At 33.4% G+C, this 144,179-nt stretch overlaps 1 long non-coding RNA gene across 5 annotated transcripts; it reads left to right on the top strand.

The window, feature by feature from the left end:
• Window positions 1-59,762: 59,762 nt before the first annotated feature.
• LOC140636230 (uncharacterized) lies at window positions 59,763-140,223 on the top strand. Of its 5 annotated transcripts, none has more exons than XR_012033528.1 (7): window positions 59,782-59,858; window positions 64,483-64,531; window positions 64,883-64,922; window positions 65,270-65,351; window positions 68,048-68,199; window positions 71,102-71,159; window positions 139,952-140,223. It is a non-coding gene; the product is annotated as an uncharacterized lncRNA (long non-coding RNA). The 5 variants fall into 5 exon arrangements; XR_012033527.1 differs by having other exon boundaries at window positions 65,310-65,351; window positions 139,952-140,222; XR_012033530.1 differs by lacking the exons at window positions 64,883-64,922; window positions 65,270-65,351 and having other exon boundaries at window positions 59,787-59,858; window positions 139,952-140,220.
• The last annotated feature ends 3,956 nt before the right edge of the window (window positions 140,224-144,179 follow it).

Genomic DNA, 144,179 nt, shown 5'->3' with positions numbered 1-144,179 from the left:
TCCTGTAATAGAAATTATATATTTTATCCTCTATTCTTAGAAATATCTGCACCCCTTCTGACCCTATCACTTTTGGTAATTGCACTTGAAGAAATAAGAGCTCTCTAAACGAGGTCTCTAAATCTAGACAAATAAGCACACAAACAAAAGCCAAATCTACACATATACTCATTACCTGTTTAAAATGGAGAAAATATTTTCTTCCCTGTCACTCCCTCACCTGTTCTCTGGATCCCACCGCATTATTCCAACATTCGAAGGAAATATAAGCTGGATGTTCCTTCTTTACTCCTGTATCTACAAATTTTCCTAATGTACTGTTGTCTCAGCAGCTCAAGAGTTTGCCATAGTCTTTTCTTTTTAAAGAAAAGTTGAAAAACATTAATTCCCTAAACAAATCTTACAGTGTTCTAAGTTTTCTAGGAATATCAGCATATCTTAACTTTCAGAAAATATATATACTATGTGTAATTTTTCTATACTTTTTTTCCTACACTTTGCACACACACGTAGATGATTTTTCAGTTTCTCCTCAAACCATTCTAATCTGGATTCTGCCTATATTACTCTGCTCACAGGTTAATTAGTAATGACTATGTTTCTATCTTGTGTTGACAGTTTTTGTCCATATCCTAACGTCAAAAGCAATCAATAGATGAACACTTCCTCCTTGAAATAGCTGATTTCTGTGACATCACACCTTCCTAGGTTTCTCCTCCTTCTCTGTCATCCCAACATAGTCTTCATTTTGGATTTTCCTAAAATTTCTTAAAGATTCTGTCCTTTTGAGATATGGTCATTTCATTTATTAAGAACCACTCCTATGGGGCAGCCCGGGTGGCTCAGCAGCTTAGCGCCGCCTTCAGCCCAGGGCGTGATCCTGGAGACCCGGGATCGAGTCCCATGTCGGACTCCCTGCCTGGAGCCTGCTTCTCCCTCTGCTTGTGTCTCTGCCTCTCTCTCTCTCTCTCTCTCTCTCTCTCTCTCTGTGTGCTTCTCATTAATAAATAAATAAAATCTTTCTTAAAAAAAAAAAAACTACTCCTATAGCTTTCAGTGTTATAATATGCTTCATGCCAGACCTATTTCTGTAGTTCCATACATCTACACACAACAGATAATTAACATCTTCTTGTGAAGCTGTTGGGGAGCAAGAATTCTTGTCCCTTCAAAGGTACTTCTAGCTAGATAAGAATCAAATTGAATTAGATTAACAGGAGAAAATAAAATTTAATAATGTATGTATAGGGCATCCACAGAGACTTGGAAATTCCAAAGGCAGTGAGGCAACATGAGGTAAAAATGTCATTCTGAACAAGAAAGTAGTATGAGTCTGGGACTTGAATCTGGGACTTGAAAGGGAAGGAATGCAATTCACAGAAAGTTGAAAAAGATGTTTGGTAAACGAGTGTTTTCCCTGCCATATAGATGGATTACTCAGATAAAATTGATCTCTGGTAATGACCCTTATTCTGAGAAAACTTTTCAATATAGATTCTTCTGTGTAGTTAAGGAAAGGGCAAAAGTTTCTCTTGAGCCTGCAGAGTCTTTATTCCTTTCAGCTCAAAATAATCCCTACGCCAAAATGGCCCATCTTGGGGCAGCCTGTCCTTGGCCCCTACAGTTGCCAAAAAGAAGTCTCAGTTATGCATCATGTGAAGAATACAGTCCTTGTAACCAGGGCCAAATGAAGAAAAATTAAAATAAGGAGGAGAAAGGAAAGAAGGAGGGAAGGAAGGAAGGAAGGAAGGAAGGAAGGAAGGAAGGAAGGAAGGAAGGAAGGGAAGGAAGGAAGGGAAGGAAGGAAGGGTGGGTGGGAGGGTGTGTCTTTCTCTACTTTTTCAATTTTTGGAAGTAGCACCTTGCTCCTCATGCCAGGAAACCATTACTTAAATTGATACATCCCTTTCTGTTACATTCACACCCTCCCAGTCACTGAGAATTCTTATCCCAAAGCTCCTTCATTTCTTGCCAGAACAGCTAAAAGTCTACTACCTGCTTTACTCTGATTTACTTTTGTCCTACCCTCGAATTCTATCTCACAGAGTACCAAAAAATCAAACTCAAATGCATCACTTTAAATGATTTAGACACCACCATTGCAACTGCCACCTGGTAGCTCTTAGGATAAAGTGCAAAATCTTTATAGTGGTTTGTACTGCCCAAGGTAACCTTGACCCTATGTCTCCCTAGCAACTATATCTATCCTTTTCTTGAGTCTAAATTTTTGTTCTATCTCTGGATGTTTTTATATGTCTTGCTTGCTTCCTGTGATATTCACATAGCTCTGTAATTACGTGTACATTCATACCTCTGCACCCAGGTGGTTCCTTTCCTTAATTAGTCATCATCATGTATCAGTTATCCTTGGATACTAGGGGAGATAGTATATTAATTAGTGGAGAATTAATTAGGAAGTGAAAAGGAAGGCATGAGTTAGAGATTCTTTCACCTAGAAGAAAACCCAAATAGTGTTTTAAAATGTCTGAATGTGTATTACTTATTTAATAAGCAATCTGAAAGTAGGTAGTTTGAGGGTTGCTTTGGTGGTTCAGCTGAGGAAATTTCAACCCTCTTTTCTGCCATTCTCTATGTATCTGGGATGTCTTTTTTTTTTTTTTTTTTTTGAGTTACAAGGCAGAATTATCTGAGGCAGAATCACTTACAAATTTTTATATATAACCTTCCCTTTTTCCTTAATAACAAAATTCTTAATTCTTATGTATTACTTTACAGTTTTAAGTTTTGTTATATGCATTGCTGACAAAATTGGATAATAGATGAAAGCAGAATATAAGTCAAATTTTGGCCTATCTAACCTGCATAAATGACAAAATCCCATATACTTACTAATACAAATTAGAAAACTATAGAGTATGAAATGCAATGTGTTTACATTTAATTGCATTTTAAATTGATACAATTTTTGTGACCATAGCTAAAGGCACTTATGAATAATAAAGAGCTCATCAGTGTAATTCTCTTTTAACCTTTAATGAATAGGAATGAGTTAATTTATTTTTAACTGTCTTTTTGTTATCAATCATTAAAATACATAAGAAGTAATACCCTTTCATTATGTCTGAATTCTTTTTTACTTTTCCTGATTTTAAAATAATTAAAATTTAGCAACGAGTATAACAACAGGTAAATCTGAGCTATCAATTTAACTAACAGACATACAATTGGAAAATCAAAGGTAATTTTTATTTAAAAAATAAAAGACTTGAACAGCCCCAGTGGCTCAGCGGTTTGGCGCCGCCTGCAGCCCCGGGCGTGATCCTGGAGACCCGGGATCGACTCCCACGTCCGGCTCCCTGCGTGGAGTCTGCTTCTCCCTCTGCCTGTGTCTCTGGCACTCCCCCGCCCTCTGTCTCTCATGAATAAATAAATAAAATTTAAAAAAAATTTTTTAATAAATAAAATCTTTAAAAAAATAAAAAAAACACTAAATTCCACTAAATTTTAAAAATGTAATATTATTTTAATTCTCTAAGAATTGAGGCAACCGTAATTGATAACCTAAACAAAACAAAATGGAACAACTTGGAATTATATAATAAATGGGTTCAAACTCCTATGTATACTAATTACCAGCTTATAAAATACCTTCCCGGGGATCCCTGGGTGGCTCAGCAGTTTAGCACCTGCCTTTGGCCCAGAGCCTGATCCTGGGGTCCCGGGATCGGGTCCAACATCGGGCTTCCTGCATGGAGCCTGCTTCTCCCTCTGCCTGTGTCTCTGCCTCTCTCTCTGTGTCTCTCATGAATAAGTAAATAAAATCTTTTTTAAAAAGTTCTAAATTCATTAACAATACTAGCTTAATTATTCTTACCAGTGTGTGGGACATCTAGAAAGCAAAAATTTTCTTCCTATCTTCCCCTGAAGGCACCCTCTGAAAGAATATTATTAGAGGTGACAATATTATTGTTAGTAGCTGTGTTGATGATGGCAGCAGATGTCATGGAAGTTTTAGCAACTGTAACAATTTAAATTTTGATAGTAATTTTGGAAATAGTGGAACATTTGTAAGAATTTTATATATTTTTTTCTCTTTTACTTGGAAGAAGAAACTGATTAATCTTTTGCTAAAGTCAGCTGAAGACAGGTTCCAAGAGGGTCACTCGTCGTCATTGGAGATGCTTTCACAGAGGGATGATTGGTATCCCATTCTCCCATTCTCAGGTTGCTTGTCTGTTTAGTAGCTCACCAGTCTCTGAGCCTTGCTATACAAGAAAATAGAATTAGAAGGAATTTTAGAGAGCAGGAGGCAGACGGTGGCAGAGAAATGAAGCAGGCAGCATTTATTACTATTTTATTTATTATTATTATTATTATTATTATTATTATTATTTTTGGCAAGACAAAAATGTGTGTTTCATATGGGTCAAGTGAATAACCGAGAAGGCTGACCGCATGACAAAATAACCCGAGGAAAAGTATTTATCGGGAACATTCTCACCAATGCCTCAGCTCCAGATAGTAGGAGTAGAGGGTGATTAATTCTCTCAGTTTACCCAAGAATTAGGGCATTTCCAGGTTACAAGACTTTCTGTGCTGAAACCAGAAAAGTACCCCACCAGAGAATGAATTGGCTACATTAGCAACAAGTCAGTTATTAGCCAGAAAAATTGTGATTAACATAAATGACTGAAAGTATGACTAGTAAATAAAAAGAAACCTATGAGGAGGAAAGAGCAGGACATACTTCATTTTCCACTTTAAGTTCATTGAACAGAGATAGAGGTTGAAAAATCTTTGAATCAATTCTAAGATAAATTATTTAGATTACTATGACATATTGAACATACTCAAGTAACAAAAAGTTTGTAGGATATACCCAAATATAAAATTCTTTTGTTCATTGCTTTTGTATTTATATACAAGACTTCCATCTTCCTTCAATGACCATGAACAATATTTCTGAGATTCTCGCAGGAGTCTTACCTGTGCTTATAAATAAGTCTAGTCCCATCTTCTTTTTCTATATTGCCCTGGGCAGATTCCTGGTATGAAGTTTTATTGAAAACATAGAGTTTTCTCTCTAGCTTTATGAACTCTTCAGTGCTTGATTACTGCTTCTCTGGCACTTTTAGAGAAAAGAGCTCTTACCCTGCTGAAAAAGATGTTTTTCTGAGAGTTATCACAGATGCAAAAACGTAGAGTACCAGATAACATTCATTTCCACTTAGTTTCCACTGCAAATGCCCCATGCTATATTCTAAAACAAATATGGAATAAAATCTCTCAAATATATATCATATATTGTCATCTATACCACAACACATCATTATAAATCCTGACAGATTTTCTGAATAAAACATAGTTATTTCTTTAGAATTCTCTTTCCTGCTCTCATTTCCTAACTAAAGGGCCAATACAGGGATCACATTTCATAGTGTTCTTTCAATTTCTGTTTCTCTCATTCTTGCTCCCATGAGTTTCTGCATATTTACTTCTATCCAAAAGATCTAAAACTTCCTGGTACTGAGACTTCTAGATCTCAGGAGAGACTCAGCCAAGACCTTACAACATGCGAAAAAAAAACAGCTCCAGTTATTAATTTAATTATCATAAGACTGAAGGGAAAGATATAAGTAAACCGTATTTGCTTAAATAATTTGCTTAAAAATGCAGAATTTGTTCAACATTATAATATTAATAAGAAAGAATTACCAAGGAATTTTGCTACCATCTTTCTTCCATTTCAAATTATTTTTTTAAGTAGACTTTATTTTTGTTAGAGCAGTTCAGGTTCACAGCAAAACTGAGTAGAAAGTGGAGAGAGTCCTCATATATGAGGACTTCCTTCACTCGCATATGTATTTCTCCATTATCAACATCCCTGCCAGAGTGGTACATTTGTTATGATCAATGAACTTACGTTAGTACATCCTTATCATCCAAAGTCCATAGTTTACTTAGAGTTTACCCTTTGTGTTGCACATTCTTTGATTTTTGACAAATGTATAATGACTTGTATCCACTATTATAGTATTATACAGAATAGTTTCACTGTCCTAAAAGCCTGTGCTCTGTTTATATCTCCATCCCTCCAGTTGTTGGCAAACATTGATCTTTACAGTTATGCCATCCTCAGAATGCCATGTAGTCAGAATCCTACACAATGTGGCCTAAGATTGCCATCTTTCACTTAGTAATATACACTTCATGTTCTATTTATTTTCATGGCTTGATAGCACATTTCTTTTTAGCACTGAATAATGTTTCACATTGTAGATGTGCAAATTTATTTATCCATTCACCTACTGAAGGACATTTTTATTGTTTCTAACTTTTGGAAATTAGGAACAAAGATGCTATAAACATCTGGATGCAGATTTTTATGTAAACATAAATATCAAGTCATTGGGTAAAGACCAATGAATACGATTGCTGGATTATATGATGAGAATATGTTTAGTTGGTTTTTTAAAATTGTATTTATTTATTCATGAAACACACACACAGAGGCAGAGACATAGGCAGAGAAACAAGCAGACTCCATGCAAGGAGCCCGATGCGGGACTCGATTCCAGGACTCTGGGATCATCCCCTGAGCTGAAGGCAAATGCTCAACCACTGAGCCACCCAAGTCTCCCAAGAATATGTTTAATTTTATAAGAAACTGTCAAATGGTTTTCCAAAGAGGCTTTACCATTTTGCATTCCCATTAGCAATAAATGAGGTACATGTTTCTCATCATACTTTGATGTTGTCAGTGCTGTGGATTTTTGCCCTTCTAATACATGTGCCATAGTATTATTTTTATTTCCATTTCCCTGGTGACATAGGAGTTTGAACATCTTTTCAAATGTTTATTCCCCATCCATACATCTTCTTTGGTGAAGTGTCTGTTCAGGTATTTTGCCCATTTTTGATCAGGTTACAAAATGCTTTCTAGGGGCACCTGGGTGGCTCAGTTGGTTAAGCATGTGCCTTCAGCTCAGGTCATGATCTCATGGTCATGATCCCAGGGTCCTAGGATTGAACCTTGCATCAGGCTCCCTGCTCAGCAGGGTGTCTGTTTCACCCTCTTCTTCTGCCCTTCCACCCACTTGTGCTCTCACTCTCTCAAATAAATAAATAAAATATTTAAAAATAAAAAATGAAAAATACAATATTTTCTAGAATTAAAGATACTAAGATATAGTTTTGTTTTTGTATTATCTTTATGTAATTTGTTATGACACATTACAGAGATTAGAAAGGCCAGTAGGTCATTGCAAATATTAGAGAAAAAGTAATCTTTAATATTACTATAATTTACTCTTAATTATAAAAATAGTAAAATGATTTTTATTGGATATCTACTGTGCACAGTCTTCATTTGTGTCAGCAATAACAGATAGTGAAAGATTAATATATAATTTTAGTTAATTGTACCATGAAGAAAAATGAAGCAAGGTACATGGATAGATACTGATAAGAATGTGCCATTTTAGACAGTATAATTAAGAAATGTTTGACTAAAGAAATGTCTTTGAAATAAAGAATTATTAAGTAGAAAGAGTCAGACATGTAGCTATATAAAGTAAGTATGTTCTAGGAAGATGAAGTAGTGTAAAAATCCTGTGATGGAGCAGTGTTTAGTATGAGTTATAGGATCAACAAAGAGTTCAATGTGATGAGAAGGCAGTGAACCAGGAAAAAATTAACCAGCAGTCATGTGGGCAGCTTGTTTATGTCAAAATAGTCAAATTGGATTATATTTTAAGTGTAATGAAAATGATTATTTTGTGCATGAATCTGATACACATATTTTTTAAAGAGTCATCTTGGCTACTGTATGGAACATTTACTTGTAGGGGTCCAAGAGTGTAAACAATGGGGTCATTTAGGAAAGCATTATAGAGTTTAGCAGAATGCAGATGATGGTAGCTTGTATAGGAGTGGTTATGATGATGGTAACAATGGTTAGATTTGAGAAATGTATGTTAATTTTATAGAACAATTTGTTGATGCATTAGGTTTAGAGTGTGAGAATAAAAACATAAATGTGAAATGAGTCTAAGGAACCTGCCCTGAACAATTGGGTAAACGGTAATGTTGTTTATTGAGCTCGAACACTGAGAGAGAAGCAGCACTGAAGTGAGAAAGGAATAAAAACTTAGTTTGACATATATTTAGTTTAAGTCATCTAATAAATATCCAGGTGGAAATGTTAAGATGGCACTGGATATATTACACTAGATTTCAAGATCAAGCTTGGGGTTAGACTTAAAATTTATACGGGTTATATTTAAAGTCATTGGGTTAGATGATATCATTTGCGAATTATTTAGATGCCTTTCTCTAACTCCAATATTGAGAGCTGGAGAACATGAAAGGGTTTTAACAAAGTAGCCTCAAAAAAAGCTGTAAACTATGCAAAAGCAAAAAGAGCCAACCCAGCATAACTTATGGAGGAGCATGATGATTCAGACTTGAGGGTGTTTTGTTTGTATATTTATTTTACTTTACTGTTACTTTCACTTCAGTTTATTCTCAAACTAGCCAACACTGAGTATAGAAGAAATACAAAACAAAAATATAAATCAGTGGATGCAGAATCTCACTAGTGATACTCCAATTTCTCATGATGGCATATGTATATACAAACAGCAGGGCACAGTCTACAGGGAATGAGGAACTTCTCAAGTTGGAGGAAACAAGAAACCAGGAGCTCTGGATTTTATAGCATTAGGCAAGGGGTGAGTCACAGTGGTGCACAAGAATTTAACTCATAATGAGAGGGAGGTACTCAGAGCCACATGTTTGCACATTTCTATATTTCTGTTATGGTTTTCACACCAACCTATTAGATTCCCTATCAAGCATGCTATTAGCAACCACTGCAAAAAAGTAAATTCAGGAATATGTAGTGTCCCAGAAGCCGAGTAAGAGGAATATTTTAAAGAAAAAGTATACCGACTCTCCCAAGGAATATGAAGATATACAGGTCATCATTTGCTTTAGCAAAGTAGACAAAAATATTGGGAATCTTCTGAATTCACAATACTTTTATTACCTGATAGAAAAATATTCATTAAGAAATTAACATTAAACCCATATCCCACAACTGCACTCCTGTATTTTCACACACGATTTAAAACTCTGGTGCAATGAATTAACTTTTGAAAGAAACTAGGTAGAAGATGGTAAAGATGAAGTAATTTGGATACAGTAAAATTTCTAAAATTATTGAAAATAGCTAATTATTAATTTTTAAATAATCCATTTTGAGGTAAATTTTTAGCCATTATTTTAAAAACTTAAAACCAACATAGGATTATTGAGCATAAAATGGTAAATCCATATAATCTTCATCTTGGAGGTAAGATACATATTTTCAAAAAGGTATTAAAAGCAAACGCAATATTCTATATTTAGTTGGAACTAATACAAAAAGTAACAAATTTCTCTATAGTACTGGCCCTAAACAGATTGATCAACCCATAACTGAGCCACTAATGATGGTACATTTGTGGCAGAATAAAATGAACATTTTAATTGCCTATCTCTAATTTGTTTTAATGAGTCAAACAAATATTTTAATTAAACAACCTTAAGTAACATGATGAAACTGAACTCAATAAAAGTTAATTATAAAAATAATGTGATAAAATTAAAGTGCCTGTATTACATTAGAAAATGTCCAAAGGAGATATACAGCTTTGTAGTTACAAAGTAAAATTGATGTTGTAATGGCATTATGGCCCCTTTAGAAGCCATGGGGCTTTAAATAAATCAGGTATTATAAGAACCAAATGAACAATAAATATCTAAGACGCTCTTTAAATTATAGTGACTAGTTCCACACAAATTTGCACAAATTTGAGATCAGATTCTCAAAAAGGATAGACTTTCTATCCATTTTTTCACTGGTGAGTCCCAAGTGTCTAGGTCAGTTCCTGGCATGTAATGGTGACACCTAATAAATATATGCACAATAAAAAAAATAAATGGTTCAAATACTCTATAAAATGAAATAAACGTTCACACTTCCTAATGCAACTTGATTTATTTGAGCATCTTTTAGTTTGTTAGTCTGCCTATTTAGAACTTTAGAATAACTGATACTGAATACAGGTATTTCAAGGAACATTGTTCCCAAAAATGTAAATATATTCAGTTTTTTGTCTCAAAGATTTTTGGCAGTTTATAACTCACTGAAGAAGATTTAACAATAAAATAAACTGCCCCTAGAATAAAGAAATGAAATTTTGGAACATACAATCATCAATGGAATATTTAAAACTTAAATCCTACATATGTATGTTTAATAACATATTACTCTAAGTGTAGGAGATTATTTTGCTTTGAGTTTTTTTTTGACAAGTCAATATTATGTGATACTGTTGTAAACCAGCTAATCTATGAGAGGAAGAAAACTGGCAAAATATTTTTTTTTATAACTGGCAAAATATTTTTTTTATGTTTGGCTTATATAGTAACTACAGTTTAATAAAAATATTTGCTCTGTAGGAATTATATAGATAGAATCTCTTATAGCATTAGTTTATAAGAGTCTTCTCTGGTAATACTCAGAGGTTGACAATCCATCCCAAGAAAATGTTTTAAACTTCTATTTAAAATAAAATCAAGAACTTCTTTGTTTCTGTGAGTTCTGTGTCACACAAAATACATTCATGGTTGATTTTCATTTTGAAAATGTGTAAATGTATTTAAGTATATATTTAATGTATGTTAGCATGAACAAGTGTAATTCGCTTTTTTAAAAGATTTTATTTATTTATTTGAGAGAGTGAGGGATAGCAAGAGAGAGCACAAGCAGGCAAGAGGGAGAATAGGGAGCCTGATGCAGGGCTCCATCCCAGGACCCTGGGACCCATGACCTGAGCTCAAGGCAGATGCTTAACAGACTGAGCTGCCCAAGTGCCCCTGAACAAGTGTATGTGTATTATAATACATTATATATAATATATTTATCTTACATATTATTTAATATATGTATTTATATTCTTAATTATTATTTTGTGCTCCTATATCACCTTATTTTAAAATATGTAACACTGCAGAGTAATCAATATATTAAACAGAAAGACAGTGTCATAGGTATCTGTAAAGGTCTCCTCCCAGAATCCAGAACCCAACAAGATGTGAGACCTCAGAAGAGTAAGACATCAATGAAGGCAATTTTAATTATTATAAAATCCTATTTATTTTCCAAATGTTCTACAATATATTTGTACAATATATTTGTATTACTACAATATATACAATATATTTGTATTACTCTCTACAATATATTTGTATTACTCTCTTCACCTGGATTTTTTTAAATTGAAATTTCAAACAAAAAACTGAAATTTATGGCTATATTAGAAAGTTCTACTTTATGGTCAATTTTTTTACAAGCAAAATTTCCTTATTCATATAATCTACATATTTAAATTCCTTTGAAGGACAATGCAAAACTTCCTGTTACACCTCAGGAGGTTTAATAAAAGTTTAAGCACACTGAATATCTACTTCACACATGAGTATATTCAGGAAAAAAAACTGTTATAAGCCTATTAATTATATTATATATTATGTCAATAATTATTAATATATTAATTCATATATTGCATCACAATATGCAAAATGCATTGTCACCAGAAACTGAAACAGAACTATAACAAATTTTTACTTTCATGTTGCAATCCAAACATTTAGGATGTTAAATATTTTCTCCTTAAATCTTTTCTCATCTGTCTGGCTCCAAAACTGATACCCCTCCCTCTTCTTTATTCAACCCCCACATAGTTGTCAGAGAGATTTGTAGATTTAAGAGATTTGCAGATTTCTCTTTTAGAAATCCCTCAAAGTCATGTTTGCATCCCTTTCAAATGTATTAGCATGAGACTTATGGCCTGTTATTTATTCTGGTTCCTCTCTCATATTATTCCCTGCTTTAACTCTAGATAAATCTTTCACAGGTGCTTATACTTTCCCTTAACTTACCACCTTAAATCTCTATCATTTGAACAATGCTATCACTTTAATAATTACATTTAGTTGTTTACATAGAAGTTAATGTTTCCTTCCCCTTTAACCCCATTGCCCTCTTTTTTCCTGAAAACGTGATTTAATTCCTGAAGATGGCATACGATGCTGATTTTTCTATTTGCAAATGACTACACACTATTATATACATTTTATGACATTCATTCTGGTAATAATAACAAAAAGTATATTTGCTTCTCTATATCTTCTATTACCTACCAATAGAGTTCTCAAAATATTTGCTGTTAGACAACAGAAAAGCAAAAGTAAGAATCGCCCTAAGAAAAAATCTCTAAAGCAAAGAAGATCTGTAACAAAACAATGAAAGGAACTTGGATGAATACATGGAATGGTTCTAAGTTTTTAAGAAAAATATTCAAAAAGAACAAAAACACTGTCTATTCCCTAATCATTAACTGATGCAAAATCCAGAGACCTTGCACAGTTTTTCAGCTGAATCTTGCAATGTAGCAGGGTAACAATAATAAAATACTGTGTGTGCATTTTTTATGATTAACTTAACTCTTTCCATAGATCTTTTGGTAAAGTAAATAAAACACTTTGCTTTTAATATGCCCCATAAGGGAAAACACCTCTTCTGATTAAGCTTACAGAACAAGGTAATCTCATTTAGCTAGGAGATATAGCAGCTATTCATGTACCTTGACTAGAGCGATACACCCAACATTTTCATTCTATCAAGTGATATTAAACTTGAAATGTGTGTATGTTATGTGAAACATAGATGAAAATAAAATTCTGATATTAACATGATGGTAAGAAATTCCTATTTCTATTTCTCATATCTTTTCAAAAGTTAAGTGTTTGCTGTTGTGATAATTTAATTATGGGTGTTTTGGCTTCCTTACACAAATCATGAATACCCTTTTAGAAAACAAGCCAACTCTATGGACGTGTGAATTCCCACACGTCCTAGAGTGCAATTAACTTTACTTCTAACCACGCTGTGGCACCTGCAGACAATGAAGAAATCTGTTACAAGAACTATTTCCATAGCATGAATATGCAAGCACTAGAATTAGTGTAATTCATTCAGCTGCAGATTATCTAGACTCCAGCCACAATACGTTTTATTGCCATGTGTCAGTTCACTGACAGCTTCATAAATCCTGTTCAATAAACATTAAATGTTTACTTCATTGTCTAAAAAAAAAAAAAAAAAAAAAGAGAGAATCCTAGGGAAAGTTTTCTAGAATACAACTGTGTAGTTTTGCATCCATATAGCAATGAGAACAATTCTCATTTAAAGCTGGAGGTAGTATGTTGGGGAATATATTTTCAACGTTCAGCAAATATTGTTATCTGGGACAACAAACGTCTAGCTGAATATAACTGCTCTGTCAGAAAGAAAAGTAGTAATATTTACTTTTTCTCTTAAATTTGAGTTTGAAGTCTGTATCATAATACAATGCACATGTTACATCAGATAAAAGAGATGAAAATAGGTAACTATTAGCATATTTGATTTAAAGATTAGCTAATCTTGGTTCAGTTTCAGGTGAAGATGTTAAAACTGTTTCCCTGAGAATTGCCAATTTTTTTTCCTCCAATGGCTTAATTGAGTGAATATTTTAAATTAATATACTGAAAATAGATGTGAATGGATTTTTGTTCACAAATACCTCAAAATCAAATATAATCTAGTCTCCTCCATTAATTCCTTCTAACATGAGGAATGAATCTAAACAGTACTAACTCCAGCTCTGAGACAGCCACACAAATGCACAAAGCTCCCTCATAGATTTATTGTTGTTAGTTTTTAGCATGGTTTAGTCTGCATATAAGAGAATGTTTATTGAGGCCCTTTCTCTTTGTCTTCTTTCAGGTCTTGGTTTGCATTTTGCACAATGTTTCTGGGATTTCATTTACCCAGCTTATAACCCTCTCTCTGAGTATATGCAGGATAATTTAAATCTTACTTTTCCATTTGATTCTTAGGAAAAACCTATAAATTACACAACTGAATGGAGGCAGAGACTTATAGTCTTCTAGTGGTTCCCCTGGTGCTCCCCCATTAACTACACTATTTCTCTGTCCTTTTTACAAGACAAAGCAGAGCTATCCAGTTGCTGATTATCCTTTGTTTAGACAGGCATTCACCAGTCCCTAACTTTATAGAAACTTTTGTGAGAAGTGGGTTAGGCTAGGGGAGATGAATGTGTCTCCGCTGCATCATGCTCTGGGACATTTCTCCTTTTTTTCCCCTTTGGTGCCAAAAAGGACCATGAGGATTAGAAGGAAAACATTTTGAGGGTGGAGTAAGATCACAAATGCTAGCTCTGCTGAAATGGCTTCTATCTGCAAGCCCCAATGTGAAAGTGATTGGACCCACTGATGTACATTTTCTGAACTGATAATGTAAAGCAGTTAGCACAACTAAAATTGTTAAAGGACCCCAGTGGTCATTTCTAGAAAAAAACTTGGAAGCTCCATTCCAATCAGTAATTCACATTAATAGAGCTATCTTAAAACACTGGATTTAGGTGATGCTTTCACAAATAGGAAAATGACAACTCAACTTCGAGTTTAAGATTTGATATGAGAATTTTAACAGCAGTTGGTGAAAGGAAGCTCTATATTAAGGTTCTTTAAATAAAAACACAACTGGCTAACATAAGCAGAAAAAAGCCATTAGACAAATATGAATAAACTTAGGAAAGAGATGGCAGGGCAGTTTGATTAATAATGAAAATGTGTATAATGAGGAAACGGCAATCCAACAAAAGAAAATTGAGCAATTAGCACAGTAAAGAGATACTGGACATAGACGAGAGATTTGTTTCACAAAAAAACAAAAAAAGTTCACAAAAACTTCTATGGGAAATAGAGTTCCAATGAACTCTGAGCTCCAAAAGAAGAGTAGATAAGGGGAGCCCGGGTGGCTCAGCGGTTTAGCGCCACCTTCAGCCCAGGGTGTGATCCTGGAGACCCGGGATCAAGTCCCACGTCAGGCTCCCTACATGGAGCCTGCTTCTCCTCTCTCTCTCTCTCTCTCTCTCTCTCTCTGTGTCATCTCTCTGTGTATTCTCATGAATAAATAAATAAAATCTTAAAAAAAGAAGAGTAGATAAAAGTAAAGTAAAACAGCATCAGTAATATTATGGAGGTCTTTGTGCAGATTCTGACATTTAGAACTTTTCAGTCAAGTTAGAGAGTATAAATTTGAAAATAATCCTGAAAGAAGACATGGGAAAATATATTAAAGATGAATTAATTTTTTATTAACTTTTAATTTTAATTCCAGCATAGTTAACATACAGTATTATACTCATTTCAGGTGTACAATATACTGATTCAACAATCCTATGCATTACTCAATACTCATCACAAGTGCACCCCTGAATCTCCTTCACTATTTCTCCCATCCCCCCACTGCCTCCCCTCTGGTAAACATCAGTTTGTTCTTGTTTTTCATGATGGAATTAAAATTTTAAAATAAATAAATAAGGACACTGAAGTAGTATGAAAGAACCCAGATGATTAACCCAGTATTTATAAAATAACTCAAAACAGTATTTAGGATGAAAGACTGAAATGATCCAAACAATTTTTCTTTTAATCTGCACGGCAAAAATTCTGTAGAACAAACTTGGAAATTATTTGCAACAAAAGTAATGCACAAGAGGATAATTCTTAAATATAAAAATAAATATTAATATATGTCATAAACAATTCAAATACAACCAGGTGATATAAAGGGAGAATTCATAGGAAAAGCATGCCAGTCAGCTCATGAAAAGAAATTTACTCTCACTAACAAACCCATGGGAAATTAAAAAAAATATATATGAAGAAATGTTTTCTTACCATATGGAAAAGAGGTAAATACATTGCATATAAGACTTGAGAATATAAGATATGTTATAAACTGATGCACACATTTTAGATGGCAATTTGAAATGTCTTTAAAAATAAAAAATGCATAAATGGCTTGATTAATCATTTCTGATCCTAAAAGTTGATCCTAAAAATACATTTGCAAAACATATATAGTTTCACTACATTGTTTACTGTTATTTTGATTATATCAGGAAGACAGAAACAAATTAAGTCTATACAAAACTATAATGCATACATTTATTTGTTTAGACACATCATTCAGAAATGTTACACAGGAGGGATCCCTGGGTGGCGCAGCGGTTTGGCGCCTGCCTTTGGCTCAGGGCGCGATCCTGGAGACCTCGGATCGAATCCCACGTCGGGCTCCCGGTGCATGGAGCCTGCTTCTCCCTCTGCCTATGTCTCTGCGCCTCTCTCTCTCTGTGACTATCATAAATAAAAAAATATAAAAAAATGTTACACAGGATATTATGGTGATTCTGAAAGCTGATTTGACAGAAGAGGTTTTCTATGTACTTCTGGAGATATTTGCTTTAAAACAATTTATTATAAAATTACAATGAAGGGATAATCTATTCCATATTCTCAATAAATTTTTAAAGAATATAAAAATACATACACTTTATATAAAGTGCATATATAAGTACATATATGTATACACATACACACACATATATATAGATGTTACACAGTAAGGTATAAAAAAATAAAACGGGTAGGTGGCTGAAAGGCATATAGAAATAAAAAAGGAAAATTGCAAGATTTTCCCTGCAAGACAAGAACTCAATTAAATAACTATCAAGCTTGTGAAAGGGAAATAGGGAGGAGGTCAAGAAAGTTTAAATGCACTAAACTCCCATTTTTTATATCATGGAGTCAATAGATATCATCCATTGACAGTTCATAGTTTTTGAGTTTAAATATTTAAAGAAATAAAAGCTAGAAATTTTAATATTCCTTAGAGGAATGGCCTTGGAGATGAGGAGTTATGTAGCAGGAGCCTGTTTCTCTGGATCACAAGAAATATATTACTTTGATATTATTTTTAATAAAAAGTAGAACAGTTGCCTCATGCCACTAAGAAACCCTCCTTCACTTACTTCTTTCTAAGGTTTAGTTACTTCCTTTTCTATATATATGTATTTCTCATATGTATCAGATTCCCAATCATTGTCTTGGGGAGTCATTTGCTTGTGTTGCCAAATGCAAAGTGAGAGAAGAGAATATATCTTCATATATGCATATATATGTATATAAAGACCATATTTCTAGAAGAAAATAAAAAAGAAACATCACTTGTCTACTGAAAGAAAATAATAAAATGGCTTTTTAATAAACAATTTTTTCTTCAAAGTTTTTATTTAAATTCTAATTAGTTAACATACTGTGTAATATTAGATTTTGTTCTCTACAGTTAGGAGTCTATTTTCTGGATTGCCTCTTTCTTTTTCCTTATGTTCACTTGTTTTGTTTCTTAAGTTCCACATGTGAGTGAAATCATATGTTAAACCATTATTATTTAAAATTTGTTCTTACTGCCTTTTAAATATACCTGTTTAAAATGAAAACAAAAACATATCTTTAATGATTTGATAGTATAACCTACTAATATTATTTATTAGTTTTTTATTTGGTGTATGTATGATCTTCAGACAACTTCTATGTAAATATTAAAACTGTCATTTTTAAACTCAATCATTTTCCTGAAACCTCATAGTAGTTTTTTATAAAGGGGAATGGCATATATATGGTTTTTCAGTTAGGTATGTTCTTTAATTACACAACATAACCTCAAGCATAAAGCATAAATAATAAGTGTGAGTACATTTCAAATCTGCAATTTAAGAATAAAGTAACAGGGAAATAGATATGGATATCATGGAAATAGGGATATGTGGCAATTTTCCTTTAGTTCAAGCTTTGAGTTTGTTAGCAGAGAGAAAATCCATTAGCAAAGTATAAAGCATGATTCTCCCTCCTTCATTTGACAGATGAAGAAAGTGCTTATCAAGAATACACAGGCTTCCAATATTTCATTCCCAGTGCTTTTATATGTGGTACCTTTACTTAATTAAACCAAGTATCTCTCTTAGAGAATCTTATGCTGAATTTCATAGGATTTCAAAACATCCATCAGTAAAACACATTATTTACACTTGCCTCTAAGTCTTTGAGGAGACCTGCAAAACAAAGAGAGTTTTAAAGTTGCTATGAGCCAAGGAGGTGAGGATTTTTATAAAGTTACCTGTGAAATTACAAGTGACACAAAAATGACATTCAATAATGAATAGAAATCCTGAATTGGGTTTGTAAGATATATTGTAGCTTTGCATACTTTCTACTATCTGAATGTGTAAATCCTCCTATTGTTTCATATTTCACATATCTAATTTTCAGAATATATATCTACAGTGATAAATTATGTACATAATATCTTCTAATTGGTTATATTTTAAGTCATAATTTGTGCCCTGTACACCATAGGGGATGGTGTACATTTCTTTTTGTCAACACTGATTTTCTCTGATCCATATGTTTTGAATTGCTAAAATAGTGTTATTTTTTAATTTGGAAATAGTTGACATATACTAACAAGCATGTATAATTTGACATATACAAAGAAACAATAAAACAAAATTAGATAAATAACCCTGAATCTGCAATCCAGTAACAACAATAACAAAATATTATTATAGTGGAGCTGTGGTGCACTGCCTGGATTCCCCCTTCTCTATAGGGCACTTACCCTTCCTGCTGACTGTTCACAGCTATGCACCCCCTCCCCTTGCCAGCAATTCCTGGAGAAATGACTAGTTGATTTGAGGTACAGAGGTCCAATTCACTTGCCTCACATTTCAGAACAGTTCTAAATGTATTCAATGGAATTGATTATTAGGTACCCAGTCTATGTACATTTTATTTCTACATTGGTTACACATGGGGCAATACATTAGTGAGGTTTTGATTTATTTTTTTAAAGTTTTTATATATTTATTCATGAGAGATACAGAGAGAGAAAGAGAGAGAGAGAGAGAGAGAGAGAGAGAAAGAATGAGAAGCAGAGACACAGGCAGAAGGAGAAGCAGGATCCTCGCAGGGAACCCATGTGGGACTCAATCCTGGGACCCAGTTCACACCCTGAGCCAAACGCAGACCCTCAACTGCTGAGTCACCTAGGCGTCCCTAGTTTTGACTTTAAACAACCAAGATCTTTTAAAGAATTTTTTTAATTTGCTCAGGTGCTTACCATTTCTGCTGCTGTTCATTTCTTTTGGTAAATCCAGATTTCCATCTGGAATCATTTTTCTTTAACTGAGGAACTTTCAATAACATTCCTTTCAATTCAGGTTTACTGGCAATCTATTTTCTCAACACTTTTCTCTAAAAATGTTTATTTTATTTCATTTTATTATAACTTTATTGAAATTTAATAGCATAACAAACTATACTTCTTTAAGTTGCATGATTTCACCAGTTACAAGATAAATAGGGCATGTGAAACCATCATCACCACAATCAATATGGTAAACATATCCATCATCCTCCAAAAATTTCCTGTGCCTTTTTTTTTAATCTCTGAATTACTTATCACTACAGCTTAGTCCTCACTTTTTAGAATTTGATATGTACAGAATTATACACAGGTAATGTTGTTTGCTTGGCTTATTTTACTCAAATGATGATTTTTAGATTTATTCATATTGTTTAATGGATCAGTAGTTTGTTTCTTTTTATTGATGAATATTATTCTATTATACAGATATTCCACAGTTTTTTGCATCTGTTAATGATATTTGAATTATTGTTTTGGGCTATTATACATAATCAGCTGTGTGTGTGTGTGTGTGCGCGTATGTGTGTTTTCATTCAGAGTTCTAGGATGGTGAGATTCCCTCCAGTACTTCAAAGATGCCATGCCATTTTTTTTTTTCTGAAGTTGAGAATTCAGCCATCATTCTTATTTCTTTCCTGTGAATTTAATGTTCATACAGTTTAGTAACTACAGCTTGGAATTTACTCAAAGACTCATGGGAACTCCTAGTCACTTTCTGAAACTCTTCCTTTGTGTAGCACCTTCTTCTCTGATATTGTTCCACAAGTTCAGGTGCCCCAGTCCTGGTGATTCACGGTCCTGTCCTCTCAGCTCAGTGAGAATATTGCACTGTACAGGGATCCTCCTCTTTCTTCTGGGGCCTGGGAGACGCCTCTGGGTGAAAAGCAGGAAAATCATTTCTTGCTTCATTTTTCTCAGGGTTTTAAGCCTTGAGTACCTGTCATTCATGTTTGAAAACATTGTTTCATATATTTTGCACACTTTCATTTTTTATGAAGACAAGGCTAATCTAATTTCATGGAGGGTGGTGGAAAACCATCTCAATCAATTGTAAATACATCCTTCATTACAAATGAAGTTGAATATACTTTTATATAAAGCATTTCACATAAACATTTCATATAAAGTAGAGGATATGATGTAAAGCACGGTGATTATAGTTAGTGTATTGAAAAGTTGCTGAGAGAGTAGTAGATCTTAAAAGTTCTTATCAAAGATGTTTTTTCATGTTTTCTTTTGTATAATATCTGCTATTTCTTTTCTTGGTTATGTTTTATCACTTTAAGGTTATTTAGGGCTCTATACTTTTGGATAAAAATCCTTTGTTTTTATGTGTGTTACAGATACTTCTCACACTTGAAGTGTCTTATTACTGTCTTTAATTTTTTTCTTCCTTTTTTTTTTTTCAAGACAGAATGTCTATTTCTAAACACTCTGGCGCCATCTTCAAAGTGTATTCCTTATCTTACTACTTCTCACTGACAGCATTCCTGCCACCTTGGTCCAAAATATCTGTATTATATTAATACCAATTTAACTGTTTTCCCTGGTTTCATATTTGACCTTTCATAGTTAGGAGTTCTATCCCTCTTGATCTACTGAGGCCAATCTTGGTTGTTTATTAATTATTAAGTACTTTCATTTTCACTCTTCAGAGTGATTTATTATCCAAACAGAGCCCATGTTTGGATAATAAATCACATGGCTTACTCTACCTATGGATGGTTTTGTTGCTAGTACATAAATATATAACTCATTTTTTGACATTGATCTGTTTTACATATCTTCTGTGCTCTTACTTTAATCATTTGTCTATACATCCTTTGAGGTTTTCTTATAGAGCCAATCATACCATCTACAAGCAAAACAATGAAAGCTAAATCCCTCTATTTTCAATTCCTAAATCTTTTATTTCATATGTATCAGTTCCTCCTCATTTCTTAGTCCACAAGTGGACCCAGGTGTGTGCTTACACATGCAATGAATTACATTACAGAAGAGGAAATTTGACTTTATATTTGGAACCCAAAATTTTATACTCCCCAGGAAGCATGCCTGCCCTTTACTCTGGAGTAGATACTATTTCTGTTAAGTGCTGTAGGTAAATTTGCCCTATACTCTGGTGGGAAACACTATCTTTATTTTTCCAAGGCTATTTGCTATACAAACATCCTTGAAAAGGTAGTTTGGAACAAAGAACTAAGATACTAACTTTACTTGCAAGATTTGCTGAAACACAGAAGCATCATGGGAAACTCTCATCCAGGACACATGGTTGCCTTTTGAAATTTTGGCATGTATTCATTTAGAGGTTATCTATTCATTTTCTAACTTTTTAATGTTTAGATTTTATGGTATCCTCTTATTTTTAATATATGTAAATTCGTTTAATTCCTAATGTTATCTGTCTGTGCCCTCCATTTTAAAACATTTTTATTTAAATTAGATTAACATATAATGTATTATTGGTTTCAGAAGAAGTGAGTGATTCATTAGTCTTATGTAATACCCAGTGCTCTTTACATCATGTGCCCTCCTTAATGCCCATCACCTGGTTACCCCTCCCCATGACCCTCAGTTCTTTTCCTATGATTGTCTTTTATGATTTGTCTCCCTCTCTGGTTTAATCTTGTTTTATTTTTCCCTCCCTTCCCCTTTGATCCTGTTTTGTTTCTTAAATTCCACATATGAGTGAAATCATTTAATTATCTTTCTCTGACTTACTTCACTTAGCATAATATCCTCTAATTCCATCCACGTAATTGCAAATGGCAAGATTTCATACTTTTTTTTTCTTTTTTTTTTTTTTTGGCTGAGTAGTAGTCATATTGATAGATAGATAGATAGATAGATAGATAGATAGATAGGTAGATAGATGATAAATATCTATATAACATCAATATCCATTTGTCTGTCAGTGGACATCTGGACTCTTTCCATAGTTTGGCTCTTGTGGACATTGCTGCTATAAGTTTTGGGGTGCAGGTGTGCCCTCCATTTTTAAACAAAATTTATCAATCTTGCCAATTTATAACAGATTTTTGTAAGTCATCCATATTTACATTATTGATACATCTTTGTTTCCTAATTTATTGCTTTCTGCTCTTTAATATTTATTATTGGCTTTTTGAGGTCTATCTTTAGATTATTCCATGGGTGTTTTTCTACAACCTAACTTGCTCAACTCATTGTTTTTCAGTCTAATATGTTTCATAAAACTACATGGTTTCCCCAGTAGTCTGCTTTAGTCTTATCCTATTTGTTATAGTATGTTCTAATGGCTTATTATTCAGTTATGTGTAATTGTTTTCCTACAATTATCTAAAACTGCTTTTAGATGTCCAAACTGTGTTTTTAAAATAAATTTTCATTATTAATTTTTAACTTAATATGGCCATTATCAGAAAACGGTGTCTATTTAAGTCTTATTTGAAATTTATGCCCTTGTCTGACATATATTATTTAGTGGTATAAATCTTTCACAATTGTGGGTGACTTGTCACTTCATGAGAGACCTAGATCAGCAAGAGCTACATCCTCAACCTGGCTCCTCAACGTTGGGAACAAAACAGATATTTCCTGGTCTACTCCAGCCAGATCTCATTTGAAAAACTAATAGTGATGCACATTCCCTGAATATCCAACCGCCTCCCTGAAATTTCCCCACATTATGTCAAACTTACAGTATGTTTATGCTACTCTCATATTATTCTCTTTATCAAATTATTCTGCTTATTACACAAAGCTCTTCTAAACCATCTTCCTGACTTACCCTTATCCTCAGTCCATAGATGAATTAAAATGTGTTCCAACTAATCAGTTGTATGGGGCACCAAACAGTAAAGGGTGGCAAACAATTCTGGGGTGACAACAGAGGTACTGAAACTTCAGTGAAATTTTAGCAGAGTAGACGTTCTCTTAAAGGTTTTCCTGGGTAAGTACAGTGCATAGTTGGAGGGAAATCTTTGTAAGTGTGTAATTGTTGGTGACATATCAAAGAGAGTGCTTCAGTAAGAGTATATGGTTCTTACATTTGATTTTAGGATTGATAAGTCTAGTTTCTCAAGGGTTAGGTCTGCCTAAGCAATCTAAGTTACAAGTTTGTAGCCTCAACTAAAATTTCCTTGACAGCTGAGGAACTGAATGTTCACTAGGATTCTCCTTCCTCATTCTGTCCTTACATAGGTCACAGACTTCTCTAATACTATGAATTAAGGGACCTCATATTAACCTTTCTGTTGACTTGGTACCTTGGTAAGATATCACACTTTCTAGAATGCCCATTCCATGCAGTGCTTCCTTTAAGAATTTAGAAGTACCTCCCATTCTATGTCAAGTCATAAGTTTCATATTTGTGTGCCTTTCATTTGCTGAACCATCTTTGGACTATGCCTATTTGTTTTATTTTATCCTTTCCCTCAGATATGTTTCCAAACACTAAACCACTTCATCTTGTTTAAATTTAGTTTGAGAACCTATGCTAGAAAGTTTTCCTGGAGGAAATTTATGTTATTTTTAACTTAGTTTTTATCATTCAGAATTGCCCTGGAATATTTTGCATTCTTTTAATTGCCAGTTTATCACATGCACAGAAATTTTAAAACAAGCAATTGATTGGTGTAGTCTGTAAATACTAAAATCTGGATTATGTGAACTCCAAAAACCCACTTTTTACATCATTTTCAGAATATATGATTACATTAATATGTCTCTTAGTAGATTGTAGGAATGCTGACAAAAGCTCACATTAGACAGTGATATTAATCACACACTTTCTTTTATTCTGTTGTTCTAAGAATCTTTTTTTTTTTTATCTCTCTACCTTTTTGGGATACAAAGGACGGAAACCCACAAATAAAATATTAATCAAAACAGAGGAACCTGTGCCTCATCCTCTGGATTAGCTACTAACATCGACAGGAGAGGAGAGGAAAGCCTGCCAGGGAAGTTCTGGGGATATTGTGGACAGTTGTATACAATACAAAGGGTTTCTCTCTCTGTTTCTTTCTCTGTTTCTCTCTCTCCCTCATACTGTCTATATCCTTCTTCTCTTTTATGACTGCTTTTCTCTGTTTAGGTTTATTATCCACTAATAAATGTAGATTTTCTTCATATGGTAGTTAAAATTAGGATCCTCCTGTATTTGACGTCCAAAAGATTCTAAAATGAGAGAGTCAAGAAAAGAGATAAAGATAGCACATTTTGAGTCATGCTTGTGACCTCTTCAATAGAGGGGCCAAAGTTTTGTTAGCATATGCTTGCTAGGATTGTGTGATTGAAATAGAAAAGTTGTAGTTCCTTATGTAATTTTAAGTGCTATTCAGACCTAAAAAGCAGATGCCTACTCCCCATAAACTTCCCTGTGTCCATCACATGTGCATCTGGAGTTTTGCAAAATTACAGTTCCAGGGAAGTTGTGGGTTTGGTAAGTATAACAAAGTTGCCTCATAAATAAACTGAATTTGCAAGTGCTAATTAGCTACATAACTCAACTCACACTGTAGAGTTCAGCCAGAGTGGTTGAGATAACAGAGAAATTCCTGATGAAGAATGTTTATGGTTCTTTCATTGACACCTTCACCAACCAATACATTGAGTTTAAGAATAGTGAATGCCTTTATTTGAACAAAAAGATGATGATCTCATCATCATAGTGAAATTTCAACATCATATTGAAATCCTACCTTGTAATTTGAGTATTATTGTAAGTTTGTATCGAAAGTTGTAAAATCATAGATCTATTAAAAGGAAGTAATAGTCACAAAAGAATATCTAAGTACATAGTTATCTGCATGCATTACTCTAGTGTTATACTTTGGTTTTACTTTTTCATTTCAATTGCAAGTCTGGTTGATAGGAAAGAAAATAACAGAGCTGTAATTACATAGCTGTAAGTATAGTTCACTTTGAACACCAGGCAGAAATTGTTTATTTTATATATCACCTGTGCAGCTTTATTTAGTTATTCTACAAAACAGACATATGTTTTTAACATAAAAAAAGCAGAATAAAACACATGAGGTTTATATGCTTCCAAGATAGAGACAATTTTTTTGTGTGAATTTCTTTTCAATTATTCCAAACATCACATTGTCTGCTGATGGACAAGCTGTTTTTCACTGGATAAAATATGTAAAATATATATGATGGCATACTGTTATACAACATAAAGTGTAAGAATGCTTTAAAAAATGTTTTCTCCAGTTCTTATCTTGTTCTCTTGGCTTATGCTCAATTGATCCTCCCTGCCACCCATATATACTGTACCAGCTTGTTTGATAATGAACTGTAAATCTTCTTGATACTTATTGGCCAACATTTTATTTTTCAAAGAGAAAATATTCAGTTTCATACTGGGAAATATTTCTGGATTTAAGTAGAAACAAGATAAAAAAATTATTTATAGTTCTAAAGTAAATCACAACCTGTGGTTTATATTTATGATATATGTTGATTTAGAATTTTTAATCTTATCCAAATAAGTGAATATTGCTTTGAAGGACCCAAAACAAAACACAATTTTATGGTCCAATTCACTTAACGTAAAACAACAAATATATTTAATTACCTACTTGCTGAATCTACAGTGCAAATGGGACAAAGCTGTATAAGAGTACATTGTTTGTAATTATTCAAAAGAATCAAATTGCCCTCAAAAGAAATGCTGCATTTACTAGAATTCACAACAAAAAGTAGTAATGTATAATTTTGTATCATGCCTGTCCTTACTCTATTCTGTAGAGACACATCCTCAGCTTCCTTTTCAGAAACATACACTAAAGAACTACATACAATCACTGGAAGCTAATGCAGGGAATGAAAACTTTCTTGTAATTCCTGTAAACAGTATGTATTCTTAATCATAATCCATGGTTATAAGTCTTTAAATTTTATTTAGTATTTAGCCTATACAATATTGACATTATCACCATTGTAGATACAGTAAACATTCTAAATTTACTACCTATTTGAACTCTAATATCTGTGTGTTCAATGCTAAAAACTTGAGCAAAGCAAGATGGGAAGAGTAAATACAATCACATTAATAAAACACTTGATAAAAGGACAGCAACTGATAATCAACCAATCTGGACAGGGATTAGAAATAAAGTAACCAGGGGGATCCCTGGGTGGCTTGGCGGTTTGGCGCCTGCCTTTGGCCCAGGGCGTGATCCTGATGTCCCAGGATGGAGTCCTTAATCGGGCACCCTGCAGGGACCCTGCTTCTCCCTCTGCCTGTGTCTCAGCGTCTCTAATGAATAAATAAATAAAAAATCTTTTAAAAAAATAAAGTAACCATTATCTGTCAAAATGGGTAACTCAATCATTATTAAGAGAGTATTAATATTTATGTGATACTTACATGAATATGTAATCTATATCTCATGCAATCTATGCATCATTATAATCATATCACAGAAGACCACTGATGAGTGGAGTGGTTAACTATCTATGCTTGCATAGAAAACAAATTGCAAAAGAAAGAAAAAAAAAAGTAAATTAACTAAATTAAGTCTATTTTATTTCTCCTACATCATGTCAGAACCTTCAAAAATGAAAGTCCAGGAAACCACAAATGTTAGAAAGTAGTTAAGAACCTACTCTAAATAAAGTTTGTAAAATTCAATAGAGTCTAAAGATGGCAAAAAATCTGTAGTTCTCTAGCCATAATGTGAAAAGAATAAATATTGGTTTCTAAAGAAGCAGAATTCATCTGATAAAATTAAAGAAATGAAAGATGACTTGATATTTCAAACTTATATTAATTAAGTTTATATTACTGTAAGAGCGAACTTTCAGAGGCTCCTGGGTGGCTCAGTGGTTGCATCTACCTTTGGCTCAGGTCATGGTGTCAGGGTCCTGGGTTATAGAAGCCTGCTTCTCCCTCTGTCTATGTCTCTGCCTCTTTCTGTGTGTCTCTCATGAATAAATAAATAAAATCTTAAAAGAGAGAGAGAGAGAGAGAACTTTCAGTTAATTTAATGTTACTTAACATTTGTTTTGTCCCATATTTTATTCCAGGTACATATGAGTGAAAATAAGTGGGAATTAAAACCAATTTTAGGAAAATGTTGGGAGACAATGTATTTGTTTCTCATCTTCCCAAATTCCTCAAAGAGTATGACACACTGAAAATTGACAGTGACTTTAGTATTTGGGTTAAAGTGTTCAGTTTCTTATGAAGTAGAGTACTTCTCACTAATAAAAAGGGATATCTTTTTCTATATGCAACAGCATGGATGAATCTCATCGTGCTAAACAAAAGGAACCAGAGAGATCCTTTTCATATAAAATTGACTATTTTTTGTCTTCATAGATATGTCTTGCAAGACATTTACTTCAAAGTTCACTTCTTTTTAATTCAAAACATTTTCACATGTAATTTTATTTATAAAACATATTTTAATTCACTTACTGATTTCATTTATAAATATTTATTAAGTTACTGTGCTATGTGTTATAGATCAATTTGAATAAGAAAAGTTCCTTGATCTCAAGATGCTCATAGTGTATTGATGGAGATAGTTAAAATTAGAAATTACAGTGGAATAAAAGTACAAAATGATTGACAACCTGTTCATATATTGTTATACTAGAAATAAACTTAGAATACTATGGTTTTCTATGGAAAACCATCTAATAAAGATATGTCTGAGGGGGGCTCAGTTGGTTGAGTATCCCACTCTCGATTTCAGCTTAGGTCATAATCTCAGGTCATGATTTTGGGCCTCACCTAGGGCTCTAAGGTCAGTGGACAGTCTGCTTAAGGTTCTGTCTCTCTCCATCTCCCTCTGCCTCTCCCCCTCTCTAAAATTTAAATAAATCTTTAAAAGAAATAAAGATATGACTGAAAGATTATAAGGTCTTCTCAGTACAAATGAGAACACTAAACTCTTAAGACTGTAGATTGTTAATCACTATAACTGGTATGGTATATAGAAATGTTAATGAACTTAATTTATGATAAGAAAATATGTGGGAGGGAAAGTAATTTCATGTTAACAATTCCAGACAAAAAGGAAAGAATAAAAAAACTATAGTTTACTGTATATTCAATGTAAAAGTGTGAGATCAGTTTTCAGAAATCACTTAGAAAAGTAATACAACTATGAGAGATACACTCCATTTTGAATCACTTCCCAAAGTTGTTTATGTTGTGATGCAGTGATGTCTCTGCTATGTGCATTTCCATTTGGTCCTGCTTAGACCAACTGTCTAAGCCACTACTTTTAATTTCAGACAGTGTGATCAGTAGAAAATGCCAAAGTGAATCAGTGAGAACCTTATTTTGTCTCTAACCAGAACACTTCCATCACTCATTTGGAGGACCTGTCTTATTTATTATATTTCCACTTGACTTATTCCATATTTTAGATCATTTTAGGCATTTACACATTTTTATTTTACATTTGCCTCTTTACTGAGCAAGGATGATAAAATCAAAACTATAGATATATGTTATAGGCACACCAAAATAAGATGAAATAATATGAATTTCCTTTTATTTATCACAGATACTACTAGGAAAGAATGACTTTAATGAATTTTAACTGCATTTTTTTCCAATTGCTCTATCAATCTGTCTATCTAATTGCATATTAGCAAACCCTCTTGGCTCTCTCTTCAAAATGTATTACAAATATGACTGCTTCTCACCATTTCCACCTCTCCTATGCTCATTAAAGCCCCCATTATCTCTCATCTGGATTGCTTAATGAGGCTTTCACTTGGTTTCTCATTTCCCATCTTGCCCCCCATAGTCTCTTCTCAACGGAGCAGCCAATGTGATTCTTTAAATTGTAAATCAAAGAATCTTATTCCTCTGCTTAAAATTATCTAATAGCTTCTCATCTCTCAAAATAAAATTCAAAGATCCTAAATGAACTGCACACCTGCTACCTCATTGTACTATTTCTAACGACTGCCCCATTTAGCTAACTCTGTTCCAGCCACACTGGCCTCCTTTATGTCTCTTGAATCTGCCAAATTTACTCCTAGTCAGACCTTTCCTGCGGGTTATGTGTCTCTTATGGGAAGCTTCCCTGTAGGCATCCACAGAGTGCATTACCTAGCTTTACTCAAATCTTTGCTTTCCTTTCATTTTCCAGATTATTTCTCTGCTTTATTTTACTTCATAACAACTATCACAACCTAAAATGTTATATATTTATTTGTTTATTCTCTTTCTATATTCTTGTTTCCACTATGAAGAATTAAGAACCATTAGAATTAAGACTTCTATTTATATTTGTATCTCCCACACCAAGAACATAGGCATTCAATGATCAATTCATGAATGAATGAATGAATGAATGGATGGATGGAATTATGTATAGATATATTTGTTCAGAAATAAGAGCTATTTTTAAAATATCTCCCTTTAGAGGTTCTTGAGTGGTTCAGTTGGGTAAGCATCAGACTCTTGATTTTGACTCAGGTCATGATCTCAGGGTCATGAGATCTAGGCCAGCATTGGGGGCATCCGAGCTCAGTGGGGAGTCTGTTGGAGATTCTCTCTTCCTCTACCCTTCCCCCCACTTGTTCTCTATCTGTCAAATAAATAATATTTTTTTAAAAAAAGAATACCTCCTATGTATTAACATGCATTTAGTTTAAACAATGATAAGTGCTCATAGTTTTCTCCAACTGATAGTGACAAGAGACTACCTGCTGTTAGGAAAGGGCTCATATAGGGAAAGGATTGGAAAAAAAGAATTTGGCAATCTCTAGATTGTATATTTTTGTGAAGGCTCCAAGAGACCAAGTCTAAATAGCACAATTCTGTTCCATTATAGAGAAAGAGTTAAAGTAAAGCTGGAAATTTTAAGTTAAATAAAAATATCATTTGATGTTAGTTATTCATATATAGAAAACAGCTAACTAATTCGCTACACTTTTATGAATCAAAAATAAGGTTTCCAATAAAAAGAGGCATAAAAAAGAGTACTCTGGGAAGAAATCACAATTAGTATCAGAGATTCTAAGTTCAGATTCCAAGTTCTCCTTTATCCAGGTATGATCTTTGTTAAGTTAATGAAATTCTATGAATATCAGTTGAATCAAATATAAAAAATATACATTCATTACTATTTCATAGTTTTATAATAAATATATATGATTCTGTTAATATACTATGAACTGTTGTATGAATCGTAGTTAATATTTTAATGGCATAAATTATCATGATTTGACTCACTTACATTTACCTATTAGTCAAAGAACCCAGAGTCTACTAGAATAACAGTGCAGAATTTGCTTTAATTTGGTTTTTATCTAATACTGGAGATTCTTGTATTAACGGTTGTGTCTCAAGATCCCTTCTTTAGAGAATTTTATAAACCCATTGAAGTTCAGTCACAGACAGAAGTGATTTATTTTAACTTACTTAGGTTTTTTAAAAACTGCCAGACTTATGTAACTCTAAGTATTTTTTTTTTGTTTGTTACCAGGAAAGCAGTTTGAAAAAGTAGTGAATTACTTATCATAGACATCTAATTACTTTGTCAAAATTGTCTAAAATTTCCTATACTTACATAAATTTGTCCATTGCTAAGGTTAATACACCCCAGTGATTTGTCACCATTCACAGAGCCAAAGGGAGTATTATTAGGCAAATTAACACATCAAATTTTAAGTGATAGTAGTTCACAGAGCATTTGTGGGTGCTTAGCCTTAAAGAATAGAAAAGAATCAGAATTTTCTTATCTCCCTCAGCATATTTAGAATAATTATGAGGTTGTGATTGACAAATATTATATTTTCAAGTACAAATTAACATTCACAATGTACTTTTCTTTATATTTTTTGAATATGATAAAATAGTTTGCTTTAAATGTGCTAAATTTTCTATATGAATGAAAGTGGTGGCTATCATTATTTCTAGTTTTATGCAAGTATATGCTTCTTTAAAACTTTACATGTTTAATACTTTTAAAAATTCATTGACACAAATAAATATTTAGATAATATAATTCATATTTTATAGTACATAATAGATTATATTATGATAATTTTTGGAAGTTTATTATTTATTTCCTATGGATACAAAAAATATAGATTGCCAAAAAATGTTGCTAGCTGACAAGGGTTTATGTTAAAATTGTGGACTATGTTCATATTTTCTTCAATATGTTTAACTTACTTTTACTATAAAATTATATATTAAAAAAATAAGATAATATTGTAAGGAAATGTTTAGCCTTTAAGAAAAAAGGAGACTAGAGGCACCTGCATGGCTTAGTTGGTTAAGTGTATGCCTTTGGCTCAGGTCATGATCCCAGAGTTCTGGGATCCAGCCCCAAATTGGGCTTCCTGCTTAATGGGGAATCTATTTCTCCCTTTCTCATTTCCTGCTTGTGCTCTCTCTCCCTCTGTCAAATAAACAAATAAAATCCAAAGAAAAAAAGAAAGGGAAGAAAGAAAGAAAAAGGAAGGAAAGAAGGAAGAAAGGGAGAAAAGAAGAAAGGAAGAAAAATAAAGTAAAAGGAGACTTGGCATCATCTCAGTGCTTTGTTGAGCATTCAACATATTAATATGATTAAAACAAAGTTAAAAACTAAAAATAAAAGTGGGATTTTTTTTTTAATTTCAAAATGGTAACTGTTTAAGTTTTTGTTATATTTATTTAACATTTTGGAAATGTTTTCTTGTATTCTAAACCTCTATTGTGCTTTTATTTTTATTATGGTGATAATGTCCTGAGGTATATTAAAACACAAGAAAAATATATAATCTTGTATTTCTTAATTACAGTAATTTAAATTTCATTTTTAATGTTTACAAATTTCTCTTGAAGAGATCTACTGCCCACTCATAATTGAAGAGACTCTAATACATCCAAAAATGGCTGCCCTGTCCTAAAATCCTTGTTTAAGGACAATAATAACATTATGTTGACTATTTGTTAGTGGTTAGGAAGGTACCCTGAAGGATAGCATATCTGAAGATGTTTGTTTAAGTCTATTCCATTTATCTCTTTTCTGAAAATGCTTCTGGTTCTTCTAAGTCTCCTAAGAAGCATTTGCTCATTTACTTTTAGAAATGGGTATATTGGGTTTCTAAATAAGATCTGTTTATGCAAATAATTACTTCTATTAATAGAAAATAGGTAAATTAATAAAATCAAGTTATCATGCACTGTTTTCATATATTTTAACAAAAATATAACATAATCTTGTTTCTAATGACTTCTATCATTACTATTTTACTTTGTATTTTTATTCTTTTTTAATTAAAAAATACTTTGAGATATGACTGACCTATAACATTGAGGAAGATTAAGGTGTATATTGTGTTATTTGATATATCTATATATTGCAATATGATTACCACCATAACATTAGCTAACTTCATCATATCACATAATCATCAGTTCATTTTTGGGGTAAGAATATTCAACATCTCATCTCTTAGCAAATTTGAAGTACATAATATAGTATTGTTAACTATATTTACAACACTGTAAATTAGATTTCAAAAACTTAATTATCTCCTGACTGTAAGTTTGTATTCTTTGACCTGTACCTCCCTGATTCACCCACCCACTGCTCATCCCCAAGCCCTTGTAATGACCATTCAACTTTCTATTTCTACAAATTTGGCTTTTTTAGGTTCCACTTATAGGTGATATCATACCATATTTGTCTTTTTCTGTCTGACTTATCTCACTTAACGTAATGCCATCAGAGTAAATCCATGTTGGTGCAAATGGCTGGATTTCCATACTTTCATGGCTAAATAGTATTGCATTGTATATATTTATCTCATTTTTATCCTTTCATCCACTAATGGACACAGGTTTTTTTCTTGGCTTTTATCTTGGCTATTGTAAGTAATGCTGCAATGAATATAGAAGTGCACATATCCTTTTTAGGTCCTGTTTCTATTTCTTTTGGATATATACCCAGAAGAGGGATTGTGAGGATACAGGGTAGGTATATTTTTTATTTTTTGAGGAACTTCCATACTGTTTTCTAGAGTGACTATAACAGTTTACATTCCCACCAGCACTGTACAGAATTCCTTTTTCTCCACATCCTCAAAGGCATTTATCTCTTGTCTTTTTTATTAAGACAGTCTTCACCAGTGTGAAGTGATATTTCATGGTGGTTTTGATTTACATTTCCCTATGACTTATGATATTAAGCACTCCTTCATGTGCCTATTGACCATTTATATGTCATCTTCAGAAAAATTTCTGTTCAGGTCATTTATCCATTTTTTTGAGTTATTTGTTTTTCTGATGCTGAGTTCTATATGTTCCTCATACTTTTTTTCTTCATATATTTTGGGTATTAACTCTCAATCAGATTTTTGGTTTTCAAATACTTTTTCCCATTCCACGGGTTGCCTTTTCATTTTGTTGATTGTTTCTTTTGTGTGCAGAAGCTTTTAAACTTGGGTACTCCCACTTGTTGATTTTCACTTTTGTTGCTTATGCCTTGGTGTCATATTAAAACTTTTTTTTGCCAAGAACAATGATAAGGAGATTTTTCCCTATGTTTTGTTCTAGGAGTTTCATGGTTTTCAGTCTTGCATTTGAGTCCATAATTCATTTTGAGTGAATTTTTGTTAGTAGTCTAAGATAATGGTCCAAAAACCTTCTTTTGTATGTAAATATATCCAAATACCTTCTTGTATGTAAATATACAGTTTTCCCAACACCATTTATTGAAGAGTCTATCTTTGCTGTGATAGTCTTCTTGGCTGTCTTGTCAAATATTAAGTGACCCTGTATTACTTGACACCTGTATGACTCTAGGCTCTCTATTCTGTTTTCCACTCATCTGTTCTGTTTTTATACTGGTTTATACTGTTTTGTTTACTATAGTGTTGTAGTATAGTTTGAAATCAGCAAGTGTGAGGCCTTCAGCTTTGTTCTTTCATAGGATTGCTCTATTTGAAACTTCTATAGATCCATATGAATTTTAGGATTGTTTTTTCTATTTCTGCAAAAAAAATGTTATTGAAATTTTGTTGGGAATTATTTGGAATCAGCTATGAGTTAATATATATTTTAAAGATATCAATTTTTCAATCTATGAAGACAGAGTATCTTTCCATGTATCTATCTCTTCTTCAGTTTCTTTCATTGATATCCCATACTTTGTACTGTATATTTTTTTTACTAGCTCAGTTAAATGCATTCCTAAATATTTTGTTGTTTTGACTGTAAAAGGGGTTATTTTATTTCTTTTTCAATAATCCATTATTGCATATGAATGCAACTGATATTTGTGTATTGATTTTATATCCTGTAACTTTACTAAATTTGTTGATTATTTTGAACAGTTTTTGATGAAGTCTTTAGGATATTCTATACACAATGTCATGTCATCAGCAGAGACATGACTTCTTCTTTTCCAATTGGTGTGAATGTTACTTCTTTTTCTTGCCTAATTTCTGTGGCTAGAACTTCCAATACTCGGTTGAATAAGAGGGGGCATTTTTGACTTGTTTTTGATCTTAAAAAGAAAGCTCACAAGCTCTCAGCATTGAGTGGGATGTTAGCTGTGGGTTTGTCGTATATGGCCTTTAATATATGGAGGAATGTTCCTTCTGTATCCACTTTGTTAACTACTTTTGTAGTTTTTCTTCCTTTCTTGCTGTCTTCCTTTGTGAAGTGATATTTTTCTGCAGTGGTTTACTTGGTTTCCTTCTTTGTGTCTCTACTATAGGTTTTAGAACTCTAGGTATCCTGATGCTTAGATGAAACATCTTATGGATATAAAGTCTACTTCAAGATGTTCATATCAACTGTTTATATAAAGTTAGCTTCAACTGCATACAAAAAATATTTGATTCTTTTTCTCCTACTTTTAACTTTTACACTGGAGTTAAGTGATTAATATGCACTATATTACAGTATTGAAGTATTTGGTTTTGACTTAAAACTTAACCTTTACTGGTATGTTTTATATTTTTACATGTCTTCATGTTTCTAACTAGGATATTTTCATTTCAGCTTGAATAACTCCTTCCAGGATTTATTTTTAGGCAGGTAGGTATAGTGGTGCTAAACCTCCTTAGTTTTTGTTTGTTTGAGATACTCTTTCTCTTTCTTTTATTTTTGAAAGATAACTCTTCTGGATAAAGTATTCATAGTTGGCCATTGGTTTGTTTGTTTATTTTAGCCCTTTGTGCACCATTCCTCTCTCTCCTGGCCTTCAAGGTTTCTGCTGAGAAAACTGATGATGAAGTTATGATGGTTCATTTGTTAGTGACAAGCTTCTTTTCTCTTCCTGCTTTAAAGATTCTTTGTCTTTGATTTTGACAATTTTATTATAATGTGCCTGGAAAAAGGTCTCTCTAAGCTAAATTTCTATGGAGACCTACAACTTCATGAACTTGGATGTCCATATTTCTCCCATGTTTTGAAGAGTTATTGGCCATTATTTTTCTAAATAATCTTTTTTTCCCTTTTATCTCTCTTTTCCCTCTGGTACTGTATTAATGTGTAGTTGATTTCATATTAACCCTGTTGACTTTCTTTATTCCTTTTACTTTTTTTTTCTTTTGGCTTCTCTTACTGGATAATTTCAAATGATCTGCATTGGTGTGCACTAATTCTCTCTTCTGATTCTTCTATTCTGCTATTAAACCTGTCTGATGAAATCTTCAAAACAGTCATTGTACTCTTCAGGTCCAAATTTTCTGTTTCATTCTATTTTATGTTTTCTGTCCCTTTGCTGAACTTATTTTGTTTTTGTACTATTTTCTTGATTTAATTAAATAATTTTTCTATGTTCTCTTATAGCTCTTTGGGCATCTTGAGAACAATTATTTTGAATTTTTGTCGGGCAATTTATGTATATCCTTTTCTTTGGAATCAGTAAATGGAGTACTACAGTATTTCTTTGATGGTGTCATGTTTCCCTGATTCTTCATGATCCCTGTAGACTTGTGTAGGTGTCTGAAAATTTCATGAAGCAGTCAATCCCTCTTAGATGAGCAAAGCCATTGGTAAGGAAAGACATTCAACTGTATGTGAAGGCACACTGCAACCTTCTGTGACTCCAAATCTAGACATGCAAGGCACTAAAGGGGTGGGGATGTGTGGTGGCTGTAGGTTCAGGGAAACATGATGTCTCATTGGTTCAGGCTTCTGGGGTCCAGAAGCCTTTAACAACTTCATGGTCCTTGGCATGTGCTGCAGGGTGCCCTGTAGCTATTGCAGTGCATGCCAATATCTAGAGTCCCTAAAGCTTGTAGTGTGCTCACAGTTGGCTCTGGCCCTTCTGGCTGATCCTGACCCTAAACACTACATAAATGCCCCTATCAACACACCAGCAGCCAGCCCTCAAAATTAAGTCTGTGCACACCAATGGCTCCAATCACCAACAATGCCAATATTTAGAGTCCCTAAAGCTTGTAGTGTGCTCACAGTTGGCTCTGGCCCTTCTGGCTGATCCTGACCCTAACCACTACATAAATGCCCCTATCAACACACCAGCAGCCAGCCCTCAAAATTAAGTCTGTGCACACCAATGGCTCCAATCACCACCAATGCCTGCCCTTGTCCCTAGCCGCTGGACCTGGAGGTACTGGTGAGGACTCAGGATCCCTCACAACTACTACAGACCCACTACAGTGCTTGCTGAGGGCCACACAGTCACCAGTGTTATGGACCCCAGTGGTCTGAGGTAATGAAACATCATGCACCCACAGATCTGGAGCCATGGCAAGGGATCATAGTGTAACTTCAGGAGATGCTGGTGATGGGAGTTTGGCCAGAAGAATGCGGGTGCATAGCTTTAGGGGCTATCTATAGATGAGGCCAGCAATGCAGGCCAGTGAGAGGAGGAAGGGTTGGAGGTAGGTTCATGAGCAGCTGTGAGGATCTTAGCTGTTGTCATGCATCCCATGGCTGTAGGATAGGGTCTTGTCATTGACACGCGCAACAGTGCAGGCTGGTGTCTGTGCACACAAAAACCTGTGAAGGAAACCTCTGTGGTAAAATCTGCAGAGGGTCCACAGTGGCTGTTCTAGACACTGGTTTCTTGGGCAACAAAAGCTGCTGGGGTCTCCTGGAGACCAGGCCACTAGGAACTGAAGTTGTCTTGCTGTGTGGCTGATATTAGTAGACCCTGCCTTCTTCCTTGTTCCAACCCTCTCTATAAACCTGATTTTCCAGTTTCTGGGTGGTTTAAACTGAAGCAGGCCTTTTGGCAGTACCCAAAATGTACTGGTTGCTCCTTCCACTCTCCCTTTCTTGGTCAAGGGAACTCTTTTGGGCCAGGGAGTTTTCTTTTGGCATTGAGTAGTGCCAGCTGGGGGATGATGACCAGGCAAAATGAGGCTGCTCTTCCTTCTCTTTTTCTGCAGTTATTCTTAGGGATTTTTTGTTGCTGCTTATACTTTAGAGTCTCTCATATATATATTAAACTGGATAAAGAGTGAAAAGTTTTCCTACTTCACAATCATTATGAAATCTCATTGTTTGAATCCTAAATAGATAGCAGTCAGCCATTATGTAGCATATGGGATTGCTATAGAAGTCCATATGCTTTGTAACAGTTGGTGTTCAAATGAAAATGTGTGAAGTCAAATAAAAATGTGGCCCAGATGACAAAACCTAATTACCAGCAGCATCAAACTGCAGAATTCTTTCAGACTACCTATGTCATGTTTTTCAGTTGTTTTTTAGGCATTTCCTCAGTAAAATAACTTTCAACAAGTTTGTAGATTATAATGATATAACCGTCTATTTTGAAAAAATAACATACAAAGTTAAAATACAACTTTCATTCTGCTTTTCATCCACAGATTAATAATGATAATTTTCTTCTCTAAAAACTACCCAGAATTGGGACACCTGGGTCACTCAGCAGTTAAGCATCTGCCTTTGGCTCAGGGCGTGACTCTGGAGTCCCGGGATCAAGTACCACATTGGGCTCCCTGTGACGAGTCTGCTTCTCCCTCTGCCTGTGCCTCTGCCTCTCTCTCTGGGTCTCTTATGAATAAATAAATAAATAATCTTTAAAAATTTTTAAAAAATAAAAAAACTATCCAAAATCAACAAAGAAAATAGAAAAATAAATGAGACTAGGAGATATCAATATTCTAAAGCCTGCTTTTTCTTGCTCACTCTCTCTCTTACACACACTCATGGATGATACATATATGTATCTATATATGTATGTGTGTCGTTTAAATGAGCAGGAAGATACTTAGAGGGGATATTCATGGCTAAATGCATAAAATAAGGAAAACCAAACATTGTTCTTTAAAATAAGTGACCGAATCTGAAATTAAAATCTAATAATCCAAAAACTAAAAAAAAAAAAAAAAAAAAATCTAATCATCCCTCTCTGGAAATGTGAAAACATACATGTAGGCTAGCTGGGTATATTTTTTGAGCCGAACTTTGTATTAATTATTTAAAAGCTAGAAAGGTAGTGTTATAAAAGTAAATCCTACAAACAAACAAAACAAAACAAATATTTGAAGGAAGCTTCTTACTGGAGAGAAATAAAGATGAGATGTTCTGCATTTGTGTAGTTTTTGTGAATAGTATCTACTGACTGTGAAGACAAAAATTAAAAGAGCTCACACTAAATAGTAGGTTACAAGAAAAAACTTTTAATTTTGAAAAATACCTTTGTTCATGTTTTGACACAGATATCCAGAAAATAATTTGTTTAGAAAGCATTAGTAGTCTTGCCATAAAATAGAAAGTCGCTAAGAATCAATATACATCTATTATAAGATAAGAGAAAGTACACCCTTACTGCTTTGCTTTGCTTAGTCATTCATTACTTATCCATTTATTGTTGTTTCTTCTGCCTTCTTTAAACATATGGTGAATGAAGTTTGACAAAGTCACAAAATAGATATATATTTATTTTTACCTCAATTCGTACAGTTGCATTGTAAGTGTTGTTTCTAATTACAAAAATAAAATCAATTTCTTTTTTTAATGGGAAAAATTCAATAGGATATTTACATAGAATGTAGTTAAAACCTTTAATAAAAATTTAATATGAGAAGCAAATCTAATTTAAAAGAGATATTGAAGATCTACCAAAAAAAGTAAATGTCTGAAAGAAAGACTCAAATAATGGAAATTAAAAAGGAAATTTTATCAGAAATTAATAAACTTAAATCTTGAGTTTTTAAAATTTCCATACCTGAGAACTCCTGGGTTGCTCAGTGGTTGAGCTTCTGCCTTTGGCTTAGGTTGTGATCCTGGGGTCCTGAGATTGATGCAGATTGAGTCCTGCATCAAGCTCCACAGAGGGAGCCTGCTTCTCCCTCTGCCTATGTCTCTGGCTCTCTCTGGGTGTCTCTCATGAATAAATAAATAAAATGTTAAAAAATGGATTAATATATAAATCAGCAAAAAGCTACATAAAAGAAAGAGAGTCACTAAAGTGGATCAGGCCTCCAAATTTCTGTCATGGAATTCTAACATAACTTTAAGAAGCAGGAAACTAATATGTTAACTAAATCATGTAAGTATTTCGTAAATGTTGTAGAGGAATGTCTGTGCCATGGGTCTCTTTTGTAATTTGGATAGCTATAAGATTTTATCTTTCTTAAATATAAAATAAAATTCATAAGATTATAAACAAGCAATTATACCAAGTTACAAATATATTTTTAAAAATCTGATAAATTATGTGTTAACATATCACATAAATATCTAACATTTAATTTAGTAACTCCTGTTATTTTAATATTATAAAGTTAATCATAATTCAAAATATCTGTAGTATGTATAATTTCATATGAAACTATCTGCAATATCTATTAGTGACAGGTCAGAGTTATAGCTAATACTGCTACCTATTGCTGTCTACTTTCATGATTAACGGAAATACTAAATTTCAGGTCAGTGGAGATAAGATGTCATTTTTTTCCAGTCAAGTTTATGAACTCTCTGATATCTCAATGTAAGCTTTTTTACATCATAGAAGGGAAATAAAAGTTTTTAATTTTTAATATATTAGCACTAATATACAATATAGAGGGTATGTAAGACTATCTCATGTATAAGATAGCAATAATTAATCTAAGTAAGCATTACCCATCATAGTATCTGTCATTAAAGGCATACTGCACATACTATACTGATATGGAAAGATTGCTGTGAGCTGCAGAACATTGTATAGAATATGCCACCATGTGTGTAAAACACTAATGTAAGCACATATTCATATATATGAATTATTCATATATCCACATATATATCCACATATATATCCATATATATATCCATATATATATATATATATATGAATATCTCTGAAAGTAGATACACAAGGAGGGAGAGGGGAACCTGGTGACTGGGGCATTAAAAGATAAACTGGGGCAAATTAAATTTTTTACAAATTTATTTGGGCAAACATAGACTCAAATATGGTAGCATGAAATTGAAGGTGGTTAGGAATGCTTCACTGACAAGAGCTAAAGGAGAGGTTTTTATTGGAACAAAGCAAGGAAAGCATCTGACTAGCTATAACTTAAATAGTTACTTTATTTCAGAAGGCCTTTTTAGCTATTTGTGATTGATTGGTCTTAAATCTCATTTTCTCGGATTCAGGTGCATTGACTGTGGCTTAGGTTTTGATTTGTTTACATAGGATACCAAAGCATTAGAGCCACTTCAGTCCAGTGGCCTCTCTGTTTAATTACTTAAAGAGGGAGGTGAGAGTAGACAATACATTCCTCATGTACCTTTCTTTTTTCTTTTTCTTTTTTTTCAAGGATTTTATTTATTTATTCATGAGAGACACCCAGAGAGAGGCAGAGACATAGGCAGAGGGAGAAGCAGGGTCCCCGTGTGGAGCCTGAGATGGGACTGGATCCCAGGACCCCCGGATCATGACTTGAGCCAAAGGCAAATGCTCAACTACTGAGCCACCCAGGTGCCTTCTTCGGTACCTTTCTTACCAAATGTCTAATTGTTACTACCTTAAAAACTTACAAAACAATTAAAAAGCAAACAAATCATTACTGAAGTCATAAGAGCCATTCTTCATTTAAAAAAAAGGAATCGTCCTAATTTTTGGAAATTATAAAGCAAATAATTTAGGTATACATATGCTTCTAAAAATGTCTGAGTATTTTCTTTCACTTTGCTGAAGTTTCTATAGGTATAACATAGATAAAATTCTCAAGCAAACTGATATGCCAGGGCATGTAGGATGGACAGTTTTGAAAAGGATAAGTAGTCCAAAAATTTTTTTTTTAAGTTTCCATCAACAAAGCATTTGACAGTCCAGTAATAGCTGAGAGTGTGGCCTTCGGATATGTAAATATCTCCACACGTCACTTTTCTGCAAGCCTACAGATTTCAGGCTAGTGACAGTATTAGGCAGCTGGACTTGTCGATAGCTTTCTGACAAAAATAAAACATGGCAAAGTACATGTTTCATCTATGTCTGTTCTGTCAAAGTCCAGTGTGTCACATTGCACAGGAAAGATGCTGCTTGGCTTTGGATTATGTTCATACCCACCAGTTTACAGGTGCCTGGAATAGAGTATTACAGTGAAAAACTGGTGGAAGCAATAGCATACACACTTTAGTTTTCTTCTGCTTAACGGTAGAAAATTAACTGTTCCAGCATGAGCCAAATTTCATTGAATGTCTTCTTCTTCCTTTTTTTTTTTTTAAGCAGAAAAGTATACCAAAGGATTCATTAGCAGCAGACCAGTCCAACAGATACAGTTTTATATCACAACTGTGCACTACATAGGTGTGAGACATTTCAAAAATGATTGAAACTCCCTAAGCCTCAATAATCTCCTTTCTAAAATAAGGATAATTATATGTACCTCATGTTGTGGTAATGAGAATTAAATGATATAATATGCATAATCTACTTAACAGAGTGGCTGATACTTTGTGAGCTTTCAAGAAATGAACTATGTAGATTAAAGAATGTATCCTACCCTGAGACCAGCTGAATTTAAATTCTTGCTTCACTACTTACTAGCTATGTCACTATTATTCAGTTGGTTAACCTTTTTCTGACTCAGTTTACTTCTCTGCCTTACAGGTACAATAAAAGCATATGTCTCTAGGGAATTGAAAGAATTAGAGATTATACACACACACATGCACACACAATGATTAAAGCAAGGTCTGACTTAGTAAATGCTCACCAAAAGTTATCTATTATTATACCTCAAAGCACAATATTAAATCCTCAATTCATGTTTCCATTTTAGGTATATATATCTGATTCAGACTTTTGACTCATCAGTCCCACAACAAAGACTCAAATAAATTAATATTTTCCAATTATTGCCAAAGTTTAAGCAGTTAAAATAGTTTTCTAGTTATTGCTAAAATTTAGGAACAAAGTAAATAAATTTAAGATTAAAGAATAGTAGACACTTAGATTAGAAAGTAAGTAAATTTAAGATTAAAGAATAGTAGACACTTAGACATTAGAAAGATAATGCTTCAAGGAAAAGTTACAGTTATGATTGCCAATATTTTTTTGCTATTATACAAAATATTTACCTGAGAAATCCAGTAAGAAGAGTTTTCCAACTTCAGGTTCAATAAAGAGAAATAAAAGTGGTACAGTGCTATATCAATAATTGAATGGTCTCCCAACATGTAATTTATTAACAGATATTTTCTTCAGCCAAAAATATGATTTTATATATATATATATATATATATATATATATATATAGGCTTCGTTATATTTTTTCTACCATTCTTACCATGCAACAAATTTTATATTATCATTAGGTAAAATTCCATATTGCACATAAAGAAATGCCTCTCATTATTTGTGTCTTAATTACAAAGGACAATTATCTACTTTCAGAAATCCTACTTAAAGTTTTTTTTTTTATTTTAAAAAGAAATGATCACTTTGCCAAGTTCCCCAAATAAGTACTATAACTGAGTATGTTATGCCACTTATAAATTATTTTTATATTTTAAAATAACATAGAAGTGAAAACCTTACTTACAACAAAGTCCTCACCAATCGCATGGGGAAGTATGAAATTGGGATGGCTCTCCAGAGTTGTTCCAGATTGAAAAAGTAGGCAGGGCCTTTTGGCAGCCCTCTCTCATGTTGACTAGACATTTATTATGGGCATTCAGAGGTAAAGGGTATATAACCATGAGCAAGACACCTCCGATTAGACAAGAGCAATTCATAGGGATACCTGACAATTAAGAGAATTAGGATCTAGATCTTGAAGCATGAATCTGGAGACACACAAATAGCATTCACATTGTGGAATTCATCTGTTGAGAATATGGACCCTAACATACATACCTATGTACCTGAAAATGGTGGCCACCAAAGCAGTTCTGCAAAAGGTGGCATGAATTTTGAGATTGGGCAGCAGGTGATAAGAAAGCCATTAGTGGGGCGCCTGGGTGGTTCAATGGTTGAGCACCTGCCTTTGGCTCAGGATGTGATCCCGAGCTGGGGATCAAGTCCCGCATCGGGCTCCCTGCACGAAGCCTGCTTCTCCCCCTGCCTGTGTCTCTGCCTCTCTTTCTCTCTGTGTCTCTCATGAATAAATAAATGAATAAAATCTGGAAAAAAAAAAAAAAGAAAGCCATTGGAGATTATATATGATTTTTTCCTTCTGTGCTAAAACTCATGGCAAGATTTCATCTGCTGTAATTTACAAAGCAGACACTTGTGGCTATAGTTCTGAGGGAAGAGTTTGAAAATGCTAAATAAGTAGTAGATGTTGTCTATTATTGGAGGGATTTTAGAAGATAGAAGAAGGAGATGGACTCAGGGAAGGACTTGCCGGTTTTTAAGCAGGCATGAAAGATAATAGAGGGAATCTAGAATATGAAGTTTTTATAGGACTGAAGAATTCAAGTAATTTTAGATCCTAAATCAGAACAAATGGAATTACGAAAAGACTTCTATAGACAAAAATCCCGTAGAACTTGTAACTAAAATTAGTGTTTTAATACAAAGATCTGACTAAGGGTGCTGTTGAACCATAGAAAAAAATGGAACTTGGTTAGGAATATATGAACTTTGGGATACCTGGGTGGCTTACCAGTTGAGCATCTGCCTTTGGCACGGGGCGTGATCCCTGGATCCTGGATCTAGTCCTGCATCGGCTCCCTATGGGAAGACTGCTTCTACCTCTACCTATGTCTCTTCTCTCTCTCTCCGTGTGTCTCTCATGAATAAATAAATAAATCTTTTTTAAAAAAGAAAACTATGAACTTTTTAAGAAAAGAGCATTACCAATACTATTGACTAAAAATGTTGTTAGAAATAATAAAGTTCTCTTATTCTACTTGCACAGGTGACAAGTTGCTAAACTATGCTATCCTGCAAGAGGGGCCTAATCAACAACCTCCAATAATAGATGATGATGATAGATGATAGATTAGATAGATAGATAGACAGACAGACAGACAGACAGATAGATAGATAGATAATAGATGAAAAATAGACTATAGCGTTATTGCAGAATTTTTGTAATAGGAAAATATTGAAAAAATTGGTTGAATAAAATATAAAACATGCTTAAATGTTGAATGTTAGGAAATGGTTAAAAAAATGAAACATCCTGGTAAGAAAGGACATAAAAAGGTCACCAAGATAAATTCTTCAATAAAAAAAAAATGAGATGCTGTATTGGTATACTAAAAATAATTATTTGCTTTCTTCTATAATCTGTTCTTGAAAATATGTTGTATAGCAAATTTTTAGAAAAAGTGAGCCTATAATCCATGCTTTTAAATGAGTAAATGATAAACTATCACACATTCAGAAGTTACATCATTATATTTATTACTTTTAAAATGCATTTCACTTCATACTTTTTTATCTATATATGTATATCATTAAACTATGGGCCTGTAGCATATTTTTAAACTGTTCATCTATATGACAGAGAAATTCCAATGGCTTAATTGATGTTTTTAAATATTTAAGGAAAAACTTGTAATCTTTTACAACATCTTCTATGTAATAGAAAAAGAGCAACTGCTTCCCAACAGTTTTTGAGGCCAGCAGAATTTTGATGCCAAAATTGTCAAGTAAAGGAAAATTATATAATGAGAAAATCACAGGAAAATCTCTTTCATGCAAAATATTAAAGAAAATGTATGCAAAAATATTAAGGAAAATAGTAGATTTAATTTAGTAATATATAAAAAGTTAATACTTCAAGAGTAGTTGGGATTTGTTATGTATACTGTAGATTACATGAACATTCAAATACTCAACCAACATAATTTACCATGTTAACTTAATAAAGGAAAATATACAATCATCTCAACAGATTGAGGGAAGCCATTTGATAAAATTTCAGCATGTTTGTGATAATTTTCTTCAAATTATGAATGATACTTTCTTAATCTGATAAAGAATACACCCATATGTGCATACACAGACAAAACCTTAGCAATGTTATTTTAGTGATAAAATATCAAATGATTTCCTGAAAGTTCTGAAATGAGATAAAGTCTTTTACCATCACTTACATTTAACATTGAAACAAAACTCTTTCTAAAAGTGCAGTAGGCAATAGAAATAAATAAATGATATGTGTTTCAGAAAGGACAGATTAAAGTTGTCATTTACAGATAGCATGATTGTTTATATAGAGATCCAGAAGAATCTACAGATGTTCTACTAGAATCAATGAATTAATTTATCATGGTCACTAGGTACAAAGTACACATAAAAATGAATTTTATTTATACAAGAAACATAGCTTTTCTAAATCATAAAATTTACAATAGTGTAAGAAATCTGTTGTCTAGGAATGAATCTGAAAAAAGTCTATTCTGAAAACTATAACTTTATTAAGAAAAATTAAGGATACTGTAAAAATAAGTGAATAAGGAATGTAATATATTTATGGATTGGATGTCATTTCTTCATAAGTACTGTATATGCTCTAATACCATTTGAAATCTCAGAAGATGGAGATGCTGAAATTGACAACCTCATTTTACAATTGGTATGGAAATGTAATAGTCGAGAATAGCCAAGACAATAATGAAAAGGAAAAAGAAACTGAGTCTTATAATACCAGGAATCAAGACCTACTTTTAAGATATGGTAATAAAGAGTGTGTTTTCATGAGTGAATAAATAAACTCATTAATTTATCATAATTCAGAAATACTCTCTCTTGCATCCATTGTTGCTACACATACATGATACCAACTGGATTATTGCAAAGTTTATAGTGCAGTGTAGTTGGGGAAAGGATGGCGTTTTCAATAAAAAGGTTTTGGGCCAAGTATTAAAAAAAAAAAGTAAAGCTTAGCTTCTGCCTTATCTTATACATAAAAATCAATTTCAAGCATATGACAATGATTATTTCAAAAATGTATATCAGAAAACAGCATCTCCTCAATTTTGCAAGAACCACCAACACACACACTCACACACACACACACGTACACACACATAACCACTATCTATAAAAAGATATGTTGAACTACATTAATATTAAGAACTAGAGTTCATCCAAAAGAACCATTAAAACATTAAAAACTATAATCATAAGGTGGGATAAAATATTTGCAATACACATTTATGACAAAACATTTGTATCCAGAATAGATACCTAAATCTAAGTAAAGGAAATACAAGGCCCAACTAAGCCCAACTAAGAAAAATACTAGAAAAATATCCAAAGGACTAGAAAGACCTTTTACAAAAGAGACTATTTAAGTGGGTAATAAATACAGGAAAAGTGCTCAAATTCCTTAATCATCAAGAGAATGCAAATGAAAACTCTGAAATACCACACTACGTGTACTAGAATGGCTAAAATTAAAAATGATAGAAAACTGCAAAATAAGGCAAGGATGTGGAATAAAATAATTCATAATGATACATTAACCAATAAAATAGAACTTTTTGAAAGGACTTTAGCAATAGACTAGAAATTATATATTAAAAAAAGAAATTAGATACATATATATGTATATATGTATATGTATATATATATATATAATTTCCCTTTAACAAGTGACATAAATGAGTTCAGGATGTTGATTTGTGAGAAAAAAAGGTGATATGCCATCTTTTTAAATATGAGACATTGAAAAAAAACAAATATTTAAGCCAAAAATTTTATGCAGAAATTGAATAATTTATTTGTTATAATTTTCTTTCGCAGATGTAGATTGTCTTTTAGCATCTTTTGACTTACCAAATAAGGCTCATAACCAGTAGAAGTGTCCCATGTCAACAAAGTTCATTAGACTTATGTCCCATTGAAAAATAAATGTTGAAATATAAGGGCATATTTTGTTGAAATCCATCTAAACAATTTTTTTCAAAACTTTTAACCACATGGTATACCTTTTAAAAATCTATGAGACATGGTATAATCAAGTCACTGGTGTTGGAAGAACAACAATATTTTCTGCAAGAAAAACTTTCAGGTGAGGGGAAAAAAAGTTTCAATGATGAAAAGCAAGAGCAAATAATTTGAAGGCTTAGAATTTTCTCCCTCACACTTTTGATGAAGGTCCCAATGTTATTTTTTCTTTAAATCAGTAACTTTTTAAATTTCCTATAATATTTTCTACTTAATATTTTCATTAACAAGAAAAACAAGATAGGAGTATTTCAGTTTATCACACAGACTATGCCTTTATCAATATATAACTAGAACTAATTACAGCTATAGTAAGTTTAGCTAGTGAAGTCTCTGAAAGGGAGGAGATACCTAAGCAAAACTTATTTAATAAATGCAATTATCCTCCAATTAAAGATAACTAGATACTGTAACATTTTTCCCCTAGGTCAATTTTCCTAGCTAAGTAATCACAGAAACCTTCCTAAATTTTCCTTATTCCTCTTGAAATTTATTTTATCTCCATTCCCTACTTCTTGCTACACACTTCTTTGGAGCCCATGATCTCTGTAACCTCAATGCCCACTCATTACTGTATCGCTAAGTCCAGATTTGATGATAGGGGATCCTCAGGAGGCAGGAAAGTCAGTAAAGAGATAAACTTTAAATACATCCACAGTTCCTCATTTCCTATCTTAATCATGTTTCTGTTTGGGGGTAGACTTTTCTATTTGGGACTACTTCATATTCCTAGTATTATTGGTTTAGTGCAGCCAATAGTGAAATCCAATAGCTCCAATAGTGATATCCAATAGTGAAATACAATACTAAAGCTCCAATAGTGAAATCATCAGAGTAGCCTTTTGAAACTAAGGAAAATGCTATTGTTTGTATTTTCTGTGGTATTATGATGACTATACCAGTCTTCTTATATACAAATAGATCTTAACACTGGCTGCTCAATAAATAACTCAGGGAGCTCTATCACACATACGCACCTCCCACCAAGAAAGAAAGATAATAAGAGTAAATAGCCCCCCAAATAAGGATAAATCTTATTCAATGAGTGGGCCCCAGGCATATACGTTTATTTAAAAAGCAACAGGTGATTTTGGTAAAATAAAATGAAAATAAAGTACATATAAAAATAACATATAAATATATAACATGTAGAATAAATATACATGCAAGTGAGTATACACATACTACTTATGTAAAGGTAGTGTGGCCTCACGGGGTATGTAAATAAAATTAAGCTTATAATTCCTTCTTACAAAAGTAAGGAGAAAATAAATACTAAAAATTAAAGAAGAAATCAATGAAATTGAAAATAGGAAATCAATAAGTAAAATAAAATAAAAAGCTAGTTCTTTGAAAAAATCAAAAAAAGTAATGAGTTTCTAGCCAGACTAAACTAAAAAGAGAGAGAGGATGAAAATTATTGGGTTATCTAATTAATATCAGAAATGATTGAAAGGATACTGTGAACATTAAAAGGATAATAGACAAATACTAATGGGGCGGGGCAAGAAGGCGGGAGGAGTAGGGTCCCCAAGTCACCCGGCCCCACCAATTTACCTAGATTACTTTCAAATCATCCTGAAAACCTACGAATTCGACCTGAGATTTATTTATTTTTTTTATTTATTTATTTTTTTTTAAAATTTTTTTTATTATTTTTTTATGATAGTCACAGAGAGAGAGAGAGAGAGGCAGAGACACAGGCAGAGGGAGAAGCAGGCTCCATGCACCGGGAGCCCGACGTGGGATTCGATCCCGGGTCTCCAGGATCATGCCCTGGGCCAAAGGCAGGCGCCAAACCGCTACGCCACCCAGGGATCCCTCGACCTGAGATTTAAAGAGAGAACAGCTGGAACATTACAGAGAGGAGTTTGCGTTTCTAACAAGGTAGGAAGATGGAAAAAAATAAAAAAGAATCAAGAGAGGGAGAGGACCCTGCGAGGAGCCGGGCTAAGACCAGGCGCCGAGAGCCTCCAGGACAGCAAAGACCAGCCCCGGAGAGGCGGGAACTTTAAAAATCCCCACCAGATTCTTCCCAGAAGGAAAGGTACTTAGGGAAATTAGGAGAACCGCAGGAGGGGCGGGGGAGCCTCGGGTCTCTGGGGTCACTAACAGAGGAGATGCGCCCCAGGGGCGAGCTTGGTAAAAGGCTGGAGCGCACCTGGGGGGCCTCAGGGAGAAGCTCAGGATGCGGCTCCGGGGGAGGGGGCTGCACCCTGCTGCCTTCGGAGGCGGGGCGGGAACGGGATTCCAGCAGGACAGGCCCCAGATCCCAGGGCGCCGGGGACATAGCCCAGGATCCTGTGCTCCCCCAGGACAGATGGAGGTGGGGAGGGCACAGGAGAGGACTCTCCTGCCACAGGGCGCCTCCAAGCTGTGTAGGTCAGTGCCCCCCACCGCCCTGGGAGCATCCGGAGCTGGAGAACTGGCTGCCGCCAATGTGGTGGTTCCTCCTGGCATCACCCTGTGCCTGGAATGGAGTGGGGCCACCAGGGAACAGTGGCCTCACGGGGTAAACAGCTCCCACTGAGCCTTGCACCTGGCGGGGGTGGGGGGCAGCTCCCCCAGGTGCATACACCTGAAAGTCAGGCAGCAGGCCCCTCCCCCAGAAGACAATCCTCAGATAAATTAAAGTTTATCCCAAAGACTGTAGTAAGAGATGAAGAGGAACACTATATCATACTTAAAGGATCTATCCAACAAGAGGACCTAACAATTATGAATATTTATGACCCAATGTGGGAGCTTCCAAGTATATCAATTAATAACCAAAATAAAGGGATCCCTGGGTGGCGCAGTGGTTTGGCGCCTGCCTTTGGCCCAGGGCGCGACCCTGGAGACCCGGGATCGAATCCCACATCGGGCTCCCGGTGCATGGAGCCTGCTTCTCCCTCTGCCTGTGTCTCTGCCTCTCTCTCTCTCTCTCTGTGTGTGTGGCTATCATAAATAAATAAAAATTAAAAAAAAAAAATAACCAAAATAAAGACATACTTAGATAATACACTAATACTGGGAGACTTCAACACAGCGCTTTCAGCAAATGACAGACATTCTAAGCACAACATCTCCAAAGAAACAAGAGCTTTAAATGATACACTGGACCAGGTGGATTTCACAGATATTTACAGAACTTTACATCCTAATGTGACTGAGTACACATTCCTCTCAAGTGCAATGGAACTTTCTCCAGAATAGACTACATACTGGGTCACAAATCAGGTCTCAACTGATACCGAAAGATAGGGATTTTCCAGGGCCAGATGGCTTCCCAGAGGAATCCTATAAAACGTTTAAAGAAGAAACAGTACCTATTCTACTAAAGCTGTTGCAAAAGATAGAAAGGGACAGAATACTTCCAAACTTGTTTTATGAGTCCAGCATCACCTTATTCCAAAACCAGACAAAGACCCCACCAAAAAGGAGAATTATAGACCAATATCACTGATGAACACAGATGCAAAATTCTCAACAAGATACTAGCCAATAGGATCCAACAGTACATTAAGATTATTCACCATGACCAAGTGGGATTTATCCCCCAGATGCAAGGCTGGTTCAACACTCATAAAGCAATCAATGTGATTGATCATATCAGCAAGAGAAAAAACAAGAACCATATGATCCTCTCAATAGATGCAGAGAAAGCATTTGACAAAATACAGCATCTATTCCTGATCAAAACTCTTCAGAGTGTAGGGATAGAGGGAACATTCCTCATCATCTTAAAAGCCATCTATGAAAAGCCCACAGCAAATATCCTTCTCAATGGGAAACAATGAGAGCCTTTCCCCTAAGATCAGGAACAAGACAGGAATGTCCACTCTCACCACTGCTATTCAACATAGTACTAGAAGTCCTAGCCTCAGCAATCAGGCAACAAAAAAAATAAAATAAAATAAAAGGCATTCAAATTGGCAAAGAAGAAGTGAAACTCTCCCTCTTTGCAGATGACATGATACTGTACTTAGAAAATTCAAAAGACTCTACCCCAAGATTGCTAGAACTCATACAGCAATTCGGCAGTGTGGCTGGATACAAAATCAATGCCCAGAAATCAGTGGCATTTCTATACACTGACAATGAGACTGAAGAAAGAAATTATGGAGTCAATCCCATTTACAATTGCACCCAAAAGTTAAGATATCTAGGAATAAACCTAACCAAAGAGGTAAAGGATTTATACCCTAAAAACTACAGAACACTTCTGAAAGAAATTGAGGAAGACACAAAGAAATGGAAAAATATTCCATGCTCATGGATTGGAAAAATTAATATTGTGAAAATGTCAATGCTACCTAGGACAATTTACCATTTAATGCAATCCCTATTAAAATACCATGGACTTTCTTCAGAGAGTTGGAACAAATCATCTTAAGATTTGTGTGGAATCAGAAAAGACCCCGAATAGCAAGGGGAATATTGAAAATGAAAACCAAAAAAAGAAAAAAATTGAAAACCAGAGCCGGGGGCATCACATGCCGGATTTCAGGTTGCATTACAAAGCTGTGATCATCAAGACAGTGTGGTATGGCACAAAAACAGACACATAGATCAATGGAACAGAATAGAGAACCCAGAAATGTTCCCTTAACTCTATGATCAACTAATATTCGACAAAGCAGGAAAGACTGTCCACTGGAAAAAGGACAGTCTCTTCAATAAATCGTGCTGGGGAAATTGGACAGCCACGTGCAGAAGGATGAAACTAAACCATTCTCTTATACCATACACAAAGATAAACTCAAAATGGATGAAAGATCTAAATGTGAGACAAGAATCCATCAAAATCCTAGAGGAGAACACTGATAATACCCTTTTTGAACTTGGCTGCAGCAACTTCTTGCAAGATACATCTATAAAGGCAAGGGAAACAAAATAAAAAATGAACTATTGGGACTTCATCAAGATAAGAAGTAAGAAGCTTTTGCATAGCAAAAGAAACAGTCAACAAAACTAAAAGACAACCTATGGAATGGGAGAAGATATCTGCAAATGACCTATCAGATAAAGGGCTAATATCCAAGATCTATAAAGAACTTATTAAATTCAACAGAAAAGAAGCAATCCAATCATGAAATGGGAAAAATACATGAACAGAAATTTCACAGAGGAAGACATAGACATGGCCAACAAGCACATGAGAAAATGCTCCACATCACTGGCCATCAGGGAAATACAAATCAAAACCACAATGAGATACCACCTCATACCAGTGAGAATGGCGAAAATTAACAAGACAGGAAACAACACATGTTGGAGAGGATATGGAGAAGGAGGAACTCTCTTGCCCTGTTGGTAGGAATGTGAACTGGAGCAGCCACTCTGGAAAACTGTGGAGGTTCCTCCCTCAAAGAGTTAAAAAAAGAGCTACCCTACCACCCAGAAATTGCACTGCTGGGGATCTACCCCAAAGATACAGATTCAGTGAAACGTCGGGACACCTGAACCCCACTGTTTATATCAGCAATGTCCACAATAGCCAAACTGTGGAAGGAGCCTTGATGTCCATTGAAGGATGAGCAAATTAAGAAGATGTGATCTATGTATACAATGGAATATTCCTCAGCCAGTAGAAACAACAAATACCCACCATTTGCTTCAACATGGATGGAACTGGAGGATATTATGCTGAGTGAAGTAAGTCAATCAGAGAAGGACAAACATTATATGGTTTCATTCATTTGGGGAATATAAAAAATAGTGAAAGGGATTAAAGGGGTAAGGAGAGAAAATGAGTGGGAAATATCAGTGAGGGTGACAGAACATGTGAGACTCCTAATTCTAGGAAATGAACAAGGGGTGGTGGAAAGGGAGGTGGGTGGGGGATTGGGGTGACTGGGTAATGGGCACTGAGGGGGGGACTTGACGAAATGAGCACTGGGTGTTATACTATATGTTGGCAAATCAAACTCCAATAAAAATATATATAAAAAAAGATAATAGGCAAATTCTATAAACAACTCTCTGTCCACAAATTTGACTAGCCAAGGTAAAATGGACCAAATCTTTGAAAGACACTGTATATCATAAACACACAAAAAGTAACAATTTGGATAGGCTTGTATCTATTAAATAAATTAAATCAACAATTTATAACTTTGCAAACGAGAGAATACCAAGGTCATTCAAGTTTACTGATGAATTCTAACATGTAATGAAAACATTAAGCCAGCTCTCTACAATTTTTGTCAGTAGATAGAAGCAGAGGAAATGTTACCTAACTCATTTGATCATGTCCATATTAACTGCTACCAAAACTAGACCAAGACATTTTAAGAGAACTATAGTCCAATATTGCTGATGACTATAGATATAAAAATCCTCACCAAAATATTACCAAATTGAATCCAACAATGTATAAAAATAATTATAAATTGTGACTGAGTGGGGTTTATCTCAAGTGTGCAAGTCTGAGTAAACATTCAAATGTTGATTAAATGTTGAAGAAACACTTACAGACATGTTGAAAAGTACTGAAATTGTTCGTGCCCATTCCAGATTGGTGAGTTACAAAATTTAGAAGCTGTGTCTAGAATCAGCTGTTTAGAAATCAAAAGGGAACATGTTTTAACTAGCAAGAATGATCTACTGTGATTTTCTGGGGGGAAAGGGAAGAAAAATTCTTCACTTGTGCACTTGTATGTGAGAAGAGTTTATAAAGAGTTTATATGACATGTTATAGAACTTTTAAAGAAAAAATTGATTAATGTAATCCATTTCATTAACAGGTCAAAGAAGAAAAATTGCATGATCATATTAATACATTGCAGAAAAAGTGGTTAATAAATTTGACACCCATTTCCCAAGAGACCTCTTGGTAAACTAGGAATAGAAGGTACCCTCCTTGATTTGATAAAGACAATTTACAACAAAACAAAACAAAAACAGCTGACATCATATTCGATAGTGAGAAGGTGAAAACTTTCCTACTAAGATCAGGAACAAGGTAAGGATGACCCCTCACTACAGCTTTTCAACAATTTTTGCTAATGCAATAAGACAAGAAAAGGAAATAAAAGGGATACAGATAGGGAAGGAAAAAATAAAAATGTTTTTCTTCACTGATAACATGAACATCTGTATAGACAATATGCAAGAATCAATCCAAAAAACTCCCAGGACTAATAAGTTATTATAGCAAGATTGGAGGATACAAGATTAATATATAATAATATAATATATAATCACTTCCCTACGTATCTGCAATGAACAGTTTAATCTGAAATTAAAAACACAATACCATTCACATTAGCACCTCCCAAAATAAATAATTAGGATGAATCTAACAATATATTTAGAAGATATATAAGAGGAACACTATAAAAATCTGATGAATTTTGTCAGGTAAGAATGAAATAAATGGAGAGATATTCCACATTCATGAGTAGGAAGGATCAAGATCAAATCTATAGATACAATGCAATCCCAAGGAAAATATCAGCTCATTATTTTGTGGATAATAAAAAACTGAAATTCTAAAATTTATGTGGAGAAGAAAATACCCTGAACAACGAACACAATATTGAAAAACAAAGCTAGAAGACTAAGACCATTTCAGTTCAAGACTTACTAAAAAACTACAGTAATCATAACAGGGTGATCTTGGTGAAAGAATAGGCAAATTGATTAATGGAACAGAACAGAGAGCCCCAAAACAGATCCACCTACAGTCAACTTATCTTTGATAAAGAAGCAAAGGTAATAGAGTGAAGCAAAGCATCTTTCAAAAAATGGCACTAGGGGGGCTCCTGAGTGGCTCAGTGGTTGAGCGTCTGTTTTTGGCTCAGTCGTGATCCCAGCGTCCTAGGATCGAGTCCTGTGGGAAGCCTGCTTCTCCCTCTATCTATGTCTTCTGCCTCTCTATGTCTCTCATGAGTAAATAAATAAAATCTTTTAAAAAACGATGCTGGAATTACTTGACATCCAGATGCATTACTATAAAGCAGAACTTTCAGACTTCACAAAAATTAATTTAAAATAAAGCACAAACCTAAATATAAATATAAAATTATGAACTTCTAGAAAATAATATTGGAAAATATCTGGCTGTCCAAGTGTTTCATAATGATTTTTAGATACAACACCAACAGCATGATCCATTAAAAAAATTACTAATCTAGGATGTATTTGTTTTTAAAAAATATTTTATTTATTCATTTAGAAAGAAAGCGTGTGTGTGAATGGGGTAGGGACAAAGAGAGAGGGAGAGAGAGTATCTCAAGAAAGAGAGAATCTCTTCAAAATATTGTTTATTCTAAAAAAATATATATTGTCTATACTATTGTTTACAATAAAATCTAAGCTGTAATGCTTTAGTTTGCCTGCCACTAATTTAAACTGAGGTTTCCAACATCTGATACAAAATACTTTTCAATTTTACAGTTTTTATAAAGAAATTTTTAAGATTATGTCAAGTTTTCTTAGTCTGAAGAAATAAAAAGTGCTGAGACACTTGGATAATAATTTAAAAAAGAAGTTGACTCACATTTTGTACTTTTTAATAAATCTATAGTCTAGATAAAAATAATTATAAATATTTATTAGTAAACAAATTACATTTTTAACATAATAGAAAATAGCACATTTAGTTTTAATGGTAAAGTCTTTGAAGACTCAAAATCTAGAAACCATTAAATTAAGTATTAATAAGTTGGCCTACATTTTTAAAAATAAAAACTATTTTAGAGGAACTGCATATGCACAGAGTCAGGGCCAACTTTCATATATGTATTTTTTTCAAAGAGCCAAGCCAATGAAGAAAGATAAATTACTGGTAATGATAGTAAAGTTTTTAATATTACTTTGTTATTAGCATTTTTGAAATACTTCTGCTTTGCTAAGCTTTATTCTAAATGGGTTGAATATATTCATTTATTTAATCTTTTACAGAAAAGTAAAGAGTGGCACAAAGGGGTTAACTTTTATTTCCAAAATCTTACAATATTATTTGAAGTGTAGTAGAAGTAAATTCAAGATTAGATTCTTTTTGATAACTGAAATATAATATGCTTGTATGTGTGTTTATACATATATATGTGTATATATATATAAACATATGATTCTAAAGATTCTTAACTTATGTACTTATGCAAATAAGTAAAAATATAAGGCATAAAAAGTAATTCACAGGAAGTGTGAATAAATGAATCATTGTCATAAGATAAATATAACTTAGAAAATAATGAATTGACATCTTTCATTTAATCAACACATTTAAAAAATCAATAATATTTATTATCTCAACAAAAATATAGGCTAAAAGGAAACTTTCATGGATTATTTTTGGGATTGTAATATGAGGCACCCCTTGGGAGGCAATTGATAATACATACAAAAATATTTTTTAATGCATATTTTTTTTCTTTAGAAACCTTACATGTACAAATGTTCTCTACTAAAGAGGCAGGTAGTTAATGTAAGGTTCTTTGAAGTTGAATAGAGATGGAGTCAAGACTAGATAAACAAGTTTACTTTGATAAAAAGAGGTAAAGTTGTTTCCTTGAGTTCAGGGGGAAAAGAAAATGAGTAAAATTAAGTATTGACAGTGATAAACTGAGCATCTAAGGCATCCTCCTTCTGAGGAGAACTTTTCTCTTTTACTTTTTAGAAATTAAGAATGGCATGAAAATTTTGCCCTGAAAATCATCTACTTTTAGCATTTATGTGTACATGTATGAAATCTTGTGTTTTTGTGTGTATTTTGCAATATTCCAGGTCCAAACCATGAAAAAAAAATACAAATATGTCAGTAGTGCCATGACCCAAAAGGTATTCCTTTTGCAATAATTGCTTGTACCCAGTGTTCATTGAACCAAGATAAAAACCCTCCTATGGTGATGACTCCTTAGGCCTACAGTCTGCAGAGAGTGATTCTTGTGTGCTCTGCCTGAATGAAGGGATAGAGTCAAAGGCATTCATCTCTGTTGCCCTCTTGGAGAAAAAGAAGTGACTAATATTCAGTATAATATTCATCTTCACCCATGAAGGTTTTTTAAGAACACTTGCCAACATTGAGGAATGGCATCCTCTATATTAACTATCTTTTATAAAGCACTATTTCAGGGCCATAGTAATCATCAGTAAATGATGATCAAAGTCTTCCAACTGTAGTGAGGTACAAAACCATTAGGTAAATTTTATGGAAGAACTGCAGCTAGTTCTCTCTTTTGTAAAATGATTAATCATAACTCTTTCATTTTTTAACTATTTTAATCTGGGGTTCAACAAGTATGCAACAATAGCTGTATCCTATATATGTACATTCCACATCTCTATTATTTGGGGACTATATTATTAGGACTTATTATTTTATTGTTAGACTACCTTTTGTCAATGTCATTAAGTAAATTTAACAGAGTTTACAATTTATTTGTCACATTAAAGGTTTTATATCCTCTCCAAAACACATATTAAAATACAAATATAACTACAGCATATACTATTTTACATTTTTTCTTGTTTTTCTTTACTATTGCCGAATTTCACATCAGATTTCATGGAATGATGAATTACCAAAAGATTAGAAAAAAATAATGCGTTGAAGAGTCATAGATTTTTGCAAATATACTTTTGAAAGTTTTTTACTTTCTCCTCAGCCAATTCCTTTATTCTTAACCCAGCAGTCAAATATCAATTATATATATTAAATTATATTATCAGATCACACACCTGACCCTTATTCTCCTTGCCTTAAGGCTGTATATTAAGACCTCCATTCCTTTACACCTACTCAGATCATCCTTGGATTTCCTAGATCATAACTTCACCTATGTCCATCTTTCCTACTTCAGGAAGAATGGTGTACTATGAAATGACTCCTTGAAGAGAAGGGCTCTGCCTATCTAGATTACTGCATCTGAAAATCTATCAGCATTTAGTGATGATTAATAACAATTAAAAATAAGGAAACCATGACTAATTTAGAGAATATAGCCTTTCTGAACATTGAATGACATCAGCGCTGGTTTACAAACTCCAAGACATATAAAATGTAGTGATAAATCCAAAGGTAAGCCAGCAATAAATTAGTATTCATAGTATCATACTAAGAAAATATATCAAATGAATTAAGAGATTAATTTTTATCAGGATTCCAATAAAACTTGAAGCTCTCAAGATTTTTGCATCGTGCTTTGTAGGAATAAGTGCTTAATTTCTTTCTTTTGATTGAGCAATTGCATTCCTCATAAATACCTTATAATCTTTTGATAACTATCCTCATAGTGTGATTTCACTAATCACATATTTCATCATTTGATTTGCTCCTTATTTGCGTCTTATAGCTGACTTTTCATGACCATATATTTATATTTAGTTATCTCTCATAAACACTAGTCCATGATTAAGAGATTTTTCACAAGTAATAAACAAATACATCAAAAAAGAAAACATTTGCTTAATATCAAACAGACTCTGAGAGTTCATGCATTTATTTTTTTTTAAGATTTTATTTATTTATTCATGATAGAGACAGAGAGAGAGAGAAGCCGACACACAGGCAGAGGGAGAAGCAGGCTCCATGCTGGGAGCCCGACGTGGGACTTGATACCAGGACTCCAGGATCACGTCCTGGGCCAAAGGCAGGCACTGAACCATTGAGCCACCCAGGGATCCCCGAGTTCATGCATTTAAAGTGTTTTCTTTCCAGCATTAATTAGGCTTATTTTCAGATTTTACCCCCTTGATCATACACAAAGTTCCTGGCTAATGTGGAGTTGTTTTTATTATCTGACTTTCTAGGCTTATCAATGGGAAATTGTGGACAAATTCCAGAAATTTTAGATCAAAATGTCTCAACTGATCCTAGCATATATGCCAACAATGTTTAGGTCTACTGCTTTGAAACTTCAGTAGATCTGTCTCCAACAATAGATCGGAGATATACTATATCATTGCATCCAGTGAGTTGTAACAGAGATGTGTCTAGGACACTTTGCCTACTTTTTTGTTCCTTCTAAATTATTCTGTTTCTAGTTCCTGAACTGCCTAAGAAAACATTGGTTACTTATTCTGCCTTTGGTCTTATATAACAGTATCCACATTCTATTATAATAACAAATTATCAAATTTAGTGGCTTAAAAAATGCTCACTTACTATCTAATAGTTCTGTAAGTCTGAAGTTCAGCATGGCCTCACTAGGATAAAATCAAGATGTAGGCAGGGCTATGTTTCCTAATGGAGGCTTTGAGTATGAACCCAGTCCCAAGTTCAGATTGTTAACAGAATCTGCTCTGTGATGTAAGGCTGAGGTCGCTGTTTCCTTACTAGTTGTCAGCTGAGGGCTACTCCTACCTAGCTCCTTGAGCTTTCTGTTATTTCCACAAGGGCCCCTCCATCTAAGGACCCATCATGGCACACTGACTCTTACTAGGTATAGTTCTGACTTTACTTTCTGAGCATTTCACCGACTTCCTCCTATTTAAAAGGTCATGTAACTAGATTTGGTCCTTCTGGATAATCCAGTATAACCTTCCTATTATAACCTTCCTGTAATGTTAATGACATCAGCAAAGTCTCTTTTTCCATGTAATGTTACATTTTCACAAATGCCAAGGCTTCAGTCATAGACATCTTTCAGAGGGATCATTCTGCCTATCGCAATTATATAAGGTCTCATTATACATTCCAACTTTTCTCTATAGTGTAGGGAAAGATAAAGACACACTGTTGGTAACATTTCTTCCAAGTAGCATAGTGATTCTGAAATAAAATTCAATTAACTTACATTGGATGAATTGTCAGGATCTTTTATTTAAAGTGATTTAAGATTTCAGGATATTCTTCTTTGGTTTTTCTAATTAGTCACTACATTAAAAAAATTGTATTTTAATTATATTTCTCAATAGCTGAATTATGTTCTCTGATTAAATGGTATTTTCCATGAAAATCCTTATATTCACATTATTTGCTGGAAACCATTTTTGTATTCATTGAACATCTTTCAATTCGTTAATTATATGGGAGAAGTTTTCATTTAAACAGAAACTTAAAGTCCTGAAAATTTTGAGCATTTGTCATTTGTCATGATTAGAAAGTTTTAATCATACGTATTTTATTCAGATCTTATCCTATGACTGAAGAGGGCTGAAAAATTATAGGTTATGTTATTGAAAATTGTATGCTATATTAAATGTATTGGTTTGATTCATAAGGAACAGGGAGATTTATATCTGAGTGATTTTCAAATACACGTCATTCATCTTATTTCTTTCTATAAATTAAAAGTGCAGAAGAATATTATTTTATGGGGATTATTATATTAATTTTTAGAAATTTTTCTATGCACAATAAGCTTAAGAATAAAGAAGCTAGAAATGCATTATACACCTTAAAATATCGTTTTTACTCTCTGTGTGTACATACAGACAAAACCACTCTTTTTTATTATTTGTACATCTAGTCTTCTACATGAGCCCCAGTAAACACTTATTCCTCCCTCAAAGACAAATATCCAAAAAAGATGCTAAATAAATGGAAAATACTTGCAATTCCCTATCTAAAGTATTATATTTAATGGTGGTATTTATTTTTCTGACTGCTTGTCCAGACCCAAAAGACAAACACAAGCATGTCAGCCCTCACCACTTAAACAAATGTCACCTTTACTAAAATATACAATAAAGAAATTCAGTTCAGATTGAAAGAAAGAAAGGAAACTGTTCATCCATACATGTTATCATGTATTTATAAAATCTAAGTTGGGAGTGGAGGAAGCTACTACTAAGGTTCCAGGCATAAACATAAACATACATAAACACACACATTCAAAAATATGTTTTCAATTCACATTCCAATGCATTGCATTTTTTGTTTTTTTGTTGTTTGTTATGTCTGTGTTCTCATTTAGTTGAGGGGAAAATAGTTTGTATGGCATAAAAAAAATTGTGACCAAAATACAGATGAGGAGCGTGAAGAACGCAGGATGTATTCTATCTTCTTCTTCTTCTTCTTCTTCTTCTTCTTCTTCTTCTTCTTCTTCTTCTTCTTCTTCTTCTTCTTCTTCTTCTTCTTCTTTCTTCTTCTTCTTCTTCTTCTTTTAAGGCTGACCCAATGCTTTTATTTTTTTACTTTTTAATAAATTTATTTTTTATTGGTGTTCAATTTACCAACATACAGAATAACACCCAGTGCTCATCCCGTCAAGTGTCCCCCTCAGTGCCCGTCACCCATTCACCCCCACCCCCCGACCTCCTCCCTTTCCACCACCCCTAGTTCGTTTCCCAGAGTTAGGAGTCTTTATGTTCTGTTTCCCTTTCTGATATTTCCCACACATTTCTTCTCCCTTCCCTCCTATTCCCTTTCACTATTATTTATATTCCCCAAATGAATGAGAACATACACTGTTTGTCCTTCTCCGATTGACTTACTTCACTCAGCATAATACCCTCCAGTTCCATCCACGTCGAAGCAAATGGTGGGTATTTGTCGTTTCTAATGGCTGAGGAATATTCCATTGTATACATAGACCACATCTTCTTTATCCATTAATCTTTAGATGGACACCGAGGCTCCTTCCACAGTTTGGCTATTGTGGACATTGCTGCTAGAAACATCGGGGTGCAGGTGTCCCAGCGTTTCATTGCATCTGTATCTTTGGGGTAAATCCCCAGCAGTGCAATTGCTGGGTGTAGGGCAGATCTATTTTTAACTCTTTGAGGAACCTCCACACAGTTTTCCAGAGTGGCTGCACCAGTTCACATTCCCACCAACAGTGTAAGAGGGTTCCCCTTTCTCCACATCCTCTCCAACATTTGTGGTTTCTTGCCTTGTTAATTTTCCCCATTCTCACTGGTGTGAGGTGGTATCTCATTGTGGTTTTGGTTTGTATTTCCCTGATGGCAAGTGATGTGGAGCATTTCCTCATGTGCGTGTTGGCCATGTCTATGTCTTCCTCTGTGAGATTTCTGTTCATGTCTTTTGCCCATTTCATGATTGGATTCTTTGTTTCTTTGGTGTTGAGTTTAATAAGTTCTTTATAGATGTTGGAAACTAGCCCTTTATCTGATATGTCATCTGCAAATATCTTCTCCCATTCTGTAGGTTGTCTTTGAGTTTTGTTGACTGTATCCTTTGCTGTGCAAAAGCTTCTTATCTTGATGAAGTCCCAATAGTTCATTTTTGCTTTTTTTTTCTTTTGCCTTCGTGGATGTATCTTGCAAGAAGTTACTGTGGCTGAGTTCAGAAAGGGTGTTGCCTGTATTCTATCTTCAATTGGACCTTGTGGACTGAATGTGAGCCCCTGTTGTTAATGAGAAGATCAAACATCCCAAGGGATCTTTCCTAGAGATAGTTAGATTTGGAGCATGAGCAGAAAATGGGATTTTGATGCTACCTTGCTTAATGTCTTTATATTTCTTATATCTCAAATAGACTTTGATAAAATTATTTAGACCTATGTCATGATCAAAAATTGCTGAAACTACTAGTTTTTATATATGAGAAAGGATATCATTCATTCTTCATTTTTTTTAATCTAAATCTTTACTACAACTGCTATTTGGAAGTGTCTCTCTCTAATTCCATATATATGTCATTTCCATAAACCTAATCATTCAAGCTCTTACACCACCTAATCTAACCAATAATATTTTGGAAAATTGGAAAATAGGAATACAGATTCCACTTGATATACTAATCTTTAGCTCTTTTAGGTAGCCTCAGTAATTTCTTTTTTAGATTTTTTTCAGTTGGCTACATTCATCACTTTGCTTAGCTGGGCTAGAAAGTCCTTGAACTTGATTTGCCCATCTGACTTCTGGTGCTCCATTTTTCACTCTATCCTGTAGTCTATTTGCTGCAGAGCTACAGGCTTTCCTAAAGAGAAAGTGGAAGCTATCAGGTCTCTTAGCATCTAGGTCTATACCAATCACAGTATAATATCCAGCACATTTCACATTTTATGAACTGTAGGATTTTACTAGATATAAGAAAATATAGACAGTGATTAAGAGCACTGGTACTGGAATCAGACAAATATGTAAATTTTGCTCTGGCATTGTTACTGTCTGGGTCATCTCCAACAATTATCTAAAATTTCTAAGATTCATTTTCCTCTATTTTTTAAAAGATATTATTTATTTATTCATGAGAGACACGGAGAGAGATGCAGAGACACAGGCAGAGGGAGAAGCAGGCTCCATGCAGGGAGCCCGAGGCGGGACTTCATCCTGTGACCCCAGGATCACGCCCTAAGCTGAAGGCATACCTCAACTGCTGAGCCACCCAGGCATCCTTCATTTTTCTCTGTTATAAAATGGGATTTCAAACAGTTGATGTTAAAAGGAATTTGGATAGCTTCATCAGTAATGGTTTATGGCAAATATACTTTTATATAAAATATTTTCTTTTAAAAGCCCTAAAATAGCCATCATCAATAATTTGTTTTAGCAAATTAGCATTGTTTAAATCAATTGGTCTGAACTGAATAATGTGATTACCTGTATATTCCCTTCCTCTTTAAAAGGTGAGACCCATAGTCATTTCTTTGCAGTCCCATCATTTAAAGTTACTTAAAATGATGAAATGATCAGGGATAACTAAATTATTACTACCATAATCTATAAGACTTTAAATAAATAAGCAGCACTGTCATTTTATCCTACCTGACTAAATTGAAAAATAATACAAAATAGCATTCATTTAGTTCTCTGAATATTTTTGCCGTTGCTTAATTTTGAGTTGGAAAATCAGCACTTGAGAGCACAAATAGTACTGTATTTTCATTCAGTTCTGTGGGTTAATATGAGTGTGTCTTATATACATATATATAAAGAAATGGAGACATTTAGTATTGTGCTGATGACATTCTATGCATTCACCCTTAAATATTTCAGAATACATTTTCCAAGAATCTATAACCCTGGAACAATTATCAAAATTGTTAATTAGAACACTGACATGGTAATTTTATTAAATCAATTGTATACCTTCAAATTTCATAAATTTCTCCAATAATGTACTTATTAGTAATTTTTGTTTTCTTGTGTTGGTTCCAGGTCAGACCATTTATACTTATTGCTATCTTTCTTTAGTCTTCTTCAACCTGTAAGTGTTCATTTGCCTTTCTTTAGCTTTTGTGAACTTGACATTAAAAAAAAATTACAAACCAGTTATTTTATTTTAAAGATTTTATTTATTTATTCATGAGACACACACACACACACACAGAGAGAGACAGAGAGACAGAGAGAGACAAAGACACAAGCAGGCTCCATGCAGGGAGACCCATGTGGGACTGGATCCCTCGCTCCAGGATCACGCCCAGGGCAGAAGGCAGGCACTAAACCACTGAGCCACAAAGGGATCCCCCAAACCAGTTGTATTTTAGAATGTCCCTCATTTTAGTTTTAATTCATTCTTACTAATGATCTCATTCAAATGATGTATTTTTGACAGCAATATCACAGAAGCGATGCTGTATCTTTCTCGGTGGCTGGTAAGAGGGCACATACTGTCAGCTTGTTCTGTTACTGCTGATGTTAACTTTGATGATTTGCCTAAGGTGATAACAACTAGGTTAATACACTGTAAAATTGCTAATTCCTACTTGAAAAAAAAAAAAAGAAAGAAAGAAAAGAAAAGAAAAGAAAAAAGAAAAGAAAAGAAAAAAAAGAAAAGAAAAGAAAAAGTAATTAGAGGGGAATTACTTGGAGAGTATGTAAATATCCTGCTCCTCATCAAATTTTACCCTTGAGGTTAGTTCCCACTCATGATTTTGTCTCGTTTAATTATTATGATAGTTGCTAAATGGTGTTATTTTTAACTCTATCATTCTTTTCATAGATCAGGACTAGGACAGCTCATTTTTTTTTTAAATCTCCAGGAATACCTGGAAGTATGGAACTGACTTTTGGCCACAAGATGGGTGAGAATTCTAACTACTGATTTATAATATGATTTTTATTTTTTTAATTTCTCTTTTTTTATTTATGATAGTCACACAGAGAGAGAGAGAGAGAGAGAGGCAGAGATACAGGCAGAGAGAGAAGCAGGCTCCATGCACCGGGACTCCGACGTGGGATTCGATCCCAGGTCTCCAGGATCATGCCCTGGGCCAAAGGCAGGCGCCAAACCGCTGCGCCACCCAGGGATCCCTATAATATGATTTTTAAAGTTGGAAACTTTTCTGGTGTCACCAGGCCGGTTGGCATATTGATCACTTACACCTGGTGTAACCAGTTACAAGTTTGGCTCGGTTATGTGGCTAGAAAGGCATGAAAGATCCCACTGGGAACATTTGGGAAGCTCTTATAAAACCAAGAAGACACACAAATTGTAGTGACACACAAATTCATATTCCAGAAATGCAGTATATCATATATGAATAATTCTAAAGAACTGTGCCTGGAAGTTTCTCAGGCTATTAATGCTTGTCTACATACTTTCCATATACTTCAACTTTATTAAGATACGTGTGAACATTCACTCTGAAGTCTATGAGTCTTCAATTATCTAGCCATGTGAAATCATTTTTATAGCACTTTACAGCAGGGGAGACCTTTACACTCACTCCCACTTATTTATTTATTCCTATCAGTATGCACTCATAAATTCTTTATTTTACAAAAATTCTGTTACTATTATTATTTCTTTTGAAACTCAGATTTTCTGCAGTCTATTGGGAGTTCTTCAAGTTAGTTCCATTGTATTATTGACATACTATTATTTTATGTGCATTTCCCTATTTCTTTTGTTTTATGTGGTAGGAAGATGCCCATATTTATGTGTGTATATGTGTATGTGTATACAAAGTTTTTCTAATATTCCAATTAAACTCACAAAATCATTTATTCTTATATTTTCCTTCTTTCTAACAGTCTCTTTTCCACAATGAAAAACCAGCTTCTGATTATCCTCAATGCATTTACTCAATTGCCAAATCCTTAAATACACAGCACTTTCTTGATTGTTATCCCATACCTCTCTGAAAACAAATTTGTAACTAGATTTCCATATTTGCTTGTGGACATTTTTCTCTTTAGTCTGGGCATACATAGAAAAGTATTGTGTTTAATATGCAGGGTAGGTCTTTTTCCCCTTTTATGTCCTGTTATTTTTTGTTTTGTTTTTCTATGTATTCTATATTAGTATTTATTTCATTTTTATTGCTTTAATTTGCTTATTTTTAAAATTAATAATCACATGGATCCAAAAGTCAGGATCTTTTATCCTGAAAGAAATGTTCACTTCCCTTTTAATTTCTCCCCTCCTATTCACACCCATCTTATAACTGTTGTACCATTTTGAATTCCAATCAGCCTATTTGCCCACAGCCTTGCGAATAGAGTTTGTTGTCAGGTTTTGCAAATTTTGGCAATCTAATAGGTGATAAATGATAATTCTTTTAGTTTTGCTTTTTCATTTCTCTTATATACATAGCAAAGTTGAACATTTTAAATTACTAAATTACCTTTTTATAATTTTGCTTTGTTTATTATTGATTGTTGACCTTTTTCTCAGGTTTTTTTTTTCTGTTTTCCTAGATTTTAAAGGATATTTATATATTAAAGATGACATGTTTATCTGTGCTTTATGTTGTAAATATCTTTTACAATTGATTGTCAGGGCTCCTAGGTGGCTCAGTGGATTAAGCGTCTGATTCTTGATTTAAGCTCAGGTCATGATCTCAAGTCATGATTGCAGGGTCATGGGACCAGCCATGTGTTGGGCTCTGTGCTCAGCAGGAAGATGCTTCTCTCCCTCTCCCTCTACTCCTTCCCTTGCTCTCTCTCTGTCTCTCAAGTAAATAAATCTTAAAAAAATATTGTTTGCCTTTAGAATTATGGCATCAAAACGTTATTCTTTTTCATTGTGTATATTTTTAAATCATATTTGAATATATTAATTTTTTTCTTTTATTCCTTCCGGATTTTAAGTCATATAAACTCTTTCCCTACACCTAGAATATTCAAAACCTTACATATGTTTTCTTTTGCTATGTGTGGTATTTGTTTTGTTATAGCTGTATAATATTTAGAGCTTATTCTTATAAATTGTAACATATGTTATTTTTTTCCAACTGGCTATGCAATTTTCTGGACACCACTTATTAAAAAGTCAGTCTATTGCCTTCGTAATTTCAGATGTTATCTTTATAATATATTAAATGTCCCTTGACAATTCAGATCAATTTCTGGACTTCCTATTATATTTCATTGCTTTTTTGTCTGTTTATGCATCAACACCACATTATTTTGAATAACATGGTTTTAGAGAATATTTAATTTTATGTCAGTCTTGCTCCTCATGTTTCTAGTTATACTAGTTATTCTAATAAAAGTATAATCCTTGTGTTAATGTCCATAAAAGTTTGTAGGTTTATTTATTGGGATTATGCTAAATTCATAAATTTAATTAGGGAGAAGAGTTATCTTAGTATGTTGAGTCATTCTATTAAAGAATGACAGACATATTTCTTTATATTTGTGCAAGTCTGATTTGTTTCATTGAGAAGTACTTTAACTTCATAAACAGTTTCCATGTTTCTTTTTAAGTGTATTTATGTTTTCTCATCTTTTTCTTCTTCTTCTTCTTTTTTTTTTTTTTTTTTTTTTTTTTGAGGGAGGAGAGACTGAAGAAGAGGGAGAGAAAGAATCTTAAGCAGGCTCCACACTCAGTACCAAGTCCAATGGAGGGCACAATCCTATGACCCTGAAAATCATGACCTGAGCTGAAATCCGGTGTGGGATGTTTAACCAACTGAGCCATCCCAGGTACCCTAGTTTTCTCATTTTTGATATTGCTATAGTGAATAGATTTTTCTCTACCATTGTGTCTTAGAACTGGTTGTTGTTCATGAGTAAGTAGGCTTTTTAAATTCTATATGTTAGTGTTTTCTGCTACTTTAGTGTATAATTTTATTTATTTGTTTGTTTATTTATTTATTTATTTTTAAAGATTGTATGTATTTACTCATGAGAGACACAGAGAGAGAGGCAGAGACATAGGCAGAGGGGGAAGAAGTCTCCGCAGAGGGAGGCCAGTGCAGGACTCGATCCCAAGAACCTAGGATCATGCCCTGAGCCAGAGGCAAACACGCAACTACTGAGTCACCCAGGCATCCCTATAATTTTATTTTTTAATCAAAATTTTGATTTCAGCTTTTTAGGTATACTATCTTAGAGTGTACAAATAGAAAGAGTTGTACTTCCTATTTTACAACTTACTGTTTTTAATTTGTCAGGTAATTTCAATATAGTGTTAAATACTGGGGGTCTTAGTTGGCATCTTTAATTTGTGTCTGGTATTAATGGAAATGCTACTGTTTCCTTATTAAACAAAATACTGATTTTACAACTAATTTGTTTTTATTTTGTTAAAGATGTATCAATATGTATCTCCTTAGCTATATTTTTATGAAGAGTGAAAATTTAATTTTTTTGTAATTCTTTATCATCTTTAGAGGTAATCACATGATTCTTCTTCAACACACTGGTAGTATATTATCTTAATAGATTTATAAATATTGAACCAACCTTGCAGTATTATAATAAATGCCAATTGCTCATGGTGAATTGCTTTCTTAAAGTGATGTTGAATACTGGTTGCCAAAAATTTCTTTAGGATTTATAATTAATATGGTAATTGTTAATTTTATAGCAGTTGGGGAAAGAGATGGCCAGATGGTTGGTAAAACATTATTTCTGGATCTGTTTGTGAGGATGTTTCTAGAAGATATTAACATTTGAATCAGCAAACTGAGTAAAGATTCACCCTCACCCTCATCATCTAATCTGTTGAGATCTCATACAGAACAAGTGGAAAAAGGGTGAATTCTTTTTATCTCCTCTTTGACCAAGATATTCATTTTTTACCACCCTCTTATAACGTGTTTCGGGGTCCTTTGTACTTGGGACTTGCATCAACACCTACTCTGGGAAATTTCTTTGGTCTTTGATCTTGGCCTCGTAGTTACACCAATGACTCCCCTCATTCTCAGGCCTTTGGACTTGGACTGAATTATAGCACCTGTATTCTTGGTTCTCTAGCTTGCAGACACCATTTCATGATATATGTCAGCTTCTATAATCATGTGAGTCAATTCTCATCATAAATCTCATCTATCATCTATCATCTATTTTTCTATCTCTATCATCTATCATTTATCTATCTTATCTATCACCTCCTATTGGTTATGTTTCTGAGAACACTAACACAAATATTAAGTCATTCATTGTAATTTTAATTTTTGTTCTTATTCATATTGGGAGGAGGAATTTATCAACTCTGATCTTTGTGCTTTTTTTTTTTGTCCTCTTTTTTTTCCCTGCAGAGCCTTAAATTTCCCTTTTGTGTCTCTCATTACCATTACCATTGGATATGGAAACAAATATCTCTCCTTTCCTTACACTTTTTCTTCTTTAGTCATGATGCCTTGTAAACTTACCAATAGGAACCATGCCTACTGTGTTCAGTCCTCTGAAAAAAAAACATATTTCTTTTTCAGAATTTTGACAGTTATGGTGGGATTTTTCTTCCTGGCAACTTTTTAAGTCGATCTTCTACTTGCTATCCTTTTTTCCCCTGGACAGCAATGCTTATATAGTGGTATGATCAAAGGATGTGAGAAATAGCTGCTTATCTGGCATTTTTTTTTCACTTACAGGTATTTTAATTGTAGTTTTCATGTCTTTCAGATGTTCTGAGCGTGAAGATTTTGTGTAGTTGTACAGGTTCTTATGGGGGATCTATATTGTTTTTTTGAGAACATGGAGAGAGATGCAGATATTAGAGCCACCATTTTCCTTGGCCATCAACATTCTCCTATTTTTGCATGAGTAATTGGTGTATTCAGTTGAAAAAAAAAAACATTTCTTAAAGAGAGAATTGTATTTATTTTGTCTATAGTTATCCCAACTAATGTGCTCTCATGAACACAAATTATTATCATATAACCTAAAGGAGCCAAAATAGATGTTATGAGGACAATTATAGTAATCTTAAGAGGTGAAAATTTTCACTGTAGTGTTGGAATAGAAGTCAGCAAATTAAATTCCTAGAACATCAGCTTGAGTTCTTTCATAGAAAAAAGTTCCAAAGCAAGTTTATTGAGTTTTCCTCTGGGACTTCTCCCAGATGTGCACTAAATTGGTGTTTATAGAGGAAACATGTTCCATGAAATCAGTTCCCCTTCTCCAAATTTTTCTATTTTTATTAAAATGACTGCTACATTGAAGGTAGAAATCAAATTGTTTGAGAGTTGTATATTTATTCATATTTACTCCTTATTTGTACCACCCATCTGCTTCATCTATCCACTTTTTAATATATGGCACTCAAATGTTGAGAGCAATGACAACTATATTCATGAACTCCATCTATGTATAAATGTATAAATAACCATTTAACCTTTAAATATCTTGATAATCATTCAGCAAGCCAAAGGCATAGATGTCACCAGTTTTAATGCACACACTGATTTGCTCTTGGGTTTTATCACTTACAACCATTAAGAATTGAAAGGATAATTTATCTTGAAGGTTGAAGCATGTGTCTTTTAACAAAGTGTTATCTAGGGACAAAAAAAGGAACCATAAACAGATGGATTAGTTCTCTGTGCACTAAATCTAAAGGGTACTGAGCTGCATGATATGTTCTTTTTCGCTTTTTCTTTAGCTCAAGGTCACAAGTGGAAAATAGTAATTCTTCTCTGAAAGCCTCATACCCTATGAAGGTAAATTTTATTATGAGTATGCGAGCTTTATATTAATTGTTTTGTTTTTCTGCAATTATGCATAAAATTGTACTAATTATATTTATATTAGCTTATTGTTTTTCCCATGCTTTATATATTTTTAAAGGGTTACTTTATTAAAATAATATCCAATAAACCCAGGCAAGCATATAGTGCTGGACAGAATAAAGAACAAAAAGAAATAACATTTACTGAGAATATATATTAAATGTTATTTACTTTAAATAAGCTAGCTCATTTAATACCTACAATACTCTTATAATTTAGATAATTTATGGCAATTTTATATATGAGGAAATGGAAGTTATATCCTCTATACAAGTTGTACAGAGTCACAGTTTCTCTGTTAAGTAGCACAGCCTAGAATAAATATCAGGTTTATGTGACATTTTCTATAACATGATACCTAGTAGAATATTAAAGGATCTATACAAAATCTATATACAGCATTCGTATTTATAAAAATAGTTATTATGCACTATAAACTATTTTTAATGTGCTATTGGCAAAGAGTTGATACACAGAGCAGTAGAACAAAATAGACAATCCAGAAATAGACCCACATATGAGTGGCAAAGGATTTTGGAAGGAGATAATAGATAAAGTGTACCTTTTCAACAGTTTTGCGGGAATAAATGGACATCCTTAAGCTTATAATTAAATTCAACCTAAATATTACAACTTATACTTTTAACAAAAGTGTATTATAAATATAAATATAAAATTATAAAACTTTGAAGGAAGAAATGGAAGAAAAATCTTTGTGCCCTGGTGTTGGAGAGTTCTTAAATGTGATAGGAAGGAACAGACTAGGAGAGAATGTTTGCAAATCACATATCTAGCTAAAATAATTTTATCTTAATATATAAAGAGCTCTTAGTACTCACCAGTAGGAAAACAAAAACCCCAATTAATAAAAATACATACAAGACCTGAAAGGACACTTCATCAAAGATGATATATGAATGTTAAAAAAAGGACATAAAAATTGTTCAACATTATTAGTGAATATGAGTATGCAAATTAAAACCATAATAAAATACCAGTAAAACAACTTGTAGGATGGCCAAAAATAATTGACAATATCAATTGATAATAAGGATTCTGAACGTTTGAAACTCTCATGCATTGCCAGTGGTTATAGAAAATGGTACACCTACTCTGAAAAGAGTTTGACAATTTCTTATAAATACATAATTACTATATGGTCTAGAGAACACTCTCTTTTGTATTCACCCTAAAGAAAGAAAAACTTATCTTAAAACAAAAACTTGTACATGATTATTTATGAAATTTATAATTACCCCAAACTAGAGACAACCTAAATATTCTTCAACTTGGATGAATTGCAAAAGTGTTTTATGCAAATGAGAGAAGTCAATCTCAAAAGTTCACAAACTATTAGATTTTATTTATATGACATTCTCCAGAAGATAAATCTATAGTGGCAGAGAAGATATAGTTTCCAGTGACCAGTAGTAGGAGGACAGTATTACTTAAGGATATCACAAGAGTGTTTGGGGGAAATGGGTCTCTTCTGCATTCAGATTATTATATGGTTATATACCCATACATGTGTTAAAATCCATAGAACCATTCGCCAAAAAATATATTACAAAAGACCTATTGCAGTACTCAGGAAAGGTCAGTAATAGTGTCAGTGGTTTCAATGTTATTCATAAAATGCAATTTTGAATGATATTGCAGGTTATTATATGAAAACATAATTCCGTATGGAAAAAAATATCATTCTCTGAAATATATCAATGATAAGGCCCTAGGGACACATGAACCTAAGAAACAAATTAAGTATGTAAACATAAACCAATAGAAATTATCCTTATTATAATTTTTGATGTTTAGATGATCAATATTTCAATTTTCCTGTAATGTATTTGATTTTCCCATAAGATATTATTAATATTTAATATTTCTAAGTTCACAATACCAGCTATTACTATGTTTCACTTGAATAACAGATACTCTTTTAAAGAAGTTTGTTTTTGAAAATAATTTTAAATATACAATGTTTTTTTTTAAAAAGTTCACATCATCATAAGATCAATTTTGCGACAATAAAAACTAACTTAAAAATAATATATTGGGCAGCCCCGGTGGCTTAGCGGTTTAGCGCCGCCTTCAGCCCAAGGTGTGATCCTAGAGATCCAGGATCAAGTCCCACGTCGGGCTCCCTGCGTGGAGCCTGCTTCTGCCTCTGCCTGTGTCTCTGCCTCTCTCTCTCTCTCTCTCTCTCCTCTCTCTGATGTGTCTCCATGAATAAATAATAATAATAATAATAATAATAATAATATTATTTCAACTTAGCACCACCTTTCACTTCCAAATGAATCTCAGTTTGGTTAGCATAATGTTTTCTTAATCTGTCTTTAAAGAAGTTAGTAGGGCTCTCAATTTCTTACTGGGACACAGAACACTCATTTTCATACCTAAAAAGATGCTTCCTTTCTTTCCTCCAAGTAGCTAAGTTCTCTCTTAATTTGGTTGAAATCCAGCTCCACTTTCTTTCGTACTTTTTTTCTTTGCTCTTATCCCCTATAGATCTTGTTTGAATGACCTTTTTAGCAATAGTCCATTGTTGCCTGATATTGTTCTATTCCATCATTTCTTATTAAATAATTCAAAAATTTCTTCAGAGAAAGAAAAATCTTTTATTTCCTTTGTACAGAGGCACAGTGTGCATATAGCGTGGTGTTATTTTCTGTGTGGTGTTTGATGAATTTATGATGATACACCAATAACAGCAGGATAATAAGATTAACTTTTATTCCCCTAGGATGCCAGTCTGTTAATTAGGGGGGAACAAAGATAAGATGATGTAGAGAAGATGCTACTACTGATACTCAAAATGTGTATCTCTTCCAAAAATAGCTTATGATATTTAAAAGAAACAGGTGAACTTAGAAAGTTAAGCTGCTTGAGAGCTGACAGCTGCCCTGTCCTATTATAGAGATATTTCCTGGGCTTGCTCAAATAAGCCCTAAGTGTCAGCACTGACTTGCTCTTGTCATGGAGCAATTGAACAAGCTCTGAGTTATAAGACACGTGTCAAATTACCAGGGTATGCAGAGAGCACCCACATTCCAAGGTTACCACTGTAGGATGACCATGGAAACCAATGCGAAATCGCCCATGTCTATACATGTGTATGAGTTTTAGTTTGAACAAAGAAGAGAGTCTTGATGGGGGTGGGGAGACGAGTTTTCATATTTGGATAAGAAATCCCATAAATCCATTATATTAACACATTTTGAAGATAAACTAAGAGCTGTACTGCTTCAGATACTCAGCCTTATCCTTGGTTGTGAATGTGTACCTTTTGCTAGTAAGCAGCTGACTCAGCAGTAGTTAAGAGTTTACTAAGAAAGAAAGGTCTCCAGTTGTTTGAGACAGTCCTTTTATATATATATATACACATATATATCTAAATGTTACTTCTTTTAAAAGCTCCTTAAAAATAAATAAATAAATAAATAAATAAATAAATAAATAAATAAGTTCCTTGATGCTGATACTTATCTTTAAGTTTTCAATACCTTGCAATATTATCTGTAGAATAGATTACAAATTTTATTGCATGGAAGTGTAATTTATAAATAAATAAATAATAAATAAAGTGTAATTTATAGGAGTTGATTTTTAAAAATATTTTATTTATTATTTGAGAGAGAGAGAGTAAGCGAGCAAGAGAGAGAGCGCGAGCATGTGGAAATGACCTGGGGGAGGAGCAGAAGGAGAAGGAGAAGCAGATTCCCCATTGAGCAGAGAGCCAGAGGTGGGGCTGGATTCAGGGCTCCATGATCAGGACCTGAGGCAAAGGCAGAGGCTTAACTGACTGAGCCACCTAGATACCTTTCTAGGAGTTGAATTTTAAGACAGGAAATATCTTAGACATATAAGTAAATTTTAGCTCTTGCTCTTCATATCAAAGTGTAAGCATACCCTGAGTTATCTGCTCTACTAAGGTAGGTCTGAAAAAGTAGAAAACTAGTTGAGATCAAGCAGAATTCATGATGTAACAGTTTTGTAATTGGTGGACACAGTAAGATAAGGGTTTTGAAGAGAGACTTGAATAGTAAGCTGTTAGGCTTGTGAAACATGCTATTTTAGTTGGTTAAATATTTAGCCATATTTCCCAGGCCTAACTATTTTCTAGAGAAAGTAGTTACTTTGCCGAGAAGCAGATTATTCAATACAAAGACATGCTTTCCTAAGTATCCCTGGTCACAGAATCACTTAACCCAAGGACAGGAAAATATATTTGGTCCTAGTATTGGTTTGGATAGGGACAGGAGGTTATGTTGTTTTCAGTTTTCATTATTATTTTTATGTTGTTGCTTCTTACTCCTCTGCTGAGCACTCATTTTTTGAATCTCCCTTACACTTGTATTGAATCTTTCCATCCATTCCCCCGTGTCTAACCTTTCACTTACCATCTTTTTCTGTGACTCATTCTTGTATTCTGGTAGGATTTCTTGAGCTAATGCTCTCAATCAGTAAATCTATTTTCTACAGAATTCAGTCTTTTATCTGCTGTCTTTGTAGATTTTTAAACCCTGTAATCATGTTTCAGTTTTGTATTTTTATGTTTTAATAGTTAAGCAATATTTTCTGATCTCATGCATCCTAACATTTTATATAACAGTATCATGTGATTAACCAGCCAAAGTATATACTCTGTGTTAAGACTATGTTAAGATAATTATGTGGATATGAGATCATATCTGAATTTTTAAGGAAATAATACATTTAGGTTTATGAAAATGCTGCATTTTCATGTGTTAGTAATTACATTTCCATTTTTGAAATATGAGAACTTTAAACTTAAAAGGTGTTGTTTCTAGACATTAATTATCTGTCCAAATGAAAATTTGAAGGTACTTTTTTTTTTTTAAAGTTGTTTCTTAAAAAAAAAAATAAAGTTGTTTCTTTTTCTACAGGTAGGAAACTAGAAAAAGAATGAACAAAATGCTAGAGAACATATGACTTCCCACAAATGTTCTATAGGGAAAAATGATAGTAATTTGATCTTATTTTAATATTATACTAATAAATATATTTAACAAAGTATTATGCAAAGACTTTGAAACATTCTGTTAAATTAGTTAATGGTGTTCTGTAGAACTAATACTTAAATTTCAGATGTGTTTCAAATGTATCTACCCAACATCATTGATTGCTTTGAATTTTTTAATGCACTCTTTTTAAGTGCTGAGGGAAAAAATATTGCTTAATCTGGCACTGCTACATTTCCATTGCACTGAATTTTACTGCTTTCCAGCTTCATTTTGTCCCAATAGAACATTTCATTTTATGGCAGGTGAAACTTGTGTCACTATTTTTCTACCCCTGAAGCTTACTAGCTTTGTAATGCAGCATGTTCATCCTCCTGGGAAAGAGGACATACCTTACGTAATTGCTTTACTTCTAGGGAAAGCAAACAAGACCTGCTTTTTGAACTTATTCAATTGTGTGTAAAAGCAGAACGAAAGAAACAAAATCCAGAATTATAAAATCATATTCTCAGAATTATCAGGTCACATGTGCAACTTTATACTCAACTAGAAAGTTTCTAAAATAAGACAATAGCTGGAATGTTTTCCTCCTGTAAAATCTGTAAACTTGGGAATCTAATTCTAAAAATTACTAGACTTGCAAAAAAGCAGGAAAATATGTTTAAAATGAGGAGAGAAAGAGTTAATTGAAACTGACCCCAAACTGAACCACAGATATGTACATCTGAGCTCCATTTAGTGGGTAGTTATTATAATACAGAGAAGGCAAGAAGAAGCTGGGGCAGGAGAAATGAAAAATAATCATTTTGCCTTAGGCATGTTTTTAAATGCAGGGTCATAAAATGAACATCCATTGAGAAATATTAAGTATCAATTTATAAAAGAAAATACACTAGAGGTTACCAAGGAGGTTTAAACATGAAGTCAGGCATCTGGGATCCAAGTTCTGAATATTAGAATTTTACTTATGCAGAGATTTGATAAGTGGAGCCCATATTTGGGACCCAAAAAGAGACAATTATATTTTTTCACTTCAGTAAAAACAAAGAACAGCCAAAGGAATAGTGAAAGGTCAATGATGTAGCCCAGGATGGGTTAGATGTAGGCCCAAAGTTTTGCCTTTCCTAAGTAAGATTAGAACAGAAGAAAACTCCAAGGAAAGTTGTGCCAACACCAACACCTAAAGCATTCATCTGACTTGAGTGGGATTTGTTACATAGTGACGAGGCTATAAAATCCAAAAAAGAAAATTATTTGCTATATCATAATCAGGAAAACATTAAATTGACAGATTGCATTGATGCTCTGTGTGCTTAATAGATAATATTAGGAAAGTTTTTTAACCAAAGGAGCAGACATAATTTTGATCTTACAGGAAATTACAAATTTCCACCTAGTACAAAATTAAGTTTAAATTCCTAGTTAAAGAAAATCAATAAAAGAAAGGCAATATATTCAATAGAAATAAAAATAAAATAAGTCAAACATATGATTTCCTGAAGAAACAGGAAACCAAATGCTATTAATATGTGAAGAAATCCTCAACTTTCATAGAACTCGGAGAAATAAACACTAAAATTATACCACTTCATAACCATCCAATGGTAAAAATTAGAACTTTCTAGGATTGAGGGGAAAAGATACCCTTCATATGCAGCTGAAGGTAGTTTAATTGATCAAACCATTCTGAAGACCAATTTAGAAGTACTATTGAAATTTACTATACCTATAACCTCTGAACTATCTATTTAACTCTATGACACATTTAATTTATAACACAAGTAATCTATCACATGAGTCCATTAACAGGTATCTAACTATTATCAATCTACTGTTTTCTATAATAGAATATAATTTGAAATTAAATACATATAATACAAGGTAATGCTAAGAAGTAATAAAATAATTCAAATGTAAATTTCTGAGTGAATGGGCAAATATAACAAAATAATTATTCCCCCAAATATGCATGTTTTTGGGAAACTATTACAAATCTAATAGTAGTGATTAGACAAGCAGAAGTTAAATACACTAAAACTGGGCATCTAATATGTTGAGATGATAGGAAATTAAATGTGGAGAATGAAATGAATGGAACTGAAAGAAAATATATTTAGAAAAATAAAATAAAGGTTCTTATAAACACACATGGTGATAGGGTGCTATGGAATAAAAAGTAAAATCAGTTTAACTTGAAGAATTTGAAGTAGATATTTAAAACTACATCATGGTTTCATACCTAAATAAACAAATTAGTAGATATTAAATGATAATTACTATCATTGTCATAATTATTTTGAAATAAAATTTAGAGGTTGTCGTACTGATTTGGCAGAAATTGATGCCTGTGTTATCTATAATTATCTAGAGACAGCAAAACTTTATAGTTAAGAAGATGGGCTTTGGAGCTAAATTATTTAGGTTTCACTTTTACCTTGGGCGAATTAAATAATGCCTTTGACACTCATTTCCTCAATTTGAAAAATGCACCTAATATGATCATTTTGGCAGCTTATTGCCAAGATGGTCACCACCGATGCCTTCATTCTCAATATCTGCTTTGTATTTTGTCAAATGAGAATGGAATATGTTCTTCGACCTTTGAATTTGAATTAGTCTATGATGGCTCTCACCATAAAATTTCCAAGAAGTGAAGTTATACCAGTTCCAAGTTTAGCCTTAAGGAAACTGGTAACGTCCACCTGTTTTGTTTTTGGGTTTTTTTTTTTTTTAACTTACTCTGGAGAAAGGCAACTACAAATAAATTCATTTTGAGATTTCCCGCTGGAAGTCAAAGGTAGCAACTTGAAGAAGCTACATGGCGGAAGGAAATCCTGACAACCTGTAATAGTTCATCTATTCTTGGGTAGACTACAGACAGGTGAGTAAAGAAATGTTTATATAATTCCAGCTGCAGTTGTCCTCAGACTATAATATGAGAAATAACCAAAAGAATATTATCAACCACCAAACAAGTTATAATAAAATGATATGAATAGCTGAGGCAAGAGTGGGTATCTCTGTATTTCTTGTTTCTGACATTAGAGGAAAAGCAAACCAGCTAGCAGAGAAAATTCAGAGAGAACAAACTGAGAAGATAGATACATCATCATCATAACAGCATATATTAATAAGGCAACAGAAGGCATATACTAATAAGGAGCATGGAGAAAGGGGATTTTTAGGAATAATTTTTGCTAAAATAAGATTCTTGACAGTAAACTTAACCAAAGAGGTGAAAGACTTGTACAATGAAAACTCTGGAACATTGATGAAAGAAATCAAAGCTGGTACAAATAAATGTGAATACATCCTGTGTTCATTAAAATTCCAGTCACAATATTCCTTTAAGCTAAAGCCTAATTCGGAGCAAAGTCTCTAATTCCATTCAATTCTATAAAGGCTGAAAGAGATGAGGTAGCTGCAGAAGAAAAGTTTGAAGCTAGCAGAGGTTGGTTCGTGAGGCTTAAGGAAAGAAGTTATCTTGATAACAGAAAAGTGACAAATAAAGCAACAAATGCTTATAAAGAGACTATAAGTAGTTATCCATATGATGTAGCTTGGATATTTAAGGAATGGGACTACACTAAACAACAGGTTTTCAATGTGGATGACACAAACTTCTATTGGAAGATGCCATCTAGGACTTTCATAGCCGGAGAGAAGTCAATGCCTGACTCTAAAGCTTCAGAGGATAGTCTGTCCAATAGTAGGAGCTAATGTAGCTCGTGACTTTTAAGTTGAAGCCAGTGCTCACTTACTGTTCTAAAAATCCTTAAGAATTATGTTAAATTTACTCTATGTAGCCTAATCTAAGATTATGCTAAATCCACCTGTGCTCTGTAATGGAAGAACAAAGCCTGGATGACAGCACATCTGTTTACAACATGGTTTACTGAATGTTTTAAGCCCACTATTGAGATCCACTGCTCAGAGGAAAAGAAAAAAAAAAAAAAACCTTTAATTATATTACTGTTTGTTCATTGACAATGCACCTGGTCACCCAAGAACTCTGGTGGAGATGTACAATGAGATTAGTGTTGTTTTCATGCCTGCTAACACAACATTCATTTTGAAATCCATGGATCAAGGAGTAATATCATCTTCCAAGTCTTAATATTTAATAATACATAAGACTATAGCTGGCATATATAATGATTACTCTGATGGATCTGGAAAAGGACATTTAAAACCTTTAGGAAAAATTCACCATTCTAGAAGCCATTAAGAATATTCATGTTTTATGGGAAGAGACCACAGTATCCACATGAACAGGAATTTGGAAAAAGTTGACTCCGACTCTAATGGATGACTGAGGGGTTCAAGACACCAGTGGAGGAAGTCACTGAAGATGAGGTGGAAATTGTAAGAGAACTAGAATTAGAGGTGGTGCCTGAGGTTGTGACTGAATTGCTGCAACCTCATGAGAAACTTTGAACAGATGAGGAGTTGCTTCCAATGGGTGAACAAAAAAAGTAGTTTTGTGAAACAGAATCTGCTCCTGTTGAAGATGTGAAAATTATTGAAATGACAACAAAGTATTCAGAATATGAAATAAACAGTTAGCAAAGCAGTGACAGGTTTGAAAGGATTGACCTCAATTTTGAAAGAAATTCTGCTATGGGTAAAATGCTATCAAATACAATACATGCTACAGAGAAATCAGTCATGAAAGATAAAGTCGATGATGCTGTAAACTTCACTGTTTTCATCTCTTAAGAAATTGCCAAAGCCACCTCAGCCCTCAGCCACCAGGATCCTGATCAGTCAGCGGCTGTCAACATTTAGACAAGACCCTCCTCCAGTAAAAAGATTAAGACATACTAAAAAAGTTCAGATGAAGGTTAGCAATTTTTTAGCGATAGAATATTTTGTTATGGTATAGATATTGTTATTTTAGGCAGAATGCTTTTGCTTACTTACTAGACTATATAGTATAGTGTAAACACAATTTTTATATGAACTAGAAAACCAAAAAATTCCTTTGACTTGCTTTATTGTGATATTTGCTTGGTTATGGTGGTCTGGATCCAAACCCACAATATCTCTAAGGTATATTTATATTGGTAATACTTTTTTTGAATGTCCCAGTTGAAACAAGTGAAAAATAGATATAAGTCAGCTATAAGTAATAAAAGAATTAATTATGTACATCTGCACATATCTATACACATACACACTCAAATACAAAATATCCTGATACATATTTATATCTAAAACACAATCATTTGAGATTAAAATATGCTTAATATATATGGAAGTATATTTTAAAGGAATACAGAGTTCAAGAAAATCAGAATGATTGATACTCATTGCTTCTATTTCTGTATTCTCTGTTTTTAGGTAATCATATCTTCAAAAGTTACAGGATATTTTATCTTTGGCCTCATTCTTTTTTTAACCAACCTGAACCTTATTCTCTCTGCCCAACACACGTCATTTTACCTCTTCCTTTTATATGCTTTCAGAAATTTGCTAGAGTAGCAGGTCTCTTATGCTATACTCCAGTTTTCATACATAAGCTATTAAGTTCAGTAAGAAAGAATGTTGAAGGGGGATGAAGAGTTAGCTCCTTTGTTCTACAGGCTTTACATTTTATACTGAAAGAAAATAGTCCAGTGTTTCCTATCTTTGAATTTATACTGTTTACTTTTCTTCCTTCAAAATGTTTCTTAAAAGTTTGTCATTGTAGGAACTCAAGACGATATTCTTCTCTATAATGGCTAGACAGTGAATGCTATATAAAAACTAAAATACAAAGAATTATTTCACCTACCAAATGTCAATTAACAATTTTGATTGTGTTTTTACTGAATCAGCTAAATTGTTACACGTGTTCAGATGATTCAAATACAGAATAAATGGATTTATTCCTTTCATTGACAATTTCTTTTGATTAATTAAAATGAAACAAACCACTCTATTTTTTTAGCAGATCTTTTTGTTAAAATATTAGTGAGATCTACTTGGCATAACTGACAAAATTTCTGCAAATACTGGCCTCTACGGTCAAGAGTCCTTTGTCCAGCCACATTATTCTTTGACATCAATTAGATTCTAAAAACTTCAATTATTACAATGATTATGTGTAATTTTAATAGCTACTGTTAGATTACATTAAATATGATGCAGGTTTAAAACTACCTTCAGAAGCATATGACTTTACCTACTTTTCTATACATTTGTTATGAAGTGTCATTAGCAATATAATTCATCAGTTGGCTTTGCCTATAATTCCTTTTTCATACTAGATCTTTAAAATTTATAAACATAAATAATATTAATAATGCCATACATTTAATGAAATTTTCTAAGAAAACATAAAAAAATAAGAAAGTAACCCAAAACTTCTTTTCACCTATCAAATGTGTATAAGCTAAAGATATTGATACATTATTTATTAGCAAATTATACTCTGAAGCACCTGATAAAGTGTTAACATTTGTACTATTCAAATCATGCCATAATTTTTCAAGAAAGGAAACACAAGCAAATATTAAAAGGGCAAAAAAGAAAAGACATACTTCAAACCAAACAACTCAAAATGATTAATATTGGAAAAGATGCTCAAATTTATTAAGCCAGAAATGTGCATATTAAGTTATACCTAAGTTTGACAAAAATTATTGTTATATGACTTATTCCTTTAGTAAATGGGAGGAAAGAGACATTTTAACTTATAGAGACTTTTTTTTAAAGGTTTATTTATTTATTCATGAGAGACATAGAGAGAGAGAGAGAGAGGCAGAGACACAGGCAGAGGGAGAAAGAGGCTCCTCTTAGGGAGCCCGATGCGGGACCCCGGAATCATGGCCTGAGCCAAAGGCAGGCGCCCAACCATTGAGCCACCCAGGCATCCCTTAGAGACATTTTAATTTTTTTTCAAATCAATCTATAAATAAATATTAATATAAAATTATAGATATACTGAAGCAAACCAGCTTTTGATGATCCATTCATTCTTATAAATGCCTAACAACATCAGAATAATTTATAGGAGGATGTTATCTTTAAAACAAATTAAAGAAGTTAAAAAATCTTGGAATATATAAAATACTTATTATAGGGGAATGATTATATGTGGTCTTTTCATTCCATATGATAGTATGAAGGTAACAGAAATGAATAAATTCACTGTATGTCAAAGACTTAAAGTTTTTCCAAACATAATATGTAATGATAAAAGCCAGAAGCAGAAATATATTTATAACATAATAAAATTTTATAAAAGAAATAACAGGATCAATTTATGGGTATGTGTTTATCTTTGCACAACTCTGAGGAAATTATGTAGAAACACATCAGATACTTAATATTTATTGATAGATAAAAGAAAGGAGGTAAAAAACATATGTATAAAAGAAAAAATTTACCCATGATTTTAAAACAGTGTTCTAATGGAGTTATTTATTCCAAATTATATGTTAGCATGTATAAAACGTGTAAAAAATAAGATCACTGTAAATATCAATGCTGGTTACCTTATGGTGGATAACTTCAAAGGCATTTAGATCCTTAAAATATTCTTTAATATCCTATTTACTTTAAATATGATATCAAGAGAACACTCATCTCATTTATTCTATTGTCTTATGTTTTTTACTATTCCATCATCACTCCTACAGTTTTATTTATTTCATATATATTTAATTCAAATGTACGGAAGTTCTGTAATCTAAATCTATTTTGTTTGCTTGTGATAATACCTCCATTAAGTCATAGAGAGGATTTTAAAAATGAAAATAAACTGAGGGTTGCTGGAAGAGAGAGAGGAATGGTGTGACAGGATGATGGACATTGAGGAGAACACATGATGTGATAACCACAGAGTATTACATGAGATGGATGAATCACTGACCTCTACCTCTAAAAGTAATAATATATTATATGTTAATTAATTGAATTCAAATTTTAAAATGAATAAAGTGAAAGTTATTTGAGTATAATTTAAATATGGTAAAATAAACACCTTTAAGTAAACAATTCAATGACTTTTAACAGTATTTGACCCCAGTTTGGGGTCATTATGAAAACTATAAATGCATCTGTATAATTGGGGTCCTGATCAACAATTTCAGATTACTGATAATATTGAAGGAATAAAAGAGATAAAAGAGAAAAATCTAGTCCACATTCTAAAAGAAATTTTGTGAATTCAACAAGATGTTTTAGAATATCTTCTAAAAGGCAATTCTTACTCATTTTTTTTATCTTATTGAGTGAGTTATAGGATATTCTCACATATTTTGAATATTAACCTCTTAGAAGAAAGATGGCTTGATTTAAGGAAGTTTTTAGAGATTATGAATATGTGTAGTATGTTGGTTGTGGCAGTGGTATTATAGATATATGCATGTGTTCAAACTCATCAAGATGTATACATCAAATATATGCATTTATTTGTATATCGATTGTACCTAGATAAACCTTAAAAAATAGGAAGTGACCACATTATTTAAAATAAAAGAAAAGGACAAATGAGTGCAATGTACTTTAGATTGATACTGAAAAATATATAATACCAGCTAAAATAATTGCTAAAATTGATTTGCATAATACTTACTCTTTTTAATCAGTATGTGAGTTTTGTGATATGAAGAGTAACTCTGTTTCCCCCTGAGAAATATTCACAATTCTTTCCCTGAAATAAGTTAACATCCTCTTCTCAATATGATTTGGAGTAAATTAATATGACAAACTATATGGCACTTTATACCTCCTCCATATAAAAATACCAAGTGATTTATGGTAACAACTTTGAAAACTTTCGCACATGATGTTCTCTTGTTCTTCAAGCTTAAATTCATCAATTCACATTTGTTCTTCAAGCTTAAATTCATCAATTCACATCAATTCACTTTTATTATGAAAAGTCTAGTCAGTGCTTGGGAACTTTTTGGGAATATATACTATATGTCTTAATTTTTCTTAGTAATAGAGTTAATAAAATTTTCAGTATTTTGATAAGTAAAAATCAGTAATTTTTAATTTTAGAATTTTATTTTCAGTTTTTCTTTTTAAAGATTTTATTTACTTATTTGACAGAGAGAGAGCACAAGCAGGGGGAATACCAGAAGGAGAAGGAGAAGCAGATCTCTACTGAGCAGGGAGCCCAATGTGAGGTTCTATCCCAGGACGCTGGGATCATGATTTGAGCTAAAGGCATACCCTTATTGAAGACTGAGCCACCCAGGTGCCCCTATTTTAAGTTCAATAAAACTCAAATTTAATACTTAATCAACTGTGATCAAGTTTATCTTCCAAAAAATGGCTGCAATAATGTCTCCATCCCACATATTCCTCAAGAAACTTCCACTACTCTAGGAAGACCTGAAGTCTAATTTCCTTCCTTTGAATTTGGGCAAGCATGTAACTTGCTAGTAACTTAAAGAATATGGTAGATATGAAACTGCAAGACTTTCAAAGTTAAACCATAATAGATGAGGCAACACTTACCTTATTAAATAGGTTACTTGTTTTGGGGGCATTCCATTGGTTTTCACAAATTTTACTACTCAGACTCGTTTACTGGAGAGACCGTATTTGGGGTTCAGGCTGCTGAACTCCAACCTAACAGATCATCACATGAGCGAGCATTTTTTTAAAGATTTTATTTATTTGAGAGAGAGAGAGAACAAAAGCAGGGGGAGTTGCAAATAGAGGGAGAGGGAGAAGCAGGCTCCTGCTGAGCAGGTAGCTGGATGTGGAGCTTAATCTCAGGACCCTGAGATCATGACCTGAGCCCAAAGCAGATGCTTAACTGATTGAGCCACCCAGGTGCTCCAAGTGAACATTTTGGGTGGCCAACCAAGTTGAGCCTTAAATGGACTACCACTCCAGGCAACATTTGACATAATCTCATGAGACTCAAGTGAGAATTGCCCAACCAAACATTTCCTGAATCTTGACCTAAAAAAATCATAGGTAATATAGAAATTATTTAAGTTTTGGAGTAATTTGCAATGTAGCAATAATAAATGAAATATCATTCATTAAATAGAAAGTGTGAAATGCGTAGGCAATTTGAGTCAACCTCTCACTTATCTTGAGAGTCCTAATTAGACACATAAATATTAGTGACAAAAGGAACAGTAGGAATAAGTTTAATTTTTCATTTCAATATTGAGGTACATGGCCTAGAGAAGACAACTACTTATCAGTAGATTAGGGACCAGAACACATTTTCATGATTGCTAGTCTAGTATTTTTCAGTATTTCTAAATATCTCTACATTTAGAGAGTTTAAGTAACCATAGAATATTAATTGATATTTTATTAATTATTCCTATTTTCTTTCTTTTAAAGAAATTAACCCCTGCATATCTTTCTTTGATTCTCAAACTCATCCCCAATACCTATATTTAAAGTTGACTTTGTACAAAGTACTATATTAAAGACTGAGGGATTAAACATGAAAATCTCATGTAACTGAAGTGGAAGTTTATTATTTAATATAGAAGACATTTAACTCTTAAAATTATGAATAAAATATGATTAGTTACATAAGAGTTCCATTTTAAATATTCTTATAAAATAAGGAAGAAAATTTGATTCAATAAAACATCAGATTTATGGCTACCAATGATGTTTGAATTAGCTTTCAAAGAGTGGATTTTGTTTTAATAAATAGAGGTGTATAGTTACAGCTTTTCAAAAAGAGCATATGCTGAACAAAGGCATGAAAACAAGTTATATTAAAGAGATGTGACTGTCCTCACATGCCAGGATATAAGATATGTTTGTGTATACTGAGTGGCAAAATGGAGAAGAGGAATGAGTCCTGGAAGATGATAATGGACATGTTGATTGGCCATATGGCAAAGTGTCTCTGATACTATACTGAAGGGACAGGAGGGCAGTATCATAAATTAATCATGGTCAAGATACTTCCTAAAATATGAAAAACTTTTATTACTAACTCACCAGCAATAATAGATTAAACTTTTGATTGTGCTGTTTAAAATGTATTACTATCCAGTTACTCTTATCTTAGATTTTTTAGACTAGATCCATTTTAATTGTGATTTTAATTTAACATAACCCGCTATAATAGTCAGCTGTGATAATACTTATTACCACTTTGGGTAACTAGTAACTTTTGATTCACAAGCATCACTCAATAACAAATCTAGCTGCTCAAGCAAATAACTCAAATAAGTATCTAAAAGGTAGATATGACATAGTTGCAAATGATCCACCCTGTTCTAGGAAATAAATGAGTGTTTCATGTCTATAAGGCATTATTTGTTTTTATAAAACAATTATTCCAAGCCAGGGAGTTTTATCCTAGGAATTTTACTTTTTTAAGAGCACAATTCCTTTTCATAAAGAGCCTACTTATAGGGCCTGGACAATCAACTCATGCAGTGGTTTAGCTAGTCAATTATTCAGGCTTTTCAAGCAAATACTTGTTATGTGCTTGACCCTCTATTATGAGTTGGGAAAAAAAAAGGGCATAACATCCCCTCCTGCCCTGCCTCTTTTTTCTTTCCGTAAAATAAGTATGCAAAATGAAGCTCAGTAGGAAGTCAAAGATCATCTTTCCAATATTAGGGTTATTTATGGCCAAAAGTTACCCTGACACACCTGAAAGCTCAGAGCAGAATTAAAATTATAATCTTGTCATTATATAGAAAAAACATTTATTTGACCACTAGTATGTAAATTCACCAAAAAAAAATCTGTTTTGACAATTTTAATTAACTCCATTCTCCTACTCACAGAAATATCGATTTATATATCATATCCTTTATTTTTCAAGCCCAGTATTCCAGAAAATTAGTATATTTAAGACATAGCTAATGAATATAGTAACCATCCCAACTGAAGGTACATTTGAGCAATTGAAAATGCCCAACCAAAGGGGATATCCTGGTATCAAGAAATAGAGAAAATAAAGAAGGAAAAAACTCATCATACAGGATAAATACAATCATTTTATTATAGGTATTTAGCCAAGAACCAAGTTGGCTTTCAGTTCATTAGCTTCCATAGCCGAGGAAATAATTTGAAATTGTAAATCAGCTTGCCCTCTATCTGAAAAAGAGGATAATGGACTCAATGAGTCGCACATATAATAGCAGGTAAAGGGTGTCTCGAAAGCATGCATGAATCTATCATTGTTCATTAAATCAGAATTTTCAAAGTGAATCAAAAGGAAGACGCATTTTAAAAATATTATGTGTTATTGCAAATTTGACTTAGAAACAGAACTATAGATTGCCCAGGGTTTCTCTTCTACAAATAACAATGTGCTACAGTATGGATTAGCTGCAACATATGGAGAAATTCGAAGCTAAAAAATAATAAGCCTTGTTGCTTACTTTCATTAATTTCCTAACAATGAAGTAGATACAATAAAGCTAGCTGAGATAACTTTCTTATTCTTTTATTTATTTATTTATTTATTTCTTACTCTTTTAATGCCTTTGAATACTTTAAAAGATTCTTGAAAACCTTTAGGAGAGATTTTTAGGGAGTGTAAGAATTACTAAGGGTGGGGTAGGAGTGGGCAAGTCAAACATCCTGGGGAAGCTCATAATCAGAGCCAGCCCTATTGCACATCAGGGAGAGAAACAAGCTCAATATGGTTTACTCAGAGTTCATTTACATATATATTAAATATATATCACTGCTTTGGAGATAATCACAGTTTTCAATATTTATAGTTCAGAATCAATGGCAACATCACTTACTGTATGTGGCATTAGAACAAAAAATACTAATTAGGTGGAGTATTCTCAAATTAGTTTTATTTCACTGACTAGCTACAGGATAATTGGAATACACATGATGGAAGGGAAATATCCATATTATGCGAGACATCTAATGTTGAAACACTGAGAAAAAATAAGCAGGGACAACAGAATGATAGCGCTATGACTTGCATCTTTGTTGTGGCACAAGCTTATCATCCATACCCATGAAACAGATAATTTAGCACTTATGGCAAAAGAACCCTAATTTTAATTTGCCTCCAAATTCCAAACACCCTTGAAGTACTAACTATGGTGAACCAACCTATTATGTAGTGATTAAAAGTGTGAGCTCTGGAGTTAGATCCTCTGCATCCTAAAATTACCCCCACCACTTACTATACATGTAGGATCTTGGGCAAGTTATTTCCTTCTCCATGCCTTCATTACTTCATTTGTAAAATAATGGTATCGACTATACCTATTTCATATAGTTGTTCTGAGATTTAAATGGATTAACTCTTATTAAGGATTTATAATTGAACCTGGCAGGTAGTATGCACACAAGTAATGTAATCTACTAATGTTACACTCTAAAATGCATTTTATTCCATTTTACTTGCTTTATCACTGATCTTATCTATGTATCTATCTATCTATCTATCTAATTTTATCCTGGTTCCAAAAAAAAAAAATAGTCATCACATGGTTTTTTGCTAACAGAAAACACAGAAATTTCCTTTATAAACATTGTCATGCCATTCTAAGCTTTCCATGTTTATTAGAACAGTCTTTTTGTTTTTTGATATAAAAACATATAGTAATTGTCTTAAACAATAAATGTAAATTCCACATAAGACATCCATGCAATATTGAAGAGAACTCCATTTCATTTTACACAAGAACACTGTATTACCTACTTTGAGCAGAAATGTAATCATACACATTTTTAATGGTTGTATAAAGCTGGAGGAGTGAGTGTTAGTCCAGATCCCAGTGAAAAATTAACTTTCTGCAAAAGTCACTTAAAACAATTTAATTCAAACTTGGGGAAAAAAGTAGATTTTGTTAGAGATCACAGAAGACAAACAACACTTTTATTAAAGAGAGTCATAGAGCTGCAAGATAACGCACAGTTTCAATCTTGTAGGTTAGGTAAGCAGTAAGGCTCTTTATGCAGATACTTTTTATGCTGAAGAAGAAGTGTTGAAAACAATGCTATAAAAAATACTTGATGGTTGCTCTCCAGGAACGATGGGAATATAAGGTCTCAGCTCATTTGAATAGACTATTTCACGTATACTTCAGAGAGACAGCTCCAAACTCCAACACAAACTCTCAACAATAACTGATAAATAACAGTGAAACTTCTATAGTTTACAGCAGATACAGAAATTTGTACATAATAGTATGCAGTATGTACTTTATGCAGTGAAAAGGGCAGGAAATAGGTGGAAGAAGTTACAAAGGACCCCGCCGAACAGGTCCCGTCTGCAGGCTGAAGGGTGGAGCACCTATGAAAGGAATAGAACAAACCTTCTCCCAGAATGGAAGGAGTGCTTAGGAACTAGCTTGCTGTCTGCCATTTTCTCACAGTGTAATGGCTTCCCTATTATAAATAATGTTTAGAAATGATGCTCAGCCATAAAATAATATCTATCAGTAGTCATAAAATGTCCAGCACTGAAGATCAATACTGACAATACTGAGAAACTTGCTCAAAATAAAAACCCTTAAAAAAAATAAAAAATAAAAAATAAAAAAATAAAAACCCTTACTCCAAGACCATGTACAGGCATGAATTTTCAATGTATATTTTCTATGTTATGAAAAAGTTAATGTGAGCACATTAATATGCAGACTACTCCAGAATCACTAAAATACCCAAAACTATTGGCAAACAAACCTTAAACCAGTATCTTCCAATATCTTCATAAGACCTTAGCATTGTCTTCCTCTGTGAGATTTCTCTTCATGTCTTTTGCCCATTTCATGATTGGATTGTTTGTTTCTTTGGTGTTGAGTTTAATAAGTTCTTTATAGATCTTGGAAACTAGCCCTTTATCTGATACGTCATTTGCAAATATCTTCTCCCATTCTGTAGGTTGTCTTTTAGTTTTGTTGACTGTATCCTTTGCTGTGCAAAAGCTTCTTATCTTGATGAAGTCCCAATAGTTCATTTTTGCTTTTTTTTCTTTTGCCTTCGTGGATGTATCTTGCAAAAAGTTACTGTGGCCGAGTTCAAAAAGGGTGTTGCCTGTGTTCTTCTCTAGGATTTTGATGGATGGCCAACATGCATATGAGAAAATGCTCTGCATCACTTGCCATCAGGGAAATACAAATCAAAACCACAATGAGATACCACCTCACACCAGTGAGAATGGGGCAAATTAACAAGGCAGGAAACAACAAATGTTGGAGAGGATGCGGAGAAAAGGGAACCCTCTTACACTGTTGGTGGGAATGTGAACTGGTGCAGCCACTCTGGAAAACTGTGTGGAGGTTCCTCAAACAGTTAAAAATAGACCTGCCCTACGACCCAGCAATTGCACTGTTGGGGATTTACCCCAAAGATACAAATGCAATGAAATGCTGGGACACCTGCACCCCAATGTTTATAGCAGCAATGGCTACGATAGCCAAACTGTGGAAGGAGCCTCAGTGTCCAACGAAAGATGAATGGATAAAGAAGATGTGGTTTATGTATACAATGGAATATTACTCAGCTATTAGAAATGACAAATACCCACCATTTGCTTCAACGTGGATGGAACTGGAGGGTATTTTGCTGAGTGAAGTAAGTCAGTCGGAGAAGGACAAACATTATATGTTCTCATTCATTAGGGGAATATAAATAATAGTGAAAGGGAATTTAAGGGAAGGGAGAAGAAATGTGTGGGAAATATCAGAAAGGGAGACAGAACGTAAAGACTGCTAACTCTGGGAAACGAACTAGGGGTGGTAGAAGGGGAGGAGGGCGGGGGGTGGGAGTGAATGGGTGACGGGCACTGGGGGTTATTCTGTATGTTAGTAAATTGAACACCAATAAAAAATAAATAAAAAAAAAGACCTTAGCATTGTGCTGTATGTATGTGTACATGTGTGTGTGCATATGAAATCTAGGAAGAAATGAAACAAGTGAAGAAATTGATGACTGAGATATTATAGAGGAAAATAGTCACAAGTTATTTGCTAAGATTAGCATCAGTGATTTTCACCAGTAATTAAAACTCAATTGAATCAAATAAATCCTACTATATAACACCATCTTATAACAACTCATATAATCACATATTAATATTTGTATAAGAAAAACAGAAAACATAAAAGAGAATGCAGAACTTGGACCAAAATTAAATTAGTTTTTTTTTAAATAAGCCTTACTAAAATAAACCAGAACTTACAAGATTATTTTAAAATTTCATTGGAATAATAAAGATCTATAAGAAGTGAAATCAGTTTTTTTCAAAAAGAAGTGATTTGGGGAAATGTATGTCCTTTAAGTTTTCTAAAAGGTATGATAGTAGTAATAGTAATAGTAATAGAAAGAAGCAAAAAAGGACTGAAAACAGTGACTAATGAAATAGAATTGATAACTCAAAGACCAAATAATGGAGTTTAAAGATGTGATTTTAAATGGATACGCAAAGTAAGATTTTGTATCTGGTGTTAGAGAAAACTCTATGGAAAATAAAACTAGATTTCAACTGAAAATTTTGTAACCTGTATTGTATAGATACGGAATTCAGATATGTTAAATATCTAAATGTGAAAGTAAAAGTAATGTAGCTGCTAGTATTTATGATATAACTATTTAGAATATATTCAGCCTAGTAGTGTGGAGAATTTCAAAAAGGGCTCTAGCATAAGACTAAATAAATAAGTGAATATATTCGTAAAGAAATATGATTCATTTGATTTCATCAAAATTATGTATTTCTGTACAAAGAGTGACTACATAAACTCAGTAGGCCAATAATGGCTTGTAAAATAGAATTTTTAATATAGACAATAAATAAAAGCTAATATCAAGACGATTTAAGAAACTTGTGTAAATCACCCAGAAACACAATGGAAACATAGATAAGAACATGAATAGATAACACTCAGGAGTGGAAACCTGAATGATAGTAAATCTATGAAGAAATTCTCAAATCATTAGAAATAGAAAAAAATAGTATTTAAGGCAACAGTGAGATAGATCCCAGTTTTCTCCATCATATTTACAATATTAGAAAATTGCATGATGCCAGAATCTAAACAGTCTTAGACAACATAATGATAAAAGTGACATTCTAGCATCTTGACTGTATTCTGTTGATTAGGAGCAAGTCAGAGCTCTTTCTCACACTTCTTGAGAAGGAGATTATAAAAGGAAATGAATACTGGAAAGTCAGGAGCATTTGTGGTCACCTTGGGACTTGTCTGTCACAGTCTGCCCTCTGGCTCCTGAAGATTTAAGTTCCCACATATAAAATGTAGTAACTTCCTCCTAAAGTTCTCAAAGGTGATGGTCAGTTTCATAAGTCCAGTTGGCCAGGCTGCAATTCATAGGTATTCAATAAAACAGTAACCTCAGTGTTGCTGTAAAGGTGTTCTATAAATACGATCAATGTCTACAATCACTTGACTTTATGTAAAGATCATTTTATAATCTGAGTGGGCCTGATTCAGTCAATTGACAGGCCTTAAAAGCAGAACTGAGGTTTACCTGAAGACAAAATTCTGCCTGTGGACTGCAGCTTCGACTTTGTGCTTGAGAGTTCCAGCCTCCCCTGTGGATTCTGGACTTGTATACAGCCCTCACAACCAAATAAGTCAATTCCGTAAGATAATTTTCTTTATATAGAAAGATACCTACTACTGGTTCTATTTCTCTGATTGGCACATCAAGATACTCATCACAAAAGAACATGAGCTCAAAGATCAAAACCTCATCATCTCAAAGCATCGAGACTGATGAGTTTTCTGGTTTTAATTCATTAAATATAACTCCTAGGGCGCACGATTCCTCTCAAGTTTTGGACCCATGAAACCAAAGAGAGAACTTATCTGCTTCCAACATATGCACCACTATAATGGTGCAACACAGGATAAAATCTGTAGACATTTTGATTGAAAAGAAGAGTGACTGCAAGGAAATTTCCTCTTAATCTTTTTACCCGTTAACTGCAATGAAGTGTCCCCTCTCAAACTCCCCTCAGATGCTCTATTGTGGAGAACCATTCATTATAGTTATACTTCTGACTTCTTTTCATATCCGATATTGATCTTTATTTCTTAGCAACCCTTTTTTCTATGTTATGGTTTGAGGTTACAGATACATGCAAAATTTGTGTAAAACTAAATTGCATTGCAGTTGTTCATTCATTGTGGTTACTGGGTTAATTTCTGAAAGGGAGAAAAATGATAAAGATATTTACAGTCTACTTATACTAAAACTATAAACCTTATGCATAAATTATGGAGAAAATGTTAAAAGGAGATCAGGTAATAGTGGGAGGAACACATCAATATCCTTTTTAGAGGACTTGTTGTTAGGAGGAATGCTTCCAGCACAGTTTGTAAAGTAAAAGCAAACAAATACTATAATGCTAGACAAAAAGTCTACAGGAATAATTTTTTAAACAATTAAACAGCCTATAATAGATTATACAATAGAATTAATGTTCCTGAAATAAAATCTTGAAGATTCAGAGGTCAAAGCAGGTTTCAATGTAATCAATAAGGAATAAACAACACAGAGATTTGTTGTTGACATTTTGAACAGGGAGTTTATAGAAACCCATTTTAATGAAGGAAGATGCTCTACAGAATTTTAACTTGTGATCTTTTATTTTTCCTTTATCTGCTGTTTATAAAAGCTCCAGAGAGCGACTTTAGATAACTAGAAGGATAAACACTTTTGATGCAGGGATAGTATTTTGACTTGTGTGTGGGTGAGAAGTCAACAGGGATGAAGGAGACAAACCTCTTAATCTTTGTAATCTTTGCACTACATCGAGGCAGTCAAGCTCCAGAGATGGAAGATGATTTAACACTTAGTAGTTAATGGTTTTATAGAAAATACTGCTTTTTAAAATTCAATCTTATTTGAAAATTATTTTTTTATTATTTTTCCAGGAAAAAAAGTGAGATAAGTCCTTTTCATTTCAAAAATTGAAAAAGAAAACAGATAAATGCCATGGAAAGATTACATGGACTGAAATGGCATAAGATCCCAACAAAAGAGTGCTGAGTGTTTTGGGGGTAGCTAGAATGGTGAGGATCACAAAGATCATGCTGTCGTCCTCCTGAGAGCCCAAAGCTTCCCAACAGGAATTCATTTGGCTTGGGTGGTATGGAGTAGGAGGGTGGTGAGGTAGGAGGGATTAGTTTTATTAATTTTCTCATGTTTCATGGCAATAAAAAGAACTTGATTGTGAAGTTTAAAATATGGATTTCTTCAGAAAGCTTAAGGTAATCACTAGAAGAAAAAAAAAAAGATACATATCCCAAATAGTTAGATGGGAAAAGAATTCACCAAGGAAACACACAAAATGCACAAAATCTGGAAGCACCATTCAATGAACACTCCCAAGCCAAATTCAATGGTCTAATCAGATAAAAGGAAAAACACCAAGGACATCATGTCTATACTGTATTCCTTTTGAACTCCTTAATTCAGCTACTATTTTAGTGGCACAAAATACTAAACTCCAAGGAAAAACCTTGCATGAACTACCAGGGCTTTACATCATTCCCGCATTTTAAATGCACATTAGCTAAAACACATTAGTGACTACATGCGGTCTTAACATCACATTTTAATGTTTTCTATTTTTTCTTTTTCTTTTATATGCACATATATACACATATGCACATGGACAATCATCTCCTGTCTAACCCATCAGAATAATTTTCTAAATATCATTTCTGTGAGTCAACATCAATTGCCTGGACCAGTGCAGCAGCATTCATATTGTCTCCCTTTTGCCACCAAAATTGTATTTTCTACAAGTCAGCCAGTGAGATTTTGAAAACCTTAGATCATATTATTCCTTTCCTTAACACTCTTTAATGAGGATACCTGGGTGGCTCAGTCAGTTAACTATCCACATCTTGATTTTGGCTCGGGTCATAATCTCCAGGGATTGGACTCCAGGTTTGGCTCCATTGTGGGAATGGAGCCTATTTAATATTGTCTCTCCTTCTCCCTCTACCCCACCTCCTCTACCATGCTGGTACATGCACACATGCTCTCTCTCTTTCTCTCTCAAAAATAAGAAAATACAAAAATTTTAATGACTTCACCATTTCAAGTAAAATAAAATAAAAATTCCATGACATGGCCTACAAGGTCCAACATAATTTGTTTTCATAATGTTTTCAATTTCTGATTTATTTTCCTCTTCATTATGAAAATAATAATATGACAGCCTTCTCCTCTAACACTTTTCCCCAGTATTATTCCAGCTCCCACAGAGAACAATTGACAGTTTGGTATATATTTCTAGGCAAATTTTCTATTTCCAAGTGTTTTAGTTGCCTATTGCTAAAATAAATTAACACAATCAAAATGGTTTGAGCAACACAGATATATTATTTTATATGTCAAAAGTTGGCCATGGGTTGCACAGAATGAAAATATAGGTATCAGCAGTACTGCTTATCTTTCTAGAGGCTCTGGAGAAAAAAAAAAAATTTTTTTTCTTGCTTTTTCAACTTCTAGAGACTTCCTGCATTCTTTGGCTCCTGGCCCCCTTTCTCTGTCTTCAATGACAGCATTGAAGGGATATAGTTTTTCCACACTACCATCTCGTATTTAGAGAACCAGACAAAAACCGTTTTTTTTTTTTTTTAAAGACCTTTAAGGACTCAAGTGATTAGATGGGCCCACCTAAATAATCCAGTATATTCTATCTCAAACTCAGCTGATAAACAATCTTAATGGCATCTACAACCTTGATTCTCCATTGCTGTGCAAGGTAACAGTCACAGGTACTAGGGATTAAGATGTGAACATCTGAGGCTTTTATTCTGCTACCACAAATATTATTTTTTGTTTTAGTCTTATAAGAAAAAATCAGATCAAATTGCTTGGCTTTATTAATTTTATCTCCCTATAATAATAACTGTTGTATTTTCTATTTTAATACACAGATTTGCTTCATTATGTTTAAAAACGTATTATTCCAGAGTATGGCTATCAACTAATTTAATTACCAGTCCCTCGTGATGATTGAACATTTTTATAAATTTTGCCATTATAAACAATGATGCAGACATCAACCTCATGCCTATTTATAGTTTGTACATGTATTATTATATTTATTGGGCAGATTCATAGACATAAAGTTTCTGGGTCACTAGCAAATTTACATCTAAAATTGCTTTAAAAATTCAAGGTGCTCAAATCACTTGACATCCATAAAAGTAACTATTATGAATCATTTATTTTCTTTATCTGATTATTTAAAATAACTTTTATTTCATTGTTTGATTTGCCTTGTGCCTAATTACTAATGCAGAGAGACTTTGGCTCATATTGTCATATAAGATAAACGCCTCCTTATAGTTTATTGGCCATTTGACATTTATTTGTAGAGGAAAATTTGGAATTTAGCTCATTTCTTAATTATTTTTAATTATGTCAATAATTACTTTAATTATTTAATCCTATCACATATATTTTAATTTTGATTTTAGAGCCTTTTATCTTACATAAAGTAGGTAGTAAATTTTGAAGTCTTTTACTTTTATGCTTTCTGAGTTTGTGTCTTCCTTAGAAAGTAGTATGTTTGTGTGAATGCATTTTGTTTGTTTTCCCACATCAGGCCTAACAGGTATTTTCTTATGTTATAAGATTGTTTTTATTTTATTCATTTACATTTGTTTACTTTGGTATGTTCACTTTTTTAACTTGTATTTATTTTTGACAAAAATTCTTAAATACTTAAGGTATATAATGTAATGTTCTGATATGTGTACACTTTGTGAAATAATTCCTACCATCAAACTAATTAATATATTCATCACCTCCCACAGTTACCATTTCCATTTGTGTGAATGTTGTGGATGAACCTGGATAAACTTATGTTAGTTGAAATAAACAGATACAGAAAGACAAATACTGCATGGTTTTACTCATAAATTAAAAAAAAAAGAAAAGAAAAAAAAAAAACATGTCAAACTCTCAGTAACAAAGAATAGAATGGCAGTTACCAGAGGCTGGGAGGTGGTGGGAAAGGGGAGATATTTATTGAAAGGTACAAATCTTTAGTTATAAAATTAATAAGTTCTGGAGACCCAATGTACAGTATGATGACTATGATTGACAGTAATGTATTGTATACTTGAAATTTGCTAAGAGAGTAGATTTTAAGTGTTCTCATCACACACAAAAAAAGTTGTGTTTTCTTTTTATTTAATACTTTAGTCATGAGTATTTTCCTTGAATAATGTTCAATAACATGATTTAGAAATCTATGGTTTTAGAGTCAATAACTAATTCCCATGGACAATATACATTCAGTTCTGCTGTAACACAACATAGGCATTCCTAAAAATCATTATGGTATGCATAATTGTTAAATAAAAATACAATCTTACTGGAAAAATGGGGTAGGGGAAACATACTAAAAAAGTCTGATCAGCAACACATAGAAAAACAAAAGTGAGAATCTAAGGAAAACAATGACAGATTTCATTATGTATTAAATGGTTAACAAGTATAAATCCTAGTAAATATGATACTTAATCTAGAAAACAAACAGTTTGCAGAAGTGGGCATTGGAAGGATTACAGCTTATGAATAATTTGAAGGGGTAAAAGGAGGAGAAAATTCCAACACCAGATGTGCATGGGTATGGCTCATAATATACACAATAAACTAAGTAGCTGGTAATTGAAATGTGAGTGTGTTTTGTATATTCCTATAAGGCTCCACTTTGCTAGGTGCAATTTGCTGCATTTGTTTAGTGCTTTTCTAGGATGAAATTACACATGAGCAAATGGGAAATTTACACTATATTTCTTTTTTTTTTTCTGTGATCTATCAATTATATTAGAACAAAGTCATGTTGTAAAAACAGGCATTATAGCAGAACTGAGTATAATTAGAAATGTGACCTGAATCATAGCCTATGTCTTTTTATATGCATGAGTCACTTTTTGTGTACTTCATCTGATCTATTTGTTTCCTAGACATTGTCAGTTATAGTAATTAATTGTATCAATTATCTTTTCTTATTTTTCTTTTTAGGTACATTATTGGCCATTATTACACATTTTATGTTTTACCCACAGTTTAGAATGTTTTTTAGAATTTCACAAAATCTGGATGTGCTTTAAGAGAGTGTTGAATGTATAAAATGAGAAATACATACTTTTACAACATAATGGTGCAGCTTTGCTGTCTCTTAAGTTTTGCACAATGGAACCCTCTGGCCTCAATCAGGCTACTAACTCTGAGACACCAGTCTGTGCTCTTGATTTACTTCAGCAGAGCATATTTCCATGTTGCCTTGGAAATTTTTTATTCACCCTACTATCAATTAAGAGCTAGAACTAGGCTGTTCTAGTACATCTCTGGGAAAATTCTGTGAATTGGGTTGAACTGGAGGGTAATTCATTCTAGAGTCTTCTTCTCATAACCCGTGGACAGTGAGTGCTCCTGAGGAAAGCATGACAATTCAGGGTCTGAATTTGTAGTTGGCTATATTAAATTTGTTCCAAGACAACAAAGTGAAAACTCCAAGGATATTTGATAACTTTCGAACTTAGAGATTTAAAGATTTAATTATGATCAAAGAAGAATAAAACAAGTACAATAATAAGGATATAAGATAATAAGCTAGAATCTGTAAAGGAAAAACTAAATCTGACACAGGTATCTAGAAAAAAATTTAGGGGAATAACATCTGTGCTAAATTAAGTAATAAGTTATGCTTTGATAAGCAGAATGGAAACTGACATGATAGATTGAAAGAATATTATGGGATCCCTGGGTGGCGCAGCGGTTTAGCGCCTGCCTTTGGCCCAGGGTGCAATCCTGGAGACCCGGGATCGAATCCCATGTCGGGCTCCCGGTGCATGGAGCCTGCTTCTCCCGCTGCCTATGTCTCTGCCTCTCTCTCTCTCTCTCTCTCTCTGACTATCATAAATAAATAAAAATTTTAAAAAAAGAAAGAATATTATGAATGTATGTTTCAAGTAGTCATATCCATCCATTTTTTGGAACACAGAGTAGTACAGAATGACTAAAGTGTTATATATTTAGAAGAAAGTATTGAGATACAAGTCTCAAGTGCTGGACAGGTCTTGATAGTAGAGATCATGTGTCAAGCATCTTGCTTTGGAAGGCACGAGAACAAAATATGTTGGAAGCCATTAAATACACACATATGGCTATAAGACTTTGGTGAAAGTGGGACAGAGAAAGCTTTATTTGTTAATAAAGAAAAACATAATACCCTATAAACAAATTATAAAACCAAGAAATGGGAATCAATGCATCATAGTGGTAAGACTGAGACTCCTACAGTGAACTTCATGGGCTCAAAGCCTTGTTGTACTATATCCTAGATGTTGTTAAGACCGTAAGCAAGTTAGTCAATATTTCTATGCTCATGTTTCTTTATCTTTAAAGTGAGGGTGAAGATAACAATACTTTTTAGATTATTTTGAAAATTAGAATTGTATCCTCCAAAGCAGCTAAGAATATACAATGGGAAAAAGGGAGTCTCTTAATAGATTATATTAGAAAAAGTAGACCACTCCATTCAAAAGTATGAAACTAGATCCCTATTTTGCACCATACACCCCCCCCCCATACACACACACACACACACACACAAATTCAAAATGGGTTGAAGACTTGAATGTAAGATCTGAAACAAACTAATAAATTACCTAAAATATAGGAGGTACGTTTGATGTTGGTCTTGGCAAATGTTTTTTTTTTTTGGATTTGACACCAAAAGCAAAGGCAACAACATCAAAAAATGAACAAGCATGACTACATCAAACCAAAACCACTTTGCACGGCAAAGGAAACCATCAACACAATGCTATCACAAAGAGCAGAGATAACAAGTATTGGTAAGGATATGGAGAAAAGGGAACCCTTGTGCATTGTTGATGGTAATGTAAGTTGGTGTGGCCCCAATAGAGGAAAGTATGGAAGCTTCTCAAAAAATTGATAATTTAATCACCTTATGATCCAGAAGTTCCATCTCTGATCATATATCTAAAGAAAAGAAGATCACTATGTCAAGGAGATACCTGTTTATTCCAGGAGGCAATTTACAATGGGCAAGACATGGAAACAACCTAAGTCCATTGAATGGATAAAGAAAAATATATCTAGATAATGGAATATTGTATAAAACAGAAGGAGGACAGGGAAGGGATGCCTGGGTGGCAGGGAAGGGATGCCTGGGTGGCTCAGTGGTTGAGCATCTGCCTTTGGCTCAGCGCATGGTCCTGGAGTTCTGGGATCCAGTCACACATCAGGCTCCCTGCATGGACCCTCCATCTCCCTCTGCCTGTGTTTCTGCCTTCTGCCTCTGTCTGTGTCTCCCATGAATAGAAAACAAAACAAACAAACAAACAAACAAAAAACCCAGAAGGTTGGAGGAAATCCTCCCATTTGGGACAACATAGATGTACCTTGAAGACATTATGCTAAGTGAAAAAAGTCAAACAAAGATATACATCTCACTTATATGTAAATTCTAAACAAACAAACAACTCATGGAAACAGAACAGATCAGGAATTGTTAAATGTGGTGCATATGGGGTGAAGGCATATGTAAAGGTGGTCAAATGTCTGAACTTCCAATTATTAGATAAACAAGTTCAGGGGATATAATGCTCATCATTTTTATTATTGTTAACAGCGCTGTATTATATATTTGAAAATTGCTAAGAGAGTAGATCTGAAAAAGCTCTCATCACACACACATGCAAGATTTGTAACTGTGAGGTGATGGTTGTTATCTAAACTTATACATATATAATATCATTATGTTGTATACTTTAAACTGATAGAACATAATATGTCGATTATGTCTCAATAAAACTGGAAAGATAAACAGTTAATGCACATGAAATAGAAAAGTTTCTGGCACATAGTGATTCATAAATATTAATTTGTATTTTTATTACCATTATCATTCCTGCAGTTTGTTTTCATAATGTCATTCTAAGGAAGAGGGCAACCACTTCACTTCTGTATTAATGACTCACATTCACTTAACCTCTTTGTAGATCCCTTCTATAGTATTCATATTCATTCATTTCCTATTTCATCTTACTTTAGGTAACTACAAATGCAGGGCATGCTTATACAATAAGAATAAAATCTATTTACACATAAAACTTTAAAAGTATTATTTAAAAAAAATATTTGTATCTAGTTGGTTTGATTTGGAATACCCTGTTGCTTACCATCACACAACCTAAAGAAACCCTCTAGAGTCCTTCCCATATTAAAAATAAAGCCCTTCTTTATATAATTCATACACAATTTATGCTCAAATGTGATTTTCTGAGAGCCCTGTGTAATTTCTTTCTTTAATTCTTCATTTCTCTAATATATCTAAATGAAGTAAAACTTTTAGACACTGGCTTGGATGAATAAACTTCAAAGGTAATTATGATAAATGTAAAATTGAACAAATACAAATCTTTGCTTTGGTTTAAATATACTGCAGTAATCAGGATAGCTTATAATATGACTGTCACTGTCACATTTAGATGCCCTTTGTTTCCTTTCTCCATACTCCCACTCTTTCAGATTATCCACATGAAAGCTTTGACTGTATTCGTTAATCTTTTCCCTACCTGAATCCAAAATGCTGTTTCCTATCACAATTGGCTTCAGAAAATGATAATAAAATTACAAAGAAAGGATTAGGATAATATGCTGAGAATAAGAAACAGACAGAAGGACCATCAAGAACTGAAACTCCTGTTTATTTTTATGTGTTGGCAATCACAATAGGGAGGCCAACAAAGGGGTGAAAAACAGTTTAAGCTGGCACACAGACATATAAGTAGAATGTTTTTCATATTACATCTACATTGAATGCAGTTGGAAACTTTTTGTGGAGTGTAAGCTTCAGCTTTCTAATTGCCCACTAGAATTTAATCATATTAAACTTATTCATTATTCAGGAAATATCTAATGCATTAGAGTTTGTGATTGGAGTAATAGATAAATGGATATATTAGAATTTCTACTATATCTTTGTAAACATACTCATTAGTTTTTTTATTTACTATTTGTTTTTTTATTTTTTTATTTTTTTATTTTATTTTTTATTTTTTTAAATTTTTTTTATTTACTATTTGTGACCCACAAACTGAGAAAAATCTCCCTAGTAAGATTATTTCAGTTACTTCAGTTACATAGAAATTAGTCAAGTTCTATGATTTCTTTTTGTTTTTATTATGAAGTTGAAAAATATTTTGCACATAATTGATTACTTAATATCAAGAAGTAGCAAGAATATGATGGCATATACTCATTTTTTGAAGAAAATTTTGTGAAAAGCTTTACTTTTGGACAAAAAATTGTTAGTTTTTTTTATTTTAAAGTTAAAATTTTTCATAATTGGCCTTAGTGGGGATAGACCATTTCCTTCTGAAACAAAACATCAAAATATATATCATAAAACAATGTAATATTACTAAATGAAATTTTTAAAAGAAAAACCTTTCTAAAGGAAAAAATTACATTGGACCAAACTTCTGAAATACAGTACACGTGTATATGCTTTTTAACCTTACCTGCATCTTAATGTTTTATACATACACATGTACACACACAGATTTGTCACAAATAGGAAATGTCTTTAATGTAGGTACTTAAAGATAGGAGTAAATGTATACTGCTCAAATGTAGAGTATTTAACAGTGTTGTCTAATGGGATATCAAACTGAGACAGTTACAATGGACATTTTTATAAGTTGTCACAAAAATCTTGAATAATCTTGATTTTTGGATTCATTTCATAAGGTATGCATGTATAAATATTTACCAAATTATACACTTTAATATTCACAGCTTATTATAGTCAAGCATATATCAATATTTCTTTTTTTTTAACAAAAGACTGCACAAAGTAACATATACACATGAATCTTACTCCGTTTTTCTATTTATTATATTATGAAGTCATTGGAAGTAAATTTTAGTGCAGTTATTCATGATATATGAAATACTGGAAAAGTAAGAGATAATTGTGACTGAAACAAATTTTTTTTAAGGAAATAGCTCACTGATCTTTAAGATACCAATAATCATCTTATTGATATCAGCTAACCAATCAGCTATGATTAAACATTGACCCTAAAATGAAAAACACTGTTTAATTAATTGATTCATACATTTATTTAATTTATAGATTCATTTTACATTATTTATTGAGGGCCTATTACATACTGAGCACCATGCTAAATGCTAGAAAAGATGTTCTAAACCAGATGGTAGCACTTTTCCTCTGGGTGCATATAAACTGGTAGATTGTTTCTTGAAGGTGGTTCTCTTTAAAGAAAAGTGTCAACACTAATACTACAGAAGTAAAAAAGTTCTTAATCATCTTTAACCACAAGAACAACTTTCTACAACATGGGAGAATAAGCCCAATAATAGGATATCCAGAGAAATAAAAAATGAGAGAGTGGCCAGAACACTTGGAGATGTTTTAGAACTGTATCTAAAGCAGGAATGGCTCCTGATTTGGACCAGGCCTACTTGATTATACTTTTTAAAGCCATGAGATTAAATCTATACAAGAATAAGAGCAGCATTTGCTCAAAAAATTACTGTATATTCCATTACTCTTTATCAAGTTAATGACAAATCATATTCTCTTATTACATGCACTGCTTTCCTTGTACCACACAACATAGAAAGTATAGTGTAGACACCTGGATCCTGTCAGCTGGTTGAAGCCTGGATCCACCACTTACTAACGAGGTGTCCTGAGGCAGGTCACGTGACATCTCTGAAACTAAGTGCTTATGCTTAGGAATGTTGGAAGAACCAGTGAGTTAATATTTGTAAAGGTCTTAGTACTAGACACAAACTGCCATGTATTATTATTATCACCATGGAAGCCCATGCCTACTGATACTGCAAGAGTAACTTGCTCTCCTGGAGAAGGAGGATAGTAAACAGGGAACTTGACCAACAACTATTGCCAAGCTCTATCACTTTAGAGAACATAAGTTTTGCAACTGCATTTATTAGCTTCTGTAGGAAAAAAAAAAATTGATGAACTGTGGTGAAATCACATCACATCTTCTTGGTTTCATTGAAGCATCAATAGATACTTCTTTTATTTTTAAGAGAAACAAAGTGAAAGTAAGCTTAATTTTTTTTAATCAAAAGAGATTTCTCATAGAAATATGACAAACATATTACTTTCCTCATTTAGGTATATATAATGTATGTACTATAAAGGATCTTATTTTTATTTGCATAAGAACAGAAGGTGACAGAAGAGCTTGTTTTTATTTCATGGAGTGGAAGAATGAATATTGGGGACAACAGACAGTGAGCAAAGCTCACAAAGGTTTATTAAGCAGAGATACAAGAGAAAGCTCTCAAAAGTGAGGGGGTCCTGAGAGGGTTGCCACTGAGGGGTTTTATGATCTATCTTTTATAGGAAACTCACCAGGGTACTTGGTAACTTTCTTGTCAATATCAGGGTGGATATTTAGAACAAACATGGTGGACTTATAACTATCATATTAATAAACCAGATGTTTTTGTAAATATCATAAGCCCAAACAAAGTGTTCCCTCCTCTCAAGTTAATATCTCCTCCATAACATTTCTCTACATCTGGGATTTCTGTGAGCCTAGTCAGGTAGCCCATGGCCTTGAGATTCTTCTGCCATCATGGTTTGAGCAAGGACAATTGATAACAACTTAATGACATATTTATTTGTGATCTGGTGAGTTTGTGTGATTACTTAGTAGTCATTAAAGGGGGATAATCCCTGACATTTTGGAGCTAGGGAGCCAGGTTTATTTTTTCTGCTTTTACTCTCTTATCTGTTTTCTTGGGATGGGTAACAGCCTGACTCTGGGGCCTTTCCCTTATCTTTCCGTGCCTAGCCCTGTCTACCCCAGCTCGGTCCTACATCAAAGGCAACATATTTATTTGCCAATCTCACTTATTTCCCATATTAAAATAAATAAATGTAAGTTCTATATTTTTCACCAAGCATCAGTCAATGGTCACCTAAGCTTCTTTCTGTCTCTTAATTTTGTAGATGGAAAATCAAGCTCTTTTTTCTGTAGTCTCCCATAACCCTTTATACAGTAGAAGTTAATACTATTTTTATTTTAGATTTACTTTATGCATAATATATTATACAATAGTATCTCTAATATAGAGGACTGATATTTTAAAACCATGACATCTTTTTTTTTCAGAAGTCAGCTAAATTAAATGGGCAATAGTCCCTATACACATTTCTATTTGTATTGGTTTGTTTATTTTTATTCAGTTATTGTTCATTTTACCCTACAATTGAAATTTTTTGAAGTAGTCACATTCCCAATAGATGAAATCTACTTCAAGACAAATAATCTTTGAACAGGTTGAAATATTAAATACATTTTTGTAAAAAGGAAAGTTAGAGAATAAAGTTATGTAGAATTGAGTATACAAATGAAAAATTAAAGCTCTATATTTCAATATTTTTCATCTAGTATTATACTGGTTTACTGGTATTACTTAAATATATTTTCCAATTTATTTTTGTAATTTGAAGAAGAATCACTCTATAAACAAAATTTCATAAGCATGTTTAATCTGAAAAATATTTCAATGTATAGAAATGAACATATATTTTGTGTGATACTTGATTTTACTATCAAGAAGCTTTATCACTGTTTTAGTTGAGGTATGATTTATATAACATAAAATGCATGGAACTTAAGTGTTCACTTTCATAGGACTTGGTAGCTGTATACCCATCATGAATTTACCAACCAAAATAACATGTAGAGTATTAGTATCACCTGGATTGTTTCCTTATGCCTCCTACAGTCAATCAGAGCTTCAAGTCCCTACTCTGATCCAATGGTAGTTTCTTTTACTCAATACAATATTCCTTTTGAGATTCATTCTTTCATCTGTATTAATAATACCTTTCGGGGATCCCTGGGTGGCGCAGCGGTTTGGCGCCTGCCCTTGGCCCGGGGCGTGATCCTGGAGACCGGGGATCGAATCCCACATCGGGCTCCCCGTGCATGGAGCCTGCTTCTCCCTCTGCCTGTGTCTCTGCCTCTCTCTCTCTCTGTGACTATCATAAATAAATAAAAATTAAAAAAAAATAATACCTTTCTATTGCTAAGCATATTCTATTGTATGGATATATAATTTTTTTTTTCATTCATCTGTTAGTGGACATTTCAGTTGTTTCCAGTTTGGGACTTTCATAAATTAGGGTGTTAGGAACTTTCTTGTACAATAATTTGTCAAAACATATACTATTATTTCCCTTTCTAAAACATCTAGAAGTAGGATTTCCAAATCATATTGTAAGTGTAAAATTAAAAAAAGAACAAAATTTTTTAAAGTGGTACTGTTTTATACTCCCATCAGCAATTTATGAGATTCTGTTACCATCCTTGCCAACACCTACTGTTGTCAATTTTTAAAATCTATCAACATAGTTTTATTGCAAAAGAATGAAGTAATTTAAATACTTAAAGTCAAGCAATATTTCATATAATGTATTCTTACATCATAACTTCAAAATATATCATCTAATAAAATTGGTACTATTATTAACCTTTAAATTATTTTAATTATATCTTGCTTAGTACTCAGTTGATCATCTCTCTCACCTCCCCCACTGAAAGCTTGATTTATTAGAGGCTACCATGTTTATGGTGAATTGAATTTTGGCAATTTTCATGTTTTTTCTTTCAAAAATATATTGCCATTTGAATGTCTGTCTATTAATAATTAATTCATCTATGAATAATAAATTTAACAATTAGCTTTAAATTTGTTACCGGATATTCATGACAACATTACATAAATATTTCACAAGAAATTAAAATGGAGTTTGCATCTTAATTACATTGCACGATGATATTCTTTTAGAAATATTAAAAGTAAATTTTTAAAAGTCACATCATACAGTAGAATGTTTAGGCTCCTTCATGCACTTACATTGTTAAATTTATTCTTCCACATTATGAAAGGATAAAATTTGGCTTATAATTAAAATACATTATGTGCGGTATTTATTTGTGAACTTACCCCAAGTATTTCGGCACTGTAATATATGCCATAGGAAAAAGAAACATCACATGTGACTCTTTATGTCAGAGAAGTGGAGAAATATGAAATGGAATGAAAGAAGTATAAGAATTCTCACAATTATTTGCATACTACCCTTTTGTTACCTCAGTCATATAAATGAACTTCTAACTGCAGAATTATCTAAGTCTCTCTCAGTAACATACACACACACATATAAATTTTTTAAAGGTAAACTATAAAATATAAGCTTAGTATTGACCATCATTACCCTTGGAAACCACTAGAGTTTCAATTCTATAGTCTTAATTGCCCACTGTTTTCATCTATTTGATCTTTCTCTCTGCTTTTGTCTTAATACTAAGTGTCTCTGAAATTTTAAGGCTTTCCTCTGCAACACTCTTTTAATAAATAGAAAGTGTACTGAATGATTCCTGTCCTCTGTAAATTCTTATGCTCACTCTTCTGCACTCTCTTCTGTGAGGCATTGTAGCATAGAAGCTAAGAGTTCAGCATATATATATATATATATATATATATATATATATATATATATTTGTAGTATACATATAATAGGTGTATGGATGTAGTATACATACACATACATCCATATGTATATGTAGTATACATATAATAGGTGTATGGATGATAGATACATAGATGAAAGAGGAAGGAAGGAAGGAAGGAAGGAAGGAAGGAAGGAAGGAAGGAAGGAAGGAAGGAAGGAAGGAAGGAAAGAAGGAAGGAAGGAAGGAAGGAAAAAGAAGAGAAAAATGTTCATGAGAGTAAGAGAAGTTAACATGATCTATAGGGACAATGAGTTAGTTTAGTTCTTCATCAGAATATTTCATTGGAAAATTATTACATGCTTATATCATATTCTGTTGTATAGATAATGAAATTATAGATTAGCCAGTGGCATTTCTCCTCAATCTGAAATTGTATCAAAAAAATGTTTCTCCTTTGGGACACCTGGGTGGCTTAGTTGGTTAAGCATCTGACTCTTGATTTCAGCTCAGGTTATAATCGTGGAGTTGAGACTGAGCCCCTCATAGGGCTCTGTGCTGGGCCTGCTTAAGATTCTCTCTCTCCTTCCTTTGCCCTTCCTTGTCCCACTCAAGAGCATACAAGCTGTCTTTCTCTAAAAAGAAAGAAAAGAAAGAAAATGTTTCTCCCTCAGAAAAGAAATATTGCTGCCTAATCCAAATTAAAATTCTCAGCTGAAACTTTGAAATTTAAAAATGTTTCCAAACCAATCCAAAAATATAATAATTTTGGCTTTCATTTCTGAACTACAGATTGAACCTTTTACATTATATTCTGAACATGAAGTTCCGTAGGCCTGCTATTAATTTAGATTGGTTACCTTGGAAACAGGAGCTCTTTCTTTTTAACTTATCACTAGTGTCATCCATTTCTATATAACAACAACAAAAAAAATTAAGATGGAATTTTAAAAAGGTAACAATGTTTTTTTTCCTGTCATTTAGGAGAACAGTTAAAGCATAAAGTACTTAGCATCAGAATAATATTCATAACAAATATAACTAAGTCTATTTGTCATTCACAAGTGGGGGTGCCAATGATATATATAGTCTTCTCAACACTTACTCTTCTGAAAGAGTAAGATATCTGAAAGACAATAGCTATTTTTGATAAAAGATGTATGTTGGCTATGCAATCTCCATTCACCATAAAATCAGAGTGCATACTATATGTACTCACAATTTTGAAAAGTGTATGTACTGTGTTTATGTTGCAAAATTAAACTGAACTTCAGTAAGAGGCAGTAATTTTATGATGCTATTACCAAATAATAATAATAATTACTAGATTGAAGGAAAATATGTAGTTATTATCTAGTTCTATATTTAATTAAGGTGGTAATTTAGTCAAAATAAATAGATCAAGTTTCTAGATGTTACTAAAAATCTTGGCTTGTTTTAAATATCATTTAATATTCCTGCATAGTACATTTCTAGGAATAATATTATATACTAATTATTTAATAAAGTGACAAATGTTTAAAGTTAGAAAATGGAGGCCAAATGAATGGGTTTTGTTTTCAGAAACTATGGGTTCAGGGCCTAGATCTTCAACTTAATGCTGTGACTCCTTGGGAAATAACTTACAAGCTTAAAAACTTAAACATAAATTTTTTGTATGCTTCATGGAAATAAATTCTACCATATAAAATTATTGTTATATGAAATCTGATAATGTATGTAAACAAGATCTTGTACAGTATAAGAAATATAAAAATTTAACTAAATAAAATAAAATTAAATACTAGCTGGTATCAATGGTCACTTGTTTATATAAACAGAGTTTCAGTTACATGACACACAGAAACATAATAACTACAGTTTTGATTAATTGATTAAAATTAGTCAAGTAAGAACTGAAATTGTCCCATACACATGTTTTTGAATCCCTTGTTACTTTAAGTATCAAAAGGTGATGTTTTTCTACTATAAATTTGAATGGGGAAAATAGTTTTAATTTAGCTTATGTATAGTTCATTTGCTATAGGTTTCAATGCATTATTATGGTTTATTAAAAATTACTGTTTATTGCAGTATCATCAAAATGAAAAGGTAAGTGTATATTGATTGATATTTAGTATATTTACCAGCAAAATATCAAGTTTTTGTACTCTTCATTTCTTATATAACCAAAATTTTTGACAAATAAGTAGAACTAACACTATTAACAATACTTATACATGTTTACATTAAAGTGTAGATTATAAATAGAACTATATACAATAATAAGTAAGTTTATTGCATTCATCACTACTCAAAAAAACTGCATTTACATATGTATTTATTGTATTCCCAAAAATACAAATTATAGTTTGGAAAATACTTTGACTAGAAAAGGATTTTATGAATTGTTAAATTTTCGTGTTGTCCACAAAATTACTATGGATATGATAATATATTTAACCTTTCAGTGGAGCTAACAATCATTCATAAAGTTATTTTTATAACAAAATGAATTCTGGTTTGAAGCCTAAAGTGAGGGAAATTCATTTTTGTTTGCCTTCACAAAGATGGAAGGGAGGAAAAGACAGTTATTTCACATCTGTAATACCTAAGATTTACAGAAGGGTAAAAATGACTGAGAAATAAATATGTTTCAAGATCTTTTTAATTTCTTTTTTAAAGATTCAGTGCAATCTCTATGGCATTTTTCAAAGACATAAAAAGAAAGAAAAAAAACATACTAAATTTTGTATGAAACCTCAGAAGACTCCAAATAGCCAAGGCAAATTTAAGAAGAACAAAGCTGGATGTGTGGGACTTTCTGACCTCAAACTATATTACAAAGCTATAGTAAGCAAAACAGTCTGTTACTGGCATAAAAATAAATATATAGATCAATGGAACAGAACAGAGAACCCAGAAATAAACCCAAGCATATATAGTCTATTAATTTTCAACAAAGTAGCTAAGAATATACAATGGGGAAAGGATGGTCTCTTTAATAAATGTTGTTGGGAAAACTGGATGCCACATGCAAAAGAATGAAAGTGTTTAAAGTTAGATACAGTGTTTGCATCATACACTGATACACAAAAATAAACTCAAATGAATTAAGAGTTGAACCTAAGACCTACATGGTGCACTCCTAGAGGAAACATGGAGCAAGGGGAATAAACTCTTTGACATTGATCTTGGCAATAATATTTTGGATTTGATACAAAAGCAAAGCACCAAAACAAAAATCAACAGGTGTGACTATATCAAACTAAAAAGCTTCTGCACAACAAAGGAAAATGTTAACAAAGTGAAGAGTCAGACTATGGAATGGGAAGAAATATTTGTAAGCCACATATCTGATAAGGGGTTAATATCCAAAACATACAAGGATCTCATACAACTCGATAATAAAATTAAAAAAATAACCCAATATAAAAATAGATGCAGTGTCTAAATAGACAATTTTTCCAAAGAAGACATACAAATGGCCAACATATACACAAAGAAGTGCTCAATAACACCATCAGGGAAATGCAAATCAAAACCACAATAATATATCACCTCACAATTTTTAGGAATATCTCTTATCAAAAAGACAAGAAATAAGTGTTGGCAAGGATATGGAGAAAAGGGAACCCTTGTGCATTGTTGGTGGGAATTTAAATTGGTGTTGTCACTATGGAAAACAATATGAAGACTCCTCAAAAAACTAAAAATAGAACTGGTATATGATCCAGCAATCCCACTGTGTGGATATGTATCCAAAGGAAACAAAATCAATATTTCAAAGAGATTTATGTACCCCCATGTTCATAACAGCATTATTCCCAATAGTCTAGGTATAGGAACAACCTAAGTGTTCATTAATATTGAACGGATCAAAAAATGTATACATAAATTTTGATATATGTATACATATATGTATAAATGTGTAAATATATGTATATATATATATATATCAAACCTTAAAAAATATATTCTGTCATTTGCCATTACATGGATGAATTTGGAAGACATAAAGCTTAGTGAAATAAACCAGAAAAAGACAACCACGTGGTATTACTTATATGTGAAATATCAAACAGCAACAATGACAACAACAAAAAGTCCTACTCATAGAAGCAGATGGTACAAAAGTGATTGGCAGGAGCTGGGAGTGGGGAAAATAGGTAAATGGTACAGAAAAAAATTGATCATTCCATACTAATATACTATATCCCATCTGGGACAGAGTCCACTAAGATAATCCAAAGATGCAAAAAAATGCAAGTTATTCATAAATCAGAGTTTGCTAAGTCTAGAGAAACTACTGGGTAAATTGCATATAAAATATATCTGTATCAATATTAATGTTCACATTGACATTAATATATTTTTGGGTTAAGATATATATAACAAAGATATACATAAAAATCCCATGGTTGGGATCCCTGGGTGGCGCAGCGGTTTGGCGCCTGCCTTTGGCCCAGGGCGCGATCCCGGAGACCAGGGATCGAGTCCCACATCGGGCTCCCGGTGCATGGAGCCTGCTTCTCCCTCTGCCTGTGTCTCTGCCTCTCTCTCTCTCTGTGACTATCATAAATAAATAAAAAATTTAAAAAAAAATCCCATGGTTAATAATGAAGTCAATCACATAAAAGAGCAACAATTAAGATTTCTATGGTTTGTTTGCATAATTATTCTTAAATTTCATTCTGCAAACAAAATAAATAAGTACATAAAGGACAGAAAGAGAGAGAGAATGGACTATCTACAGTCTTTTAAATTAAATATATTTATTTAATAATCATCACCAAAGTCCCTACGAGTAAGGGCATAGATAGACAAATTAAAATCTTGCAAGATCCTTATGCAAAATTAGAAATCCAGTATTGTTTTTGGCACACAAATTATATAATACAAAGTAACACTGAAGAGCCAGGAGAAAGAAGAAATAGATCCCCCAAGGAATTAAATGTTTAAATCATTAGATGCAGAATATTAAATGATCATGTATCTAAGGCTTAAAGAAATAATGCATAGAATAAGAAACATCAAGAAAAAGAAAGAATAAAAATTCATGGCAAATTGAAGGAAACTACACAGTATATGAAATTATTGAAATTTAAAATCAGTAGATGGGTTTACCAGCAGATGAAATATCTCTAAAGATAGGATTAAAAGTATCTGTTGAGCAGAAAGATGAACCTGAAGGTGTTAACCATGGTGAAGCCCAGAGATTCAGAAAAGTGGACAATATAAAATAGAGATTAAAGAGATATAGAAGATAGACCGAGAGCTTAAAACAGGAGACATTTGCACTGTCATAGGTCTGGAGATTAGAAGCTTGAAATCACAGTGTGCACAGAACCATGGTCTCTCCAGACCAAGGCAGCATCCTTTGCATCTTCCAGCTTGCGGTATTTCCTGCCATTCCTTGGTTTATGGCAGCATAATTCCAGCACCCACCTCTCTGGTTTTGCATGGCTTTTTTCCCTCTTGTCTCTGCCTCCTCTTCTCTTCTTATGAGGGCACCATTGGATTTATGGTACACTCTAAATCCAGGATAATTAATTCTCAGGATCGCTAACCAATTTACATCCTGCAAAAACGTATTTACAGCTAAGGTCACATTCTGAGGTTCCAGGTGGATGTGAATTGGGGGGGGGCACTATTCAATCCACTATAAAAAAACAGCCAAATAACCAATGTAAGAAAAATGAAAATTTTAAATTGGATTTATTCACAAAGTAAGATAGAATATAACGATGAAAATGAATGAGCCAGGAACACATAGGTTAAATATGAGTAAATCTTATATGTACATGATGTTGGGTGAAAAAAGCTGTTTCTAATCATGTGTACAACATAATTCCACTTATATAAATTTAAAACAACAAAACTAATTTATATGTTCTGATCATATATAACTATGATAAATCATTTTAATAAATTAATGCAAATGATAATTTTTAAAATGTAGGATAGTGTTTATGACTGGGTGTGGGAAGGAGGAAGCTGGAGAATGAAATTAGAGAAAAGTGTAAAGATAATTTCAGCCATATAATAGGTAATATCCTAGGTTGAGTGGTAGCCTCACAAGGATATATGTGTGTGTGTGTGTGTGTGTGTGTGTGTGTATATATATATATATATATATATACACACATTGTATGTGTGTAAAACATTGTGTAATATAATTACTTAAAAAAAACTGGAAGAGAAAGTTACATATATGAGAACAGGTGCCCCAAATTTAAATAAGAAATGAGGCACTGAGTAGGCTTAACTACCTGAAATGTAAAGAAGAAAGGAGTGGGGCAAGAAAAGATGAAAGTGAAATAAGCATGAAGAAAGAGCATATGGAAGCTTTTTGTTTTAATTTTAGACTCATCTCTCACGTATTTACATATGTGCATAATCATGGAAATAAATAGATCTGTCTTTTCTTATTACAAATAGTAACATTAAAAGAGAGGATGGTTGCATTTTAACCTATTTTAAGAGCAATAAAATATTTTATGTACATTTCATTCCAATACATTCATATATGACTCTGATGATACTTTACATTGTAGTTGAATTCTGATCAATTTGTTACACAGAATGTGTGAAAATATCTATTCAACAAAATGAAAGATGAGCCTTAATATTAGGTCTTACATTATGGTAATAAAACACATAAATTTTGTATTAAAAAATAAAAGATTAACGATAAATATGGCCAGCCCACATAAATTTCTCTGTTACCTCTCACCTGTACTAATCAGCTACATAATTTAATTACGGAAAATATTGTTCCAAGGCATAGTTTGAATAAACAGTGATAACCTTGACATATCATATTAGCAGCACAGTTTTTAAAGTTTAGATAAGTGTCAGGAGCCATTTATCAAGCCATGTACTATTCTGGCATATTTAATAATTTTATAAAATTACTAATTTGTATATAAATAACAGGAATTTAGCAGCTTGAGATTTCTATGATTTGTCAGAACTTTTACCAAGAATTTATTTTAAGAGGACTTTGGAGTAAAAGTTAAAAGCCAGAATTTTTGTTTTTATCACATAATTTCCTGAAAACCTCATTTTTTTTTTCAGTTCTTATAACATCATTTGACTTTTAGATAAGCTCGAAAAATGTCAATAGTCCATGGCTTTTTTTCTTTGTGATTAATGATTATTTTTGAAGGTTTGCGTTATCCAGTAGTTTCAAAGCTGTATCTTGCTTTTGGTTTGCTTTCTGACAAATTATATCTTCATGTTTTCCCTCCCACCCTACATAACTGTCCTTTAAAGTAGGAACAAATGTCCCTCATGTATATTCTTTGAAGTTCTTAAAGAACTGTGTCAGTGTACTGTTTGCCCCAGATCCTAGCAGATCAATATCTTTTATTTTCTCATTACTTCATTTCAGAAGCTTTTCTTATATTCGGAATTGTGAGCCTGTTCCAAAAAAAAAAAAAAAAACTGCATCTTGCTGCATCCATCAATAGAGTTAATTATTAATTGAAGTATTCAATACAAAAGTAAATGATATCCAGATCTTTGAAGAATTCTTGAAAGTTTGGGTTTACATACAAAAATAAAAACTAAATTCAGAAGTTCACAATTCTGTTTTTCCCCCAATCCTGGAGCTATTGAGAGAATTTGTAACACTATTTACATGAAGTTAAGACTGGACATTTCATCTATATTATTTACTTTTTCCACTTGCGTAAGAAAGGGTGATTATACTATATATTACAGAGTTTTAAAAAGAGAATGCAATAAGAGACTAAAAATGCTTTCCACTGGCATAAAAAGGTATATCAATCTCATTTTCCTGATTTTTTAACTCAAAGAAGTGTTTTGTATCTATGAACCATGTTCATAGAAAATGAATGAAAATTGCTAAGTGAACAAGCCTGCTATTTCTGGGTTCCTAGTATGGTTCATTCTGATTTACTAACAAAAATTCTGCCTTTTGTTCAAATTTACATATTTATTTCTTGGTGTTGTACCCAAGTAAAGCTCTTATCACTCTCTCTGGAGGATGTAGAAGTTCTAATCCTGGCATGAGTAAAAGAAAACTGAACTAGCTCTCAGAAAATTCCCTGTAAATATAATCATCTGTCTGATATTTTTCTCTCACATAATTCTTCAAACAGACCAAAGATGTTCATAGGATGGTGTGAGGAGCAAATCAGTTGATGTATATTAACTAAAATAAAAATCATGATATATTACAAGTATAAAAGTTACTTGAATATTAATATGCAATCCGATAAAAAATACCTTATGTTTCTGATTTGCACAGTGTTTCACAATTGCTCATATCCCATGAACTAGACATTGTTTTCTTCCACTCAGAGTTTCCAAGTTAATGAAGGATGATAGTTTGACTGCTTCAAAGGTATGTTTTCCTCATACAGCAACATTTTTTTCTTTATTTGGTTTCTCTTGATAAGGCAGAAAGTACCATGCCCTATTAACCTTAGTCTTTCTGTATCCTTCAAAAATTATTCTGTAAACGATTCCCTTTTAGAAGTTAATCATAAAAATAAAAGCCTTACCAATAATTGCCTACCATCTTGTTTTCATAATGTACTTAAATATTTATACTTCTACTCCTACATTAAACTAATCAAATGAGAAATACTGCTAAAGGAATTGCCTTATAAATAAAGGCTGCCCAGAAAGATGATAATCTACTTTTCTATGCCTCTGTAATTTTCTAACCAAATAGGTTTTCATTGTGTTGCAAAATACTAGCAGATTACCAGTGACATGAAAAATGTGTCAGCACATATAAATGCAGGCTGATACTAATGACTATTATTCATTATATTATTGACTCCAAGAGGTTCTGTTTACAGAAAGCAATGTTTGAACCAAGGATAAATAATATGTCTAAAAAATATAAACCTTTTATCACTCTTTCACTAATTCTAGGGGTTTTTTATTAAAATTTTTAATTTTATTTAGAACAGTTATTATTGGCTTGGGTTTGTGTAGGTACTTATAGACAAGTTTGAACGCATTGGTTAATTTAGGTAAATATCCTATTGCTATTTTTCAAATTGTGATTATTTAAATTAATATTATTACACAGAATCTCATTTAGAATTACATTTTAGGTTCAGAATAGGTTCAGAAGCTTAGAATAGAAAAAATCAGAAAATGATAAATCTTTACAAAAATATTTAATGACACTAAGAGTAATGAAAAATATTCTGAATAACTTATTTTGTTTTTCTTCATGTGAATTTTGTTTTTACAGGCTTGATTATAAATATTAATATACATAATATATAGCACATATATACAATATTTAAAAATAAATTTTAGATGTTTTCACAATTGGCTAATGTTCTTAATCTATCAGATATAAACATATTCAGAAGTTATACTCCGTATCTTACAGGCATACTACTTATCTTAGTTTTTCTTCAATTTACTTCAAGTAAAGGATAAGGATAAGTTCAGATTATTGTATAATAAAAATAAAAAAGTGAACTTAACACTAAAGGAAAACTGCTAGACATTACATATCTGGAATCTATAGAAAACATACTGAAAAGCAGTCACTCATCATGTTCACTTAATTTTTGTTTTTATCCATTTTATTTTAAAATAGCACATGAATACTTCTTATTGGGAAAGGAAAGCTGCTTTCTTAGAACATGTATTTGTTAAGTGTACTAAGCCCTTGAATAGCAAATAACATGAGCACAGTACATAAAAATATTTATACTACACAAGCAATAGATTCATTTCAATGTTGAGTAAAAAAATACCAGCAAGAAATGAAAACATGTCTGAATATAATATTGGATTAGATTTCCCTTCAGAAAAAAATAGTTTTAAATGATTAAATGAAATTGTAGAAATATGTATCAGAAAAGGTAACCTAGTTTAACCTACATGTGGGAATAACTTTCAGAAAGAGCTTAGACTTTTGCCTTAGTAAAAACAACCAAAACATTGTTCTTTCCCTGCTATAACAATTTTTAAACTTTTTGAAGCCAACATACATATAACCTACGATAACGGAGAATATTAAAGTTTTTTTAACATTTGTAAATATATATAATGTGTGGTTCATTGGAAAACACCAAAAAACATCATTGAAAAATATCTAGAAAAAAATTGAGAAGAAATAGTTGTTTAAAAAGTTGAGTATGATTGACACACGATATTACATTGTTTCGGGAATACATCATGGTAATTCTACAGGTTTATACATTATTCTATGCTCATTACAAGAGTATTACAATATCATTGACTGAAAAGAAACTCTTGATTATTTTATTTGTAACAGGGAGTGTATCTATTCGATCTCAAGTAGCCAGAAGATCTCCAAAAGTATACATATTTACCTGACCTCTCAAGTTTATTTTAACTTTTTTACACAGATACTTAGGAGCTAAAATCTGGAGAAAGACATCTCTAGTGTTATTGTCTTAGCCAGAGGTAAACATGGCCTCTACCAACAATTTTTATTTTAGTAAACATCTGAGAGGAGCAAAGATCTGAAGCCATTTGAATACTCTCGCCCACTTGTTTTCCTTCTAGTCTCAAGTGTAAAGGGTTCCTCTCATAAAGCCTGTCTCTGTAACTCTGAAAGGCTCAGAATTCCAATACTGTGAGGCAGATTGTGATAAAATAGAGATTCCTTATTACTAAAGAATTACTTAGGTGTTAATTATATATTATTAAGGATTGTCTCCATTTTAATAGAATTTCTATATGAAAAAGAAGTTTTTTTCAATTATATGACATACACATTGTGCATTATTTTTCAAATAATGCTTCATACCTAATTTGTACTAATAAGTTAAAAATAAGAACCTTATTCTTTATATTAACTATAGAACCCACTTATTCAACTTTATTTACCTATATAATAATAAAGTTGGTTTTTACCTAAATAGTAAAAAATTATTATATAAAAGATAATATACAGCAATATGTAATTCAAATGAACTTTTGCATAATCACAAAGGGTACTGCATTACTCAAAACTATATAAAATTTATAGTAACTATACATCATTTCTCAAAATTTAAAGAAAATCTTTTTCATTTTTTCTATGTGAAAATGATTTTCTTATCTAAACTATTATTTTGAACCCTTGGCCTATTTTAGACTCAAATGGTGCAGAGGTTTATCAATACATTTTGGGGAAAAGGTTCTTCAATTCTGAGTTTCTATCATTGTATCACAGCACTCAGGTAGAAATTAGTACTGTGACTAACGCATACAGAAGTAACAGTAGTTTCTAAATTGTGAGGATGGTAAATATTATGAGTAATAAAACATTATAATCACCTTATCAATTACATTAAAATAGCTTACCATAAATTTCTTTTGTTCTTCCTACCAACAACCTCCAAAAATATATACAAAAAGCATTAATTTATTCACTATAAGATGAATGTTAAGAGATCATTACTGGTATATATTCAGATAAAGCCTTAGATTATTATGAAATTCATTTTAGTTATTATAAAAAACATTCAAGTTTTGAAAATGAAAGAAATAGGATTCTAACCATATGTCATTAAGTTGGACATGCTAGTGTATTCATATCTAATATAATTTATGTGGTTGAAAAGCTGCATATGGTCACTGTCATTCTGAATAATATGAAATATGCATATTTGATTTCAAATAAACACTCTGTGTAATTTATAATCAAAATGATTTCAGTGGAAACTTAAGCAGTTGTGCTTTGTGCACTGACTGGTTTTCTGTTAACACTGAAGTGACTTTTCAGAGAAATTGCTCTCCTGCTTTACTTTACTTATTAAACTTATAAAATTTGTATCATTTAGTAGGAAATGGATCATGCTTCCTAAAGATGACTGAAGAAAATATGACAAAAGTGATAAGGGAAACAATAATCTTGATTTGGTTCTGACTAATCAGGATATTTGTAAGTTATTCAGAGCATGAAATGGTTTACTAATAGCAACAGATCATTTTAAAAAGACCAACATGAAATTTATAAACCAAGTGAAATTTTTCAGGATCATAGTTCAAAATTAAAATATCAATATGGCTTCCTAATTATGTTAGCAGAAATTAAGCTAAACATAATTCTTTTTGTTACTCTTATAGATTGAATTGCATTCCTCACTAAATTTGTATGTTGAAGTTTTAGCCCCCAATTTGGAAATAGGGCTTTTAAGGAAGTAATTAAAGTTAAATGAAGTCTAATCCAATATGACTGGATTTCTTCTAAGAAGAGATAAAAGACATTAGAAGTGTACATGCACAGTGCAAAGACCACATGAGGACAGAGAAACAAACAGGTCAAGGATATAGGACTCAGGAGAAACTAACCCTGTTGACACCTTGATCTTGGCCTCCCGGCCTCTAGAACTGTGAGAAAATAAATTTTTATTGTTGGAGTCACACAATATGTGTGGTATTTTGTTATGGCAACCCTAAGTGATAAAAATAATTTCAAAATGTATCTTCTGTGTTTATGGAAATTAAAAATTGGCATTGAAAATACGTATTAATCTATATCAACTATAGTTATCCATTGATAGAACAAACTATCTCATAAATCAGTCCCATAATTTAAACAGATGTGCATAACCAGCTGTTAATTGATCCCAAGAATAGAAAATATTTATATAGATAGGACAGAAAATGACCCAACCTCTAATGTTCTCCTTAACTTTCAAAAATCTTGAGTAATCTTCAGAGTATCAAATAAGTAAAATTTTCTCTATTGTATTCTATATTCAAACATTACATAATAATCATAAAGAGAATTAAATAAAATGAATAAAACACAATTCCTTCCAATCAAAGGTGAGGGTATGTAGGGGAGTAATGACAAACTATAAACCGAGTTAAAGCATGATTGAACTACAAATGTCTTCTGAATGAAGAACTATAGGAACACAGAGGAAAGGTGGATGAACTTTGGCAGAGACTTCCTCGAGTTGAGATCCTTGAGTAGGCTCTAGGGAAATTTTTAACTTTGTTAAATGTATTACCACATTCTGTGGGTATAGTGTAGATGTGAAAATATTTTAGGTATAAGTAAACCCAATTCAAATTAGCTAATGCAAAAGGGTATTTATTCTAGGGACATTTGAAGCAATTTGCACAATAGAAGAAAAGATTGAGTGTAGAAAAGACTGAACACTCAATCTTTTCAATTCATGGGTAGGGCAAAGATGCAGCAAAACCCAGGAACCACTAGAGCAGGATTCAAGTGCTTCCACAATTCTCTTACCATCATTCATTGCTGTACATGTCAGTTTATTTTCTTTTGTTGCAGAATGTTTCACAGAAAATGAAGGAAATCTAACAGCTCAAGAGTTTTTTATCTTTAATAATAAGGGACATTCTTTTTTGCTCTCTTTATAACCAACTTCAAAAATTCCAGGGAAGGCTTTGAATATTGCAGCCTGTGATATTGAACTAAGATTTTGATTAATCTATTTTAAAATAGCCACATGGAAAAATAGTGAGAAGGACAGGAACTGTACATACAACAACCTCTAGTATAGATCCAATAGCAAAGCTTTCAACTAACTTTAATTAATTCTAGCAAAAGTAAACCAGGAATAATACCAAGAGAGAATGCACTTTAGGCTGACAAAATAACAAATGAAACTAAAAATAAGTGCTAAATGTCCTATGTAGTAAAGACAAGACATAAAAATAAAGCAAAGCTGGACAATGAAAAGTGACATGTGCTATGTCTAATTTGTGCTTTATGTCATACTGTTGCCAGCATTTAGCATTAGTATGGTTTTTACTATTGATTTCAAAGTATAATTCCAAGAAGCCCCGAAGATTCCAAGAGGGTCATTTCTGTGTATAGTAGAAATGGAGTTGGAGCAAGAGGTCAGAGAAAAAGATTCTGCTCCTTTATCATCAGATAAATTTATATATTCCATTATGTATTTTGTTTATATATCTCCCTAAGGTATGGAACAAGGGAAATTTTTAAGAATTTGGTGGAGGAGTCATGGAAATAGTGTAAGTAAGAAAGACATGATCAACTTTTAATTTTAGAATTATCTTCTGCCTCATGAAGTAAGGCAGGGAATGATGAGACTTGAAATAATTATCCAGTATGGATATAAATACATACTCTGAAATAATGGATAAAGTCCCACATAAATGCAACAGCGGTGATGATCATAAGGAGGGAACAAATTCAACACATATTAAGCAAGTAAAAATGATGTTTTTGTGAGCTATAGGATAGGAGGAAATAGGAAACAACTCAGGACTGTGGGTGGAAGACCACAAATGTTGGAGAGGATGCGGAGAAAAGGAAACCCTCTTACACTGTTGATGGGAATGTGAACTGGTGCAGCCACTCTGGAAAACTGTGTGGAGGTTCCTCAAAGAATTAAAAATAGACCTGCCCTACTACCCAGCAATTGCACTGCTGGGGATTTACCCCAAAGATACAGATGCAATGAAACACCGGGACACCTGCACTCCGATGTTTCTAGCAGCAAAGTCCACAATAGCCGAATTGTGGAAGGAGCTTCCGTGCCCATCGAAAGATGAATGGATAAAGAAGATGTGGTCTATGTATACAATAGAATATTACTCAACCATTAGAAATGACAAATACAAAAAAAAGAAAGAAAAAAGAAAGAAAGAAAGAAAGAAAGAAAGAAAGAAAGAAAGAAAGAAAGAAGAAAGAAATGACAAATACCCACCATTTGCTTCAACGTGGATGGAACTGGAGGGTATTATGCTGAGTGAAGTAAGTCAGTCAGAGAAGGACAAACATTATGTGGTCTCATTCATTTGGGGAATATAAATAATAGTGAAAGGGAATAGAGGGGAAGGGAGAAGAAATGGGTAGGAAATAGCAGAAAGGGAGACAGAACATGGAAGACTGCTAATTCTGGGAAACGAACTAGGGGTGGTGGAAGGGGAGGAGGGCGGGAGGTGGGGGTGACTGGGTGGCGGGCACTGAGGGGGGTACTTGACAGGATGAGCACTGGGTGTTATTCTGTATGCTAGCAAATTGAACACCAATAAAAAATAAATGTATTATTAAAAAAATAAAATAAAATAAATAAAAATAAAAAATACCTAAAAAGAAAAAAAAAAGAATACCGAATTAAAGCCAAATTTTGGTACAGGGCAGCCTGGGTGGCTCAGCGGTTTAGCGCCACCTTCCGCCCAAGGCGTGATCCTGGAGACCAGGGATCAAGTACCACATCAGGCTCCCTGCATGGAGCCTGCTTCTCCCTCTGCCTGTGCCTCTGCCTCTCTCTGTCTCTCTCTGTGTCTCTCATGAATAAATAAAATCTTTAAAAAAATTGGGGGCTTTAGTGATTATATGATAATGAAGACAGAGTAGTTGTGATAAAAGTAATTTGTCTCACAACAGAAAGGATATCCTCTGGAAGGTGAGAAATTCTAATGCAAAGCTTGTAGAGGATGTGAAAACTTGGGTGCCTGGCTGGCTCAATGGGAAGAGCATGTGCCTCTTGATCTTGAGGTCATACCTTAAAGCCCCACATTGGATATAGAGATTACTAAAAAAAAAAAAAAAAAAAAAAAAAAAGGTATAAGCTTTTTTAAAAATTTAAAAGCTGAAGACTCTTTAGGGAAAGGTTGAAGATCATGAAGTGAGGAAGATTGTTAAAAAGCAATGTTTGATAACAGAAAAACTGCTAAGGATGAGACTGTGAGATATTAGTTTTAGAAAATTGGCAAGAGGAGGAATACTACCATCAAGGGATTGAGAATGAGTGTCCAAGAAGGGTAGGTAATGATCCAAAAATAAATTATGTGCTGGAAACCAAAAAAGTGGGAGTCCAAAGAGGAAGAATTAATATTGGAGAAAACATGAATAAGATGAAGTTTGAAAAAGATTGATTGGTTTTGTCAGGAAGAAGCTTATCAAGCAGTTTATTAGAGTTCCGTTTTGGAAATCATGGTGCAAGATAGATTTCAGTTGTCTAAGAAGTAAAAGGAAAGCCAGAAGGGATTAAAATTATTATAACTCTCAAATAATGAACAATAATGAACAAAGGAAAGACATAATAGAGATGAGACTCTACTCTTTGAGTAATTGATTTGTCATATCAAGTAAACACTCTAAGATAGTTTTATATATCATAAAAGTGAATGGAACTTACCAAATGGTTGTGTCAGTAAGGATGGACTAACATAGACTGCAGCTATAGAATTTCCACAGATCTCTGTAGCTTAAAAAACATAGGTAGAAAGCTGGAAGCACCACAATTACAGAGTTGAAGTTATACTATAAAATTGTAGTAATCAAAACAGTATGGTACTGGCACAAAAATAGACACATAGAAAACCAAGAAAGGAACCCACAACTGTATGGTCAATTAATCTACAAAGCAGAAAAGAATATGCAATAAGAAAAAGTCCCTTCAGCAAACAGTGTTAGGAAAACTGGACAGTAATAAGCAAAAGAATAAAACTGGACTACTTTCTTACACCATACACAAAAATAAACTCAAAATGGATTAAAGGCCTAAATGGAAACCTGAAACCTAGTTTAAAATCCTAGAAGAGAACACAGGCAGCAAACTCTTTGACATTAATTATAGCAATTTTTTTCTAGATATGTCTCCTGAGGCAAGGGAAACAAAAGCAAAAATAAACGATAGGGACTACATCAAAATAAAAAGATTCTGCACAGCAGAAGTAACTAAAAGGCGACCTATGGAATGGAAGAAGATGTTTTCAAATGACATTTCCAATAAAGGGTTTCTATCTAAAATATATAAGGAACTTAGAAAACACAACACCAAAAAATAATAATAATAATCCAATTTTAAAATGGGCAGAAGACATGAACAGACATTTCTCCAAAGAAGACATACAGATGGCCACAAGTCACTTATCATCAGGAAAATAAATGTAAATCAAAACTACAGTGAGATATCAGTTCACACCTGTCAGAATGGCTAAAATCAACAACCTAAGAAACAATAGGTGTTGCTGAGGATGTGGAGAAAAAGGAACATTCAGGTACTGCTGGTGGGAATGCAAACTGGTGCAGCCACTGTAGAAAACAGCACGAAGGTTTCTCAAAAAGTTAGAAATAGCACTGTGTTATGATCCAGCAATTGCACTACTAGATATTTACCCAAAGGATACAAAAGTACAGATTTCAAATGGTATATGCCCCCCAATGTTGATAGCTGCATTATCAACAGTAGCCAAATTATGGAAAGAGCCCAAATGTCCCTAGACTGATGAACAGATAAAGATATCATATATATATATATATATATATATATATATATATATATACTATTCAGATACTATTCATCCATAAAATAAATGAAATCTTGCCATTTGTATTAACATGGAAGGAGGTAGAAAGAATAATGCTAAGTTAAATAAGTCAGAGAAAGACAAATACTGTATGATTTAAGTCATATGTGAAATTTAAGAAACAAAACAGATGAACAAAGGGAGAAGAAAGAGAAAGAGTGAGATCCTCCAAGATGACAGTGGAGTAAGAGAACTTTAGGCTTCTTTCATCCCAGGAACACAACTAGATAACTATCAAATCATCCTAAATACTCTAGAATGTAGTCTGAAGACAGAACAAACTCCATAACAAAAGGGAGAGAAGAGTCCATACCAAAGAAGATAAGGAAGTGTGAGGAAGTGAGACATGGTTTAGGGGAGAACTGGATCACAGCTGCTGTGAAGGGGAGGTACCTGTGGCCAAGGAGAAGGGAGAGAGAGAAGCACACAGGGGAATGAACAAGAGAACATTTCCCCAAAACCATTGGCTTAGAAAATGAGAGGGACTGAATTTTGTGAGTTCTTGCAACCAGAGGGACTTAAAGTCTGGAGTTTTTTTTTTTTTTTTTTTTTTTTAAAGTCTGGAGTTTTAAAGGTCAATGGGCTTGGCAGAGATAGAGCACTGAGGACACTGCCCAGCTCCTGGAGAGAAGGCAGACAAACAACCGGGGGAGATGATCATGGAAAAAGCAATCGAAGAACATCTGGGGCACACAGTGGGGAAGATAATTCACTCATCTAGGAGAGTATTCCTGGGGGGCTATGTTCACATAGATGCTTCTTTTTAAACAGGGGAGCTGACCTACACCATTCCCCTTTCCTGCCTCTCAGCATAAACACAGCCACTGATGGGAGGCAGTGCAGCACCAATGCTAGCTGCCTGACTTGCTTATGCTAAGTCCCACTATCCTGCACTCTGGCAAGACTGCCCTTTTAGGTCAAGCTTGTCTCAAGTCCCAGTGTGGTAGGTCCCTCCCACAGAAGATCAGTGCAGGCCCATGTCTACTCCATGACTCTAAAGCCTTGAATTTTAAATTAAAAATTAGTAGGCTTGACTGAGATAGGGCCAGGAGGGCACTGTGCTGCTTCTGGAGAGAAGGCAGACAAACAACCTGGGGCAGACAGTGTGGAAACAGCATCTGAAAAATGCCTGGGGCACACAGTAGGGGATATTATTTGCTCTTCTCTGTGTGCTTCCCTAAGGGGAAGCATTCACAGAGACATTTCCCTGGAGCAAAGGAGATGACAATGAGCAACAGGATGGAAGAAGCAGAGGAATTAAAAATGTAGAAGACAAAACAATGGAAAATAATAAAGCTGAACAAAAGAGAGAAAGAATTATGCAACGCGAGAATAGACTTGGGAATTCAGTGTCTCCATCAAATACAATAACATTCGTATTAGAGGAGTCCCAGAAGAAGAGAGAGAAAATGGAGCAGAACATTTATTTCAAGAAATAATAGTAGAAAATTGCCCCAATCTGGGGAAGGAAACATACCCAGATTAGGAGATGCAAAGAGAACTCCCATCAAAATCAACTCCCATTAAAAGCAGGCCAACACCGAGACATAATATAGCGATATAGCAAAATATAGTGATAAAGAAATCTTAAAAGCAGCAAGTTAAAGAAGTCCTTAATTTACAAGAGAATACTCATAAGGCTAGCTGGAGATTTCTCAGTGGAAGCTTGACAAGCCAGGAGGGAGAAGCATGATGTATCTATTCAAAGTGCTGAATACAAAAAGCCTGCAGCCAAGAACACTGTATCTACGAAAGCTATCATCCAGAATAGAAGGAGAGAGAGCTTTCCAGACAAAACTAAAGGAGTTTATGGCTACTAAACTAGCCCTGTGAGAAATATTAAAGGGGACTCTTTAAGTGCAATGGAGAGACCAAAAGTAACAAAGACAAGAAAGGACCAGAGAAAATCTCCAGAAACAATGACAAAACAAATAATAAAATGGCAATAAATATACATATAAATCAATTACTCTGAATGTAAATGGACTAAACATTCCAATCAAAATGTCAGAATGGATTTTAAAAAGACCCATGTATATGCTGCCTACAAGAGATTCATTTTAGACCTAAAGACACCCGCAGATTGAAAGTGAGAGGATGGAGAAACATGCAAATTGATGTCAAAATAAAGTTGAAGTAGCAATACTCATATCAGACAAACTAGCCTTTTTTGACCTTGTATTGTTTTTACACTGCTTTGGTATCAGGATAGTACTGGCCTTGTGGAATGATTTCAAATATATTCTCTCTATTCCATTATTTTTAAGTTTTTGGCAAAGATTGCCATTAATTATTATTATTTTTTGATTGCCATTAATTTTTATTTTTTAAATGCTTGGTGGAATTCACCAGTGAAACCATGTGGTCTCAGGCTTTTCTGTGCTGGGAGATTTTTGATTCCTAATTCAACTTTCATTCTCATTATTGGTCTAAGATTTCCTCTTTCTTGGATTCAAGATTTTCTTGGATTCAAGATTCATAATTCACTTGTGGTAACCTGTGCATTTTTGGGAATTATTATTTTTTTTTCTAAGTTTGTTGGTATGTAAGAGTTAATAGTAATCTGTTATCACACTATGCATTTCTGTGTTTATCTGTTTTCTTTTCCATTTCTCATTTTGATTTTTGAGATTTCTTTCTTTTTTCTTAGTTAATGTAAAGCATTGCCGATTTTGTTTATTTTTTAAGCTCATTATTACCTCAATGCTATATTATTGTTTATTCTGGCCTCTGTTTTATTTCTGATTTTTCCTTGTTATTTCTGCCTCTACTAAATTTCAGCTAAGTTCCTTCTTTTTCTAGCTCCTTGTGGTATAATATTAAGTTGTTAATTTGAACATGTTTTCTTAATGTAAGTCTTGATAGCATATATTTCACTCTAAGACCTGCTTTTGCTATATCCCATAGGTTTTGGAATATTGTTTTCTTTTTCTTTTGTTTTGAGACATATTTTGATTTTGCACTTGATTTCTAATTTAGCCTATTGTTTGAGCAGTAGTGTGTTTAATATTTACATAGTAAATATTTAATATTAAAAGAGAGAGAGAGAGAGAGACAAATCAAGAGAAAGGCTCTTAACTATAGAGAACAAGCTGATGGTTACCAGAGGGGAGAGGTGTGGGGGTGGGTGAAATAGGTGTTGGGGATTAAGGAGTGCACTTGTCCTGTTGAACACAGGGTGATGAATGGAATGGTTGAATCATTACATTGCATACCAGAAATTAGTATAACACTGTATACTAACTAACTGGAATTAAAATAAAAACGTAAAAAAATAAAAAAAAATAGGTGGATCTGTAATTTGAATTACACATACATTGCAGGGATACAAAATGAGTAATTCCGAATGAGTACCAAATTGCCACCTAAAAGTGGAAGGACCATTAGATTATACAGTTTAGAGTATGCCTAAGACAAAGAAAGGTCAATTTTTCCTTTGATATAAATATCAGACACCACACTGTACCAGATTTTTTGTGGCTCCAACAATGAAGTTCAAAGCTGTGTTATTGAGCTAAATTAGGTTTGTGACCTTCCCTTAAATTGTGTATCTCAAGCTTTAAGAGAGTTTAAATATTATTTTTGCCTATTAGAGACACAATAAATGCATATCAGTCAGGTTTAGATTATCTTTCCAAGGTTATATTTTTAAAGATTTTATTTATTTATTTGATAGAGCATGTGCAAGAGAAAGCACAAGTGGGGGGAGGGGCAAACGGGAGGGAGAAGAAGGCTCCCTGCAGAGAAGGGAAGTTGATGCTATGCTAGATCCCAGGACACTGGGATTATGACCAAGGTCAAAAGTAGACACTTAACGAGCTAAGCCACCCAGGTACCCATTTCCAAGGCTATTTTGAAAAGTTGAGAAGCATCCCATATATGAAGTCCACCAACATCCCTAATATTGGCTCCATATCATCTTCAAATAATACATTAGAGGCAGAATTTTCAGTGAAATTGAACTTTAGGAAAGCTCTTAATATTGGAAATTGACATATGTGGAATTTTAATGACTTAAGGCTGGACCAGAAAATCAGTGGATTTAGGGCAAAGGGGAAGAGGTATTTAGAAATCAACTGAGTACCACAACAACATAGAAATGAAGTAAATAGATTCATTCATAGCTACACAAAAACACCTGCTGTCACTGTGACTCTAGAAAAATTTCATCAAAAGGATTTAAATTATATAATACAATTTATCTAAAGAATGAAAATTCAGGGATCCCTGGGTGGCGCAGCGGTTTGGCGCCTGCCTTTGGCTCAGGGCGCGATCCTGGAGACCCGGGATCGAATCCCACATCGGGCTCCCGGTGCATGGAGCCTGCTTCTCCCTCTGCCTATGTCTCTGCCTCTCTCTCTCTCTGTGACTATCATAAATAAATAAAAATAAATAAATTAAAAAAAAAAGAATGAAAATTCATACTGTAGTAAAATAGTAATATGACACCTAGTATTTATAATGATTTACACACTTTTGTAGCTTTCAAATTCAAAGATCTCATGTAGGCACATGACCATAAATCACAAAAGCTTTAAAAATATGTGATTATATATGACTGTTTTAAATAAATAAAAGTTTAGTTAGTAATTAAGAATTCTAAGATAAGCATTTGGAAGTACCCAAAATAAGTCATGGTAGATAAGCTACTCTATTATAAATTATAGTTAATTCAAGAACTATGTTCAAGGAAAGATTTATTGTCATAGACATACTCATTATAAGAAACCACAGAGAAACGAAATTACAGAGCAAAGCAAAGGTCAAACCCAGCACATCAGTTGAAAATAAATGGAGAAAATAGATGGAGAAATGCAGCAAGGTTTGGCACCAGATCAATAGCCTTAGGGGCTGAACAATTCTAGGAGAAATGTTCCTAGTAATCACAAGTTCTGAACATGAACAGAAGCTGGTTGGTGTTAGGATTATAGTTCAATGTATAAAAATGTGCTGAGACTGCTTCTAAATGCAGTATGAATTGCATGTACATTGAAAGGAGTGTGAATTTAATGGGAATTGTTGACTAGTGAATTATATAAAATTATTCACTGAACAATAAGAAGGAGTATTTTCCATTAAATAATTTGATTATTTTTCACGTCAATATTTTCTCTTTAAAACTGGATGACTGGATTTACTGACCCTGATATTGCTGCTGGAAAACAGGCTGACTGATTTCCGGCCTTTCAAGTTGGCAATTCCAGTTTATAGTTATTTGAAATTGGGATTAGTCCTTAGCTCGGATAGCCCTAAATATTAATATTACCACACAGAAAGTTTATAAAACCTGCTGTTGATCTGGTTGTATAATGTATATGCTGATTTGTACTTATATATAAAGTAAGCCTAGAATACTATCTAAAAACTATTCTTTTAACTGTAAGAAGATCTACATGAAAAATAATTATGAAAAGATAAATCTGAAAAATTTAGAAGCTTAAACCTATTCATTGGCCTCTGTACATGGTAATCTTTGAAATGTAGATTTGCATATAATAAACCTGATTAAAATTCTTCATTGCTCTAAAAAAAATATTGGTCCAAACCATTGACCAGCAATTGATCAAGGAAAGCTGAGTTATTGGACTTAATGTTATTCATGGAGAACATTACATGGAGTAAATAACAGTTTTGTCTCATCAGGATTTACAATATAATATATGCAGAGTTTCATGACCTGAGCTCAATGGTTTTAAAATAGATTATCCTAGGTAGAGGACTCGTTGGAATTGAGCAGAGTTTATACAAAGTAGCTTTGTATTGGTGGAAAAGCCTTAATATTCAAAACGTTCATATGGGCAACTGAGCTAATTTAATTTTCTCATAGTCTAATCTTCCAGGAACAAATATTTGCTGGAGCATGTAGCTAAATTATTTCCTCAGGTACAAGTATTATTGAGCACAGAAACAGAGAAGTTTATTTGGTCACAGAATTGTTTAGCACAGAGAGAGAATATAATTGATCCCTAATTGTTTCATATGTTGGTTCATATTCTCAGTTTCTTTTTGATCATTCATGACTAAGCCGAACAGTAGATCATTTCCATCACAGAATGTCATCAATATAGTTTTGTATTATTGTCTGATAAGTCTGGGTCATGCATGCAGTTTTTGTACGGTTCTAAACAGATTTTCTTGTTTTTCTTTAGAAGATAATTTATTGAATCATTTAGAGGACAGTGACTGTGTAGCAGCAATAAAGATCCTGGAGAGGATGCACACTTAAGTAATATAATATAAACAGTATTAGGAGAAAGATTATGGTTATAGTTTGTCCAAACAGGGAGCAAGAGTGCTAAACTTAAACCACGAGAACTGATCCCATCCCTAATCTAATAATTTTTAGACTAGCTAAAAGGACATTATTTTTCTGTCTGGACTGTAGCTATGATTACTATATCTTTATAAGTCACTTTATGGTTGACTTCAACTAATCAGATAAAATAATGATTTCTTACAAGAAAATGATATCAAAAGAAGCTGGGGTGCACCTCAGAGTAAAAAATCTCAACAGTTGGTCAATATGTTGTATGGTGTACCAAATCAAGAATAAATAATAACCAAGTATTGCACAAGAGAACAATGGAATGAAAAAACCAATATTGAAACTAGAGACATTGGAACACTGGGTGGCTCAGTCAATTAAGCATCTGCCTTCAGCTCAGATCATAATCCCAGGGTCCTGGGATCAAGCCTCATATTGGGCTCCCTGCTCAGTGGGTAGCCCTGCTTCTCCCTCACTTCTGTCCCTCTCCCTATTCATTCTCTCCCCCTTCCTCTCAAATAAATACATAATTTTTTTTTAAAACTACGGATATCACTGATTTCATAATTAAGCAGTAAAATGCATCAGTTATTCTAGAAACCTTAACCAGAGAGCCAGAAAAATAAAAAAAGAAAAGCACAAAGATTAAACATTATAATTTGTCTCTCATGCAGATCTCATTCTTTGCTTCTTGAGTAACAGTGGTATACTTCTTAATAGCCTTCTTGATTAAAATTCTTGGGATGTATATTAGTCTGTTGAGTTGCTACCACAAAGTATTATAGACTAGATAGACTAAATAACAGACATCTGTTTTCTCACAGTTCTGGAAGCCAGAAGTCTGAGACTAGAGTATCATCAGAGTTTCTATCTACTGAGGGTCAAGGGGGAAAGATCCATCCAGGCTTTTCACTATGGTTTGTAGATGGTCATCTTCTCCTTCATTTTCATGTTGTCTTCCCTTTGTTCATGTCTTTATCTAAATTTGCTCTTATAATGACACCAGTCATATTGGATTATGACCCACCCTAATTACTTCATTTTAACTTAATCACCTTTATAAAGAGTCTATCTCTAAAAAACAGTCACATTCTGAGGATGCATGGATTAGGATTTCAGCATATGAATTATTGGGGAGGGACACAATTCAACCCACAGCATTCTACATTATAAGTCCCCCAAATTTGTGTTCTTCTCACATCCAAAATATATTCATCCTATTACAAAAATCTTAAGTCCTTCTATCATCAAGTCTTAGTCCAAAATCTTATCCAAAATATTAATCAGATATGAGTGAGACTTGAGTTATGACTCATCCTAAGCTGTGAACTTGTGAAACTAGACAAGATATGTTTTTCTAAAATACATTGATGAGATAGACAGGCATAGGTTAGACACACCCAATATAAAAGGGATAAATCATAGAGAAGAAAAGGATCACAAGTGCCAAGTAAATTTAAAATATAGCAAGGTGGGGCACCTGGGTGGCTTAGTGGTTGAGCATCTGCCTTTGGTTCAGGTCATGATCCCGTAGTTCTGGGATCAAGGCCCCACATTAGGCTTTCTGCAGGGAGTCTGCTTCTCCCTCTGCCTGTGTCTCTGCCTCTCCCTCTGTGTCTCTCATGATTAAACAAATAAAATCTTTAAATAATAATAATAAAATATAGTAGGGCGAATATACTATCAGGTTTTTAATTTTTATTAAGATAACTTTTTAGAGCACTTTAAGTTTCAGCAAAATTGAAAGAAAAGTAGAGATATTTCCCATGTAGTCCGTGCCCCTTCACATGCAAAACCTCCCTCATTTTTAGCATCCCCCCGATCAGAATGGCACATTTGGTATAATTGATAAACCTACATTGATGGACATAGTTTATATCCATAGTTTATATTAATTTACTCTTGGTGTTGGACATTCTATGGGTTTGGACAAATTTATGACATGCATCCAGCTCTACACAATTATACAAAATAGTTTCTCTGTCCTAAAAATGTGTGGACAACCTTTTTATGCCTCGTTTTTACTGTCCCACATATTTTTGCCTTTTTCAAATGCCTTAGAGTTAAAATCATACAGTATATATATTATCTTTTTATATTGGCTTTTTTTCACTTAGAAATATGCATTTAAGATTTCTCCCTGTCTTTTCATGGCTTGATAGCTCATTTCTTTTTAGCATTAAATGATATTCCATTGCCTGAATGTACCACAGCTTATGTATCCATTATCTACTGAAGAACATCTTGATTGCTTCCAAGTTTTTTTTAAACATTTGCTTTTTATTTGTTTTTATTTATTTTTTTATTTTTTTTAAAAGGACTTTATTTATTTATGAGAAACACACAGAAAGAGAGAGGCAGAGGCACAGACAGAGGGAGAAGTAGGCTCCATGCAGGGAGCCTTTTGTGGGACTCTAAGGTGTCCTGATTGCTTCCAAGTTTTGTCAATTAATGAGTAAAGCTGCTATCAACATCCATATGCAGGCTTTTGTGTGGCCATACATTTTCAGTTCCTTTGGGTGAATATCAAGGAGTATGTTTCCTGAATCACATGGCAAGAGTATATTCAGTTTTACAAGACACTGCCAAACTGTCTTCCAAAGTGGCATTACCATTTTGTATTCTCATTTTGTATTTACCACAATGAATGTGAATTGCTCTACATCCTTGTCAGCATTTAGTATTGTCAGCGTTCCTGATTTTGGCCATTCTAGTAGGTTAGTAATAGCATCTCATTGTTTTACTGTGTATTTCCCTGATAACAAATGATGTGGAGCAAATGGTGTGGAATATATTGTCATATGATTACTTGCCAGATGTATTTCTTTGTGTTGAGATCTCTATTTAGGCCTTTGTTCCATTTTTAAATATATATCATATATATATGATAGTAGCCCTGTATAATCTGTGTCTTTCACAAATACTCTCTCCTAATCTGTGACTTTAATTCTCATTTTCTGGATGTTGTCACAGAGCAGTTGTTTCTTTCTTTGTTCTTATATAATGTCATCTTGAGACTCATATTGTTTGTTTTCCTTCTATCAAGGATCACAGTTCTGTGTTGCCTTTGTCCAATTTCTGAAGACAGTTATTTCATGTATTTTATGAAGCTGTTTATAGTCAGTGAAAGCTTCACTCCATATAGTTCAGCCCACCTACTCTAGTGGTCTAAGGAGAGAAGGTTATGGAAATCACCATCTTAAGCAGTCAAAACCCTTCCCTGTTTTTCCAGTTTTTCATATTTGAAAATCTTTGCACTACCTTGATTTTACACATTAGGTCAACTGGATCATTGGTTTGAACATCTGCAAGTATAGAAGACAACTCTGATCATCTCAAGTAAAGATGGTAGAGAAGCAAGAGCAGAACAGGAGCAGCCCTTTTCAGATTTTATTTTTTTCTCAAACAACTATGCCAGAAGCCTCCTGGTCAAGATTAATACAGGCAGCCTGGATGGCTCAGCGGTTTAGTGCCACCTTCAGCCCAGGGTGTGGTCCGGGAGACCCAGGATAGAGTCCCACATTAGGCTCCCTGCATGGAGCCTGATTCTCCCTCTGCCTCTCTCTCTCTCTCTCTCTCTCTCCCTCTCTCTCTGTCTCTTATGAATAAATAAAATCTTTTAAAAAAGATTAATACTAAAAAAAATAATAAAATAAAATAAAAATAAAAATAAAAAAGATTAATACTACTAGCTTATTTATTATGGTAGTTCAAAAGAACTTTCCACTCACTACTTCCTTATTTGATCCCCGCCCACCCCCCCCCCCCGCCCCGCCCCACCACTCTCATAGTGCTTTGAGATCTTGGTGGAATGAGCCAAGAACGCACTCTACTTTAGTATCTTAGTGGGATCCTGGAATAAAACTGAATTAATGAGTGAGAAATTTGCTTATTGAGACCAGAGGGTGTGAAAAGACCAAATTTCTTATTAAGATTTATTCTGATTTAATCAATCAGATTGAGGTATACTTTTCCCTAAAAGTTTTCAAGATAATCACAGTTATAGATTTTCATTCATTGTCAAAATAATAACCATTAAGCAGTCATCAAATAAACTTTATGTCTGGTTGCTACAGTTTTTGGTTGTTGCTATCTACTTCCCAATTTTCCTCCCAAAAGAAAACTGAAATCTCTCTCCCTAACTTGTTTACTAATAATGTTGCAAATTATGTCTTAGGGCTGGATTTAGACAAATGACTAATCTCAATCAATAAAGTGTTTTTATAATTTTAAATTTTATAAGGACATATTTCCAAGTCAGGGATAACTTTAGGCCTCTTTTTTAATGAATTTCACTGATATGTGTAAGGAAATTTTGCTTATCTGAATTTGATTCTCACATATTGTATTTTTAGAATATACCTTTCTTTATCTTATCCACAAGTATCTAGCTGCATGCTATGCTTGTTCTTTTCAGTTAGCACCTCCCACACCTCAGATGTTTTCTCATCTCTTTCATTATTGTTCTATGCCTCAGAGGTTTACCCTAAGTCACTGCATTTCTTGTGCTCCTTTGTTAGCTAGTATGTTATTGTGTTCAGCCAGTGAGAGATATTGACAAGAGATGGGGAGGTGAGAGAGACAAGGAGAGGCTGGGATAGTCTTCCCCCTCTTGCCCTCTGTTCCAGCCTGTTTGGCAGCAGCTGAATCTCTCTTGCACTACTTTTATTTCCTCTTGTCCACTACTCAATAATTTTAGCTCTCTCTGGATTCCAAAAGTATAATTTCCCAAATTTATCTCTTTATTCTTAGAGGTGAGAGCAATTTTTAGATATTGTTAGTCTGATTGCTTTAATATCACTTATTGGATGTCTTAACTTTTCCCACATGTCTAAAAGTTGTCCTTTTATTATATTCTCTTGAATTATTTGAACTGGTTTCTATTTTCTAATGGGATCATAACAGATACCTATATATCATATAAGATTCTATTTTTAAAAGGAGTAGGAAAGCAGCTTATTTTTGGTAGATCTAGAGAAGGACGCACTATGTCAGGGAGCTGTGGGAGAAAACCCCGTAGTTAATTGTTTCCGTGAGTGACTCAAAGGTTCTGGTTACAGTTCACTCATCACCTTTATGTTTTTTATTTGTTTTTAATTCAACCCATTTATTCTCTTAAGTGATTTTCATTTACAGTGCCTCCTATCTTCAACACTTTTTCTTTAGTTTTGGTTCATTTGTTTGCTTGTTTTGTAGATGGTTTCTCTTCAGGGCAGATTTTTTTTTTTTTTTAGGAAAGCTTTCCCTGATCCTTCTGTATAAAAAAGCATCTGCCCTTATCACTCTCTACTACATCCACCTCTTTATTTTTTCATCTCATTTACAATTTCTTTCCTTCTCTTTTTATGTCTCCTTATTTATTATTCATCTCTCATCATCTTCTGAAGATGCATAGTTCATGAGAGCAGAGTCTTTCCTTTATGCTCTTATTCATCATTAAATTCCCAAGCATCTAAAATGCAAAGCCTGCCACATAATCATTGTTCAAGGGAAACAATAATGCTTCAGGATACAAGTAAATACAGTGTTTGGAGAAAGGCAGTTATTACCAATGCAGGCTTACATTTTGGGACAAAAATTTTAAGTATTATCTACTTTAAGGGTATCAGAATGTCTTTAGTTAGTGTCTGTGTGGCTCCTTTAAAATGGCAAATAGAACAAAGATCTACAAGCTGAACCACAGCTGTGAAGACAAGAAAATGTACCATTGATGTTAAAATAATCCTCACATTATTTGTACCCACAGATTGGTGAGATATGAAGGCATGAATTGTACACTCTTAAAAATTAATTTTGACATCTAATTTAAATAAAAATAAGATAACGTTAAAGCCCATTAGTAATTTTATTCACTGATTATTTCTGTGCATTCTAATTATGATATCCAAAAATCAGCTATAGACTTTAGATTACATTATTTAAATGAATTTTTTTTCTTATTAGAACTCTGATAAAATACTTAAAATACTTTTTTTTCTTAGAAGAAGTAATGAGTAGAATTAGAAATGCCTCTTTATGCTGGGTACAGACCTTCCAAACAGAGATGAATTAGTCTCTATGCTATCTGGTCCCTGAGCTCTATTTAAAATGATCAAATGTACTTATGATCACAGAAACTCTCCAATGAAGTTTTGTAGTCCATCAGTGCACAAAATCAGCATTTTTTCAATTAGCGTGAAAGACTGAGTGGCTGCACAAATTTATCTAGTAAGAGGAAGATGACTGAATTAGTAAGAAAGCTGGTCTCTAGTGGGAAAGCCAGATCAGTAGATGGTATTAACTTCATTTTTTTCTATTCATATCACTGCATAGTGAATTGAATAATAAGTGAATTGGGATATTGAAACTAAACCATACTAAAAGTATTTGTCTTATGAAATTTAAAACAGGAATGTATCTGAATAGTACATTTATTCTTTCTCTCACCTTGAATATACTATTACATAAGCTGTGCCAACATATTCTATATTAAGAAGTAGAATTTAGTGGGAAAAGTACCAAAGGATTTGGAATAAGGGGTGCCTGGGTTTAATTTACTCTATTCTCATTGCCAGGTCAACATAGTTATACTGTGCATGCATGCGATCCTGGTAGACTTACAAAGACAATTTAATGATTCCATTTTAAATGTGATATCCAGAAGAATTTATAAGTGGTGCTAAAACTGTGGCCTCTGTAACATATCCTTAACTTATATTCACAAAGGAGATTAGAAAACCATTGTCCTGAATAGCTGCCTTTTTAGGAAATAGCAACTAGTCGATTTTTGTCAGTATTTCTCTTTGCTCAGATAATAAAATTCACAAGCAGATTTTTTATGCACTGCCTTTAAGTTTCACATAGAACCCTCATTTTTATCCTATATTCCCCACCCAGTTCCCAGAAATTGCTCTCTTTAGTCTCTCACTATTTCTTTACCTATGCTCCTTATGTTTGAGTTTCATAACATAGGAATTAAATGAATTGTTTTTATTAGTTATCAAAGAGAAATGAAAAATAGTTATTAGTTTTATTCACTCCTCCTTCTACTCTAGATCAGGAATCCTCACACACAAAGATTACAGTGATCCTATATACAAAACTCTCAGCAGTGAACAACAGGCACAATGCTTCAGGTAATAAGACTTTTGGCAGCACAAAGTCATGGAGGCCTTATGAGAGGAGTCATCACTAAGAAGATAAACTATAGAGGGAGATTGGTAACTTTGGCAGCAGTATTTGGTATGAAAGGTGGATTAATAAGATTAAGTTAAGGAAAAGATGAAGTATTTGAGGGAGATATAACAAATATTGGCTCTAGAATAAGAAGACAATGTAAAGCCATAAACAAAAAAGAACAAAATACCTTTTGGGGGGATGGAATTGGAGTCCAATGACAGAGTACTAGGATAAGCAAATTTGATCACATCTGAATAAATTCTGAATTCATTACTTACTGATAAAAAGACTTGTTCAAAATCTGTATGCCTGATTCACAAATCTGTATATATGCTATTCTTGACCTCTAGGTTCTCAAAACTCCCAACCTTTTCCCCATTTCTGAAGGCAATATCCATTTTCTCATTTACTTCTCCTACCTTACTTCATTTCTTCCCCTTCCACCATTTAAGTTCTCCAATATCTGTTTAATCAGTCTCTTAGATTAAATGTTCTCTGTTGCGATAGCTAATGTAGTTTGTTTTTCTAACTAAACTGTCACTGATACCAATCCTCCTTCATTCTTTATTCTCTTCTCAGTTATCTCAAGAAAAGACAAGTCAAGATTCTGATGCTTTTGTGGTGGCTCACTCAACTTTCTTCAATCTACCTGATAATCCTGAAAGAACCCAATTCATGTATAAAGGCCTTTTCTGTTTAGAAGAACTTCAGTACTACACCTAGCCTAATACAGAGTAGTTGACCTGGAGAAAATAACTGAGATCAAGGACTAAGAGAAAATACTTAATAATAAGTCATTTTTATTTTATTCTATATGTTTCCTTTCTGTTAGTAATAATAACATTTTCTAGAAGCAGTTGCATAATAGTGTCTGTCTTTTCAGGAATGATTCTTCACCCCTGACCTGGCTACTCAATTTCAACTGCAGAGTAAACTCTGGGTGTGTGTCTTCTGTCCTCTCTTGTCTATGTCATAACTGCACTAAAATTGATCATATATTAAGCACTGTAAAATGTGATACTGAAATTTTAGAAAACAGACATATAATTCTAGATGATGGGTCATGTAGAACTGGAAGTCAGCTTAGGTCTGGTAACCCCCCCAGAGGGGAGAGGTGGTGATGAGGATGGTTTGGAAAGAGCCAAACTATGCTAGGAATTAAAAACCACTGCTGCAGCCAGAGAAAACAACATTGATAAAGTGACACTGATAGGAACCACAGGCATTGACAAGTCCCTTCTTGCCTCCATTTGCCTCAGTCTCCTCCAGTGCCTGTATTGAAAAAGCATTATGAGGAATCCACATGACAAAGAATTATACATTACAGAATCCCCACTGTAGTATCAAAAAGCAAAATATAAAAGTGTAGATTTAAATCTGAGATTTAAATGGCTTTATAACCAGCATGAATAAGACACAATTTTAAACTCTAATTAGGACTCCTAACCCTGAGAAATAACCTAGCTTTATGGATCAGTGCATGATAGAGATAAAGCACATTTGGCTTTATAGCTGCAGAGAAGGTAAGCTAAGTAGTGATAATTAAGCACCAAATAACCTAATATACTAATTGACTTATTACATTACTGTGATCTATTTTATAAGCCCACTTTATAACTTGTTCTTCTTGAAAAGGATAGGGGGTGGGCAGAGGCAAACACTAAAAATGGAACGGTGATACTGTGATATATTAGGGATGATCACATAGTGTGCGCTACCCCTCCACACATAGGTAGACTCTGATTCCCCTCTCTTGAACCTGGGCTGGCTTTAATGTATTGACCAAACAAATTCAGTTACAATGGCATTGTGGGACATAAGAATCTCTCCAGCCTCCACCTGAGCCTCACTGTCTTAGGAATTTCTGAGTTGCCATGCAAGAAGTCTGATTACAGCACTGGTGAGGCTTATTGTAGATTCTCTAATTGAGAGTCCCAGCTGAGCCCAGCCTTTGAAGTGTTTCTGCCAAAGCACAAAACATGGAAGGCCAGATATCTTGGATCATCCAAAGCACCCTCGCTGTGAGCTAAAAACCACTTAGTGACATCTTTTAAGAACATGTGGAATGGAAGAGTCAGCCTGCCTAAATTCATGACCCAAACACTTATGAGACAGAATAAAATGATCGTTTCAAGTCAATAAATTTTGGGATAGTTTGTTATGCAGCAATAGATAGTGAGACAGATCTACATAGGATCAGAGATAAACAGAAGTCCCATGACTTTTTTTGAGACAACACATGCAAGATAGAGTATTCGTTTTCCAACTTAGTCTAAATAGCCTTTTTCACGTTATTCAAAAGGAGCGTAGACACTAAAATAAGAGGAAATGATATAGAAGCAAGTAGCATAGAGTAAATAAAACAAAAATAAAAAAATAAACAAAATATAGAATATACTTCTCTGTACTCTCAGGAGAAAAATGGACTCAGAATAAAACAGAAATATGGGGTAATAAAATGACAGGAAGAATGGGAAAAGTGGAGGTATATAATTTCTTAGATACAGAATTAAGGTCTTCTGATTTACTGTGAGGTAAAAAAAAAATTTTGAGAGACCAATATTTCTAAAAACAACTTCAAAATTGGGATAATGTTTAAAAACAGTTATGTAGTTTTATCAGAAACCTAGATCCAACAGGACTAGAGGGGCAAAGATTACAAGGAGGGGATAATTTAGGAAAGGCCAGCTAATGATCTGCAGCTTTTTGCCTGGGAACAGTTGGTGATGCAGAAGCTGTGCAGAGTGGGAGATTTAATATAAGCCTAAAAAGACCAAGTAAGTGGAGAAGGGATTTTTTTTTTTTGTAGTCTTACAGTTCTAGGAAGAAAGATTAAAATATAGAAAATATAGAACCCTTCCAGAAAGGGCCCCTAGTGAAACATCGGCTCGTAGCTGAAAGCCCTGGAGTATACCCTATGAAAAGAAGCAAAGCAGATATAAAATGAGCCTTACACTAACTGAACCTAGCTTCGATTTATCTCAATCCTTGACCGGATTAAGATGATCGACCCCCACTTTTCTCTGGCTATCAGTGAAAAAAGTGAGCCATCTCTAGAGAGAGATAACATCATAATAGGCCAAGTCATTCAAAATATACTTCAGCTCAGCTACCGAATAATTTTGATGCGAATTCAGGTTCTTATTTTAGCTTCAAAACTCTTACTGTGTTTATCATTTGTGTACAGGACACTATAAAGTGTTGCTCATGTTCCCAGTCTCATGATCGTCATGCCTTTATGTATTTCCCCTTCCTGGACCTGCAGCTTTCTTTGTGGGCCAGAGAACATGGCACCCTTAATTATGCCACATTAAATAGCACTCTGTCTTGCTAGCAGTAGCTCTCTGGTGATTTTCCTTGCTCTTTTTTTTTTCTTAATATTTATTTATTTATTCATGAGAGACACACAGAGAGAGGCAGAGACATAGGCAGAGGGAGAAGCAGGCTCCCTGCGGGGAGCCCCATGCAGGACTCAATCCCGGATCCCCTGATCACGACCTGAGCCGAAGGCAGTCGCCCAACCGCTGAGCCACACAGGTATCCCTCTTTCCTCTTTTAATGAAGTAAGTCATGTGGCAAGAAATAACAGGTGGCCTCTAGGAGCTGAGAGTTGCCTATAGGAAGGAAGAAGACAGGGTCCTCAGTTTTATCAAAAACCAAAAACCAAAAAAAAAAAAAAAAAGAAAGAAAGAGGCAGAAGGGAAGAAGCAGGAGGAGGAGAGGAAGGGGAAGAAGGAGGGGGAGGGGGAAAAGGAAGAAGAGAATTATGCCAGCAGTCTGAGTTTAGAAATAGATTTTTCCTCAGTTGACCCTTTACATACGAATCCATCTCTGGAAAACACTTGGCTTGTTGTCTTGTGGAGAACCCAGGTAAGTTATGGCCAAGCTTTGATGCACAGAAATTTTGAGATAATAAGTATGTATAGTTTATGGTACAAAGTTGGTGATACTGATTATGCCAAATAGATAGCTAATGCATAGTCTTAAGCATTTTAATATTTATATTTATTTGTTTAATGAAAGAGTCTTCTGACTTCTCCAGGGGCTCCCAAAGGGTACATCTATGCTCTAATTCCGGCTGGTGGTCTTTGTCAGTGGTTGCTTTTATTTTTCAGCTCATTGAACTCAGTTCTACTTGCTGGAATACCCTAAGTGGGGCGGCACTACAATAAGATAGAGAGCAAAGCCGTCTCTTGCTGTTTGGCAGAATTATGGCTTGGCCATTGGCCACTTGCTAATGCACTTTCAGGAAGCCCTCATCCTGCCAGATCACTCTATAACTTCCAAATTTCAGGGATAAGATAGTCAGTTAGCAATTCCATATATTTGTGGGATTTTTGGAATTAACAATTCTATGGGGTCGTTTTTTCTTTCTTCAAATGTCAAGAATTTCTAGGGAGCAAGCTCCATCTGCTACATTCAGATCCTAGCTTCAAGACTTTTTTCCTGGTACATCAGTTCAAGAAGGTAGAATTCATGCAAATATGCTTGTTTCCAATAGTACCCAAAACCAAAAGTCTCACTTTTGATCTCAGCAGCCATTTGATGCAGACAAACAGATAGAAAAGGCATCTCCTAGAGGGCTAACCTTCTCCCTTTTTAATGCAATCTGTTTTCATTAACGCATTAGCTCTGAGTAATTCATGTCTATTTTCTGATACTCAAGTAGGACACTAACAAGTGTCCACAATTAAGGCCTAGAAAGGCCTGCCACCTTCAGAGCTATGGAGTCTTGAACTTGAGTTTTTAGGTTTTTTTTTTCTGAAGAATCCTTAGTAGCTTGTAGTAGAATTATGGGGTTTTTACT

The sequence above is a fragment of the Canis lupus genome, chromosome 7, assembly GCF_048164855.1.
Source record: "Canis lupus baileyi chromosome 7, mCanLup2.hap1, whole genome shotgun sequence".
In the NCBI taxonomy this organism is placed as follows: Eukaryota; Metazoa; Chordata; class Mammalia; order Carnivora; family Canidae; genus Canis; species Canis lupus.
Note: the sequence above shows the minus strand (reverse complement) of the source record. Positions and strands in the feature narration are given on the sequence as shown.